We start from the raw sequence: 128,049 nt of genomic DNA, 5'->3' as shown, positions 1-128,049 counted from the left end.
CTGAAGACTTCTATTGCCTGTATCAACCAACAGGGCATAAAGGTGATTAGTAGCTTAAATCCTCAGTACGATGGATCCCGGGATTCTAACAATTTGGGAGTCTAAGTCCTCAGTACGATGGATCCCGGATTCTAACAATTGGTGAGTCTAAGTCCTCAGTACGATGGATCCCGGATTCTAACAATTGGTGAGTCCAAGTCCTCAGTACGATGGATCCCGGATTCTAACAATTGGTGAGTCTAAGGGCCAAACACCCACAGCTCAGAGCCCCAGCAGCTGCACAGAGTTGTTGAGTAGCCTTCGATGCTCTTTATTTGGCATTCGTCTTTAGCACGGCAACTAATATGCTAAATTGAATTCGGTTGACCTGAACGTGGCCTGAACTTGAACTGTATTTGGGGAATAAAATTTGGCCAAGAGCGGCCTCTGTGCCTGCTGAACCGTAACCTAGCCTGGTGTCTACCTGGGAGTCTACACAGCAATTGAGTCTCAACCAATGACAGCAGCTGCACCTCTGGCCAGCCAGGGACTGAAAGCTGCCAAGAGCCCCCCCTCCCGCCCCAAGGCAGCCAACCAGGCCCTGTCTGCCGTCACTTCCTGTTCTCTGGCTATAAATAGTGCCTGCACGTGCGTGGGGGTGGGTCGGGCCTGTCTGAACCACCTTCCCCAGGGACTGCTGCCTGGTCTGAGAAGGTTTTCTTGCTTAAGTAAACTTGTTAACTTGTCTCAGTTTCTTTTTTAAACAAATACCGTATTAAGGAATTGTAATTCGTTTGCCTACTTGACATTGGCTCCTCTTGAGCCACACATGCATCTGTATTTTAAAAGTGAAGTCCCTGAAGTATATTTCATTCGGCTCAGCAGTTTGCTCAGCTGGAGACTGGTACTCTGTCCCTGGGAAGACTTGACCAATCCATGTCTGAAAATCCTGCTATGGAAAAGAGAAGAAAGGTGTTTTCCTTCAGGTGTTGGTGGCCGTGACGTCGTCAGACGCTCTTGTGTTTGTGGTCCTTGGTTTGTGGGTTCTGTGTGGGGAGCAGGAACAGGAGACCCAAGCATCGTGGCTCTGTATGAGCGAGACTGAGGAAGACAGGGTGCTGATAAAAAGTGGAATCTCTCTTCACAGTAACAGTTGCTAAGAGGTGAGATTTGACTGCTGATGCACCTGGGAATGGCCCAGGTCCTTGGGCCCCTGCACCCACGTGAGAGTCCCTGAAATTTCAGGCTCCTGACTTCAGCTGGGCCAGCTCCAGACGTTGCAGGCATCTGGGGGAGTGCACTGGAGGATGGAAAATGTGTGTGTGTGTGTGTGTGTGTGTGTGTGTGCCTCTGTGTCTGTAACTCTGCCTCTCAAATAAATAAATCTTTTTAAAAAAGTGAGTTTTAAAAAAATATGTTCTACATTGCTTTCTGTTTGAGGAGAAATAAAACTTGCCAGCATTCAGTAAATAATGTCTAGAAAATATATATAGCTGCTCAGCTAAGACATAAATAAGGTTATTGCTTGAAAATAATGTGTTTTCTTAGAAACATTGCTAGTGGCATTTGAGGTAGTGGCTAAGACGACATCATTTAAATATTACTAGTGGAGCCGGCGCCGTGGCTCAATAGGCTAATCCTCCACCTTGCGGCGCCGGCACACCGGGTTCTAGTCCCGGTTGGGGCGCCGGATTCTGTCCCGGTTGCCCCTCTTCCAGGCCAGCTCTCTGCTATGGCCAGGGAGTGCAGTGGAGGATGGCCCAGGTGCTTGGGCCCTGCACCCCATGGGAGACCAGGAAAAGCACCTGGATCCTGGCTCCTGCCATCGGATCAGCGCGGTGCGCCGGCTGCAGCGGCGGCCATTGGAGGGTGAACCAACGGCAAAGGAAGACCTTTCTCTCTCTGTCTCTCTCTCTCACTGTCCACTCTGCCTGTCAAAAATAAAAAAAAATAAAAAAAATAAAAAAATAAAAAAAAAATAAACTAGTCTTTTAAAAAAAAATAAATATTACTAGTGGCATGGGGTGGGCATTTGAGGTAGTGGCTAGACGACATCATTTGGCACGATGGTTAGGATGCCACTGGGACACTGCATCCCATGTTGGATGCCTGGTTTTGTTTTCTGGCTCCATTTCACTTTTAGTACCCCCCCTTTTGTTTAAAGATTTATTTATTTCTTTGAAAGTTAGAGTTACACAGAGAGAGGCAGAGAGAGAGAGAGAGAGAGGGAGAGAGAGAGAGAGAGGTCTTCCATCCATTGGTTCACTGCCTGATAGCCAATTCCAGATAAAAACACCCTAAATGTGTATATCAAAATGAAAATCAGTCTGTAGGCGATCTCACAGTCTTGAGAGCACGGGCGTTTGAGAAGATAAGAAAATGAAATACAACTGCGTTTATATCAGGTTTGTCATTCTCTAGCCGTTTAACTTGGGGCGAAGGACAGTTTTAGCCTCATTACTCTGTTCTCTCGAACTGTACACCAGGGATCTCTACTCTCCCTGTGCGGCCAGTCTGCAAGGGTGGGAGTGGATGCATGTGAAGCGGCTGGACACGATGAACGGCGCCCAAGTGTCACCCACTTCACGACTCAGCGTGTTTCAGGTAGACAGACTAGCGACCTGGATCTGTGCTTGTCCAGCTGTTCTGGGTTCATCAGAATCTGTCCCGATAGGCATTTGATCTGCTTTGTTCCAGCAAGCCGTCTTTCTCAGCGAGGCACTGCCGGGTGTGAGGTAAGCCGCCGTAGCTGGCTGTTTTCAGTGAACATCAGGTGATCCCGGCCATGATGACAGACGAAGACAACGGAGAGAAGCTCCCAGGCCCTGGCATGTGGAACAGCTTCTGCAGAGCTCTGAGGAAACGGATTGCTCGCAGGCCAGCGTTCGCCCGGGAGTGAGAACTCACACCGGTACATGCAGGGAGTCCTGGGCTGTGGGTGGCTGGGCCTGGCGCCGAGACCTCTCCTGCATTCCACTTAATCACCTCAATCTGTTACATAGCTGTGCGGTTTTATTTTTATGTATTTTACACAGCAAAATGGATAGCTATGTGCTCTTGGATATGCGAAGTAATAGACTTTTTTTTTTTGACAGGCAGAGTGGACAGTGAGAGAGAGAGAGAGAAAGGTCTTCCTTTGCCGTTGGTTCACCCTCCAATGGCCGCTGCGGCCAGCGCGCTGCGACTGGCGCACCACGCTGATCCGATGGCAGGAGCCAGGAGCCAGGTGCTTTTCCTGGTCTCCCATGGGGTGCAGGGCCCAAGCACCTGGGCCATCCTCCACTGCACTCCCTGGCCACAGCAGAGGGCTGGCCTGGAAGAGGGGCAACCGGGAAAGAATCCGGCGCCCTGACTGGGACTAGAACCCGGTGTGCCGGTGCCGCAAGGTGGAGGATTAGCCTAGTGAGCTGCGGCGCCGGCCAGTAATAGACTTTTTAATTGCCACTACTAAGTGTCCTTAAAGAGTGAGGTCTCTTCCCTGTGTGTTGATGGCGCGCCTCTCTGATAGAGCAGAGCACCTTCGCTTGTTGGGATCCACAGGTGTTATAAACTGTTTTTCTGTTTTTTTCATTTGAAATAGAGATCGAGGCACAGAGACAGCAAGAGAGTGAGCTCCCTTCTGCTGGTTCACGCCCCAGATGCCTTGCAACAGCCTGGGCTGGGTTGAGCCACAGCTGGGAGCCAGGACTGCCCTGTGGCTGGGATGTCTGAGCCACCACTGCCGCCTCCCAGAGCCTGCATCCGCAGGAGGCTGCATCAGGAGCTGGAGCCTGCACGTGAACCCAGGCGCGCTGGCGAGGGGCCTGCGCATCTTAACTGCCAGGCTAAATGCTCGCCCCGTAGCAGCCTTTTATTAGCATGGTGGTGAGTGCAGACACAAGTCTGGGGGCAAAAGTACTGTCTCTGAGCCATCAGAAGTCAGAGGCAGGTGCCTCACCAGGCACACGTTTTGCGGTCCTCGGTCCAACACTTCTGGCTCTTTTTGCTCCAGTTTCTCAGACTCTTGGGTTCACGCCTGTTGTCTTTCATTCTTAGCCTCTAAATGAAGCTGCCCTGCTCACACAACGCTGCATGAACACAGCTTCTGATGCAGGCTCTGAGTAGTGCTCACTCCCTGTGAAGTCTGCCCAGCTTCCCTGACCTCCCCTGCCATGCCCTGGCTGTGGTGTGCATCCCTGCCATGTCCTGGTGTTGGTGTGCATCTCTGTGATGTCCTGCTTGTGGTGTGCATCTGCCATGTCCTGGCTGTGGTGTGCATCTCTGGCCAGTGCTGCTTTCTCCTTCATGCAGTGATGGTGTGTACATATGCCTGCACCTGCCCTGGCCCTGTAGAACTCCCAGGCAAACCTGCCCACCCCCACCCCCGCCGCAGGCCTCCCATCAGAAGGGGACTTGTGTTGGGTTGGCTCGGCTGAGCGTACCTGTCTACCTGCTCTCCACCCAGGATGCCTTTCTGCTCTGCAGAGTCCCTGGTTGATGGCTCAGGGCTTCTGCACTCAGCTGTCGGTCCTGGCCCCCAGCTGTTGTGTCCTCCCTTCCTCCCCCGCAAGCTCCAGGTGTGAGCCCTGAGACATGCACAGGTGCTCCTCGCCCTGCTGGGGTCCTGACGGCAGAAAGCGCAGTATACGAGGGGGTTCAAGGTCCCGTCTTCCCGCCAGTCTCTGCATAGAAGCAGAGTGAAGTTCTGATGCGTGAGCCTCCAGACCTTGTGCCGAGTGGCAGAAGCTAGACACGAGAGGACAGACAGCATGACTCTGCTTGTGTGGAGGGCCTAAAGCGGGCAGGGGCATTGAGGCAGAAAGCAGATCACGAGCAGTTGGAGGGAAGGAAGGATGGGGAAACACTGCTTCCTGGGGCAGGATTTCTTGGAAACAGGTCACGGTGATGGTTACACAATGTCCCGAACAGAAGGCGTGCCCCGAGCGGGACACTCAGACGGTTGAAACGGCAAGTGTAGTGCCTTGTATATGCTACCAAGGAGGCAGACACCCTAGAACACCCCACGACCCTTACCCTTTCCTGCACGGCTGCCCTCTCTCGCCTCCCCTGACCATTGGGGCTGAGGCCGGTGTCGTGGTGCAGCGGGTGAAGCGGCCACTTGCAGCGCTGGCATCCCATACCAGAGCAACGGTTGTAGCCCTGGCTGCTCCGCTCCCAAACCAGCTCCCTGCTGATGCGCCTGGGGGAGCGGCAGAGGATGGCCCAGGTGCTTGGGTCCCCGCCACCCCGTAGGAGACCCGGCTGGAGCTCCTGGATCCTGGCTTCGGCATGCCCAGCTCTGGTTGTTTGTGGCCTTTTAGGGAGTGAACCAGCAGGCGTAAGGTCTCGCTCTCTCTCTCTCCCCCTCCACCTCTCCCTGCCTTTAAATAAATACATAGATAAAATCTTTATAAAACACAAACCCGTTAGGACCCAGCAGTGCTTGTCCCCAGCCCTCTGCTGTTGCCCTCCTCCTTCCTCTGGGCTGGGGTGTCCAGCCCCACAGGAGTGACCATCGCTGCATTTTCAGGCTCCTCCCACACTGCACACCGGGTTCGGAGTGGCCACCCACACTCTCCCGTCCAGCTGTCACCTCACCCCAGCAGGATGGTCCTCCGCCTCCTCCTAGGGCAGCTTCCCACCTGCCAGGCACGATTCCTCTGCTCCCCACCACCACGGTTTCCCAGGCCAGACCCCCGGCTGTGCCTCTTCCTCCTTTCCCATGCAGTCCTGTCCCGCCGGCTGCCCCTGGCCAGTGCCCCACCATAGGCCCCCAGCAAAGCCAGGCTGCTGGTCTGGTGTCCACTGTGGCCCTGGGCCTGTGGGAATCTCAGCTTGGATGGCTGGGATGCCTGGGAGTGACTCTGCCTGGCTCATTCTCTTTGTTGTCAAATTCTCTGCCCCTCCCCTTCAGACCCAGGTGAGGCCAGTTCCTTGGGAAACCTGTTTGTCCGCTCCCGGCTGTGTCCCTCCTGTCTGTCCATCGAGCCTAAGGAAGATGCCTTGGTCATTCCACGGGCGGCCATGTCACAGCACCAAGGACCCCGTTCTCACAGGGGCCGGGAGCCTCAGCTCAGGGCATCTGCACGGCCAGGGGTGTCCCCAGGCTGCAGATGGGTGCCACCTCCTGGTACCCTCAGGGGTGGGACAGGGGCTGAGAGATCTCAGGGGCTTCTCTTTCTAAAAATGTTACTTTCCTTAAAATTTTTTTTAAAGTTTATTTGAGAGGGAGAGAAAGTTCCCCTTCACTGGCGCACTCCCTAAATACCCACCACAGCCAGGCCTGAGCCAGGAGCTGAGAATGCCACCCGAATTCCACAGGGACCCAACTGTTTCAGCTGCTGCCTCCCAGGAAGCTGGAATCAGAGCTGGGATTCGAATGCAGACCAGGCACTCAGCCCACCCTCACAACCTCCTCACCTCCCGCAGGTCCTGCTCTCCGCACCATCGCCATCACCATCACTGTGGGAGTCAGGATTTCAACCTGTGCACTCCGGGGGACACAATATGTGGGCCCTTGCAAATGGAATAGCATTGCAGATCTCAACACGTGACACATCATGCCAGTGCTTGTTAGCGTGTCTGGCACTCCCTCCCCACCCCAGGGCGCAGCAGGTGCCAGTAGGAGCCGGTCTGTCGACTTGTAGGCACCTCGGAGGACCTGGCGTGTTTTCGGCACTCAGGTCCACGGACTGGGAAGTCAGTTCATTTCAGGTTTCCTCTCTGTGCTGTCAGGTCCTGCCGAGTGGCTGTCCCCCCCCTCAGGACCCCGTGTGGCTGTGCTTCCTCAGCTCTCTGTGGCGGCTCCAGATCTTCTCAGCTCGCTCCAGGGTTGTATTTCAGACTCACTGGGGCTCGTCTGAAGCTGGACATCGCAACACCACCGGGATACAACAGGTCCCCGAGAGGCGTGCTGCAGAGGCTTAAAGATGTGGACTGCCTGCCTCAGTCCTTGCTCGGTTCCAAACCGCGTGTGTTTCTAAGTTAAAATGACTCAATTAATTACACCTTAAAAATGTGCATTTGGTTTTACTGCGATTGTAAATGGCAGGATTCCAAGGCGACCTGGGGATTTATGCTTCTGAATCAAGGCTACCATACAGACGTGGTGGCTTCAGCTTTCTCTACTCTTGTATAGTTTTGGTCTGTTGCAAATAGCAGTGCCCCGTATCTGTGCAGGTTCTCCAGAGAGACAGAGCTAAGAGTCCAGGTGGGGAAGCATCACACGTGAGCGCCAGGCGAGCAGGGCTGCTCTGAGAAGGACCCAGGGGCTCCCACGCTCACCCCGTGGGCCCCGCCGGTGCTGTCTGACTGCTCCGTGGCAGCAGTGTTTACCACTGAGACCAATGCTTAAAAGAGAATAATGCATTTTCTAACCAAAAGTTAAGGGGTGTTCTGAAATGAACAGATAGATGAGCATGGTGAATAGCCCCACAGGATGACATCTACGTGATATAAATGAGATGCACACACATATGAAGGAATTGGCTCGTGCTGTCATGGGGCAAATATGGTGTCAAGGCAGGCTGACAGCTTGCAAACTCAAGTTGGAGTTGACGTTGCAGGGTCGGATCTGGCGCATTTGGGGTGGTCCAGAAGGCGGGGTTTCTATGTTACAGCCAGGAGCACTTCCCGGTCTTGTGCTGCGTCTTTCACCGAGCGTGGCCCCTCCCCACGGGGGAGAAGCTTCTCCCTCATTTAGAGTCAAGTGTTTATACGTGAGTCACGGCTGCAAAAACCCTTCACAGCCACGGCTAGACTGCCGTTTGGCCAAGCAGTGGAGCCTGTGGCTTAGCCAAACTGACCCATGAAGCTGAACCCTCACAGTTCCCGTACTGGGTATGTTCATTGCCATAGAGCACAAAAAGCAGTGGTGTGTTCATGTATCCTGTCTGTAAGTTTCCCCACAAAAGGGCTGTATGGTAATCAATGAGAAACTAACAAGGTAAACCCAAGTAGATTTCCTGACCACCTCCTTGTAAGTACCTTGGGAGTAGCTGCAATGGGAGTTTTACCATGACTTTTTGTTTGTTTAAAAAGTCATCAGAAATCTATGTCAAGCTCTTGCTGTGTTTTTAAAGATTTTTATTTTTTATTTATTTGAAAGGCAAGGAGAGAGAGAGAGAGAGAGAAAGAAAGGTCAATCTTCCATCTGCTGGTTTACTCCCCAAATGGCCACAATGGCCAGAGCTAGGCCAGACCAAAGCCAGGAGCCAGGAGCTTCTTCAGGGTCTCCCACGTGGAGACCAAAGGTTTGGGCCATATTCTACTGCTGCTTCCCCAGACACGTTAACAGGGAGCTGGACTGGAAATGGAGCAGCCGGGACTCAAGCCGGCGCCCGTATGGGATGCCGGTGTTGCCTGCATTGGCTTTACCCATTATGACACAGCGCTGGTCCCTGTGTTTGTTATTTTTACCTTGCCCTGACGTGGCTTCCGAGTGAGGATACTTGTTTGAAGAAGCTGGTTAATTTTGCAAAGTAGAGGTCAAGCTACTGAACTAGAGACTACCTCCGGATTTGCTGATTCTTACGGTTCAGGAGAAGACAAGTAGGAACAACCTGTCCCTCCTGTTGCCAGAGAATAGAATAATGTGTTAGCCCAGGACAGCAGCAGGCACTCCGCGTCCTCTCCTTCCACGGTAATTCTCAGGGCTGCCAGCAGGGGGAAGCCGTGAGCAGCGGCACCTTAAAGCTGGGACGGGGCAAGCAGAGGAGCCCTCTCTCTCGGTGAACACTCCAGGAGCCCTCTGTGTCTCACTTTCTTTTGGCTGCACCAGGAGGCAGAAGCAGACCACGAACGTCTTCCCCCGTTCCCCGTTCCTTCATCTCTGCACACAGCATTGCTTTTCCAGCACCTTAGGGCCGCAGGGACTGTGGCAGATGCTGGGGAGGCAGCACCCACACTGCTGTCCTCCATGGACTCAGGGAAGGCGACAGAGGGGCCAGGGTTGTGCCCAGACAAAACCAGACAGAACAGGAGCTGGTGCATTGGGAGCCTGCTGATAGTTTCGTCGTTAATTGTGGAAAGAAGGTGATGGTGTGTGCCGTGTCTAGTAGACAATGTTTTCTAGCTCAAGAGAAATACACCACATTAAAATGGGAAGAGAAAACAACAGATGGCGAAAAAATGTCCTAAAGACCAAATATTTGTCAGCTATTGTTGGTACTCATATTATCAATCCATGATGTTCCATTCATTATTGTACATGGTTTGGTTTAAATGCCTTAAGTATCATTTAGAATAACCAGTTTGGGGCCAGCATCCCATGTGGGTCCCAGTTTAGGTCCCAGCTGCTCCACTTAGAATCCAGCATTCCTGCTGATGTGCCTGGGAGTGCCGTGGAGGATGGCCCCAGTGTGTGGGCCCTTCACCCACATGGGAGACCCGGATGAGGCTCCTGGCTCCTGGGTTCAGCCTGGCCCAGCCCTGGCCATTGTGGCCATTTTGGGGAGTGGGCCAGCAAATGGAAGATCTCTCTCTTGCTCTCTCTGACTCTTCCTCTTTCTCAGTAGCTCTGACTTTCAAATAAATACATAAATACATCTTTAGAAATATGTTTAATAGAATGAAAAATTCAGCTCCTCACTTGCACTGGCCACACTTCAAGTACTAAAAAGCAAACAAACAAAAAGAACCAATTTAAAACTTAAAACAGCAGCCTTTAGTTTACTGTACTGAACAGGTCTGGCGACAGCCGAGTTAGAGTGGGCTTCCCCGGGCTGAGCACTTTGCTGAGGGGACAGGGTTCTGTCCTCCAGGATCCCCACCTTGGGAAGTGGGACAGTGAGGTGTGGATAGGTCAAGGAGCTGCCAGAGGCCCTGGTGGGATCAGAGTTGGAACCAGGAAACCCAATACCAGAGCCTGTCTTTGACTTATTTACTTGCGAGGCAGAGGGGTGTGAGTGTGAGTTTATGTGTGTGTGTGTGTGTGAGAGAGAGAGAGAGAGTAAGAGCGAGCGAGAGCAAGCTTGAATCTGCTGTCCACTCTCCCAATGCCTACAACAGCTGAAGCCAGGGGCCAGGGACTCAGCTCAGGTCACCATGTGCGTGGCAGGGACCCACCTACTTGAGCCATCTCGTCTGCCTCCCAGGGTCTGCACTAGCTGGAAGCTGGGGTGGGTTTGGAATCCAGGCCTCCCATGTGAGACATGGGCATCTTGATTGGCATCTCCCCTGGAAACTTCCCTGTCAACCACCGTCTCAGGGAGGAGCATTCTAACTGTCCTCAAACGCTGAGACCTCACAGTATGTGTGTATGTAAGTCACATTTTACTGTATTCAAAAATAGGCTCCACTTTCATGGGTGGGGTACTAGGTTCTCATGGACTCTTCCAGAGGTGTTTGTTGCAAATGCAAATTCTTCATACCCTCCTGTAATCCTTTAAAGTTGATTTCAAAGGTGGAGAGAGAGTGAGAGAGCATGAGAGCGAGCGAGCGCACGCTCCATCCACGGGTTCACTCCCCAGACGACCCGCAATAACCACAACTGAAGCAGGAAGCCTGGAACGCAATCTGGTCCCTCGTGCCGGCGGCTGGAATGGGAATGGAACCGAGGCTTGAACGTCGGCCCTCTGATACGGGGTGCAGGCATCCAAGCAGAAACTTTTTTTTTTTTTCATGTAGAGACTTATTTATTTGAGAGGGGAGTGGGGAGACAGAGAGAGAGAGCTTCCATCTGCTGTTTCACTCCTCAAATGGCTGCAATGGCCAGAGCTGAGCCGATCCGAAGCCAGGAGCCAGGAGCTTCATCCAGGCCTCCCACGTGGGTGCAGGGGCCCAAGGACTTGGGCCATCCTCCACTGCTTTCCCAGGCGCATTAGCAGGGAGCTGGATCGGGAGTGGAGCAGCTGGGACTTGAACCAGCCCTCATATGGGATGCTGGCACTACAGGCCAGAGCTTTAACCTGTGCGCCACGCGCCAGCCCCTAGGAACTTAATTTTAAATTGTGTTTAATGTCAATTGACTTACACTGAAATAGCTACACTGATTAATTCTGCCAGTATTATTTCATTCTAACCCTAACTCTACTATGCTTCCTAACTTAGTTGTACCATGATTTGAATGGCATTTTAGAATATTCTCAATCTAATTTTAAACAAAATGAATGAAATGGGAGTAGGATGAAACTATGCTTATATATATTCAGGACAACATGTGCAGAAGGACCGCTAATTCTCTTGCCAAAATCTGAGCCAGCTGCTTTTAAAGCTAGGTTGGAATTAATGTGTAAAGTATGGTCAACACTTAATCAAATGTCTAGGGTGAGAATAGATCATTCTGGAATCTGAAAATGACACGAGTGAGAACCGTGGGTGGCTGCCCGTGAGGGCGTACGCTGGCCTCACCCAGGGCTCCTGTCTGCTCATAAGTACAAGCCTGAATCATGACCCCAGAGGACAGGGCACAGCTACACAGTGCTTTACCACGCATCGCAGCGCTATAGGTAAACCTCGTATTGTGAAAATGCTTTGGGGGGGGATAGGAAGAGAGAAGTCCCATTCAAATGTGCTCGGCAGCCAGAACTGGGAGCCCTGGCGGCGGCGTGGCACCTGGACGCCAGGGCTCGGTAACGTGCGGTGGTCAGAGAAGTCTTGCTGGTAGTGGAGCTCCTGTCTTCCCAGCCGGAGGCAGAGCCAAGCGGTCAGCAAGGAGACAGGGTTTGGTGGGCGGGGCCTCTCAGAACACCTGGGCCTGAGGGGGCGTGCCTAGTCAGAGTGGGAAGGAGCTTACAAAACCAGAAAGGGAGACTGCACCTGACAGGCCGGGCGGGCATCTCTGCAGAGGCACACTGAGAGCCCAGTTTGCATCTGGACTGGGCTTCTAAGGGCTTGGGGTCCAGGTCTTCCCGCTGTTTCTCCCCCACTCCCCTTCTCCTGGACAAAGGGTTTGCTGGGTGCGCAATAAGTGAGATTTTTCTCCCAGGCCCATCAGACTGGGTGGCCCCTGGTGCCGAGCAGGGGTGCCTTCCTTGCGTGGAGGGCTGGGCCCACCTGTACAGCTGTCGGGGGATGGGCAGGACTGTGTAGGGCAAGCCGCTAGGCTGCTGCCCTCCCTCTGCAGTGCTTGGTTTTCCTGAGGCCCCATTCACACACAGGCTGAGTTCTATCTTCCCATCCAACATTTTCTGCCAACCAGGGGTTTTCGTTCTGGTGGACAAATGCCCCCCAGCGGCCTGAGATGCAAATCCTACCAGTGAATCAACTCCAGGAGGAGAGATCTTCCCAGCGAGAGACGCGGTGGGAAACAGTGGGCAGGCTGCTGGCGGCCGCAGTGTGGACAGCGGGAGAGCATGCTGGGCGCCAGGGGCCCGGGGGCCCTGGCCGCCTCGCTCCCTCCATCCTTGTCTCTGCGCCCGCTCCAGCAGCCAGCTAATCTTAGCCAAATTCTCGGAGGGATGCAATCTGACCCAATGAATTCAGCTTAAAGGATTTAACACGATGGCTTTTATCATTTGTAGCATAAACGAATGGACCGTGCCCAAATAAGACACAGAACTTAAGGCAGTGTGGACAAAGATGTTTTTAACGCATCCTGCCGAGGTGGAGCGTGTCCTCTTCCCACGCCCACAGCATGGAAGCCTGGACCCCTCTGCCTGCCCGTGAGTGCAGACATTCAGAGAATGCTGTGGGCGTGGTCTGCCCTCGGTTTGTGGAGCATGGGAAAAACTAGCTCATCTTTTTAGCACTGGGTACAGCGAATCTAAGCCACATGAGTGCTAGCAGGTCCCCGGCCCCCCCACGAGCCAGGCCCCTAGTTCCCGAATGCCTAGGGAGGTCCACGGTCTGCCCACGCAGGCCCCGGCTTCAGCAGCTGCTGACCCCTGATTGGCAGGAAGTACAAGTTCAGGATGTAAAATCACAGACTCACCCCTTGGGCAAGGCTCTGTTCTAGAAGGGTTCTTCCTTCACCTGCCCAGGGGAAGAGGCTCGAATCTTACTGTTCCTAAGAAAGAGTGGGTCTAGGCGCAGGCCTGGGGCGCTGATTGGCAGGGAGTCGGCGTGTCTTCCCTCACTGCCCGGGCCCTGGCCCGCACGGCGTGTCACCAGTGGTCCAGCAGGTGGCGCTCTCCCCTTGGCGCACCAGAACTAAAGCAGCAAGGTTGGGCGAGCCTTGCCTTCGGAAGTCCCAGCATCTGCTTCTACGTGGCAAGCAGGTGCCTGGAGTTTCACGGGGCCACGGCACTGGGCTGGTCTCCGTGGGATTGGAGGACTGGTGCCCACTCACCCCAACAGCCCTCTGGTTTAGATCCTGTCACCCAAAGTTCTAAGCCTGCATAGGTTTGTAAAATATTCGGGCTTCTACTCAGTCACAGGTCCTATGCAATGCTGCAGGTCCTCATAAAACTGCAATGACCCCTATTTGAAAATCACATTAAACGAACATTTCTCAACTTAAAAGGAGACTTGGAGCTGGCATGTGGTGCAGCAGGTTCAGCCACCACTTGAGAACCCAGCATCCCCTATGAGAGCGCTGGTTCGAGTCCTGGCTGCTCCACGTCTGATCCAGCTCCCTGCTAATGTACCCAGAAGAGCAGCGGAGGACGGCCCAAGCATTTGAGACCCTGCTACCCATGTGGGAGACCCGGATGGAGTTCCAGGGTCCTGGCTTTGGCCTGGCCCAGCCCTGACTGCTGTGTCCATTCAGGGAGGGACCCAATGGATGGAAGAGTTCTCTCTCTCTCTCTCTCTCTGTTTCTCTCCCTCTTTCTGGTGCTCTGCATTTCAAATAATAAATGAATCTTTAAAAAAGGAATCATTTCATTTTGTGATATTTACCTGAAATGGTCTTAAGAATATTTTAATACAAAATACACTGAGAGAGTGCTGAAGCTAACACGGCATAGGACCTTTTCTAAATTAGCTGACTTGAATCCTGTGAAATTGAATCTGGTTCATAAAGTTATTGAATTGCTTGGAGACCCATTCTTAGTGTGTGATTAATAAAACGATACTCACATAGGATTTGTGGATATTAAATACTATGACTAAAATAATGAGTTTCTTCATTTTTTCCTACAAACCATGGTGGGGCAGAACTTTATTTGTTGGGAGTGGGGGGGGGAAGCACCTCTTTCTAAATGTCACATCAATATTTCTGAGGTCCAGTGGTCACTTGTGCCCTTCCTGGTAATAAAATCTTGGCTTCCATTGAACAAGCACCTAGTGTGCCCGCGGGGGGTGTTGGGGAATTCACAGACTCAAGCAGACTCCCTGTTGACAGCAGCCCCCAGCATGAGCCCCGGTGTGAGTGCCGAGATGGAGACAGGTAAGCGGCTCACCCAGGTCGAGTCTACCGAGCAGCTCGGAGATGGGCCTCCAGCTCACCTGCCCGCTAACATCGCCCCACACACATCCTCCCTTGACCCCGGTTCCTGGGCGGTGCCACCAGTGAGAAAGACAGACAGATGGGGGACTCAGAGCTCCTCCTCCTTCTGGCCGGGGATCTGACTGAGTTTTCTTCAATAACAGAACAGCTGCAGTGCTCCAGGGCACAGTTACAGCACTGCTCCATGAAGACACCCCTAATTGTCTGGGGGCGAAGAGTCGGGACCGAGGAGTTGAGACGAGGGAGAGGTTATCTGGAGAAGCGGTTTGTTCTCTCCACGTCCTGCTCCCGCCTTCTCTGCCTGGCGCCTGGCTATCAGGCACTCGCTGTGAGCCACGTGCAGTCCTCAGTGTTCGAGTCGGATCCGAGGACAGCAAATTCCTGTCTCTGGGAAAGAAAATAATAAAAGCAGATGGAGGAAATGAAGACTTGTAAAGACAGAACTCACGAAGCAGCAGCAAAGAGAACCCCTGAGCTTACAGCGCGTGCGTCCCAGTGGGGGAGGACAGAGAAGTGTGTTAGGGCCGGGAAGTGCCGGGGAGACCAGGGCTGGGGGCGAGGGGGACAATCGGCATCTAAGTGGAGCCTTGGATGGCTGGGAGCCGCGTGCAGGTCGGAGAGAGGAGCAGGGTGGGCCCAGGAGGAGCAGGCGCATGGCCCTGGGGTGATGGTCCTGGGAAGAGCAGAGAGGCTGCCGTGGGACCATGAGGGCCAGCGGGTGTGAGGAGGGCAGGGGAGGCGGGCCTAGGCCGGGTGGGCTCTGTGCAAGTTCCCCCATGACAGTTAGGAGGCTGTGGTCCTGCTGGAGGGGAGGCGGTGATGGGGCGGGGGGGGGGGGCGGGCAGAGAGCTGGTTGGACACAGCTGGAAAGCGGGACTGACAGGCAGGATCTCGGGGTGTGAGCTGTGATGCACATCCGGTCTGGTTAGGAAATTAACTTGGTGGGGCAGGAGGAGGGGCTTCAGAGGCCTCAGACCCTTTGACCTCGAGGGTAAGCTGGTAGGACAGAGTCCTGATTCCTGCCCAGGGCTGGTCTGGTGACCGTGGGGGAGCCACCATACAGTCTCCTCCTGGCCCACAGGTGTTTCCGGGGCGGTCGTCGGCCTCCCCAGGTGTACCCAGCCCTGGTGCCCCCTGTGTTTTCCCACCCTCGCCAGCCCTGGACCACCTCCTGGGCTCCAGGTGGGCACTGTCCAAAGCATTCTTGGACACAAGCCACGCCAGGAATCCCCAGAGGGCTGGGGAGGCAGGCGGTTGGTCCCCAGCCAGAGCTTTTGACTGGGGCTGTGGCAAGGGTGCCGTGTGTGTGTGTAGAGTGTGCAGCTGTGTGGGTGTGGAGGGTGTATGTGTATGTAGAGGTATGTGTGTAGGGCTGTGCGTGTAGACATGTGATGGAGTGTGTAAGGGTGTGTAGAGGTGTGTATGTGTGGAAGGTGAGTATGTGTCTGTGTGGAGGGTTGTGTGTGTGTACAGGTGTGTGTGGAGGGCGTGTGTTTGTAGGGGTGTGTGTGGACCGTGTTTCTGTGGCATGGGGGGGGGGCTCAGGTGTACAGGTGCGCAGGTGCACAGGGGCACGGGTGGAGCTGGTGGAGGCCAGCCTTCTCCCTGGGTGGGGGGGTGGAGCGTGCAGAGCGATGGGGTCCCTAGCCCAGCGGCTCACAGACATCTGGAGGCCTACAGTGGCCGGGACGCCGTCCTTTCCCTCCACGGCGTTTCTGGGCCGCCGCAGGTCGGCGACCAGCCGGCGGGAAGTCCCGGCAGAGGCGGCTCCGGAGCGACCGCGAAGGGGCGGGAGGCGGCCGCACAGGCGCTGGGGCGCGGCCGGGGAGGCGCCCAGGGGGCGGCGCCCGCTGAAGAGGCCGCCTTAGCCCGGAGCCGCGGTCGGCGCTCTCCAGCTAGCTGGCCCGCTACGCCCGGTACCGCACGGCACCGCGCCCGCCGCACCACGACCATGGGCGGCGCCGCCTCCAGCCAGCTGGACGAGGCCCGGAGCGCCTACATCCGAGGTACGCCCCGTCTCCGCCTGCTGCACGGCGTCCCGGGCGAACCCCGGGTCCCGGCGGGGCCGCCCCGGGCTCCACCTGGGCGCAGGGGTCCCCGGGTCCCGGAGGGGCCGCCCCGGGCTCCACCTGGGCGCAGGCGTCCCCGGACCCCGGAGGGGCCGCCCCGGGCTCCACCTGGGCGCAGGGGTCCCCGGGTCCCGGAGGGGCCGCCCCGGGCTCCACCTGGGCGCGGGCGTCCCCGGGTCCCGGAGGGGCCGCCCCGGGCTCCACCTGGGCGCGGGCGTCCCCGGACCCCGGCGGGGCCGTCCCGGGCTCCACCTGGGCGCGGGCGTCCCCGGACCCGGGCGGGTGTCCTGGAGCCGGCGGGAGGGCAGCTCGGCCGCGGGCCCGCGAGCCTGCGGGGGGAAAGCCTTGAGAGGCGCTGCGGGAGGCAGGTGCAGGTGCAGGCGCAGGCGCAGGCCCGGCGGGCGACGCCCTGTGCACCTGGCGCGGGTCAGCTCGGGGCCGTCGCTCCAGCCTGGAGGTTTCCCTGGGGACTCCCGGCCGCGGAGCGGGTGCGGCACCGCCGGACGGTCGCGCAGAAAGGGCGGCGGCGTCGCCTTCCTGGGCTGCGCGGGTCCCTTCCCTCCCCGCAAAGGGGAAGAAGAGGAACCGGCAGGTTTTGTAAGAGAGGCTGAGGGGGTGGAGTGAGAGAGCAGAGGCCAGAGGAGCGCAAACCCACCGGGCGGCCGGCGCTGCCCGGACCCCCGACCCTTTCTCCGCGGGGCTGCCGGGCTTTGGGGACCCCGGCCCGCAAGCCTTTGCGTGTCACACCTGACTTTCGGTCGCCTTGGATTCTGTGTGTGTGCTTCCGGCGGCGGAAACACCTCCCAAGCTAGGCTTTAGCCCCTGGGCTTTCCCCTAATTCTTTGCAGAATCGGCTGAGCGCTTCCTGGCCTCTCCTCTTGGCCTTGAGCCGCTTCCTGAGAGGAAAGCGTGCGTTTGGGGTCTTCGGTGCGTGTTTGTTTTCAGTCACCGCGCTTTAGAAGGAGCGCAAATCAGGGCCCGGCCTCGCCAAGTCCCGGGATTGGATCTCCAGATTCCTGCAGGGCCGCAGGCTTGGCGGTGCCGCCAGGGGACGGAGCCTGCGCCAAGTCCCTTCCCCGGTGGTGTTGAGAGGGGGAAGTGGAAGAAGCTGGGTCCAAGCTGCTCTGTCTCAAGCTTTCGGGGACCTGCTGGTTTCCCCCAGAGGGTAGGGGCCAGAGGCAGGTGAGAAGGGGTGTGCACTGGTTGTTGGCAAAGCGACGCTCCTGGTGTTTTTTACAAGCAGGGAAGTGTGTTATCACACGGCCAGAGGTGTGAGGCGGGTGCAGGGAACCGTGTGTGAATGAGTAAGGCCACAACCGGCCGGGTGGCAGAGTGGCGACACCGAGCCCCGCTCAGGGCTGGCCTCTGGTTCTGTGGACCGGAACGCTCTCGAGGAGTGGGAGGGGGAGAAGAGTGACTGCTGCCAGGGCATTGCTTCACCCTGGGAGAAAGGCCCGGGGCTGTGGATCGTAAGCACCCGAGCCCATGGAAGTCCCGGGCTGTGCCGTTCGGATGGCTCTGAAGCCCGTGCTGCCCAGCAGACCCGGAGCCCGTGTGCACCCCGCGCCCTCCCCGAGCTACGTGTGAGTTACAGTGAGACAGTGGAGAGAGTGACTGCAAAGCTAAGGCACAACTGTAAGATTTCTCATGAAGTGGCCGCTGTACGATTTTGCAGCCTTGCAAGCTACTGGCGTGCGACAGGAACTTTCAAGCCTGCTAACTCTGAGCGCAGGAGACTAGCCGGTGGATGCCCAGGGCGTGGGTTTGGTGGGGTTGTGGGGCACGAGCTGGAAGCAGCCGCGCTGCCGGTGTGCTCGTGGCTTGGGGTGGGACCAGGCTGTACTTCTAGACCGCTCTCCTTTGGTCGGTGACAAAGTCATCTGCGTCACCTGCATTTTTCTTCCTGAAGCTTCTGCCGACCTCCAGGTAGAGGCACAGGTATGGAAGGAGTTGCTTCATTTCTGAGATGTTGGCTTTGAGATTCTCTCACGACGGTGTGTATTTTTAGAACGGGTTCCAGAGGCCTTCCGGGAACTTCCCTGGATAAGCCACTCCTGTGCCCAGACTGGGCGATCACAGCCCGGTGCCCTCTGCCGGCCGGCTCGGGCCCAGACGGAAGGGCGCTGGCAGGGTCCAGCACCAGCGGGCCGTACGGCACGCTTCTCCCCTCTCTGTTTCTTGTAAAACCCTTGGTTTGCCTGGAATAGAACTTTCAAAATGTGCTTCCCTGTTTTAACCAGAATTGTCTTCCTTTGAAAAATGCCCATTGAATTGGTTTTGAATCAAAGAGAGAGAAAGCTCGCCCACAGGGGAGTCCTGCTGGAGGCGGGGCTGTAACCGGGCCCCGGGGTGGGGGATGGGCATGTGCCAACTTCTGCTGTGGGGGACTTAGTCACACATACCCCGAGAAGGCCCAGCGGCTTCCTCTGAAATGCTCATCAGTGATCCGATGTTTCTAAAGAAATGAGATTCAGCTTAAAACCAGCATGCATTTCTCTCCGGGGAGTTCTCTCCTGTTTGTCCCATAAGGGTTAAGTGCGATGGCTCCCGGTAAAATCCACCCTGATTCCACTGTCCCCTCGGCAGGGTAGGGGCAGGGGAGCTGGGCCCCGGTGCCGGCCCCTCCACCTAGGGGGTCACACTCCCACACCTGCCTTGGCATAAGACTGGTCTGACCAGGGAGTCTCAGGTTCGAGCCGTCTGGCTGGTCACTGAACCAGGAAGAAAGTGGAGACCATGTAGTTCACTGGATGCTATTGGGGGCCACCCAGCATCTTCCCCATTCTCCAACCACAGCACCCCGGGTGTCGGGGGCTGCAGTGCCCCAGGCAGCCTTGGCTTCAGAGGCTGGCCCCCTGCTGGCCCCTGCTGGCCCCTGCTGCCTGGTGCTGACTGGTCTGAGCCTGTGTGGGTGCTGCGGCCTCCATGCCCGGGGGTGGTGCGGTCTGGCAGTGACACTGGAGGCTGCTTTAGGAAAGACCTTTCTCTTGTAAGCAGGAGGCAGGGAAGGGTGCTCCGTCTCTGTTCTCTGGTCTTCGTTGCACCTGACCGTGAGGCCTGGGACCAGCTTTCCTCTCGACGAGCAGGCTGTGGGAAGCCGTGGAGTCTCAGAGCTGGCCTGACACGTGGTGTGCAGTCTGCCCGTGCCACCGCGGGGACGTCCCTGCTGGTGCCACCGTGGTCCTGACTAAGGATGCTCGCGCGTACTCTCTGAGTGGGACGTTGGGATCACTGTAGCTCTGTCTCCCCTGCTCGTCTTAGTGACAGAATTTCCTAACCTGGAGCTGTCCAGGAGCGAGCATTTAATCCAGCAGTTAAGAGGCCTGCGTCCCACTTCGTAGTACCTGGGTCTGATTCCCGGCTCTGGCCCCCAACTCCAGTTTCCCGCTCATGCAGACCCTGGGAGGCAGTGGGATTGGCTCAAGGACTTGGGTCCCTGCCACCCACCTGGGGGGGGGGGGCTGGATTGGGTTCTCAGATTCTGGCTTGTCCCAACTTGGCGCCGACCATTGCAGGCATTTGGGGAGTGAATTAGCCGGTAGAGCTTGCTGTGTATGTCTGTGTCCCTCTCTCTGTGTCTCTCAATAAATTTTAGCTATCCACATGACTCTCATGATAAAGGTATTTCCCAGCCTCCCTTGCAACTAGATGAGGTGCTGTGGCTGAGCTTTGGCCGATGGGATGTAGTTAGAAGTGTTCTATGCCATCTCCAGACAGTGCCAGCAATGTTGAGGGCTGTGGCCTCCGGCTCCTGCTGGCTGGACTGTGTGCCCGGCTGGAGCTGTGGTCTTAGTGAGGTGTCTGTAGAGGGACTCAGGAGGAGCAGGGTGACAGGACCACAGAAGCCTGGGTCCCTGTGGATTTCCTGCAGCAGAGCTCTGTGCTAGTCCTGGACCATGCATGTCTGGCCCTGGACCACTCATGTCTGGGCCCTGGACCACTCATGTCTGGGTCCTGAACTGCCCACGTCTGGGCCCTGGACCGCCCACGTCTGGGCCCTGGACCGCGCATGTCTGGGCCCTGGACCGCCCATGTCTGGCCCTGGACCGCTCATGTCTGGGCCCTGGACCGCGCATGTCTGGGCCCTGGACCGCACATGTCTGGGCCCTGGACCGCACATGTCTGGCCCTGGACCGCACATGTCTGGGCCCTGGACCGCCCATGTCTGGGCCCTGGACCGCCCATGTCTGGGCCCTGGACCACTCATGTCTGGCCCTGGACCGCTCATGTCTGGGCCCTGGACCGTCCATGTCTGGGCCCTGGACCATCCATGTCTGGCCCTGGACCGCTCATGTCTGGCCCTGGACCACTCATGTCTGGCCCTGGACCGCTCATGTCTGGGCCCTGGACCGTCCATGTCTGGGCCCTGGACCATCCATGTCTGGCCCTGGACCGCTCATGTCTGGCCCTGGACCACTCATGTCTGGGCCCTGGACCGCACATGTCTGGGCCCTGGACCGCCCATGTCTGGGCCCTGGACCGCTCATGTCTGGGCCCTGAACCACTCATGTCTGGGCCCTGGACCGCCCATGTCTGGGCCCTGGACCGCTCATGTCTGGGCCCTGAACCACTCATGTCTGGGCCCTGGACCACTCATGTCTGGGCCCTGGACTGCCCATGTCTGGGCCCTGGACCACTCATGTCTGGGCCTTTGTAGGAGAGAAACAAGCTCGGATCTCACCTCGGCGCTGCTGTTAGTGTTGATGCTGCTACCTGCAGACAAGCCTCACGAAAACGCGCCCACTTGGCTTGTTACCTGTGGCCGAAGCCCTCCGACCAGTGTGCTGAGCGCGGCCTTCCTGGCCCCCGCTGCTCCTCCTGTTTGAGAACAACATCCCCGAGGCTGGATGTTCTGAAAAGAGGCCGAGGGAGCGTTTGCTCGGAACTCCTGCTTTCCGCATCCGAGGGCCTGGTTTGAGTCCTGGCTCTGCTCCCATCCAGCATTCCTGCTGACGCACACCCTGGGAGGCAGCGCTGATGGCTCGAGTACGTGGGTCCCTGCCACCCACACGGGAGACCAGGATTGGGTTCCTGGCTCCCGGCTTTGGCCTGGTCCAGCTCTGGCCATCGTGGGCATTTGGAGTGAACCAGCAGATGGAAGCACTCTCTGTCTCTCCTTCTCTCTCTCTCTTTCTCTAACTCGACCTTTCAAATAAATAATATGAATTTTTTTTTTAATGAAAGTGAACCCAAAGGCGGTGGAGAGTGATTAAAGGTTGTGCCATTTGTGCTTGGCTTCGTTCCTGATTTGTGGATGTAGGTGGACTCGTCTAAGAAATGAGGGATTACCAGGGCTGGCGCGGCGGTGCAGCAGGTTAAGCCTCTGTATGAATTCCATCCAATGTGGGCACTTGTTCAAGACCCAGCTGCTCCACTTCTGATCCAGCTCCCTGCTAATGGCCTGGGAAGAGCAGCAGAGGGTGGCGCTGTTAGGGTCCCTGCCACCCAGGTGGGAGACCCAGAGGAGGCTCCTGGCTCCCAGCTTGGGCCTGGCCCAGCCCCAGCCACTGTGGCAAACCAGGAGATAGAAGATCTCTCTCTGTCTCTCCTCCTCTCTCTGTAACTCTGCCTTTCAAATAAATAAATAAATGGTTTTAAAAAAAGGTAACGAGGGATTGCAGCTCCCCCATGGGAACATCAGGGATGGGGGGCAGCGGGGGGAGGGGGCGCAGTGCAGATGCACCAGCGGCTCTGGCATCCTGTGTGTGCCAAGCTGCCTCCAAGGATATCCCACGAGGACAGCAGGAATTGAGTCAGGAGAGAGCTGTGGATAGGCAGTGTCCCAAGCCGGTCATGAATTCTCCCTTTATGTCTTCATGAATGGAAGCCACGACTTTGGGGCAGGAGAGCTCTTTAAGAAGCCACACGGGGCTTGTGAGTTGAGGGTGTCTTAGCTGCCATCAAAGGGAAAGAAGACTGTCTCCGGAGACAGCTGAGCCTCTGTCCTGTGCCTGTGAGAGGCCCTGGGACCGTGGCCACCCCGGCTCGCTCGTGGGTTCTAGATCCAGCCTTGGGGAGCCCCTGGAGTCAGGTGCTGAATCAGACCACAGCCGCTTCCTGTGGACACCGCCCACACCGCCGAGGCTGTTCTAGAAATGGCAGCTGCCTCCGCGGTGCCCACAGTAACGGCTGCTGTTTTGTTTTACCACTGAGCGCGCTGTGGTTTTAGTCTGTTGCCATCTTGGGGAGGTTTGAGTTGGGGTCACAGGTAGAAATCGCAGTAGCAGGAGCTCAGTTTGTAACAGTAGCTTCTAATTTGATGAAAATAAATGTCCTGTAAGTTTTACAAAACATGCAGTGTGAGATATGGCAGCGAATTTTAACCTCCTGATGGGAAGTCTTAATTCTTGGCATCCGGAAGGGAAGGTAGTTAGGAAACACGGCGCACGTAGCAGGTTGCACCGTGAAATGTGAGATGCAGTTAGAGGAGACGATCAACGTACAGTGGAAAAGACGAGCAGAATAAAAGCACGGTCCATCCTTTTCAGTGTACTAAGGCGCTGAGGTGGCACGTAGCACACTGGGGCTGAAGCGTTATCAGTTCCGGACTGAAGCACACGTGTGCACACACACGCACGTGTGCACACACTCACACGTGTGCACACACACAAATGCAATACAGATTTTCTCCTTTGAAACTGGGAAATTCATTTCTAAAAAGACCAGCGCATTTCTGCCAGTAAGAAACCGAGCAGTTTCTAAAAGCTCCCTTGTTGGTCCGCACGCTTTTTCTCAGGAGAGAAGAACAGATTTAGAGACGTGAGAACCACGGGTTCTGTTCTGTAAGCTGCGAGGCCTCGGGCCTGGGTCGAGGCTGTACAGGATGAGCCTGTAGGGTCAGAATAAGTGAGCTGCTCCCCTGGGTGTGCTGTGTGATTTGTAAAGTCCATCGTCTGAAGGAATTTTGGAACACAAGCGAATGTGTCTGTGCCAAACCACGTGGATGATTTGTTCTTTTGCCTTTCTAAAAAGTATTTTTATTTTAAAATAAAACATAGGTTTAGAGAGCAAAAACATGGCTCAGTGAGTCATTCCCAGGCCAGTGGCCATGCAGGTGTCACTCGGGTCAAGAATCGGAAAGAACTTTCCTGGCTGCCGCAGAGCCGGCACAAGGTCCCGCGATCCCAGACCCCTGGGCCTGTCCGAGAACAGCCGCGACTTTCCGTGTGGATTGCTGGGAACCGCACTGCTGCCGAGACACTGCCTTCAAACAAGCGTGCCCTTGCCCCCGGCTCTGCTACCGGGAATGGATCCAGCTGGGCGGTTCTGTGCCTCTCCTTAAAGAATTTATTTATTCATTTATTTGAGAGGGAGAGAGTGAGCAAGCTCCCATCTGCTCTTTCTTCCCCAAATCCCACAACAGCCAGTCTTGGGCTGAGACTCAGGCTGGGAGCCCGCATGGGTGGCAGGAGCCCAATCACTCCAGCTGCCCCACTGCCTCCAGGGCATGCAGCAGGAGGCTAGAGCCAGGACTCGGACCAGGTGCTCCCGTGTGGGACGTGGGTGTCCCGCCGCTGAGCCAGGCAGTCGCCCTTCCAGGCCCCTTTGCTGTGGCCACTCCTGTGGCTGCTGTCTGTGGGCAGCCCAGCTGCCCTAGACCTAACCCAGGAGGCCTGCTCTTCCCCAGGTGGCCTTTCTGCAGGGTCTCTGGTGCTGCACTGGATTTTTTACTTGGTGGGTCAGGGTTTGCAGGAGTGCAGAAGCTTCCAGAAGCTGCTCGGACGACCTGTGGCTCCGTGTTGCTCTACCCCATTGTGTGGTTAAAGCATAGTTCTTTGGGGCCAACCACATGCCAGAGGAGAGGCTGCATACAGGCACAGAGACCGTGAGGTCTGGTTATTTATTTATTTTTATTTCATTTTATTTTAAATTTTGTTTATTTTATTTGAGAAGTAGAGTTACAGACAGTGAGAGGGAGAGACAGAGAGAAAGGTCTTCCTTTCATTGGTTCACTCCCCAAATGGCCGCCACAGCTGGAGCTGCACCGATCTGAAGCCAGGAGCCAGGCGCTTCTTCCAGGTCTCCCACGTGGGTGCAGGGGCCCAAGGACTTGGCCATCTTCTACTGCTTTCCCAGGCCATAGCAGAGAGCTGGATCAGAATCAGAAGTGGAGCAGCTGGGACTAGAACCTGCGCCCATATGGGATGCTGGTGCTGCAGGTGGAGAATTAACCTACTGCGCCATGGTGCTGGCCCCTTTTTATTTATTTTTTAATACTTCTTAATTTGAAAAGCAGAGAGAGAGAGAGAGAGAGAGAGAGATCTTCCATCTGCTGGTTCATTCCCCAAATGGCTGCAAGAGCCAGGGCTGGGCCAGGTTGAGGTCAGGATCTGGGAACTCCATCCAGGTCGCCGCAGTAGGTGGCAGGGACTCAAGGACTTAAGCCATCGTGTGCTGCTTCCCAGGCACATTAGCAGGGAGCTGGATTGGAAGGGGAGCAGCCAGGACTGGAACTGGTGCTGTGGTATGGGATGTGGGCATTGTAAGCTGTGGCTTAACCTGCTGTACCACAATGCCAACCTGAGCCTTGGTTATTGAGGTGCTGCCCTGTGACTGACTTTGTACCCCCATCCTAGATTTTACATATGATTTTCTCACATGTCCTGATGGTTTCATCTCCCAGTTGTGCTTAAAACCCTGTAGTCTGGGGCCGGCGCTGTGGTGTACTGAGCTGAACCTCCACTTGTGGCATTGGCATCCCACATGGGCACTGGTTTGTGTCCTGGCTGCTCCTCTTCCAATCCAGCTCTCTGCTGATGGCCTGGGAAAGCAGTGGAAGATGGCCCAAGTGCTTGGGCCCCTGCACTCACGAGGGAGACCCAGAAGAAGCTCCTGACTCCTGGCTTCAGATAGGCCCAGCTCTGGCCGTTGCAGCCATCTGGGGAGTGAACCAGTGGATGGTAGACTTTTCTCTCTGTCTCTCCCTCTCTTTGTCTCTCAACGCTACCTCTCAAATAAATAAATAAATAAATATTGAAAGAAAAAGCCCTATAGACTGACCTACTTAAAAAGTCTCTTCTAATAGACACATTTCCCCACATCTCTCTGTTTTACTTGCAAATTGTCCATTGGAGGACTGTGCTGTTGACAGGGGGAGGCCCCCACAGCCTGAAGGTTTCGCCTGTGCAGTTCCAAACATTTCTCCTGTATTTACTATGAACTGACGAAGGGCTGGTGAGAGTTGGTCAGCCTGGGGTCCTTCTGGTGAGGCACTTGACCTCTGGTTGTCTCTCCTTTCGTGATGTTGGCAGCCATTGCTGTCCAGTACTGGGCCCATTCACCCTGGGGACTGAAAGAGGATGTCCTTTTGTTTTCACTTATTAGCCGGAGTCGTTCTGTGGAGTGACAGTTGCCTGGCCTACCACTGGGTTATCTGGCGTGTTGGTCTGTTTTTCACTGCTGTGATGAAATACTGAGGCAGGCTACGTGTGAGGAAAAAGAGGCTGTTTCAGCTGACAGTTGTGAGCACAGATACACTTCATATGCTGACGTCGAGGATAAAATGACCGTGCTGAGCAAAGAAACTGAAGACATAAAAATCCACTTCTAGTTTCCCACCCTCTGGTTCACTCCCCAAGTGCCCACGACAACCAGGACCGGACCAAGCCAAAGCCAGGAACCCGGAACTGCACCGGGCTTCCCGTGTGGGAGGCTGGGGCCGTGGTTTGTTGCCTGCCGGGCGGGCGCCTTGGCAGGAAGGCTGGTCAGCAGCAGCACAGCGCTGTGGTGTGCGATGCTGGCATCAGGACTTGTCGGCAGAATGCAGGGGTCCCGCCGCTGCTCACGTGCTCGGGAGGCCGGGGGAGGGACAAGCGGCCTGCGCAAGTGGGCAGGGCACTGCCCTGAGGCCAGCGCAGAAACACAGGGGGCTGATGCCCTGTTAAAGAGGCCTGCTGGCGGCGGTCACGTGCCCTGAGCCCTGGGCTCACACAGGACAGATGACAACTTCTATGATTAGCTCAGAAGAATTCAGAGGTTTTCCAAGTTTGGATCGAATGTGTTTGTTTAAAGAATTATTTCCACTGTAAGTCATGCTGAATGAGCTAGAAATGTCTGATTATTGCATAAGCAAAGCAGACAGAGGCTTAGGATAATGATAAATTCTATTGGCAGCAACGGCAAATGTGTACTATCTGGGATATAAATATTTAAAGTGGTGTTGTTGGAGAGAAGGATTAAATGAGTGCCAATAATTTTAACATGCCACTTAAAGTAAATAAGAGTTTTAGAGCATGACTCAGTCCTGTGCGTATCAGCTGAGATGTCAGTTCTTAATTAAAAATAACGCCTGGGGCGGGCGTTGGCACAGTGGTTAAGAGGCCACGTGGGACACCTGCAGCCCTGCTGGAGTCATGGGCTCGAGTCCCGGCTCCGCTTCCGCTTCCAGCTTCCTGCTAATGAGCGCCTGGGAAGGTGGAGTGGTGGTTCAAGTACCTGGCCCCCTGTCACACGTGTAGGGGACTTGGATGAAGTTTGGGGCTCTTGGCTGAATCTAGGTACAGCCCTGGCTGTTGTGGGCTTTTGGGGGGTGAACTAACACACAGAAGATATTCCCCCCACCACTCCTGCCACTTTCAGATAAATAAAAGTGAAAAAAAAAACAAAACCCTCCTGCTGTGTGGAATGACAATAATAGCAGTAATGAAAGCTAACATTTATTGAGTGCCTGCTGTGTGCCAGGCAAGTAAGTGTCACGGGGAAAAGGTAACAGGATATCCAAAATCTTAGGATATTCCAGAAATTCCAGGTGTACATAGCTCGCTCTTTCTTTCTTTCTTTCTTTCTTTTTTTTTTTTTTGAAAAAAATATTTATTTGCCAGTCAGAGACAGAACTCCCAGCTGCTGCTTCACTCCCCAAATGCCTGCAGTGGCTGCCCCAAAGCCGGGGGCAAGGAGTGCAAGCCAGGTCTCCCGTGCGGGTGGCAGGAACCCAATCGCTGGGCCAGTGCCGCCGCCTCTCCCAAGGTGTGCACCAGCAGGAAGCCCGAGCCAGAGGCAGAGGCAGGAATGGAGTCCAGGTACTGCAACGTCGGGTGTGGTTGTCTTCCAGAGGTCAGGCCCTGTTCCCCACGTAGCTTTCCCTTTAACGGAGAGAAGTATCAATTCAATAGGATTGGAGCCGTGTTAGCCTGTTGAAACCACTTCAGATGAACCAAACCCGCAATTTGTTCCTTGGTATGAGTGGAAGCATTAACTCCAAATGATTTGGCTATTCTTTGAAGTTAATATTTTTGGTGGACGAAATCATAGATTATCAAGAGCCCAGTCCAAAAATTAAAATGAATGCCGAAGGGGCATAATGTGGAATTTACAAATAGGCGAAAGCAGGCTTGGCAGGTCACCTTAACTGAAACGATGCCTTTAGCCAGCTTCATTGGCCAAGGAAATGTTTGCGTTCGGGGAGCAAGGCACAGAAACCTGAACCAGGCGCGGCCGTCCCCTGAGGACTTGCTGACGCTGAAGTGGTTTCTCCGTCTGTTTCCAACGTGTCGATGGCTGCCTCCGTTTCTCTAATGTCCCGTGGGGAGAGCAGTCAAGCTCAGAGAGATCAAAGGTCAGAAATGAGACTGGGGGCCAGTGTTGGGGCTTGGCGGCTCCCTGCCGCCGGCAGCACTGGCGTCCCATCCCACTCGGGTCCCGGCTGCTCGGCTTCTGACCCAGCTCCCTGCTAATGGCCTGGGAAAAGCAGCGGAAGGTGACCCAAGTGGCACCCATGGGAGGCCCAGAAGAAGCTCCTGGCTCCTGGCTTCAGCCTGGCCCAGCCCTGGCCATTGTGGCCACTTGGAGAGTGAACCAGCAGATGGAAGATCTCTCTCTCTCTCTCTCTGACTTTCAAATCTAATAAATCTATCTATCAATCTTAAAAAGAAATGAGGACTAGAGCGGGAGGAATGTAAGGGAGCCTGCAGGCTCCCAGGCCTGCCGTGCCGGCCGCCCCTCTGTTTTACAGCCGGTGCTGGTGTGGGGCCTCCCAGGTCCGAGGCCGGCTCCAGCGCGCTGGGTCTGCGGACAGTGAGGGTTTCTGAGCGTCTGCACACGGGGCCTCCGCAGGGGCAGCAGCGGCAGCATGTGCAGGGACAGTCTGGTGCTGTAACTGGGCCAGGTAGCTTCTTCCCAGCAGTGTGTTGAGTTTGCAACTTACAGAGCGTGAGGCGTCCTGCTCTACTCGCTGTGGAACAGGAATCCTTCGACAGGCGCTCTCAAGCCCCGCACCTGCCCTCACCTCAACCCATGAAGACGCCCCCCTCGGGACTGTCACGGGGCAGGCCAGGAGCTCCACTCACTGCCGGAAGTGCAGATCTGGGAGCTCCTGGTTAACTCAGGCTGGGTCGTAGGGAGCCCCCCGTTTGCCTGCACATCACCCCCAGCATGGACATCTGTCTCGGGGGGGCCACGGGCCGTGGCCTGAGCCCAGATGACACACCGCACGTTTCTTGGAATGGGTCACCTGCTGGAGCAAGCGTCCACGAATCTCAGTGGCTGGCACTGACTGCACAATCTGGAGCAAGTTCTCGGGGGTCAGTGAAGGGCCATGGGGACCAGAGTCTGTCTAGATGTTGGGCGTGGGCCCCTCTGGACCCCTCCTGAAATCTGTGAAGAAGTGCTGTCGTGACCCATGCATGAAGTGCGCAGAGACCTCGGCCAGCCCTGCGGGTGACAGTCGCTGCCTCGGTTTGTTGCTGACATCATGGTGGCAGGAAATGCTGAGCTGAGCTGGAGGTCGATGAAAAGACCCCCTGACTTCTCCCCACAGGGCCCATCAGGGTCACAGACCCCAGACTTGATCCCCTGCCCTGGTGGCTCCATTGCTGACACTGGGCAAACACCTGTGAGGGAGGGACGAGGGAGTTCTGTGGTCCCGGCCCTCAGGTAGCACACGTTGTTTCTTTCTTTTATTTTCTTTCTTTTTTTTTTTAGAGATTTATTTTTTATTTGGAAAGCAGAGATAAGGAGAAGAGATCTTCCATCCACTGGGTCACTCCCCAAATGCTCACAGTGGCTGGGGCAGGGCCAGGCAGAAGCCAGGAGCCAAGAGCTTCATCTGGGTCTCCCACGTGGCTGCAGGGGTCCAAGGACTTGGGCCGTCTTTTGCTGCTGTCCCAGGTGTATTAGCAGGGAGCTGGATTGGAAGTGGAGCAGCCAGGACTCGAACCAGAGCCCTATGGGATGCCGGCGCTGCAGGGATCTCAGAGATGAGCATCTGTCTGTCCCCTTCACTGACTTGGGAGGGGCTGGGGTTCAGGTCCCCACACCCTGGGGCAGAGCACTTTTCCTCGTCCACAGGAACTGAATTGAAGACTTCCAAAAAGTAAGCCTGCAGCACAAACCAGCACTGGAGAGCCCTGCACACGACAAGTCCGGGTTTGTGTTCCCAGTCTGATTCGTTATTCAGCCCTAGGTTTAAACTGCATGTGTGGCATCTGCAGGTCTGCAGACACAGGCGGGCAGGCTGGGGCTCCACTCCCTGTGAACCCCGGAAAGGAAGCCCGAGGCCACTCTGCTGCGCCCCTCTCATGCGTTGCCTTTGCTCCGAGGCTAAGCTCATAAAGAAATGCCAGGCGACCCTCATGGCTTCTGGATTTCGTCTGAAAGAGACAGAAGCACGGAGAGCCCTCGTGTGCCACAGGGCACCTCCCTCCCCCGCCAGGCAGTGACAGAGTGACTGACAACCGCGAGAACAGAGCAGGGGGCTTCAAATTCTGTTGTCCGTGGCCCCGCTCTGGATCCTGCAGCCACATTTAAGAAAACGCCCAGAATCCACTGCCCCTTCTGTTCCAGAGTAGCCTTCCCACGGCCCCCCACCCCCGCAACTCCCCTTTCCGCAGGGTCGCATTTGCGTCGTGTGTGTTTGGATAATACTCCAGACAAGGGCTCCGGTGATGAGGTCTTCTCTCGTACTGCATTGCCATTGTTTTTTCCCCGATGGGAATTTTAAATATTGCAAACACTGTAAATGTTCCTGAGTCGCACACGTTGCTGTTGGGGTCACTAAGTTACTTGTCCTGTTTTCTCTGAGCTCTCTGCATTTCCGGGGGTCCCTTAAGTTCTGAGAAGAGCCACGAGGGGTGCTTCCCGACGTGTGACCGATGCACTGACCACTGTGCACGCTCTCATGTTGGGCACCTCCTTCCTCTCTTTGATATTGTTCTTTCCACTTCCATGAGAAGCTTTTCTGAGGATCCCGCAACTCGCTGCATTGCCAGTCTCTCGTCGTCACAGCTGTGGACATCCGTGGACGTCTGTGAAAGGGATGTGGCTCCATTTCTTTCTTTCTTTCTTTCTTTCTTTCTTTCTTTCTTTCTTTCTTTCTTTCTTTCTTTCTTTCTTTCTTTCTTTCTTTCTTTCAGATTTATTTATTTATTTGAAAGAGAGGCAGAGGCAGAGAGAGAGGAGGTCTTCCATTGCTGGCTCACTCCCCAAATGACTGCAATGGCCAGAGCTGGGCTGATCCGACGTCAGAAGCTGGGAGCTTCTTCTAGGTCTCCCATGTGGGTGCAGGGGCCCAAGGACTTGGGCCATCTTCTACTGCTTTTCCAGGCCACAGCAGAGAGCTGGATCGGAAGTGGAGCAGCCAGGACTCGAACCTGTGCCCACATGGGATGCTGGCACCACAGGCAGAGGCTTAGCCCACTCGACCACAGCACCGGCCTCATCTGTAATTTTTTATGGACGTACATTGTGCCTTGAAAGTGTCAATAACCAAACTCACATCTCCAGGGATGTTTTAAAATTTTTGTGTTTTTTAAAGTTTTATTTTTGTTTTATATGAAAGGTGAAGTTAGAGAGAAGAGGGAAGGACAGAGAGAGAGATCTTCCACTGCTGGTTCACTCCCCAGATGGCTGCAACAGCCAGGGCTGGGCCACGTTGAAGCCAGGAGCAGGAGCTTCTTCCGTGTCTCCCACGTGGGTGCTGGGCCCAAGCGCTTGGGTCATCTTCCACTGCTCTCCCAGGCTTGTTAGCAGGAAGCTAGAATTGAGGAACACCTGGGAATCGAACTGGCGCCCATAAGAGATGCCAGCATTGCAGGCAGCATTTTAACCCGCTACACCACAGTGCCAGCCACCACATTTTTGCATTGTTAATATATATGACATCTTTTACAAATGTATATGAGCCTTACTAAGAATTGTACCAAAACTTTTAAAATAATATTTATGATCGGCGTCTCTCATTTTCAGCAGGGTGGACGAGAGTGTAAAACGAGCTTACAGAGCAGATAAATCTGCAGGAAGCACTTGTCATCCGGTGCAGCTCCCAGCCTGCATGTGGACTGCCCGTGCACCGGCTCAGCAGCTGCCAGCAGGACCACCTGCTGCAGGTTGTCTGACCTCCCCCGCACAATGCAGACACTAAGACCTCACAGGGTTGTACAGATTCCTCGTGTAAATCCTTGTAAAGCTAGCGCTGTGACAGGCACCCGAACACTCAACAGCTGGAGGCTGTTTGATCACTTATAATAGTGCGCCGTTTGCGGCCTGAGACCAGAGTCCAGGAGTTCAGATCAACTGTGCATCAAACACAGCCGTTTCCTTCAAAGTCCTCGGCCGACCCGCGCTGATGGACGCACATTTTCTGTGAGTGGTGGGGCCGAGGCTGCAGTGTGCTTCAAGCTCAGGGGATGCCGTGACCTTCGGGGCAGGGCGGTGCATCGTGGGGCACCAGGCCTTGTTTGCGTCCCGGTCCTCACACACAGCTGTCTTTGCACTTGTCTTTAGGCCCCAGTTTTCTCATTGGTGAAACAAGTTGTTCCATGGATTAAGTCTTTCCAAGGGGGTTTACTTAGGATTAATGTGTAAACTGTTAACTTGCAGAACCTACTTCAAAGACCGCCCCTCGCAGCGGTGGGATTGAAACGAACGCGTTCTGGAGGTGCAGCCAGCAGCGTCTGCTGCAGGGGCAGCCAGGAGGGAGGAAACCCAGAGAGAGAAGGGCGTCGCCGCTTGCTTTTTTTTTTTTTTTTTTTAAGATTTATTTATTTGTTTGCAAGTCAGAGTTACACACAGAGAGAAAGAGAGGCAGAGAGAGAGAGAGAGGTCTTCCATCTGCTGGTTCACTCCCCAATTGGCCACAGCTGCCGGAGCTGCACCGGTCCAAAGCCAGGAGCCAGGAGCTTCCTCTGGGTCTTCCCATGTGGGTGCAGGGGCCCAAGGACTTGGGTCATCCTCCACTGCTTTCCCAGGCCATAGCAGAGAGCTGGTTTGGAAGTGGAGCAGGCGGGACTCGAACCGGCACCCAAATGGGATACTGGCACTGCGGGCGGTGGCTTTATCCGCTATGCCACAGCGCCGGCCCCTCCCGCTTGCTTTTGAACCAGGCAAGAGCTGGGGAGCACACGTGGGATGGATGTGAAGCGCCGGCCGGTGGGCACGCTGACCTGGAGATCCAAGGGTGCTGTCGGTGGGCAGGTGGGCATCTGCAGAAGAGTGACGGTCATTTGTTAAGGGAAGCCCCGTGTTAACTGCCTGCACAGCACCCGACTTCAGCCCCCACAGGACCCGGCCGTCCTCCACTCTGGAGAGGAGGCTGCCGCAGGTGCAGACGGCTGCGGGCTGCCTGGCGACGCTGGAGTCCCACCGGGCTGGCCTGGGGCATGGCAGGGACCCAGCCCGGTTCTGCAGGATTTTCTGTCGCCATGGTTGCGCCCAGCTCTGGCCCCTTGCCTTGGCCCCGTCCAGCCCGCGGTTTCTGTGAAGGAACACGAGATGGGCGCCTCTCGCAAGGCGCTGCCGCTCAGTTCTCCTCCCCCTGCCAGTGACCGCCTGTGGCTCAGGGAGGCTCGGGCCCAGGTCGCCGTGGTGCCCAGCCCTGCCTCCATGCCGCGTCGTCCCCCGCACTGCGGAGCCGTGTTCTGCACGGGGCTTTCTGTCAGTTCTGTGTCTTCTGGTTTTGTCACGGTCACCACGAAGGTCACAGAGACCCGGGCGGAAATGTCGTTTGTGCTTTAACAGCACGAGGACGCTAATGAAATATACTAGTGATCTATTTCGCTTCTGAAGGTCAGGCCTGCGTTTCAGTGCCCAAGACTGGAGTTCCCGGGGGCCGCAGGGCTGCTGTGGGCGGGGATGACCGCTCCCTGTGTTCACCACTGTCCGCGTTCATTGCCGCATCAGGCTGTTGGCCGTGAGTGCTCGTCTGCAGCACATCCTCGTGGAAAATGAGCTGCCGAGCACGGGAGGTTTCTCCGCAGAGCGGAAGCAGAATCCTGGGGTCCTCGTTTGCGTAAGGTCGCCAGGTGTCTTTACTGTTCTGGGGTGAGCTTGTCATCGGCTGGAGCAATTCGTCGTCTTCCTTAGCTTAGGGTCCTGCTGGAATCGGGAGGATGACAGGTCTGGGGCCGCCTGGCTGGGTGTGGAGTGTGTTCCGCTGGGGAGAAAGTCACAGGAAGCCTTGCTTATCACCGGTTAGTTTCCTTTGCAGATCTCATCTCAGAGCCCAGCGGTGCTGGACGGCGAGGAGCACTGGTGGGCAGCTTCCGCCCAGCAGGCTCAGACTGCTGGTGTCGGGGTGCTGGAGACCAGGGGTGTGCCCTCCCGGAGCGTCTGCCTGGCTGGGGGCAGAGGCACCTGTGCGGAGCTGACCCACAGGGGCTGGGACTGGGTGAGCTGTTCACTGTTAGAACCCTTTGTTTGTAAACATTTACTATGTTGCCGATAAAAGCAGATGAAAATGATCTCAATGCTCTCTCGGCTCCTTCTTCCTTGGCCTCCACTCAGTGGGGAGGAGGCTGCTGCAGGCGTCGACGGCTGCGGGCTCCCTAGTGATGCTGGTCTCCCCCCAAGGCTGGCCTGGGGCACTGTGGGGACCCACCCAGTTCTGCAGGATTTCTGTAGCCGCTGTCGCGCCCAGCTGCAAGAAGGCTGCGGGTTTCCACGTGAGGATGTGAATCCTTGCCCCCTGCCTCGTGCCTGTCCGGTCTGCAGTCACTGCGGAGATGCACGAGATCATTGTCTCCACGAGGTGAGGCCCCGGCTGTCGCCCGAGACATGCGCAGCGTGTCCTGTCCCATGTGCACTCTCGGGCGGCCAGACAAGCAGAGGGGGTCCTGGGGAACTCGGTGGAGCCCAGTGCTGTGACCTGTGGAGTGGACAACAGCTCACTAAGTGCTGTCGTAAGGGTCAGGGCACACGTACGCTGTGTTCTGTGCATGAAGACTCTGTGAATGAGCATCCGTTGCTATCGTCGGCCAGTTTCTCTGAACAGCCATCCAGTCTCAAAGAACAGAGCCGGGGCGAGTCCCTGAGAAGGTGTCACTCAACACGACTGAATCTGGAAGGTTTTAGAACAATGACTGGGGGAACATGAAAAGCCAGCACTGTTATTTAAGTACCCTAGGCAACAATCCCAAAGATAAATCCCACGTGAAACGTGGGGGGGGAACGCAGGGGGACGGTAACCATGCGTGACCTCAGCCCACCGGTAAATAATGCAATTTGTCTAATTCCTTTCTCCCTCAGTATTCCATGCAAATATACTCACACGGATAAAAAGAGGTTTTGCCGCATTCTGTATATGAATCTGTGCTGCCGTGGCGGCACGCGTCACAAGCGTTGCCGTGTCGCAGCGTCCCCCGGGGGCTCACTGTGGCTGGCTGTGGAGGACGCTGGCTGTGCACCCTGTCATTCCCGGTTCTCTCGTCGCGGCTTTCCCACTTCCATTATAAATAAGATTTCGGTGAGCATCCCACACGTACAGGTGTGTGTGCCTCTGGTTATTTTCTCAGAATCACACTGCAGGTGTCAGAGAGCGTGGACGAGTCTTGAACCTCCCGTTGTAAGAGGACGGCTCCGCGGCCGGGCGAGGCGCGGCCACAGCCTCCTGGGCGGCGGTCACCGTCTGAGCTGTCGGTGGTGGAAATCTGCTGCTGCTCACCCCCACCCCTTCGTGTTCCCTGTTGCTTGTTGAGTGAATGAATGCTGTACTGAGCAGGAGTTCGTGGCATCTACACCTCTTCAGACAGAAATGTACCTGAATGAGCCCGAAGTAGCATATGTACCTAAGGAACTTTTTTCTTTTTTAAGATTTATTGATTTATTTGAAGGCGGAGTTATATATAGAGAGGGAAAGACAGAGAAATCTTCCATCCGCTGGTTCACCCCCCAGATGGCCACAATGACCAAAGCTGAGCTAATCCGAAGCCAGGAGCTTCTTCCAGGTCTCCCACGTGTGTGCAGGGGCCCAAGGACTTGGGCCATCTCCTTCTGCTTTTCCAGGCACATTAGCAGGGAGCTGAATTGGAAGTGGAGCAGCTGGGACTTGAACCAGAGCCCATAGGGAATGCCAGTGTCACAGGCAGTGGCCTCACCCACTATGCCACAAAGCTGGCACCCCTAAGAAACTATTGAAAAAACTATTCCCATGTTTATATAGTAGTGACTATTGTCTTTCACAAGTATTTTTTAAAAAAGATTTATTTATTTATTTGAAAGGCTGAGTTACAGAGAAGCAGAGGCAGAGGGAGACACAGAGAGGTCTTCCATCTGCTGGTTCACTCCCCAGATGGCCACAATGACTGGAGTGGCGCCGAATTGAAGCCAGGAGCAAGAAACTTCCTTTGGGTCTCCCACGCGGGTGCAGGGGCCCAAGGACTTGGACCATCTTCCACTGCTTTCCCAGGTCATAGCGGAGAGCTGGATCAGAATTGGAGCATCCGGGACTTGAACTGGTGCCCATATGGGATGCTGGCACTGCAGGCAGCAGCTTTACCTGCTACGCCACCGCGCTGGCCCCCACAGTCTTATTTCTTTTCCTTTTCGTGACACACCCACGAGTTTCCCCCTGTGCTTGCCTGGGAGCAGGCTGGATAACCAAATAATCTCCAAGCTCGCTCTCCGCCTGTGGGTTTTCCACCTCTCCCTTGTGTTCCTGTGTCACAGTTTAAGGCGATCATGTGGAGGAGGGGCGTCCCCCGCTTGCCCTTGGGGAGGAGACGCAGGCACGGGGGGCGTCTCATGTTCCAGTGCCCTCCAGGTGGTGGGCAGCTCCCGGCACCTCCGGGACGGGAAACGTGCAGCCTCCTCCGGCCCGCCGCTGCGAGTTTGGGTGGTTGTTTTGGTAGTGAGCTGTGCCAGGTGAGTTCCTCCTGGTGTCCGCCTGTGCCAGGGCCTCAGCCGCCTTGCCCAGGCCCAGCCGCCTCCCCCCAGCACCAGCTCAGAGGGCTGGGGGTGGGGAGCTTGGCCTGGGAGGTCTGGAGCTCAGCCTGGGGTGGTCTGCTCAGAGCCAGACTTCGTTTCTATTGTGGTTGTGAAACACGTGTGACATGGTGTTTGTCACTTTCACCGTCTGTCTGTGCGCAGTGCAGCCGTGTGAAATGCATTCTGTGTGCAGGACTGTCATCAGCTGGGCCCAAAACACGCCTGGCCTCCAGGAGCTCCCGGTGCCCCCCTCCCCAGCCAACCCCAGCAACCTCTGCTGGACTCCACGAGTTCGCCTGGCCCAGGCGCCTGGGGCGGTGGGGTGAAGCAGTATCCGCCGTGTCTGAAGCCAGCCTTGTCCTACACGGCATCGCTCCTTGTCAGGATGCCTGGGGCTCCTGCAGGTCCAGGCGCTGCCCCGCCACAGTCTCAGGGCTGTGACCACAGCCTTTGATTGCACGAGAGCACAGTGGGAGAAACAGCTGTCTTTGCTGTGGACTCTCTACTGCTTTTTAGGCGGTGTCTCCTTCCTGTTCCGCAGGATTCCAATCCCTTTAATGAAAATATGCGGAGTGAGAGCGAGTGTTCCTCCACCCCCACGGCAGTCATTCTGGTTCTGATCCGGTTTTGTAAAAGCAAAGTCTCTATTATTTCTCTGATAAGTTTGATAGCAGCTTTTAACTTAGAAATAGATACTATTTATGTTCCATTTTTATCATGAAATTCCAGACTATCCCACGAGTATCAACTACATAATCTTGCCTGGTGTGAAAATTCAGCTCCTGGACTTAAACACCTCTACATTATTCTCCAATCATTCTCCTCTTTTTTTTTTCTTTTTTTTTAAGGATTTATTTTTTATTTGAAAAGCAGAGATAGAGAAGGAGAGAAAGATGTCTTCCATCTGCTGGTTCACTCCCCAAATGGCCACAACAGCCAAGACTGAGCCAGGCCGAAGCCAGGTCTCCCGCATGGGTGCAGGGAGCCAAGCACTTGGGCCAGCTTCTGCTGCTTTCCCAGGCGCATTAGCAGGGAGCTGGATGGGAAGTGGAGCATCCAGGACTCGAACCAGCACCCATATAGGTTGCCGGTGCTGCAGGCTGGGGCTTTAACTCGCTGAGCCCTGATTTGCCCCTCTTCTTCCTGCGGGTCGGGCCTGCCTATGCCTGACACCCCCGGCCGTCAAGGGCTGAGCAGTCAGCAGTCTCTCCAGCGCTGGGTCATGGCGGTTCTGTCGCATCCCTTGCTCACTTGAGCTCTCTGTCCCAGTGTTACCCTTGCTTTTTCAGCACCCATCTTTAGTCCACTATTTCCATCTGACAGGTGCTATTCTTGGAAGACAAGAACAAAGGCCACAACGAAGCAGTTCTCCTTTCTGGTTCTGATCCCAGCAGTGCCATACTGGGGGCAGCGACAGTCTCACCTCTTCCCGGGATGCCTTCTGTCCCTAAGGTCACTGACAGCAGTCCTTGTTGTTCTTATAAAGCAGGGCTCTCCGTCCATCTGTCACTGTTCGGGGGAGCCCTGGTTCTCGTCCACTTGCTCACAAGGATCCGTTCTTTCTCTTGTCTGTGCTGGCCCTTTGGAAGTCAGAGGCCCTGAGGGAACTGTGCAGGAGCCCCTGCCACTTCTCCCGCGGTGGGCGCCACGCCGTGGCACGCTGTGTGGACTGACAGGCGCTTGCGGCTCCTTCTCGGAGCCCCTGCCCACAGCCGGGGTTCTGTCTGCAGAGCCTCTGGATCTGCTCTCACGCCCAGTTTCCAACCACTGCCTGCCTGGCTCTCAGAAACCTTGGAGAGAAGCCTTTATCCTGCTGCTGTTGGAGTGGAGTTGGATAATTATCAACAAAGACAGAGTAGCAAATCACAAAAGATCCAGGTACCTTCAATATTTACTTTTAACTTAAAATATATCACCAGTCTTTTGACACAGGGCGAAGATCTTTTAAAAACATCGGCTGGCTGGGTGGGGTGGGGTTTGTGTACGGGGGTGGCACTGGCTCAGTGGTTAAGCCACTGCTTGCCACGCCTGCGTCCGTGTCAGTGCTGATCTGAGTGAGCCCAGCTCTCTGCTTCCAGTGCGGCTCCCTGAGAACAGCAGTAATGGCTCAGGTACTTGGGCCCCGGCCCCACATGGGAGACCCAGATGGATTCCTGAGTCTTGGCTTCAGCCTGGCCCGGTCCCGGCTGTTGCAGTCATCTGGTGAGTGAAATAGCAGATGGACGATCTCTCTCTCGTCCTCTCTGTCATTCTGCCTTTCAAACACATAAATAAATCTTTTAGAAGATTGTTTGGATGGGGCGGGCATTTGGCCTGGTGGTTACAACACCAGTTAGGAGTACCACAGTCCACACTGACTCTGGCTCCTGACTCCAGCTTTCTGCCGGTGTGGACTCCTGTGGGCAGCCCTGATGATTCACATAGCTGGGTCCCTGCTACCCAGCCCTGGCCCAGTCCCTGCCGTTGTGGACACTGGGGTACGAAGCCGAGATGAGAGCTGTGTCTGTCTTTCCGGTTGATTAGTCAGCTAATCAGACATTGACTGAAATCCGCGTTGTCCCTTTTGTATCATCCTACTTTTCAGTTTTCCTTTCTCAAGTTGAACAAGGACCTCATAAGGAGATCTGGCCACAGAAGCCATCTAAAGCTGTAGTTTGCGCAGTGTTTAAGTTTTCAAACCGCATCTCCCGCTGTCAGGTGAGACCTAATTTAGCAGCAATTCTTTTTGGTGCCTATCGAAACTTTTAAAAATTTCAACTTAGGGAGCTGGCGCCGCGGCTCACTAGGCTAATCCTCTGCCTTGCGGCGCCGGCACACTGGGTTCTAGTCCTAGTCGGGGTGCCAGATTCTGTCCTGGTTGCCCCTCTTCCAGGCCAGCTCTCTGCTATGGCCAGGGAGTGCAGTGGAGGATGGCCCAGGTGCTTGGGCCCTGCACCCCATGGGAGACCAGGAGAAGCACCTGGCTCCTGGCTTTGGATCAGCCCGGTGCGCCGGCCACAGCGCGCTGGCCACGGCGGCCATTGGAGGGTGAACCAATGGCAAAAGGAAGACCTTTCTCTCTGTCTCTCTCTCTCACTGTCCACTCTGCCTGTCAAAAAATAAAAATAAAAATAAAAAAAAATTCAACTTAGGAACTCTCTTCTGTGTGCGTGAAGATTTCTTCAATTTGTACGCTCTCTCATTTAAACGAGTTAACTGAGGACAGGTGGCACGAGGAGATTTGGAAGGAAAGTCCCCGGACGTCCGACCAGGCTGCCGCTTGGTGAGTGAGCGCAGGTCAGAGGGAGGTTGGCCGAGAGCTCCCGGGCTGAGCCCAGGTCCCTGGGCACCAGCAGGCGTGTTGGACAGAGCGTAGGAAGCCCTGAGCTTGGGGAGTGGGCACCCAGGCTCGGCCATGTGCTGTGAGGGCATCGCCGACTTGAGCTGAGGTCCTGGTTTCTCTTCACCTGCCAGTGTCTCTCCAAGGAACCATTCCCCGTCTATTTCCTCTCTCTGCAGAGACACGAAGCTGCGCTTCATCCCAGGCCGTGCATCGCCGGGCACTCTGCTGCCAGTCAGATGCAGCTGGTGTCTCCCATCGCTGCCTTCACGCCTCCACGCCAAGTCAGCCACCATTTCTGCCGTGTGGCCGGATGGCTCTGATCGCATTGGGCTTTCTTTTCCTCTCATTTAGTCCTCGTTTGACCACCTCCTCACTCCCTCACCTCGTGCATGCGTGGGTCTTTCTCGTGCATGCGTGGGTCTTTGCACGGGAGGTGGGTGCTGGTCCCTGCCTTCCCCCGTGCAACCGTTTCTTGGGAACACTTGCAGGGTCCCCAGTCATCGTACGTCTGCCGCGTCTCTCTCGGGGTCCCGTGCTCTGCGCTCCTCCCCTGCAGCCAGGAGGCCCGGAGAGACCCAGCTGTGGCCGTCTTCCTGTGGGAACCCCAGCTCCTGCAGCCCCGCTCGCTGTCCCCGCTCCCCGCCGCACACCTCTGTGGTCCCGGGTCTCACGGTGTCACCGGTGCTGCTTTCTTCCCGTGTTTGAGCTGAAGACCAGTTCACGGTCTCCAAGGCTTCTTCCCTGTCCTCATCGGGGCTTCTCCACTGCTTCCCAAGCGTGTCTCTGCCTCACCTGACGGCGTCTGGGAGAGAGTGATGTCCGGAAGCCAGTCCCCTCTTCAGTGCCCTCCCTCTTCCAAAGTCCCAGTCCCGGGCGCCAGCCGGAGACTGCATAGGTGCCAGTGGTGCTCCTCTTGTGTTCTGGAAGTCGTCGTTGCCATGGAGACAAGAACTGAAGTGTGGGTGACAGCATCTCAGCAGGTGGTTCCATTCCAGAACGAGCTACCAGGACTGGCAGCCGGCCCGACCGAGTGGCCCTTGTCTGCCCAGAGCCCCTCTCACCCCCCCACCGTGGAGCGGGGACCACCACTCCCCGGCTTCCTCCCCAGCACGAGTGGGACGTGGGTATCTCCTGGATGTGCCTCCCTGATGCTCCACGTATGTCGCTCCCCGTCTTCGCGGAGGAACGACACAGGACCCTGCATTGTTCTTCTGTCTGCTCGGCCCTCCCGGGGTTTGCTGCTGGTTCTTCCCGGGTTGGCTACCGACCCTTCCACCTCCGTGGAAGGGCGGTTCCCCCTGCCACATTCCCCACTTCCGCGGGGGAGCGGCACACCACCGGCCGGCTCTCTCGGGGGCTGCACAGGTGTTCCCCTTAGATGTTCCTCTTAGATGTTCCCCTTAGATGTTCCTCGTGCATGCCGTCTCTCTCCTCTTTTATAGTCCTCCTCCGATCCCAACTCGGCTGCCCACATGCCGAGTACACTGCTCTCCTCCAATCAGGAGCAGGATCAGCTCCTGGAGGTCATCACTCAAGTTGGCAAGAGGCAGCTGCGTAGAAGCTGTTTTCTTCTCTCCCAGCGCCATATTGTGGGAGAGCAGATGCATAGAATAAGTCTTAATTCCAGTAACTTAGTCTAGTCCGAGTTGCTCCCCACACACGTACAGACAGAGCAGCCAGCAGGGGCCCGAGAGGCGCCTCTGCGGCCCTTCCAGGCAGTCGCCTGTGCCGCGCTGAGTCAGGCAGGGGTAGGATGCGACATCTCCGAGTCTGCTGGGAGACTGTCCGCCCCACCCCACCTTCCTCTGTGAGAAGCCTGAAGCCCTGAGCTTCACTTTTCCCCTGTTGGCTGTTTTCTTCCACAGTGAACTGCCCCCCAGTGTCTAGGACGGTGTAGAGAAAAGCAGCACTTCGTAAATATCGCCAGGTTAACGAGTTGCCGTCAGAGCCCACTGACCGCGTGAGCGAAGGCTGGGGCGTCGTGTTTGCAATTCCTTGCAAATCTGCTGGCTGACGGGTCTTGACTTGCTGTGTTGCACCCCTCGGCAGGCTGTGAATTTTTCAGCAGCCAGTGACCTGGCCAGCTTCCCCACGTGTGCTGGTATTCTCTGTGTGAGTCGGTGTTAGCACAAACCCCAGATGCAACCTCGTGTGTCCACTGGGAAATTCAGACGTGCTACGGAATGGCACTGATGCCTCAGCCTGCTAAAGCGGCAGCGATCAGGTGCCCGTCTCAATCCCAGACAGTCGTCATTTGAGAGACTGAACTGAAAACCTCCATGTGCATACGTGTCCTCTCCTCTGGGCCCGACTCTTCCTTGGGCACCTCCCACGCCTGTGCTCCGCTGGCCCGTGCAGGCTTCCCACAGAGCCCGGGCTGATTGAACGCTGTGCCTTCAGAAGGATTCTGCAGGTGTCGTCTCAACCACAGTGCCGGGATTTGGGGTCGGGAGCGAAGTGGCAGCAGCGTGCGTCTGGGAGCCTACACTGTTTTTCTGGTAGCCCAAGTTCCAGCAGGTTGTTAAAGGGGTCTTGACTCTGCTCGGGGAGAGATTAGATTACAAAGAGCTACCACTTTGCCTGCAGAATACGCAAAGCACTTAGCTCAGGTCGCCTTCTGCTCCCACCTTGTCCTCTGCTAGCAGAGCGTTTTTCTGAAGCATCATTGAGTTTCAAGTCATATGCAGGAGCCTTTGTCATAATCCACGCGGCAAAGCACAGGGCTGGCCGCAGTGTCAGAGCCCAGAGTCCCGCCCCACGGCCACAGTGTCAGGGCCCAGAGTCCCGCCCCACAGCCCCAGTGTCAGAGCCCAGAGTCTCGCCCCACGGCCCCAGTGTCAGAGCCCAGAGTCCCGCCCCACGGCCCCAGTGTCAGAGCCCAGAGTCCCGCCCCACGGCCCCAGTGTCAGATCCCGGGGTCCCAGTCCCGTGGCCACAGTGTCAGAGCACGGGATCCCGGCCCTGGCAGGTGCTTCTTCCAGGTCTCCCACGTGGGTGCGGGGGCCCAAGGACTTGGACCATCCTCCACTGCTTTCTCAGGCCATAGCAGAGAGCTGGATTGGAAGTGGAGCAGCTGGGACTCGAACCAGCAACCATTTAGGATGCCTGCACTACAGGTGGTGGCTTTTATCTGCTACGCCACAGTGCCGGCCCCGAGAAACAGTCTTGTGTGTTAACTTAGGAGACCTACTGCAGTTAACGTGGTGCCACCTGCTCTGCTTCTTAAACTGCGGGCGCCGTGAGGACACCCTGTGCTGTCTGTTACGGGGCTGTGGGAAGCTGAGTCGAGATCACACTTCCGTTTCATCACCTCCACAGCCTCCTGAGAACTGGGGGCATCCTGCCTGTGGGAGACTCACCTGCTCCCTGCTCTGCTCTGGGAGAGCACCCGACTCCCACGGCCCGGGTGCACCCCACTGCAGACCTGCCCTCCGACTGATGCCACTTTGGGTCTTCTGCTTCAGCTTCTTACAGAGCACTGGGGGACGAGAGCTGACGGAGGCGTCAGGAGGTCTGATGCAGAAAGCGTGGCCAGGGCACACGTGGTCGGCTCTGGCTCAGGTTCCTGTTCCGAATGGCTGGCCTGTCACCTAACCTCAGGGCAGTGGCACTCAGGGAACCCTAGGCACCAGGGTCTCCAGGTCACGGCTGAGGAAATCCAAGCTCCCAAATCCAAGTCACCTGCCGTGGTCCTTCAGAGGACCAGAGGCAAGGCAGGGACCTGCTCTTAAATGTCGTGGGCTCAGTTTCTTTAAGATGTGCCCAGCGGGGGCTCTGTGGATTCCCCCGAGACATCGGGACGACCTCTGGAGGAAGTGACCTTTGCAGGGGGGCTGGGGGGAGGCAGGGCTTTAGGCAGAGGGGCGCCTGCTCCCCTGGGGTGGGGTCCTCCTCCTGCCTCTCTGTTGGAGGTCCTGCCCCTGTCTCCGCCTTGATGCCCCCCAGCTCTGCACCTCTCGTCTGAGCTCCCAGGGCCTGCTGTGCACCCCGTGTCGGCTTTGTGCTGCAGGCTCTCTAGCTCACCTTCGCCTGGGCGCTGGCCTGTGTGCACCTGGAGAATTCTGTGGCTTCCAGGGCAGTTACATACAACAGGGACTCAGGGCACCTTGGCTGGACGCTGAGAGACTGGCACTCAGGGCAAGGCAAGCAAATTCCCGGGAAAGTCTGCGTGGGCCTGCGTCGTCCCAGATGTGGTGGCTCTGGGGGTGCCGCAGGGACAGGCGTCACGGTGCCTGCTCCGTGTCGCCCGCTGGGCTTTCCCAGGCATCAGTCACCATCGCCGGGGCCAGCTCTGAAGTCCCACCGCTGAGGTCTTTTCCCATTCAGCAGCTGAGGCCTCCAGTGCTGTGCAGCTCCGAGTCAGTGCAACGCACACTTTGTCTTGGGGCTCCGTGGGAACCGTGCGTTTTCAAGCACGTTTACGGCGGCTTTGCGATGTCAGAACAGCAGCTGGAAGCCTGAGCCATCTGGCTCGTGTGCTTTTGTGTTTTTGTCCCAGTTTGACTTTTGACTCACAGAGAAAGATATTTTATTTTATTAGAAAGAAAACACATACACAGAGAGGGAGGGAGGAGAGAGAGGGAGCGCCTCTCAGCTGCCTTAGGATCACGCAGCTGTAACTTGAGAATTCTGGAGTCGTCCTTACCCTCCACTCCCCAGTACTGCCACGTGGCGGTTCCCAGCTCCAGAGCGCCTCTGACGCTCCCCGTCTTGCCCTCTGCCGCGTCGCTGCCTGGCTGCGGGCTCTGCCTCTGACGCTCCCCGTCTTGCCCTCTGCCGCGTCGCTGCCTGGCTGCGGGCTCTGCCTCTGACGCTCCCCGTCTTGCCCTCTGCCGCGTCGCTGCCTGGCTGCGGGCTCTGCCTCTGACGCTCCCCGTCTTGCCCTCTGCCACGTCGCTGCCTGGCTGCGGGCGCTCAGGAACTCTTCTGGAATCAAGTCGCACCTGATCTCCCTGACGCTGGATTTGTTTGGCGTCCTCTGGCCGTATAAATCTGGACTGTTGCGTCCCCTGCAGAGGCCAGGACTCCTGCTCACTTTTTTTTAGAGATTTATTTTATTTTATTTGAAAGGCATAGTTACAGAGGCAGAGGCAGAGAGAGAGAGAGAGGTCTTCCATCTGCTAGCTCGCTCCCCAGTGGCTGCAACAGCCGGAGCTGTGCCCATCTGAAGCCAGGAGCCTCCTCCGGGAATCTCACGCGGGTGCAGGGGCCCAAGCACATGGGCCATCCTCCACTGCTTTCCCAGGCCACAGCAGAGAGCAGGATCAGAAGTGGAGCAGCCGGGACTCGAACCGGTGCCCATAAGGGATGCTGGCACTGCAGGCTGCTTTACCCACTATGCCACAGTGCCAGCCCTTCCTGCTCACTTTGACCTTCTTTCCGGTCCCCCATGCCTCTGACCCGGGTGGGTCCCTCAGGCAGACCTGTGGGGTGCTATGTGCTTTACCTGCCTTGTCCCAGTGGGCTCTCACGCAGCTGCCCAAGGCGGGAAGGTGTTGTCTCCATGTTACGGGTAAGAGAAGTGGAGCTGTAGGAGCCCTGCCGTTTGCTGCAGGCCCCAGGGTGAGGAAGTAAGTGGAGTCCGGGATGGGGACCCGGTTCTCCCTCTAACACCCGAGCTCACTGCTGAGCCTTTTGCTCCTAGACCTCCATCTTTGTTCCCAGTTCTCTGCTCTGCCACACTTGTCGTGGACGTCAGCTCCACCGTCATCTTTCGGTTTCTAAGGGCCAGCACAGCGTCTGGCTCACAAGAGGTAGTTAAGAAATATTTAATAGGGCCGGCGCTGTGGTGCGGCGGGTTAAAGCCCTGGCCTGCAGCACCAGCATCCCATATGGGCGCTGGTTCTAGTCCCGGCTGCTCCTTTTCTGATCCAGCTCTCTGCTATGGCCTGGGAAAGCAGTGGAGGATGGCCCAGGTCCTTGGGCCCCTGCACCCACGTGGGAGACCCCGAAAGAGGCTCCTGTCTCCTGGCTTCGGATCGGTGCATCTCTGGCCATTGCGGCCATCTGGGGAATGAACCAGCGGATGGAAGACCTCTCTCTCTGTCTCTTCCTCTCTCTGTAACTACGTCTTTCAAATAAATAAAATAAAATCTTTTTTTAAAAAGTAAATATTTAGTGAGGTAATGAATGAAACAAGCAATATGCAAACTCCGTCTCTCCAGCACTGGGATGGGAGACTTGGAACACAGTCTTACCGAACACCCTCCGTGCACCCATGATAAAGCAGACACTTTTAAAAAAGATTTCATTTATTTGAAAGGTAGAGTTATGGGGGTTGGGGGAGAGAGAGAGAGAGAGAGAGAGAGAGAGAGAGATCTTCCCATCTGCTGGTTTACTCCCTGAATGGCCACAATATCTGGGGCTTGGCCAGGCCAAAGTTCGGAGCCTGAAATTCCATCCGGGTCTCCCATGTGGGTTCAGGGATCTAAGCACTTGGACCATCCTCTACTGCTTTCCTAGGCTCATTGGTAGGGAGCTGGATTGGAAGTGGAGCAGCCTGAACTCCAACTGGCACCCATATAGGATGCTCGCATCACAGATACTGGCTTAACCCGCTATGCCACAGTGCCACCCCGGAACCAGATGTTTCTACAGTGAGTCTTCAAGCTAAATGTTTGACTAGGATTGAGTTCACAAGATGACCTCACGAACAATAAGATTCAGATTCAGTGGGTGCTGCCGAAATATTGACGGGAAGAGCCCCAGATGCAAAAGTCAGTAGACCTCGGGGGCCGTCCGCCATGCACCTGAGTTCCCCAGCCCCGTGCCTCGGGGGAGGCCCTGCCTCGGGAGACGTTGTGTGGATTCGTGGATTTAGTGAGTGAGCGTGTGTGCAGGTGCTGGCTTTCTTCCCCGGATCGTGGCAGATCAGCAGAGGCGCCTCAACACCACGGAGGGGGATGGGAGGGCAGCAAGGGCACAGGAGGCTGAGGGAGACAGCACTCCAGGCAGGCCGGACGGGCGGCTCCCCAGGGCTGCGGGCTTGGCGATGGCTGGTTCCGAGGGGTTGCCTGGACTTGGGGGACGGCATTCCAGCCAGGGCCACGGCACGGTGGTGGGGAGGTGCCGGCCACGCAGGAGGGATGGCCTGGTGGTGTCAGGCGTGCTGGGGAGCAGCCGGAAGTGGCAGCAGAATGCCAGCGGGGACTGTCCCGCGAGGACCCACAGGGCTCTGGGCGCTAGGCTGGGGAGTTGGCAGTTATGCAGTCCGGTTGCTCACTCTTATTCTCTCTCTGCAGTGGACTTTTCCCTTGGGTTGGGGTGGCCTTGCTCCCTAGGTCACTCAGAGCTCACCATTAAGATCACCAGCTGTGCTGTGTCCCTGTTGGAAGGGCCGTGGACAGTCCCCGGTGGCCAGGAGGTGCTCGTTTTCCTCTGTGCAGCAGAGAACAGAGGCAGAGAGGCTGCACGGGGAAGTGAGAGCAGGCACGGCTTCCTTCGTGCCAGAATCCCGTCTCTCTTAGGTATTTTGCTAGGCATCATCCGTGGCTTCTAAGCTTTGTTAAAAATCGTAAAATGCTCGTTAGAGAAGTGAATTTACAAAGGGGAAGAATCTGTGCTTGTTAGATGAGTTGGCAGTCGCTAGCCGCTGAGAAAGGAGGCACAAATATTTGAAGCTGCGATGTTCCGTGTGTGTTCTAGATCACCTCAAGGAATAACGCAGAACTGTCTTCCAGCTTGGCCCAGTCCTACCCAGAGCACGTTGCTTACTGAGCCGCGGAGAGGGCAGTGCGCCGAGGGCTCAGGAGGGAGGCAGAGCCGTGGGGAGGGCGCGCTGGGGTATTCCGCTGACTGCCTGCGGCCTGTGCTGTGAGCGCACCATCCGTTCCTGTGCCGTGTGTAAGAGAGCGCCTGCACACGCCCATGGGTGGTTACCCGGCTTCCCAGGGCTTGCGCGTCCCTCCTGAGCCGCCTGGCGCAGGACAGGCAGCGCTGTGCACACAGTCTGCAGCCAAGGGCGGCTCGGCTTCCTTTCCTCTTGTCCAGAGCCCGTGAAGAGCCCGTGAAGAGCCGACTGCTCTTTGCAGCAGTGTGAGGGATTGTGGAATTCTTCCCAGACAAGTACGTATCCCACTAACACCAAGTTTACCCTCAACTCCATTCCCATGCCTTTCTGCTCACACATAATTTTCTGCTGCAATTTTGAACGCTGTAATCTTTTAAGGCCATGCAGATGGTAGATTCCACTTCTTAAAGGGACAAGAGGAACAGCTCCGAGCACGTGTGCCCCGGCAACCACGGCCTATGGTGGGGGAGGGGGCTGGAGTGTGGGATACACTCCCAGTGTGAAAGCCTGAGGACCATGTGCGTCTTAGAGACGGCTCCCTCCAGAACCGGCCAGGGACCACCGCCTGCCACTCGAGCTGAGTTGGTCAGACCACTTCCCCTCGCGGCGCTGGGTTCCTGCTGTTCTCCACCGTGCACCCTAGAACCGTGCTGCACGCTCGGTGGCCGCGGTCACCTTGCCGAGGGCCCTGCCAGAGGGCGGCCTGCCAGCCTGGACTCCGCTGCCCACACGTGGGCATCTATCTCCCTTCCACTCATTCCGGGCCCCGTCAGCTGTTTGTTTAAGGGGCTGTTTCGTGGTTTTCTTGTCTGGCTCAGCTCTGGAGGGTGCCCCTTCCATAACTCACGTTCACACGGCAGAGCGCTGACCGTGTCGTCGCTAAGGTCCCTGCTGGAGGCAGCTTCACTCCCCTACCCCAAGCTGCCTGTCTTGGCGTCCCCAAGGCACAGAGCAGCCTGCAAATGGAGGGGTGGGAAACCCGCCACAGGGGGCCACTGTCAGACCCCCAGTCCAAAGACAGCCGAGGTGCACCGCCTGCTGTGTCTGTCTCCACGGGCCTCTCAGCAGGGCAGCCAGAGTCCCCCAGGGCTCGTACTCCGTGCCGCCTGGTCAGCGCGATGGCCCTCTGGTTGCTTCCTGGTGGAGGCAGCGATGAGTGGGAAGAGGGCTGAGCCTGACCTGTGTGCGAGAGGTGCGCGGAGGCGCACACGCGGGCAGCCGGGTGGAGGGGCGCGAGGGGCGCCTGCAGCTTGCAGCGCCCGGGGTCTCGGTCCTGCTCTGCTCCGGGCTAAGGGCCAGGCAGGAGGCGGCAGGGCGCAGGGCCCAGTGGTGATCGCGGTCAGAGGGAGCTCCCCCTAGCAGGTCCATAGTCCGACGTCCCGGGCGAGGCGTGCTCTGTGGCGACTGTGCGGGCAGTGGTGCCCCACCAGCCAGCACTTCATCGTCACACCGAGGTCTGGACTCCATCCATGATGTTGGTTGAAGACGACGTGCTTCCAGAGGGAAATTCTTACACAAGTGAGTTTTCTTTCTTAGAAACTGAGCTCCTTAAAATTTGCATTTTTTAGGAGGAACAATCCTCCCAAAAGTTGCTATTTGTAAAAATTATGTGACGTGGACTTTCCTTTCCAACTTTGAGAAAACCAGACTTAATAAATCTCAGCAAGTCAATGGGTGACACTGTGTAAAAGCGTTTAAACTCCTACCATTTCCCTCTCTGTCTCTCCCTCTCTCGCTGGGACTCTGCCCTTCAAATAAATAAATAAACAAATAAATCTTAAAAAAAAAAAAAACAACTAGAGGAGCTGGCATGGCAACGTGGCAGGTGAAGGCCATGCGTGCAGTGCTGGTACCCGTGTGGGCACAGGTTCGAGTCCCAGCTGCTCCTGCTAACGTGCCTGGGAAAGCAGTGGAAGATGGGCCAAGTGTTTGGGCCCCTGCACCCATGAGGGAGACCTGGAGGAAGCTCCTGGCTCTGGTCTGGCCCAGCCCTGGCCGTTGGGGCCATCTGGGGAGTGAGCCAGCGAATGGAGGCTCTTTCTCTCCTGTAACTCAGACTTTCAAATAAACAAATAATGATAATAATTTTAAAACCCTGCAATTTTAGGATATTTGAGCTGTAAAAAGGGAATAAAAGTATTTGTTAGATGGCCTGAATTGTTTTTCAAGTTGGATTTTTGGTGTGATAAAAGTATTTTATATCATGACCATGTAGTGGCTATACAGTTATAAGCATTTGTCACAGTTCATTGAATTATACTCTTAAAACTAGTGAATTTCTTTGTATTCAAATTGTACTTCTGAACAGCCAACATAAAAATACAGTGGGGATGGCTGGTGCCGCGGCTCAATAGGCTAATCTTCCACCTGCGGCGCTGGCACCCCGGGTTCTAGTCCCGGTCAGGGCGCCGGATTCTGTCCCGGTTGCCCCTCTTCCAGGCCAGCTCTCTGCTGTGGCCCGGGAGTGCAGTGGAGGATGGCCCAGGTGCTTGGGCCCTGCACCCCATGGGAGACCAGGAGAAGTACCTGGCTCCTGGCTTCGGATCAGCGCGGTGGGTGAACCAACGGCAAAAGGAAGACCTTTCTCTCTCTCTCTCTCTCTCACTGTTCACTCTGCCTGTCAAAAAAGAAAAAAAGAAAAAAAATACAGTGGGGATTAAGGAAAAAATACTGGTGGGATTCCAAAGAGGGGAGTTTTTATGGACAAACTGGTAGCAGGTCAAAGGTGGCAGCATAGTGGCTATCTTGATCCCAAGGCAGAAGAAACAGCTTCACATGTCCATCGCACTGCCGAGGACAGGCGGGCCTTCCACAGTTCCCCTGCTGGGCGTGGAGCGGGGAGGTGGAGTGGGGCGGATCCAGGGGACACAGGGCTTCGGAGGGGCAGGTTTGAGGGCACTGTTACTTCTGCCTCTACTCCCACCAGCTCACACCAGAGCAGCGGTGGTGCTGAGTGCTGGATGTGTTGACACAGGCGGGTGCCTGTAGTTAACACAAAAGCACAAATAGGAGAGAACAGATGAGCCCAGGTTGGTGTTATTATACAATTACTGGCTCTTTGAGATGGGCCTGCCTGCTTACGGTTGAGTGCAGAATCCTGGTTCGGTGAGCGCGGCTGCTTCTCCCAGCTGTCTGCACGCTCCTGAGTTGACAGCGGGATTGATGCTGTTTTGGAAATGCCTGTCGGTTGTTACCATCGAAACGATTGGTTGATCGTGCCCATGCTTGGCGGTTAATAGGCTGTCCATTTGCTTGGACTGTTAAACGCTAATTTAATAACATCTAATGGCTTGATTTGGGCAAATATTGTGTGTGCTCTAAATGGGTCATTATCTCATGCTGCTGCTTTGAAGAAAATTCCTTTCCTATCCATTCTAAAATAAAATACATGTACAAAGCCTAGCCCTCCGTAGTAGCACAGGAGGAAAACCCGCGTCTGGGCCAGCTCCCTGGGATCGCTCCGTCCAGTCGGTCTCCTTCCGGTCCCCTCTGCCCAGCTGGCTTTGCCGCTTCTGCTTCTTCGTGACCACTCCCCTACAGAGTCTGTGTTCACCTTTGAATCGTCTTTGCCTACTTTCCTGACGCATTGTCATGTGTCAGACCTTGTTTACAAGTACATTTTTATAGATTTATTTATTTGAAAGGCCAAACAACAGAGAGAGAGAGAGAGAGAAGCAAGAAAGAGATCTTTGATCCACTGGTCACTCCTCAAATGGCCACGACAGCAGAGCTGGGCCAGGCTGCAGACAGAAGCCAGGAACTGCACCCGGGTCTCCCGTGTGGGTGGCAGGGCCAGGTGTGTGGGCCATGTTCAGCGCCTTCCCAGGTGCATTAGCAGGGAGCTGGGTCGTAAGCAGAGCAGCTGGGACTCCAATCAGCTCTGTGATGTAGGACGCTGGTGTCATAGATGGCGGCTTAACACGCTGAGTCGTAACATCGGTCCTACAAATGCCATTTTTAAGTTTAAAAATAAATTCTACTTATTTATTTTTAAGATTTATTTTATTTATTTGAAAGGCAGAATTACAGAGAGAGGGAGCGGCAGAGAGAGATCAATCTTCCCTCCATTGGCTGCAATGGCCAGGGCTGGGCCAGGCTGAAGCCAGGAGCCAGGAGCTCCAGCCAGGTCTCCCCCGTGGGTGCAGGGGTCTGAGCACTTGGGCTGTCTTTTGCTGTTTTCCCAGGTGCATTAGTAGGGAGCTGGCTTGGAAGTGGAGCAGCCAGGTCTCGAACCGGTGCCCACGTGGGATGCTGGCATTGCAGGAGTTGGTTTACCCGCTCTGCCACAATACTGCCCCCTCCGGTACCTTTTTAATGGGTGCATTCAATTAAAAATACATTTCTCTGATGTTTTTCTCACATATGATTAGATCAGGGGATTCTTTTTGATTTCCCACAGCCTGTAATGAGCCACGCACATTAAAGAGTCAGGTGTGCACTTGCTGTCTTCTTGGGTCCCTTGACTGTCCCGTCACCTCTGCCGACAGCCGAGACTGAGTGGATGCACCGCGTTCTCTGTGCTGGTCCAGTCAAGGACTCTCGGCTTCTTTCTTACGACCACGCCCTTGATTTTCTATTTTCACACATCTTGTGGGTTTCATCCAGTTGAAGACTACAAACCACTTCCTCTTCGAAGCTGGCCTCATTTCCTGTCCATTCACTTCCGTGAATCTGGTTGGCAGGTCTTACATAGTGAAAACATAAAAACTAAGATAGATAGATACATATATTTCTTTGTCTGGGACAACTTTCCCTCTCTTTCCCTTAGAAGGGAGGTTCCTTCAGTCTGGAGACAGGTTTTGAGTCTGTGTGATTTTTCCAAAAGTACTTTTGGTCGTCACTTCGTGTCTGGTGTGTTCATGGACTTATTTGGAGAGCATTGCAGAGCTGTGACTCACGGAACCCATGGGGCGTGCACGCACTCCATCCTCACATCTGGGGATGTTTGCAGGATTTCCCCGGGGGAGTCACACGCACCTGCCTCATCTCTCACCTGCTGCCAGCATCCGCACTCAAAGTCCCAAGTGCCGCAGGAGCCCTGCGCGAGGAGCAGGATGGACCACAGAGCAGCCTGCCTGTTTTCTTACGGGTCCGCCTTCAGTTACTGCCAAAGTCAATCACAGACTTTCGCTTTTCCCACAAGTGGTTCTGCCCCGGCACGCTGTGCGGAGTACAGCGACCGGGGATCTGTGTGCACACGCACACGGTCTCTGTAAACGTGCAGCGTTGATGCCGGGCTCCAGCGCAGCAGTGAGCTCCAGGCGGGGTCCGCAGAAGGGGAACCAGGGCTCCGTGCGGCTGCCTGTGGTCAGCTCGCCTCACCCCCAGCTCAGCAAGGCCCAGCGGGTGCCTGATAGTCACGCACCGAGTCCCTGACCCTTCCCTGCACTCCGTCTCCTGGCCAGCGCTGCAGAGCTCGGTGCACTGCCCTGGGAGGAAGCTTCCTGACAAGTCGCTGTTTCCTCCTGGCTTTCTGGCTCTCGATGGAGGGCACGTAAACTCACCGGCTGGAAGGGACAGTTTTGGAGTGGGGTTTCTAAAGAACGCACAGACTGCTCACCGATTTATGCATGTGTGTTCCCCTTATGCAGCAAATTAACGTTTGCCTTCCCTTCGGTCCTGTGGCGGGGTGGCATGGGGGCAGAGAAAGCACTGGATACGGAGGCGTGGTTACAGTCTCGGCTCTGCAGGTCTCCGTGGAGGCAAGCCCTGTGCCGGGCTCCGGCTCTCAGAATGGCGATGGGTGAGCAATGCCCCTTCTGCAGCTGCTGACCCGGGTACCACGTCAGCGCACCGCCGTGTGGAGGGCCGGCTGGGTCCAGGCCCAGGGCTGTGTGTGCACCGCAGAGGGAGCGGCTGACTCCGGCCGAGCTGAGCCGAAGCTTCAGGGTTGTCCTTGGGTTCAGTTGAAGATGATTGGGCGTCTGGGCCTCAGGCTCCAGGAGGCATGGGTGGAGCAGGTGCAGGTGCAGGGGTGGGGTGCAGTGGAGCCAGCAGGCCTGGTGCCCTGTGGGGGGAGGAGCCGGGGCTGGGGAGGAGGCTGTGCCCAGCAGGGAAGAGCCACGAGGGTTTATGGGGGCCACGAGGCACTGTTGCCGGAGCATGAAGATCAAGTTGCGAGGGGAGTCGGCAGCGGCCTGGGAGGAGGAGCACATGGCCGTAATCCCTCACCAGGGACGAAGCCAGAGCCAGTCCCTCCCGGCCGAGCGGGGAGAGAGCCCCGTGGTCACAGGGGCAGGAACCAGGGCTGCCGTGCCCAGGGGAGGCCCGCATGGCATGGCGTAGGTTCCCGCGTGGACACTGGTGGTGGCAGGCCTGAGATGGGTGCGAGAGAGGTGCATGGCGGGCCGGGGAGTGGCTGGGCACCCAGCGGGGCTGCGGCCCTGCCGCATGGGCAGGAGCAGCTGAGGAGGGCCACAGGGGCCAGGCCCAGGGTGAGGGCACGGAGGACGCTGCTCCAGGAGGCTCGGGGGTTCAGGGAGGAAAAGGACAGTTGCCTGTGACGGGAGCAGACCGGAGCTTCAGCGGGGAAAGCGACACGCTGAGCATCCCGGAGCGGGGAGCCCCGGGCAGGCGGGGTTGTGGAAGAGATGTGTTGGGGTGCCTTCGGGTGGCTGCCCTGGAGACAGGCGGGAGGGGGGAGATGGCTGAGAAGGGGTCAGCTGGAGGTGGGGAGGAGACGAGGGGACGTGGAGCGGCTCAGGGCTCTTTCTGAAAGAGGAAGTCTTCTGGGTGGAAGCAGGGGTGCGGGGGGTTGGGAGGGCGCAGTCTGCTAGGAGCGGCAGAGGCGGGGATGAGACAGCAGCCGCCGGGCTGGGGCCTCTTTGGGGTGGAGCCAAACACTCCAGCTTGGCACTGCTGGCTGCTCTGCCTGGGAGAGTAGGTAGCTGAGCAGGTGTTGAGGAAGGGTTTCCTTAGGGGTAAAAGCACCAGTGATACTCTTTATTTATTAATTTATTCGACAGAGAGAGAGAGAGGGAGAGAGAGAGACCTTCCATCCATTGGTTCCCTCCCCAAGTGCCTGCGGGAGCTGGGGCTGGGCCAGGCCAAAGCCAGGAGCCAGGATGCCATCTGGGTCTCCCATGTGGGTGACAGGGACCCAGCTGCCCGAGCCGTCGCTGCTGCTCCCAGGGTGCACCAACAGGCAGCTAGAAGCCGAAGTGTAGCTGGGACTGAACCCCAGGTACCCCGGACACGGACGCTGGCGTCGCACGCAGCACCCTCACCGCTGCACCGCGCGCCCACCCAGTGAGGTTCAGCCAGCGGATCCCTTAGATGAAGGTGGGTGGTGCTGGGAGCCGAGCCGGCAGAGGACCGGGGTTGGGAGGATGAGGAGGTCGTGGCCTGGAGGGTGAAGACAAGAACAGAGCGACGGGGGTGAGCGGTGGCGTCTTCTTACCTGCCCAGTTCATCGACTGCACGTCCATTTCTCTGGTAATAAACTATGTTTGTCTTGTTCTATAAAATGGAACAAGCGACCTACAATCTTATTCTGAAAATTAAATATTTTACTTAAAAAAAAAAAGTCCCCCTGGGGCTGGTGCCATAGAGCAGTGGGTCGAGCCACTGTTTGCCGTGCTGGCATCCCACAAAGGTACTGGTTCTGTCCCGGCTGCTCCACTTCCGATCCAGCTCCCTGCTAGTGCCCCTGGGAAAGCAGTGGAAGACGGCCACGTCCCTGAGCCCTGCACCCATGGGAGACCAGGATGAAGCTCCTGGCTTTGGCCAGGCCCAGCCCCTGCTGATACAGCCGTTTGGGGAGTGAACCAGCGGATAGAAGATCTCTCCGTCTCTCCTCTCGCTCCGTAACTCTGACGTTCAAATAGCTAAATATGTTTTTTAAACTCCCCTCATTTTAAATCACTGGACAAGTGACATATAGTTTACTCAGAGTTTATAGTGCAAACACAAAGAAATAAAGGGAATTTGTGTGACTTAATGAATTCTTTTAATTTTTGCTCATAACTAGGCTATCTCTCATCTACTATCGTTGCAAAATAAAAATCAAATATTTACCATTAGCCTAACATTATCATGGACATCTCACAATAAGTCAAGTGACAATTTGGAAAGTGAACCCAGATGAGGCCCCACCCAGGGCTCTGAGCCCTGCATGCAAACTGATATCTGCCTGTTGCACTTTCTTCCCACATGGTCGCCACATCTGTGGCCCCGTGGCGGAGTCTCTGTGACCCAGCAGACCCCGGTCGCTGCTCCTATGTGCCGTGCGCTGTGCCTGGCCGCTTCCTTGGCGGGATGAGCTCGCAGAAGCCACCGCAGGCGCGCTCTTAGCCTGTGACGCTCTGCCTCTGCCAGCAGCAGCCTTTGTCCAACGCGCGCGTCCTTTATTTGGAAAGCTCCATGTGCCCGAGAGGACCCCACTGTCTGCCCTCGTCTGGAAAGTGGGAGCGTCCGAGGATCTCTGAGGCCGGTCCAGAATTGCAGTTCTCTGTGCTGGTTGTATAGACTGCGCCTGGATGGAGACAGCGGCAGAGTCCGGCATGGCCCAGATGCGGGCCATTTGCCAAAAAACCGCGTGCAATCCTGTGCCGGTCATTCTTCTCTGTTTCCTGACGTTAACAGCCTGGCCGAGGGCGCCTCTGTGATGCACGGTTCTCTCTCTCTCTAATCTGTTTTCCAGATTCCCTTGGCGCTGTAGTTAGGCGTCAGTCGTTTGTTCTTCCTCCCTGATCGCCTCTTCTCTCGCCATTTTTCAAAAAGAACTTACCATCCAGAGTCAAGATGGCCCACCCTTTACGCTCCCCGTCACCGGAGTGAGCCTCTGCTGTCCTGTTCCCGACACCACAACAAGACAAGGGACACGTGCCAGGTGCCCTCAGCCTGCTGGGACATCACGTGGGCACTGGGCTGGCTTCTCTTTAGGGGGTGACGCGGGGGCGCAGGTGCGCCGGCCGCCTGCTCTGGGAGGAGCGTGTCCGCTCCTCATCGCGGTGCTGTCAGACCTCGGAAGCCGCCGCTGCAGGCTGTGTCGCGCCCCTTCTCCGGCCTCCTCCAATTCTGATTCTGTAGGTCTGGGCTGGGGAATGGCATTTTCTACTCCTTGTTAGGCGTCCTAGGAGAATTTTTTATTTTTTAAATTATTTAAAACTTCAAGCCAACCTGTTTTTTTTCTTTTTAAGATTTATTTATTTGAAAGACAGAGAGACAGAGAGAGAGAGACAGAGAGAGAGAGAGAGATCTTTCACTCATGGCTCTCTCCCCAGATGCCCACAACAACCAGGCCTGGGCCAGGCTGAAGCCAGGAACCAGGAGCTCCATCCGGGTCTCCTGTAGCAAATTTTTCTGGAGGTCCACTGCTGGGGACAGGGGCGACTGCATGTCGGTGTTAAAGTGCAGGTTAACGACCCCCAAGGCTGTGTCAGGTGCTCAACAGCCCTGTGTGACAGTGGCTGCTCTGCTGTGCAGGACACCCCGCCATCCCAGAGTTTCCTACTAAACACTCCCTTGGGGCAGCGCGTTGTAAGCACACGGCGTTCTTCTCTGCAAGCAACAGCCCTTCCTTCTTGCAGTTTATATCTTTCACTGGGAGCTTCATGTACTCCCCTGAGCCGGGGCGGCGGGCAGAGTGCCCTCACCTGGAGAGAAGGGGACTTGCCTGCGCTATCCAGGGGACAACCCCCGGACTGGACCTATGCTTTCTGAAGCGGAATCTTCCACCACAGCCGGATCTCCCAGGGCACAGTGGAGGGTCTGCTCCGTGCTGAGATCTGAGCTGCCCTGTTCAGACGCACCTGGGACCTGCAGGTGTCCCACACGGAGGGACGGGCCCCCTGAGACGGGGCCCTGCACGGGGGAACGCAGGCAGGAGGCGGCCACGCATCTGCCCAACTGCCCGGGTTTGCACCCAGCGAGCAGCCTGCCTCTGACCCACGTCCGGGCCTCCTGCTCCAAGAGAGAACCTGCTTTGTAACATTGCCCTTCTGCAAGGTCTTTCACTTTCCTCACACCCGGGCAGTCCCTCCTGTGCGCCCAGTGCTTCCTTTACGTTGCTGATTTGGATTTTGGAAGGCTTGTCCTTAGAGAACGATGCGACAAGGGTTGGTTTGGTTTCTAAGCTGTTCCCAGCATCTGCAGGGTCCATAAAAGCAGCAAGTGCGGCTGTATCACAATGCAGGGTTGAAGCACAGTGCCCCGACTCCTGACTTCCACGGCAGCTCTGCTGTGAGATGGTGCAGTATGTCATACATTGCAGCTCTCGCCCGGGAACTGTTCGCGTCATTCTCAGTCAACCCTTAATCGTTTTCACGGAGGGTGTAGGTGGGATGCTGTGTCTTGGGTTCTGGGTCGCTCGCTCTCTATCTGCATAAAAGCGGCGTCTCTCACCAGCAAAGACAGAAGTGTTTGAGAACTTCCTCTGGGGAAGGACAGATTTCTGGAGACTGGCACCATGGTGTAACGCCTGTGGAAGGTGGTTTGCCCATTTTTATTATGATCACAAATGCATTTTCTCTTTATCCTACCATTTCCAGTGATGCGATTTTAACCTGTAAGTGCACGCCCGCCCAGGTGGAAAGGCGTGTGTGAACTGACTTACTACAACTGTGCGTTTCCTGACCCACGGGCTGTTGAAAGCCGCAGTCCCGTTGCTCAGCGTGGGTCACCGCTGGGAGGGCTGGCCAGTCAGACTGCTGGGCTGCACCTGCAGGGTGTCCACTGAGGCCCGGGGCTGGAGGCCGGGCAGAGCCACGGTGCAGGCCTGCTGCTCTCCCACCCGCGAGGGGCTGGCCGCAAATGCCTCAAGGAGCCTGCACCTCCTCCCCGTTGGCGCCCAAGTGCCGGCGGGGCTATTGGGGTCTTGCACGGGGAGGACCATGTGATGAAGCTGCCAGCCTCAGTGTTGGGGGCAGCCTGCACGCTGTTTCGGGTAAAGCTGTTTGGAGGCGAATGCGGCCTCATGTTAACATCGTGTTCTGCTCAGTAGTGGATAGTGTATATGTCGTTCACTGTGTTATTCTGTGTTTGAAAGATTCCCTTATTAAAGAAAACACACGTGCACAAACCCCTGGTTAGGAGCGGTGGATGTCAGTACATCTCCACCCTTAGCTCACGTCAAGTCCGGTACAGAGCAGACACCAGGACAACTTTGTTGAATATGTTTCATGGGAAGAGTCACGTGTTCCTAAAGTTGGAATTATGAAATGTATGAATTTTGTGTTCCTTAAATAAAAGGTTTCTGGGAAAAAATATACTTTACTTTAAAAAATGCCGTGCAGATGACGGCTGGTCCATGGTGTGACCTTTTAACCTTGATTTTGTGCAAAACAAGTCATAATCAGTAGACGAGAAAATCTACTTAATGCACTTCCCAGGGAGCCTTACAGTATTAGGCAGCAACGGCCACAGCTTCGAGACGGGGATGCCACGTAATTGGACACCTGAGCGGGATTAAGGGGCACGCAGAGAGGGTCAGCTGGCTCCCGGGCGCCCGGAGCTCTGCCGGGGCGCTGCCTCCGTCCCTGCAGGCAGCCTCTGCTAATTGGGGTGAAGCTGAGCCAAATGCTCTTGCTGTCTCTCATGGTCACTTACTGGACATTTTCAATACAGGCCCGTGTGTTTCAGAGCTTGTTGTGAACCCACACTGGTGCTGCTCTGGGAAACGTTAGGACTTGTTACATGGACGTTTGCACAGCTTTTACTTACCACGGATCCAGCTGTTCGAGATATGCTAAGTTAAACTGATATTGTGTTGGGGCGCGTGTATTTTAATCGATTACATCTGTATTAGGCCTCCCCAGAGAAGCAGAACCAGTCAAATGTGAATAAGTAAGTCGGAAAGATTTGGCCCATAATATTTTGGAGATTGACAAGTCTTAGAATCTGCAAGTGGCAAGGGGGAGGCACAGGAGAGCTGAGGGAGACCCCCCCCAGGTGACCTGTGCTCCACAGCTGACGCCCAGGAGGGCAGGGGTGCGGATCCACAGCTGACACCAGGGGGGCAGGGGTGTGGATCCACGGCTGACGCCCAGGGGGGCAGGGGTGCGATCCACAGCTGACGCCCAGGGGGGCAGGGGTGCGATCCACGGCTGACGCCCAGGGGGGCAGGGGTGCGATCCACAGCTGACGCCCAGGAGGGCAGGGGTGCGGTCCACGGCTGACGCCCAGGGGGGCAGGGGTGCGATCCACGGCTGACGCCCAGGAGGGCAGGGGTGCAATCCACGGCTGACGCCCAGGAGAGCAGGGGTGTGGATCCATGGCTGATGCCCAGGGGGGCAGGGGTGCGATCCACGGCTGACGCCCAGGGGGGCAGGGGTGCGGTCCACGGCTGACGCCCAGGGGGGCAGGGGTGCGATCCACGGCTGACGCCCAGGAGGGCAGGGGTGCAATCCACGGCTGACGCCCAGGAGAGCAGGGGTGTGGATCCACAGCTGACACCCAGGGGGGCAGGGGTGTGGATCCACAGCTGACACCCAGGGGGGCAGGGGTGTGGATCCACGGCTGACGCCCAGGGGGGCAGGGGTGCGGATCCACGGCTGACACCCAGGGGGGCAGGAGTGTGGATCCACAGCTGACGCCCAGGAGGGCAGGGGTGCGATCCACAGCTGACACCCAGGGGGGCAGGGGTGCAATCCACGGCTGATGCCCAGGAGGGCAGGGGTGCGGATCCACAGCTGACGCCCAGGAGGGCAGGGGTGCGGATCCACAGCTGACGCCCAGGGGGGCAGGGGTGCGATCCACAGCTGACGCCCAGGGGGGCAGGGGTGAGGATCCACAGCTGACACCCAGGAGGGCAGGGGTGCGGATCCACAGCTGACGCCCAGGAGGGCAGGGGTGCGATCCACAGCTGACGCCCAGGGGGGCAGGGGTACAATCCACGGCTGATGCCCAGGGGGGCAGGGGTGCGATCCACAGCTGACACCCAGGAGGGCAGGGGTGCGGATCCACAGCTGACGCCCAGGAGGGCAGGGGTGCGGATCCACAGCTGACGCCCAGCAGGAACCGATAGTCTGATGAGTCCAAAGGCTGGGAGAGAGTGGTGTCCAAGTTCCGGGCATGGAGGCAGGAGGACACCCCCCTGCCTCTGGCCTCTTGTCCTATCAGGCCTTGCCCTGGCGGATGCGCTCGCCTACCGCGGCGGGGCACCCGTTGTACTGTGTCGGCCGAGTCCCAGGTTTTCTCTCCCAGCAGCCCTCAGAGGCACGGCAGGCAGACGTCGGGTCATCTGGAGTGCGGTGGGGTCACCAGCGTCACACCTTCTCACCCAGACGCGACAGCTTTGCACAGCTTCCTGCCAACGTGGCTTGATCACCAGAGGGCACCTTGGTCTCCTCCTTCCATATAGATGTACTCCACGATCATCCCTTAGGCTTAACAAACAGGACATTTTTCAGATTGGCACTGAGCTCTAAAAATCGTCATAAATGTTCCACAATGACAGCTTTGTGCCCTTGGGCCAATTAACGATCTGAGGATAGAGCCTTGGAGAGGACCCCGCGGCCCGCCCGGCTCTGCAGCTCCGTGGCCTCTGGTCTTCTCCGCACCGTGTGGACGCCGGGTCCTGCTCGGCTGGGCACGTCCGTGCTGCATCCTCCCTTAGCTGTGTGTCACGGTTCTGCCTCCGTGCACGTAACAGGGCTGTCACCCGCGAGGCCGGAACTCCCGCGGATCAGCCGTGTTCCCCATGTCAGCGCTCACTTTATGAAGAGAAACACTAGGAAAAGGAAAAGGGTGATTCTGAGACTGGTGCTCTCTAAATAGTTAATACTGCTGGGGATTTTTTGGTGGGTTTTTTCCATTTTTAGAGCATCACATCAACTAGTTTTTGGGTAATTTCTAACCAATGTCAGGAATTTCTAAACTAGTGATTAGCGGATCCAGTGACTGGCAATCATTAGATTCCAAATAAAAAAAAAAAAATCACGTGATGAGCCGTGTTTTCTGCTGTTCTGGGTCAGACTTTAGGACTGGGATGCGTGGGTTCTGAAGCCTGCCGGAGACATGGTGCTGGACCAGGTCGAGTGGACAGCGGGTCAGAACCGCTGGGCCGTTCTCGAGATCCCGTGAGGCTAAGCCAGGGCAAGCCAGGAAGACTGTCGGCGGCGACAGCATGGCAGAGGGGCTGAAACGTCACCAGCTCCTCCTGGAGCCTCCCCAGCTCCCCGAAGCCGCCCTCACTTCCCCCATTCACTCCTCCCTCCCGTGAGCCACCTCGGGCAGCAGAGAGCAGAGCCCAGCGCGGCAGCCCCGGGGGAAGCGCGTTTTCTGTGTCAGTGGCAGGAATTCTTGCGCGAGGGGCCAGAGAAGGTGCAGGGACAGTATCGGTCCTTGTGGAGGGAAGCAGGGTGGAGTGAAATAAACAGGGGCGTGGCTGGGAGAAGGGGAGAGGCCAGAGGAGGGACTGCAGGGGAGGGGCGGTCCCCTAGGCTGGATGCCTGGTCGGTTTCCGTCTGTGCTGATTTCCTTTGATGTGTATGTTGTGCCCATTTGCGTGGTCGCGGTCTCTGCACCGCGAGTGTGTTCTGGTGTTGGAACCGTTGGAGCCCTAGGATTAGCATATGTGTGGGAAATCCTGGCCTGGACGAGGAACAGCACGGAGAGCTGTGGTCGGGTCTGAGTCAGTTAGGGGCCGGCTTCCAGGACAAAAGGAGGCTGTCGGGACCGAGGCGGCGTCCTCCCAGCTGTGTCGGGTTAGCCTCGTTGTCCTGTCCACGCGGGCCGATCGTAGACAAGGGGTGGCTTCCATGGAGGACGTTAGATAGCTCAGAACAGTGTGAAGTGAGCACGGTTTGTCCTCGTCACGAGCGAAGCGAGAAAACCGCGGCCTGCCCTGCCGTGCCGTGCCGTGCCGTGCCGTGCCGTGCCGGAGAAAGCGGCCTGGAGCTGCCCAAGCACTTTCTGCAAACCAGTTCACGAAAATGCAAAGCCGGGTCCACGTCATCGGGCTAAAGAAACTGCGTGTGTGCACGCCAGAGCTGCGCTTGTCTAGCCACCCTAGGAAAGGAGGGGGCCAGGCAGGCTAAGGCCTGTCGTTCTAGAAGCTGCTCTCTGAGCAGCACCCACAAAGCCTTTACCTTTCCATGGAGAGGAAGTGGGCGTTGCCACCTCGCCGGTTTGCCGTCCGGTCTCCTCTGTTCACTGGGAGGTATTGCTCCGCTAAGCAGGTCGTGCAGGTGAGACAAAATTCACTCTGTGCCTGTGGTCACTGCCTCTGCTTCCCCAAAAGAGCGGTGTCTGCCGTCGGCCCCACCCCTTGGGACACCTGAAGTGTCTGTGGGTCCACAGCACATGCCCTGGACAGACCTAACCCTGGGGCCACCTGAGCGATGCTGGCTTGCTTTCTGAACAGGTCTCCGAGGGGCTGAAGCCAAGTTCAGTGCAGGGTCCACTCCCGAGGTGTGCAGGGCAGGAAACTGGGCCCCCGCTGGTCCCGGAGCCTCCTGAGCCCTGGCCGGAGCCCGTGCGTGTGATTCCCTGGGTGGGTCGACAGCCAGAGTCGATCCCACAGGGCTGAGGCTGGTTGTGTCTCGCACCTGTCACGCGAGGGGCGTTTGACTGGGAGCGCTGCAGATCAAGGCAGCCTGAAAACCACCTCGCATCTTCCTCGCGGACTCAGCTCCAAATCCTGCTGCTTCCGGCAAGGCGGGCGGACCCATGTTCTCCGAGGCGGTTACTGACGAGGAGCTCTGGGGTGTTGGCCTGAGTAATTAGTTTTGCACATCTGCGCTTGGGATCCCTGGCTTCCCCAACACCCTAACTGTGAAGCCCTGGCGCTTGCAACCCAAGACTAGGGCTGGTGTGAGAATTCGCCCGGGCCTGCAAACCCTGGGGATGAGCAGGCGTGGAGAACGCACTCACTGTGTGACTGGAACATGCACTTTATTTTTCAGTCACTTGCTTTATTTCCCCAAATCAATCGTCACCTGAAACCTCAGCACTTTCTTTAAAGGTAATTAATTTATTTGAAAGTCAAAGTTGTGGGGGAGGGAGGGAGGGAGGGAGAGAGAGAGAGAGAGAGAGATCTTCCATCCTTTGGCTCACTCCCCAGATGGCCACGATGGCTGGGGCAGGGCCAGGCCAAAGTCAGGAACCGGACGCTTCACCAGAGTCTCCCATGTGGGTGCAGGGGCCCAAGTACTGAGCCGTTTTCTACCGCTTTCCCCGGGCCATCAGCAGGGAGCTGGGTCAGATGTGGAGCAGCTGGGCCACTAACTGGCACCCGTCTGGGATGTCAGTGTCATAGTCGGTGGCTTTACCTGCTACGCCACGCCACGCCACGCCACGCCACAACCCCAGCCCCAACTGCAACACTTTTTCAGAACCTTCCAAAGATGGCCCAAGCATGTGAGCCCCTGCACCTGCGTGGGAGACCTGGAAGAAGCTCCTGGCTCCTGGCTTTGGATCGGCTCAGCTCCGGCTGTTGCAGCCATTTGGGGAGTGAACCAGCAGATGGAAGACGTCTCTTTGTCTCTCCTTCTTACTGTCTATAACTTTGGCCTCTCAAATAAATAAATAAAATCTTTAGGAAAAAAAAAACCTTCCAAAGACCCAGCTAATCTCATATGTGGATTCGCCACAGGTCCTAGAAATGCCCACCTTGGCAAACGTCATCTTTTATTTCCGGATTTTTTTTCCTTTACAGTAACAATATAAATGCAACATCTGAAAAAGCACGGTTTTGTGTAATGTCATAGGAAAAACCGAAGATGAAATGTGAAGTGGATAAAACTGGACATAAAATGTAATAATCTCAACCATTTTAAAAAACAATTAGGCTGGCGCCACGGCTCACTAGGCTAATCCTCCGTCTGTGGTGCTGGCACCCCGGGTTCTAGTCCCAGTCGGGGTGCCGGTTCTATCCCGGTTGCCCCTCTTCCAGTCCAGCTCTCTGCTGTGGCCCGGGAGTGCAGTAGAGGATGGCCCAGGTGCTTGGGCCCTGCACACACATGGGAGACCAGGGGAAGCACCTGGCTCCTGGCTTCGGATCAGTGTGGTACGCTGACCGCACAGCCATTGGAGGGTGAACCAACGGCAAAGGAAGACCTTTCTCTCTGTCTCTCTCTCTCACTGTCCACTCTGCCTGTCAAATAAAAATTTAAAAAATTAGGGAACATAGCAAAAATAGTTTGGGATTTTAAATATTTTTTGGTGCTTATGAGTTACTTTTCTAAAAGAAATTTGTGGGGAGGGGATTTGGAATTGACCCAGTCGTGGGGACGCTGGGAATACGTGGATGAGGGGGGTCTCCTCGGCCTGCTGTCCGCCTCTGGTGGCAGAGGGCGGGTGCGGGGCCACGGTGGCCCTGTCCCGGGACCCGGGGATCCCCCGGCCCTGACTTTGTCCCAGGTCAGCATTTGCCCAGCTGCGAGGCTGAGAGCTGGTTGTCTCAGGCGCTGGGCGTGAAGGCACAGTGGTGGCCATGGGGAGCAGGCTTCATCCCAGAGGCTGCATGGACGCGAAGGTGGCAGTGTCTGTGGCCGAACGTGGGACGGAGGGGCATCCCGTGGGTGCTAGGCCTGAGCCCGAGTGGACACAGTGGCTCCACAAAGGCGGGCGGGGCCTTTCTCACCTGTGCAGTGGAACCGCAGCAGGTTTGCCGGCAGAGCTGTGGAGGCCTCGGAGGGTGTGCCAGGCCCGGCCTCAGCCCCAGCACGGCGCCCAGCAAGGCCGCGGGGGCCCAGTGGCATGCGGGGGACGGTGCGGTGCCCGGAGTGTGAGCCCCTGCGTTGGTTCCAGGCTTCCAGCCCCTGAGGGAGCCCCTCCTGCTGGAAGGCCTGGCACGCGCTCTCCAGCCGTTCAGGAAGGGGGACGTGACCCCAAATCTGGGGCGGGGAAGAGGGCAGCCACCACGGCAAACACGCTGACTTCCACTTGAGTGTTTCAGCTGACACCGTGGGCTGACCCTCTTAGTTGAATGTTTTCAAGGTAGAACATGAAATAATAGTCAAAAGTTACGGTTCTATTGATACGTGACCAGGCACCATTCTAGATTAAATTATTTATTTTTATTTAGTTGAAAGGCAGAGAAACAGCAAGAGAGACCTATCACACATGGGGTTACCTGCCCCCCGACATGTCCCCAACAGCCAAGGCTGGGCAGGCCAAAGCCAGGAGCTGGGAACTCAATCCAGGTGGGTGGTGGGGACCCAGGGCTCCCAGGGTGCCCGTGAGCAGCGAGCTGGATGGGAAGTGGAGGCGGGACTGGTCCCAGGCCCTCTGTCCCAGCAGCCAGGACTGCTGTGCCCCCAGCACTTTAGATAGCAGAGTGTTCCACTGGCCCCTCACAAAGCCCCATGACTGGCAGCTGTCTCCCCACGCCACAGTCGAGCCGAGTGAGGCTCCCGGAGAGGCTCTTGGTGACGTGGCTGCTAACCCTCGCTTCCCGCCTTAGCCCAGCAGCTGTGTTCAGCAGAGGTGTTCACACACGGTGCACAGGGAGAGGTGTTCACACACGGTGCACATGGAGAGGTGTTCACACACGGTGCACAGGGAGAGGTGTTCACACATGGTGCACAGGGAGAGGTGTTCACACACTGCACGTGGAGAGGTGTTCACACACGGTGTACATGGAGAGGTGTTCACACACGGTGCACATGGAGAGGTGTTCACACACGGTGTACATGGAGAGGTGTTCACACACGGTGCACAGGGAGAGGTGTTCACACATGCTGCACAGGGAGAGGTGTTCACACACGGTACACAGGGAGAGGTGTTCACACACAGGGTGCACAGGGAGAGGTGTTCACACATGCTGCACATGGAGAGGTGTTCACACACGGTGCACATGGAGAGGTGTTCACACGGTGCACATGGAGAGGTGTTCACACACGGTGCACATGGAGAGGTGTTCACACACAGTGCATAGGGAGAGGTGTTCACACACGCTGCACATGGAGAGGTGTTCACACACGGTGCACAGGGAGAGGGGTTCACACACGGTGTACATGGAGAGGTGTTCACACATGATGCATATGGAGAGGTGTTCACATGTGTACATGGAGAGGTATTCACACATGATGCATATGGAGAGGTGTTCACACACGATACATATGGAGAGGTGTTCACATGTGCACATGGAGAGGTGTTCATACGTGCACATGGAGAGATGTTCACACGTGTACATGGAGAGGTGTTCACACACAATACATATGGAGAGGTGTTCATACATGCACATGGAGAGGTGTTCACACGGTGCACAGGGAGAGGTGTTCACACACGATACATATGGAGAGGTGTTCACACGTGTACATGGAGAGGTGTTCACACATGGTGCATGTGAAGAGGTGTTCACACACGATACATATGGAGAGGTGTTCACATGTGGTGCACATGGAGAGGTGTTCACACTGCTCACACTCAGTACACATGAAGAGGTGTTCACACGTGGTGCCGTGCCGAGGGAGTCACACCTGGCGCACGTTGCGATTGTGATTCCACGGCACAGACTGGCAGCAGTGGGCGTGAGGTTCTCCTGCTGAGTGTCTCACTCCGTGGTTAGGACTCTTCACATATTTTTGAAGTTGTACGGGCGTAACAGCGCTGAAACACCTTCCCAGTGTGTTTCATTTTAGTGTTTCTCGGATGATTATAATGTCAAATTTTTTTTTTTTTTTTTTTTGGACAGGCAGAGTGGACAGTGAGAGAGAGAGACAGAGAGAAAGGTCTTCCTTTGCCGTTGGTTCACCCTCCAATGGCCGCCGCGGTCGGCGCGCTGCGGCCGGCGCACCGCGCTGATCCGATGGCAGGAGCCAGGAGCCAGGTGCTTTTCCTGGTCTCCCATGGGGTGCAGGGCCCAAGCACCTGGGCCATCCTCCACTGCACTCCCTGGCCACAGCAGAGGGCTGGCCTGGAAGAGGGGCAACCGGGACAGAATCCGGCGCCCCGACCGGGACTAGAACCCGGTGTGCCGGCACCGCTAGGCGGAGGATTAGCCTAGTGAGCCGCGGCGCCGGCATATAATGTCAAATTTTAAAAACTACACTTATGCCAGATTTGCACGAGCTGTTTTGGAATATTACATCCGGTTGGTGTCTTGTCCTGAGGACTCAGAGCCCACGTGGACGTCTCAGTGCTGGGCAGCAGGCGCTTGAGAGCAGTGCGTGCACTCCCTGTCCCTACCCTCTGCGCTCCCTCCTTTCCACAGCCATAAAGCACCGGGGGGCGGGGGTGGGTTCCGGGGTTCCCGCAGCAGAGCCCCCCCCGGATGGTTGACCCTGACTTTATTTGCCCTGGGCTGACAATCGCGCTGGCTGGCCGTGGCCGTACCCCTGTGGTCATACTTCAGGGCCACCAGGCTCCAGGGAAAGTGTGGTCCCTGCGTGGTCAGGGCCACGGCGCTGTAGGCACAGGGACTCGCTGAGGCCAGCCCGCTGGATTCTTCTCACAGCTAGGATGGAGACCAGAGCCCAGGCACCTCGGGCAGCTGTGTGCCTCGGGTCACAGAATTCCTTTACGCCAGAGGCACAGGCGCAGAGCCCGTGGCAATAAGGATCACCGGCCGGGAGGGGGAGCCCAGGGGGGTGCGGAGCAGGTGCTGCTGGAAGGCAGGAGGGGAGAAGCAGGCAGAGCCGGGGCCTGAGAGGGGCCGGGAGGGAGGTGGGGTTTACAGCCATGGCGACGTGTGATGGTACGTGCAGGAACGCCCTGGCGGCTGGGTGGGTGGCTGGGGCCCCCGGGCCTCTGCAGGTGTTGGAGGGAGGGCAGGAGATCCGGGCACACACAGCAGGTCCCTGCCTTCTCAGGGGACGTGGGCTCCTCGCCCACCCTGGGAGTGGGGTGGCAGGCGGACTGGGGCAGTGTGGACGGTGAGACACATCACATTTCAAAATTCCCATTTTCCAGGGAAAACCGAGGCTGTGCTCAAGAACTTCAGCCCCTACTATAAGCGCCAGCACGCGGTGGCCTTCTGCGGTCACGTGCGCCGCCAGGTGGAGCAGCAGCGAGAGGCAGCGTCGCAGCTCCTGAAGGCCAAGGTAGGCGGTGAGCCCGCGAGGCCCTGCAGGTCCTGAAAGAATCCTCAGCTGTGGGGGTCCCGCCGGGCAGGGGGAGTCAGACTGCACGCGCTCCCTCAGTGGCGGAAGCCGCCTCGTCAGGAAACTCCTGTAGCCCAGTTCCCACATGCGTGCTTGTGTCCATAGTGAAGGCAGGTTTGTTTTATCCATCCATCCACTTGTTTTAAATTCATACCGCAGAGCTGGAGAGAGGGAGAGACAAAGAGAGAGAGGGAGAGACAAAGAGAGAGGGTGATCTTTCATCTGGTTCCCTCCCCAGATGGCGTGGGCCAGGCTGCAGCCAGGAGCCAGGAGCGTCATCCAGGACTCCTGTGTGGTGACAGGGGCTTAGACACGTGGGCCATGCCCTGCTCTCGCAGGCACATTAGCAGGGAGCTGGATGGGAAGTGGAGCAGCCGGGACCCAAACCAGCGCCCGTGTGGGATTCCGGTGTTGCCGGCGGCAGCTTTACTTGCCGTGCCCTGACATCGCCCGAGGTCAGTTTTAAGACGTCGGATGTCAGTGCCTGTTGCGTGGGCGTGGTGAATCTCATCACTGAGCCGCACGAATCTCTCCACGAGTCGCCTGCTCCGCTCCCTCTTTGTAGCCGCTGAGCACAGACAGCTCCACAGAGACAGCCCCCAGCTGGTCTGGGGCGCGGAAGGCGTCCTTCCCCGAGTTCATACTCAAAAGCAGGAGGAGGCAGCACCAGGAGTGTCAGGGAGCAGGTGCTATGAAGGGCAGTAAAGCGAGAGTCTCCCGCCAGAGCCGGGGTCTGGGGACAGCCTCTGCGTGACCGACGCGTGGAGAGTCGGCGGGCGCAGCCAGTGCAGAGGCCCGGGGGCGCCCTGGGCAGAGCCGTGTGCGGGGCGCACTGGAGACTGGGAGGCCCGGGGCCCGGAGACTTCCAGGCCACGCCGAGGGCTTGGATTTGGTCGTGACTCATGACAGGAAGTCCCCCGAGGGAGCAGCACGCGAGCAGGGGGGCCAGGAGAGCAGGGCGCTGTAGCATCCATAAGGACGAGGTGGCGGGTGTGGGGCTGAGAGGCCCGGCCTTTTGGTTCTGACCTGAGCGAGGAAGCGGGTGGAGTCATCCTCCCCGGGGCAGGAAGCGTGGAGGGGGTGCGAGCCCCAGCCGCAGAGCTCTTGGGGCCGGGACGCCTGAGCCCGGGGGTGCTTTGTGACAGACACCCCTGGGCGTGGAGGAGCCTGGGCCGGCTGGGGCTCAGGGGAGGGGGCAAGGCTGGGGAGGAGAAGTCTGGGAGTTGTGAGGCTAAGACGTGGGGCATCGTGGAGGGAAGAGTGTAGATGGCTGAGAGGCCACGTGTGGAGACCAGAGCGGGGCGGGGCCCAGACAGTCCGGACAGCAGGAGAAAGATCTGGGAAGGGAAGTGCAGGGTGCGGGGAGTGGGGCGTGTGCCGATCCCAAGGGGCTTTCCGGAAGGAATGAGTAGGGGGCGGGAGGATGCTTGCAGGAGGCGGAGTCACCAGCACATCCCAGGGCCGGCCAGCCGGGGTGCACAAGGAGAGCAGGTTGTTGTCCCTAATCACAGGGGACAAGTTCCGGCCCCATCTCTGGGGCTGCTGGTCCAGGACGGCGGGGAGGAGGCCCCAGTGCCACAGCCCGCCAGAGGAGCTGCGCACAGGAACCGTGCAGTACAGCGGGCTTGGTTTGGGCCTCGTTTAACGAGAGGAGTGGGAAAAATTGGGGCTGATGTAGAAGCCATTGCCTGCGGTGCCGGCATCCCGTATGGTTCAAGTCCCAGCCGCTCTGCTTCCAGTCCAGCTCCAGCTAATGCCCTTGGGAAAGCAGCAGACGGTGGGCCCTGCACCCACATGGGAGACCCGAGGGAGCTCCTGGCTCCTGGTTTCAGCCTGGTCCAGCCTGGCTGTTGCAGTCGTTTGGGGAGAGACCCAGCAGATGGAAGACCTCTTTCTGCATCTCTCCTTCTCTCTCTCTGCCACTCTGCCTTTCACATAAATAAATAAATATTTAAAAATAAAAGACAGTAAAGAGAGGAGTGAGGTCCTCCCAGTGAGGCGAGACAGACACGGCCTCATTTCAAGGGGTGGCATTTTCACAGGAGCTGAGTTCTTCCCTTACACGCGTGGTAAAGAGATGGCCCCCTCCCCAGTCTTCTCCATGGCTCTGGTGAAGTGTCGCTTGAAAGCAGCAGGATGGCTTCCCAGAGGCGCCGTGAGGCTTTAGTAAAGGGAAAATCAGTGTCGGCGGAGTGCAAGTGAGAGGCAGAGGCCATGCTCCACGCCACGCAGGGCGGGGGCGGCACCGTGGGGCAGGCTGGGAAGTGCGCTTACGCAGCTCATCCAGCAGAAGCCCTGCCGGGGAACGGAGTGGAGCCCCCCAAGCACAGGCGTCGCCACGGCTGATGGGCAATGCAGAAGAGGGATCTGTGGCTTGCCGGCTGACGCCTGCCTGGCCTCTCCTCCGACAGCAGACACGGTCTCCTTGCAGAGCTCAGGGTGGCCGCCTGGTCCCAGCACCGACTCCGCAGGCTGCGCTGGCAGGAGTGATGAGGAGCGGAGGAGTCGCTAACCTCTCCCGCTGGCCAGGGGTCCCCCGAGGCACCTGCAGGGTGCGGGGGTGATGTCCGTGGCTTCCACTTGCCTGCCACACTCGGGCGTTCATTAAGTGCCTCGTGAATGCAAGGCCAACCCTGTCACTACAGCCTTTCTGCCTCGTGCGTCTGTTCCTGTAGCATAATGGAGGGCAATGAAAACCACGGGTGGGACCGGCGCTGTGGCGTAGCAGGCTGAGCCTCTACCTGTGGTGCCGGCACCCCACATGGCTGCCGGTTCTAGTCCCGGCTGCTCCACTTCCAACCCAGCTCTCTGCTGTGGCCTGGGAAAGCAGTGGAGGATGGCCCAAGTGCTTGCGCCCCTGTACCCACTGGGAGACCCAGAAGAAACTCCTGGCTCCTGGCTTAGGATCCACCCAGCTCCAGCCATTAACAGCCATTTGAGGAGTGAGCCAGTGGATGCAAGACCGCTCTCCACATCCATCTCTCTGTAACTCTGCCTCTCAAATACATAAAAAATCTTTAAAGAAAATCATGGGTGTGCCGATAGGACACATGTTTGCATTCGGTTAAAAGTAGGACGGGGGGGGGGACAAAGTAGCCCCGGGACAGCCTGCGGCATGCCGGGGATGCCCTGGTGGGGCAGGGTACTGGCCGCTTCTCGTGACCCCTGACTGCTGTGTGTCTTCCTGAAGCCACCGCTGGAGCCTGGAACGGTTTTGTACGAAGCAGAGCTAACACAGTTCGCTGAAGACATCAAGAAATGGAAGGACAGGTACATCGTGGTCAAAAATGACTTTGCCGTGGAGAGCTACGAGAGCAGAGAGGTGAGTCGCGTCCGTGCTGCGGTGGTCTGTGCCACGCCCTTGTGTGTCCACTGGGTTGACCGGAGGGAGCTCTCCCTAGGGACTGAGCGGTACGGGTGCCCACTGTGGTCCCCCCATGGGTGTCTACTGGGGCGCAGGCTTCTGGGTCCACAGCCGTGGAGCAAACCGATGCTGGCCGTCTAGTGGGCAAGATGGGCTCTGAGCAAGTGCCCCCCGGTGACTGTGATAGAAGTCGGAGCTCCGTTCTCGTTCATGAAATGGGCACGGCCCCATCCCTGTGCAGCCTTGGGGCCCACCTGACGGGCGGCTGATAGAAGCCGGTGCTGGGGTTGTCGTAGCCTAGAGCACGGCTCACGCCTGGCTACAGTCTGGGTCGCGTCACTCTGTGCGGTGGCAAAACCACACCACCAGAGCTCCTCTGCTTTGTTCCGACCCCGATGTGCTCTGGCTGCTGTCCTGCCCAGGATCCCACCAGGGCGGGGACGCTGAGTTTGCGAGCGGAGTGGGCCCTGTTACTCTGTCGTAAGCCAGATCGGCCGCCAGGCTCCCGGTCTCGCAGTCTGGGTTTCAGTTCCTCACTGCTTCCAGGTTGCTGTTTGCAAAATGCCGCCTCGTCCGAGGGCTCCGGCTTCTCCATCCCCGGCACCGCACTGCAGAGCCGCAGCAGGGGCAATGCGCGCCGCATGGTGTTGGGTCAGCATCCTGATGTTTGTGGTGAAGATCCACGGCACACTCACTGTAGGGACCTGTCCCACGGTCCCCGGGTCATCCCCGGGCTCACCGTGGCCAGCCCCCAGGCGTCTTGGGCACTGACGTGTGACTGTCACCTCGTGGTTATTACCAGAGGGCCCTGGGGGCTGGTGACCGGAAGGGTCACTCGGGCGGGCCGGTCTGGAAGTTCCTGGGATGTGTTCTTCCCACCCGGGCCTGCCCGCCCTGAGCCTCCCTGGGGTTGGGGATCTGGCCTGCCGTGTGTGGAATGTGTGCCTATCAGGCGTTAATTGGCATTGCTACGTGATTATTGATACACATAAATGCAGCCTGGAGTTAACATGGACAGTTAAACACGTGTCTGACAGGTGCAAATATTCCTTTATGTGTTTTTCTAAAGACTTGTTTATATACAAACATGATTTTTGAATAAATGACTAATTCATTGACTCAGCCTGTGGGTGGCTATGTCTGGGTGTGGGTAAGGGTCTGTCTGTATTTTTCTGATATTTTCCAAAAATCCAAACAAGGAGAAGACATTCATTTGCACCTTTGCTTCCCAGGCCTATCAGAAAGGAGCTGCTCCGAGGACCAGGGTCCTCCCAGTGGGCGGCAAGGTGTTCACCTCGCAGGCCGAGTACAGCCTGCTGGCCGACAGGCACTTCCCTGACCCTGCAGGTGAGTGGTCAGCGCCCTTCCCCAAGGCCACTGTCTCTCCTCGCCGGCTTGCTCAGCCCGGCCTGCGGCTCTCAGTGGGGTCAGGGCCCCTCCCAGCCCCCCAGGTGGGACGTCTGGCTGTCTCTGGTCTCTGGGGGTACTTTTGGCTGCCGGGGGGAAGCTGTGGGGGTTTGGCGGCACACAGGACAGCCCGATGGTGAAGGGTTACCTGGCGTAAGTGATCAGGAGGGCCCAGCAGACAGACCGTGGGCTAGAGCCCCAGGCCCATAACGTCTGCTGCTCCGGTCCCGCGTGCTCACCCCAGATTGGTGTCTGTGCTGGCGGCCCACGGGAAGCCACTGCAGGCCCGGTGTGGTGACGCCGCGGGAGCAGGAAGACACCATGCCCAGCCCGTAGGGCACACTCGGTTTTCAGTAGCAAGGCTGCACCTGTTAGAGAATATTCTTCTTGAAGATTTATTTGTTTATTTTGGAACTCAGAGAGAGAGAGAGACAGAGAGATCTTCCATCCACTGGTTCGCTCTCCTGATGGCCGGCACTGGGCCAGGAGCTTTATCCAGGTCTCCCGTGTGGGTGCGGGGGTCCAAGCACTTGGCCCATCCCCCGCTGCTTTCTCAGGCCATAGCAGGGAGATGGATTAGAAGAGGAGCAGCCCATGTTCCGGGACGCCGGCACTGCAGGCGATGGTTTCCCCGGCTACGCCATGACGCCGGCCCCAGAGTCTTACTTTCTAATTCTAGGGTGATAGGCAAGAAAATGTCCTAAATTGATTTTTAAAAAAGCCCTCTTAATAAGCGTTAGAGTGCCGCACAGCTATGTAAACACAAAGCGTGGCCTCACGCGGCTGTGGGTGCAGCTGGGAGCCGTCACGGATACGGCACTGGGCGGAGAGACTGGGCTTCCGTGTCCCCGCTGGCCCCGTGCCGCACAGTGCACGGCGACGGCTGCTGCCCGCTGCTTTCTGTCCTGCAAACCCAGAAGCATCTTCCCGGCGCTGGCCTTTCTGAGTCTCGCTCCTTCTGTTGTGTTCACGTCAGGAAGGTGAGGCGTGACAGTGACCCAGCGGAGAACTCCGGGGACCAGGGGTGTGGGGGCCGTGCCCTCCCGCCCCGCCCCGGCCTTGCGGCCGCGACACCAGCGCTTGCTCGGCTTCTTGCTGGAAACGCGGCTCTGATAACCAGATGAGATCGTTTGTAGAATCCGTGCGGGAGATACCACGTTAGCCACAGGACGCTGAGCCTCGTGCTTTTTTTTTTAAGGTTTATTTTATTTATTTGAAAGGCCAGAGCTGGGCCGATCCAAAGTCAGGGCCCAGGAGCTTCTTCCAGGTCTCCCACGTGGGTGCAGGGGCCCAAGGACTTGGGCCGTCCTCTGCTGCTTTCCCAGGCCACAGCAGGGAGCTGGATGCCCCAAGCCTTGTGCTTCTCATGTGACTAGACAATTAGTACATGGCCCAGGAACCCAGGTTAAACCGCTTACTGGGAAGTAAATTCAGCTAAAGCCACTGTGCAGGTGCTCTGTACACCTGATTGCATTTTGTACATTTCCCCCACACCTTGGCTGGGGCTGCAGTCGGGGATGGAGGTGCCTACAAGTTGGCGCCGTAGACGCTTCCAGAACCTTCCATGACTTCAGTGGGAGCAAACAATGTATGTGTTGGTTTCCTGTGAAGTCGTGAGAAGGAGTGGAGGGAGACACAGAACACAGGCCTGTGTGCTGACATCAGCTGGCCCAGGCTGCAGACTGGGCATCGCCGTGACCAGGGTGTGTCATGTGCTGTGGCCTTTGGAACGTTGGAAACAGAATATTCCGCGGGAGATCACGGTGACGTTCTGTAACCCAACTCGGAAACACGCAGGCCGCCGGCGCGTGGAGACTGGACTAACGGCAGTGGAAGTCATGGGGCTGGAAGCTTTGCAGTGCCAAGGCCAGTGCAGCTTTGGGCTCCCGGTGACACCTACACGGGCTTGCCCCGCGTGCGAGGTGGCGTCCCTGGGGAGGCTGCAGGCGCGGTGACCTGCCTAGGAAAGGGATTGATCGCGTGGGGTTGTGCTGGGACGTCTGTGGGACACACCCCCGCGTTTGCTGGAGTGACTCGTTCATTGGGTATTTTATTAGCATTTGATTTGCTACACACAACCAAAAACCAAAGTGTGTGAGATTTTATGATCTCACCAAAGATGCTCAGACGTGAGCCCAGGGTGGGTGTGGCGGGTCCATGCATTGGCCAGGGACTTGGGCTCTTTCCGTTCCCTCCCCTGCCCACTTCTAGGCTGTGGCCCTTACTGGCACAGTCCAGGGTGGCTGCTGGAGCGCCAGCCGTCACTTTGTCATTCCAGGAGGGGGAGAAGGGGAGGGCCACTTGCCACCTCCGTTTACATCCCATCGACCAGAACTCAGTAACAGGGGAGGCTGGGAAGGCAGTGTTTGCCCTGAACACTCTCTTGCCGTGCTGAGAAGGCAGGGCACAGCGGGTCCTGTGCCACGGCCACAGCCTCCAGTCCTCAGGGGCTCAGCCGTCAGCTCTGCCCAGGTCATCCTGTGCCGGGCGCTGGGGGGCCGAGCTTGTCCCCCAAACCGCGCGTTGTGCGTCTGACTCGGCTCCCTCCAGGCCCAGGACCCGGAGTGAGCGCCTCCGTGTGCCCCACGAGCTCTCTTCCTGAGTTACACGGGCCTTGAGTCATACTTTGCCAGCAGCCACCTGGGCGTCTCCGTCCACTCCTTGGACGGCAGTGCACCCCCAAGCCCCTGACGGCTGCCCTCCTCCCATCTTTCCCCGGGGTTGCCGCCCTCCTCCCGTCTCTCCCCGGGGTTGCTGCCCTCCTCCCGTCTTCCCAGGGGACAGCCACCCTCCTCCCGCCTTGCCCCGGGGTTGCCGCCCTCCTCCCATCTTGCCCCGGGGTTGCTGCCGTGCAGGTGGGCGGCCGGCACGGACGGACTTGACTCCTGCCGCTTCTCCTGGGCTCTGGGAGTGGTCGGTGGCTCACCACCCAAGCACAGCGCGGTGGGGCCGGGTGCCTGGAATGGCATGAGGCTTACAGAGGGATCGGTTTGACAAGATGAGGTGAAAGGCCTGCTGTTTAGAACTTCCGAAATTGTCTGGGCTGTCGCAGCACCAGGTTCCGTGACTGTGCGGGGAGCCAGGGCGCAGCCCCTGTAAGACACAGCAGCTCCCGCCCCCAGGCGCTCACAGCAGGGGGTCTGCTTCCTGGGGAGAGCGAGGCCGAGAGCACCCAGCTCTGCCTCCCGTGGCAGGGGCCGGGCCAGCGAAGCTGTCCCCAGGGAGACGGCTTCTGCTCTGACTTTGGAAGATTGAGTGAGGGGAGCCGGCACTGTGGGGCAGTAGATTCAGCCTCCGCCTGCCGTGCCTGCGTCTCGTATGGCAGTTCGAGTCCCGGCTGCTCCACTGCTGATCCAGATCCCTCTAATGCGCCTGGGAAAGCGGTACAAGATGGCGCAAGTGCTCAGGCCCCTGCACGCACATGGGGCACCTGGAGGAAGCTCCTGGCTCCTGGCTCCGGATTGGCCCAGCTCTGGCCGTCGGGACCATTTGGGGAGTGGGCCAGTGGATGGAAAATAGGTCTCTGCTTCTGCCTCTCTGTAACTCTGCCTTTTACATAAATAAATAAATAAATCTTAAAAAAAATAAAAAGCACACCGGGAACCAGGGGGTGGGTGCTCCCCGATGCTTCCAGAGGAAGGCGTCGCTGGCAGCCCTGGTGCTGCAGACGCGGTTGTCAGGACAGCTCCCCAAGACGAAGCCAGGGCCTGGCGGTCAGGATGCCCTCAGGAAGCTGGTGGCTGGACTGCAGGTCTCTGCCCGGGGTGGGTGTGCAGAGCAGCCAGAGCTGTTGACAGCGACAGGAGGAGGGAAGCCAGAGCCTGTGGCGACAGGAGAGCAAGCGCACAGGGGACCCACAGGGGCCATGGGACATGAGGAGGCTGAGAAAGAGAGCGCCTGGTGGCCTTGGCTGTCCCCCTAGGAGGAGCCGCCTGGTGGCCTTGGCTGTCCCCCTAGGAGGAGCCGCCTGGTGGCCTTGGCTGTCCCCCTAGGAGGAGCCGCCTGGTGGCCTTGGCTGTCCCCCTAGGAGGAGCCGCCTGGTGGCCTTGGCTGTCCCCCTAGGAGGAGCCGCCTGGTGGCCTTGGCTGTCCCCCTAGGAGGAGCCGCCTGGTGGCCTTGGCTGTCCCCCTAGGAGGAGCCGCCTGGTGGCCTTGGCTGTCCCCCTAGGAGGAGCCGCCTGGTGGCCTTGGCTGTCCCCCTAGGAGGAGCTGCCTGGTGGACAGGACAGGGAAGCTTTGGGGATGGGGGAGGGGGCGGGGGTGGTCAAAGGAGCCTGTGAGGGCGTCTCCCACCACCTCTCCATCCTGTGCCCCGGCACCTGCACGGCTTGGAGCAGGCGTTTGCAGTCAGGGGCGCGTGTGTTACACCACCTGTTTCCGCTGTGCCCTTAGCCTCCGGCGAGAAGGAGACCCCGCAGCCCCTGGTGGCCCTGCCCAAGGAGTTCCCGGTGGTGCTGTGGCAGCCCTTCCTCAGGCACGGCTTCTTCTGCTTCGCCGAGGCCGCCGCCCAGAAGAGGTTCAGCGCCGTCCTGAGCGACTGCATCCGCAGGCTCAACCACGGTAGGCCCGCCCCTCCTGCGGCCGCGGCTCCGCCCCGTGCTCTGGTCACCCACCTGCGCAGCAGGACAGTCACACAGAGCCTCGAGGCGCTGCCCCAGGGAGCAGAGACGGAGGCTGGGAGTGGGGGCTGGGGATTGGTGCGTTGTTCGCGCAGAGCGCTTAGCACGGAATCCACCCCCTCCTTTCCCGGTGCTTTTCATCTGAAGGCCAACAGACGTGCCGGCCGCCCTGGCAAAGCCCTCATCTGTCTTTATGCGCCTCGTGTATCGCCACCCTCCTGCTGCCTAGCACCAGGCTCCGAGGCCCAGCTCCCCGAAATTGACCATTTGTTTCCTCTCAAACCTGGAGAGTCGGCGCCGGGCACCCGAGGACTGAATGAGCACAGGGTCGGGGCAGCAATGCTGGAGTGCTGATCTGCGCATGTGTGGGGCTGGGCCGGCTCCTCCAGCGGGTGCTGCTGCAGGTGCCGTGCCTCCAGGCTTGGTCTCCGGAGGCTCACCTCTGCAAAATCACCATTGGCTCTGCTGACGAGGGTGGTGGTGTCCTGGGCTCCCTGAGCCCACGGCTGCAGCTGCAAAGGCTGCCGGGCAGGTGTCCCCGAGGGCTCGCTCCGGGCAGCCTCTGTGCAGGCGTGAGGCACTGAGGGCGCAGGTGCGCAGTGGTCCTTTCTGGAGGTCAGCTTCAGGCAGGAGGAGGGCCAAGCACACCCACAATGAGGCTGGTTTTCAAAACCTGACGGCGTCGAGAGTCACCAGAAGGTGACTGCCCGGCAGGGAGGTCAGCACCGTGCCCCATGCCTGCCGGGGCCCCAGAGCAGGTGACACACGAGCCATTGGCCTTCATTGCCCCTTCCCCAGGGGTCAGCCCCAGAGAGTGACCATCACCCGTGATGCTCCCAGCTGGTTTTTGGCATGGGGAGACCAATGGAAAAAGATAAGGGCGTATATGTGTTGCTATGGCAACTCTGAGTGATGCGCGCCATAGCACTGACACATCACTCAGGGACTGCGGGAAAGGGCCCTTGTCCGTATCCCGCCTCGTGGTGTCGAGGTTTCAGAGATGGGGACTTATCCGGCGCCGCCGGCTCCATGTCACCCACTGTGCTGGGCCTTGGTCGAGTGTGGACGTGCGGTGGGCGGCGAGCACAGAACCGCCGATTCCACTGGCACAGAGTGTCCTCGCCCAGCCACTCGGGCCCTGCCGCAGTCCCCTGGCCTTGTTTGTCACAGGGATTTCCCCAGGGAGTCCCTGAGGGTTATGTGGCCTGCGTTAGGCTCTTTTATGGAAGATTCCAGTCCATGCAAAGCCCCGTTGAGCTCCTGTGTTCCACGGGCTCTGAGACCACGAGGCCTGGCTGTGTCGCCCTGGTTAGTGTCGCAGTCGTCTGTGCCCGGGGCTCTCTGCAGGCTGAATCTGGCAGGGCAGCTGGTGGCTGCAGTGAGGACCAGGCCGTCGCCAGCTGGCTGTCTCGGCCGCTCTGTTCTCTGTTGGACAGCGTGGCGGAGCCGCATCCAGTCTCTGTTGTTGTACCATCCTGAGCGAGCCAGTGGCAGGTCCCCAGCACCAGAACACCCCTCCCCCATGTGCCGGAAGAGTTCAGAAATAGATGTGGGCTTAGGGCTGAGACAAGGGCCGGAGCCCCGAGGGGTGCAGGCACGCTGCCCTCCAGCCTGGGTGGGTGGCGGCGAGGCTGTCGAGGGGCCTCAGCTGAGAACTGGTCCCAGACGTCTGTTGGAGCAGGTGGATTCCGGGCCACCGTGGATGGCTGTGGGCAGGCACCCCGTAGCACCCGGGAGGGGGGCGTCTGATGGGTGTGGCTGTCCACACCAGTTCACTCTGCTTCCAGAACTGCTTGTTACTGGCTCCCGCCCGGGGCCTGACCACCCCCTGTTCTTGGGCGATAAGCCTACCTCCTGGGTAGGAGGGCACAGCCTGAGACGCCACCGTGGTTGTTAAACTCGCAGAGGCATAAAGAGCTGTGCGTGTCCTGATTCCAACCTGGGACCTCCTCACTGGGTGGGCGCCAGGGACCCCAGGAGATTTCTCTGTAGCCACCTCGCTGGACTGGCTGGTGAGCCTGCTGAGTGACATGTGCCTGGAGCAGCCGCAGCCCTGACCCGGGTCAGGCCAGGGTCCCGACTGGCTGCTGCCACCCAGTGGGGCCGTGTCGTGCTCAGATGTCCGGGTCGGCCCCCCACGCCTCGGAGTTTGCTTGCCAGATGCGCCCCTGGTGGTTCCGGGCATGCAGACCAACCCTGGCAGTGGATCAGGGGCTGAACGCAGCAGTGGGGGACAGCGGTCAGCATCAGCATGAGCCTGACCTTCGACCCTTGGCCCAGGGGGTTGGGGGAAGGGAGGAGCTGGCCAGGAGAAGGCGACCCTGGCTGGTGAGTGCTGGCTCCGGGAGGGAGGTGGGGCGCTGGCAAACTGCTGCGCCCCCGCCCGTGTTTGCCAGGGGTGAGCAGCAGGGGTGGGCGGTGGGTAGGCGGAGACCATAGCACAAGAAGGGGTTTTTGACAAGAGACCATGGGGAGGCAGTCACTCCGCTGGCCTCCGCTTCCGGTGGCCTCGCTGGAGCGTCCAGGCCCTGAGCTGATGTGGGTTCCCGGCTGCGCTGTGTGCCGTGAGCTCTCGTCCCAGGAATCCCGTGTCCCGTCCAATGCCTCAGCGAGACTTGGCTGTGACACTCGCACGTGCTGGGCGTTCGACAAATGTGTGGGTTCAATGGAACTTTAGGACAGGAAAGGCCCCCTGAGTTGAAAGCGGACGGGCGACGGGCAGGTCCCCGCCGGTGTGCCGGGCTGCACGTGGTGCCCTCTGCCCTCGGCACTCAGCGGCACAGCTCAGGCTGCTCCCGCCTGGGAAGCACACCAGCCCCCACGCACCGGTGTCTGCTGCGGGTGTCGTCAGTTCTCACCGCGAACGCAGCGAGCTGGGCTTGGCGATCATGAAAGCGTTCCCCTGCACTTTGCAGCCCTTCCCCCCGTGGATGGACACACTCGTGTCTGGAGTCGGAAGTTCTAATTTATGCTCACTGCTACAAACAGGTCGTGTCGGAGACATAAAACACAAGGCTTGCCGACAGCTCGTCCCCGCTTTCACTCACGAGAATATCCTATTGCGGAGGCACCCCTCAAGGAGAGCACCGGGGTTACTGCGGAATGAATGGCTAGATAGAGGTTTCTCGCTTCTGTAGAATTCCCCAAACAGATGCTTTGAAAGGACCCTGTGTGCCTGGAGCCACCGTCCCTGCATTCTGGCCTGAGCTGTCAGCCTCGCCTTGCCACGACTCAGCCCCTGCAGGGGTCTCTGTCCGTGGCAGGTGTGTGGCTTCCTCTTAAGAAGCGGTCACTTCGTCCAGTCTGGCCCTGGATGGTTCTTCGTAAATCTCCGAAGTTGGGACCAGCCCTCGGGCCCCAGCCTGCTGTGACCTGGGCTGTGTTGGTTTCTCGCTGAGCAGGGCTGCCTGTGCGGCTGGGTCTCTCCCCAGCGGCCGAGTGTGCCTCCGTCTTTCCCTTAGACGGGCTCTGAATACCAAGTCTTTGGTGCTGTAGCTTGCTCCCTGGTAAAAGTGTGTAAGGCATAAACCGTATCTGGTTTTCTACAGCTGAAGCAGCAACTCAACCTTCTAAAGGAAGCTCACCCTGTGAGGACGCAGGCGCGAGCGCTTTTAGAGTAGCAGATCTGAGACAGGCCGTGTGCTGTTCATGCCCGGGGCTTTACCCTCGTTGCTCGAAGGGCTGGAAGCAGCCAGGATTTGCACCAGGAGCCCCGTCCCTCGGAGACGGGAAGCAGGATGCCTCCTCTGGGCCCTGCTCCGTCGGTCACCCCCAGGGCGTATGCAGCCTTGCACTTGCGGCTGCCTAAGCTGTGTCACCACGGACCGCACCTGGTGCTCACTTCCTCTGTCTTCTCAAAGCAAAACCCCCGACCCCCCCCCCCCACTCCCCACCCCCAGTGAAGCAGCCGAAGGCGTGAAGTCGTGTGGTCGCGGTCGTTAAGGGTGACAAGCTGGAACAACAGAGTCAGACCCTCGGGGTCCCGGCCACTGTTGGTCGGTGCTGTTGAGACTGGCAGATCCCGCAACACTGGGCAGTGTCTGGCTTTATGCGTGGGCGGGACATGTTGAGATTGAAAGGCGACAGGACCAATGGGATGGCTGTTTCCACGTGTGGTCAGACACCCTGCAAATGCCAGGACTCCCCGCACTGGTTTCTGTGAACAGTCAACACGCAGGGAGCTGGCAGAAGACGTTCACCTATCTGGGGGGTGGGAGCGGGAGCCAGGCCAGGCGTTCACCTATCTGGGGGGTGGGAGCGGGAGCCAGGCCAGGCGCCGCCGCTCCTTCTCTCTTTCTAAACTCTCAGCTCTGGAACCGTGGCTTCATTGCAGAGCCTATTAATTTAGGGTTATCCATAGAGACTTTTAGCAACGTTTCTCAAAGAGTGACTGATGGATGACTTGCTTCCAGATGACCTTGTATGAGGTCCAGGCGGTGGGGGGGTGGGGAGTACTGTTGAAAGTTCAGATTCCGTGGCTGATGCCAGGGGATGTAGCCCAGGGTTGGAGCATCTGACTGCAAATACAAGGTGTTTTTCTCTTTTTTATTTTTCTGAGGTCACATTGCTGGTAGAGAATTGAGATTTTTATAATATAAAATTAGAGTTTGACATGATACGCCACAACCCAGTACAGTTAAAAAGTAGTAAAAGAGAGAGAAGCAGGGAGTGGCTCAGTGCGCTCAGCATTACTAAGACAAACGAAACCACGCGTCATCGTTTAGCTACGGAACCGCACGGGGCTCCTCACGGATTTCCTGTGTGAAACCTCTTGGGTCTCGCAAGTGAGCTGAGGGGCCATTTCTGTACTGAGCTTTGCATTTCCAGGGGGGCCCATTGCTTTTACCAGTTTCCTTTTACCAGTCCCTGTCCTGGGTGTGTGTGTGTGTGTGTGTGTGGCCCCCTCCCTCCACGGCTGTCCCACGAGACACCGTCTCCCATTGCTACCCTAGTGGTGGCTGCACCCCTCCGACGGGGCAGCCTGGACCAGCAGGTTGGGGGGTCCCAGGGCTCTGCATTTCTGCCATGTTCTCAGGGATGTTGACATTGACCCCCCCACCCCCACCCCCACCCCGGGGCCACGCTGGGAGTGGCCGCAGGAACCCCCGCACCCTCAGTGCCTCTGTGGGCCGGCGCTGCGCCTGTCATCGGCGCCACTTCACAGGTGAGGATTCAGAGTTGGCTTGCAGGACTCGGGATCAGCATAAGATGTTAAAGCCCGGCGGCCCGACCCCAGAGCCATGATCTGGCCCGCCCTGCCGTGCGGCTTCTCAGGGGCGGGCACTGAGCCCCCACCGTGCCAGCGTCCGATTCACAGCTCCGGAAGCGGTCCCATCCAGTTCCTGTGACGGCGGTCACCTGTCGTGGATGAGGGGCAGTGGGCTGCGGCACGTGGTGAGGACGCGGAAGTGAAGTCTTGTCTCTGCCTGGCCCAGCTGGGTGTTGCTGTGGCGAGCTGTGCACAGCAGAGTGCTCCCCGAGCCCGGAGGCCCTGGGCCCGTGCGACGGGCCAGCGTGGAGTGATTTTGGGGGTGTGCCGTGGGGCGAGGCGGGCGCAGGCTCGGTGCTCCTGCCTCCCCAGCCCTCTGAGTGGTTTTAGCACTTAGCCCTTCCTGTTCCCCTCCCAGCATTTTCTGCCGTGAGCTGGGTCCCGTACGGGCTGTGCCGAGGGGACGACCCGACTTGAGCTGGTTTTCCCTCGCAAGCGTTTCCTCGCGGAGAGCGCGGATCGTGTTTGGAGCCACGGGCATCTGGCGGTTAGCAAGATGCTTATTTCAAGGGCTCAGAGAGGGAAGTGAACTAGGAGGAGGAAGAGGGCGGCGGTGACATCATAGCCCCACTTTCGCATCTGGCCAGGCTGGCCCCTGCCTGCCGGGTCTCTCTCCCGTGGTCTGCAGGGGCACCAGCCCAGGTCGGAGCTGCGGCTGCCCCCCGGGGGTGCGTCTCTGTGCCCAGCCTGGCTCCCCGGGGACCCCAGAAGACTGCCCAGACTCCTGACCACTGACACTGGCCATGACCCGCTGTTCCTGGTTTGTGTGTTTACGTCACGGACAAATGACACTTCGGGTGACGTGGGAGATAAAAGTTGGATCAAAGGAAGCCTTGGCTGAGCGTCTGCTGTGTCTGGACGTTGTCTTAACACTGGAGCAAAGCAGGCCCAGGCCGTTCGGACGTGGCGGCACTTTGGCCAGCTTTCTGTTGCTACCATGAAGACGGTCCTTTGGCTCGGAGTCCTGGCGGGGGGTCACAGTCCAAAATGGGGGGGCCCATGGGTTTGGTCTCTGATGAGGGCCCTGGGTGGCAGTGGCAGAGCCTGGGGCAGGGGGATTTCCTGGCGCCCCAGGAGGCACACAGTGAGACTCCGGCTTTTATAACCAGCCTGCTTGGAGGCCACGCCCTCCAAGGCCGCACCCCACCAAGGGCCTGAAACCATCTCATGAGACCCCACTCCCAGACACAGTAGTGGATCAAGCCTCCACCCTCTTAGTACCATTGGCTTCTGACCTTGGGGCTCTACGTCTCGCATGAGCTGCAGAGCCAAATTCTGCTCTAACCCTGGCACCCAGGCTCAGCTTGTAAGGCTGAGTGGACAGGGGAGAGGCCGGGGACATGAGGGGACACCAAGGAGAGGCTGGGAACATGCAGAGCAGGGACGTCCCTCTGTCTCACTCCAACTCTGCAGGGGCTCCGGCTCTAGACCACGGCGAGCCGGGCCACAGGTGCCCCGGGACTCTGTCCCCAGACCACAATGAGCCAGGTCACAGGTGCCCCGGGACTGTGTCCCCCAGACCACGGCGAGCCGGGTCACAGGTGCCCCGGGACTCTGTCCTCAGACCACAGTGAGCCAGGCCACGGGTGCTCCCAGGGACTCTGTCCCCAGACCACAGCGAGCCGGGTCACAGGTGCCCCAGGACTGTGTCCCCCAGACCACAGTGAGCCAGGCCACGGGTGCTCCCAGGGACTCTGTCCCCAGACCACAGCGAGCTGGGTCACAGGTGCCCCAGGACTCTATCCCCCAGACCACAGTGAACCAGGCTACAGGTACGCCAGGAGGTTCTGTCCCCCAGACCACAGCAAGCCGGGCCACAGGTACGCCCAGAGGCTCTGTCCCCAGACCAAAGTGAGCCAGGCCACGCGTGCTCCCAGGGGCTCTGTCCCCAGACCACCGAGAGCCAGCCACAGGTGCTCCCCGGGGCTCTGTCCCCAAGAACACAGTGGGCTGGGCTACACAACCTGACTCCTCCCCAGGGAAGAGGGAAAGACCGCTCCTTTGTCACCTACAAACTCCAGGAGTCTGGATTAGATTCTTTAACGCTGAGGACCAGAGACCTCTCCCCACAGTCCGGTGTTCGCTGATGAGAGTAGTGAGTCACTGCTGCTGAGAGCACTTCCTGTCTGGAGAAACTTCCTGTGTGCCGAGGGAGCCCTACTTCCTGGCACCTTACACCCTGGCTAACCACCGCAGGGCTCTGCCACACGGCGGTTAGTTAAGGGCCTTTGCCGTTATATCAGGGCCATGGCTGACTGGTGTCTTTGTGTGTGTGTCTGTGTGTGTATCTGTGTGTGTATGTGTCTCTGTGTGTGTGTGTGTCTGTGTGTACATGTCTGTGTGTCTGTGTGTATGTCTCTGTGTGTGTATGTCTGTGTGTGTCTCTGTGAGTGTATCTCTATCTGTGTGTATGTGTGTGTCTGTGTCTGCGTGTGTCTGTGTGTGTGCATGTCTGTGTATGTCTGTGTGTCTGTGTGCATGCGTGTCTCTGTATGTGTCTCTGTGTGCATGTCTGTGTATGTCTCTGTGTGTGTCTGTGTGTGCTTGTCTCTGTGTGTATGTGTGTGTCTCTGTGTGTGCGTGTCTGTGTGTGCGTGTCTGTGTGTGCATGGCTGTGTGTGTATCTGTGTGTCTGTGTGTGCTTGTCTCTGTGTGTATGTGCATGTCTGTGTGTGCATGTGTGCATGCGTGTGTGGTCGGGGCTGCCCAGTGCCTCCTCCCCGGCCCTGCTGATGTCATTGTACTGGTGCAGATGCTGTCTGTCATATCCTTTACACAGGCCCTCATGGTTGGTGTCTGACGTGAAAATGGACCAGTACACCCACACACATGCTAAAATACGGGCAATAATAGAAGGGCAATGAAATGTTGAGTTCTCGTGGGCTGAAAGAGATGTAAAACTCCATTATTATTCCACAGATACCTGAGAAGCTGAAAGTGAGCTTCTAAATGTCATTCATTTGAAGTGGATTGATTGACAGTTATGGTTGGGTTCCCTGAATTATAGCGGAGGTCCCTGTGTAGATGCGCGCGTCACTGTTGGTCAGAAAAGTGGTCTAAAAGGTTTCCAGCCCCGGGTTCTCCTCTGGTTTCTGGTTCCATGTTTGGGCGGCTTTGTGTGGAAATGTGGAAGTCGCACTGCTGTGTCCATGCCGGGTGTCCCACCAGGCGAGGAATCTAGATAACTCTTAATCTATTTTTTTTGCTAAAGATTTATTTATTTTTTACTTGAAAGTCAGAGTTACACAGAGAGAGGAGAGGCAGAGAGAGAGAGAGGTCTTCCATCTGATGTTCACTCCCCAATTGGCTGCAACGGCTGGAGCTGCGCCGATCCAAAGCCAAGAGCCAGGATCCAGGAGCTTCTTCCAGGTCTCCGACGCAGGTGCAGGGGCCCAAGGACTTGGGCCATCTTGGCCATCTTGGCCATCTTCTACTGTCTTCCCAGGCCACAGCAGAGAGCTGGATCGGAAGAGGAGCAGCCGGGTTTAGATCCAGCGCCCATATGGGATGCCAGCGGTTCAGGCCAGGGCGTTAACCTGCTGAGCCACAGCGCTGGCCCCCTTAAGCTCTAATTAAGATGTCCTGGAAGTGTGAATTTCGTAACTGACTGAAGAAAGCCCATCCGAGTCAGGACACGGTGACAGAGAGCAGCAGCTGAGTGAGCGCCTCCACGGGGCGGTCTCAGAACTCTGTGTCCGCACCTCCCCGGAAGAGCTCGTCCTGGGACCGCATCTCCCGGGAAGAGCGCGTCCTAGGACCACAGCACTGCTTTCACTGCCCTGTGCCTCTTCCTGCCCCAGAGCTGTATCCTGGGCCAGGGCCTCCCTCCGGGGCTCCCCAGTTTGGTTCTCCGAAGACCCCGGGTTCCGGGGAGCCCCCTCCAGCTCCCAGGGCTGTGCCCGCCTGTCCCCCAAGTGTGCTCACCTGTCCTTCCCTCCGCCCTGTTCTTGCCGCCGCTGCAGTGCCTGCTCATTGTCTGACTCCTCAAACCCGCGGCTCTGGAGGCTGGGCCCGGGCCTTCCGCTGCTGGCTCTCGGCCCTGGGTGTCCCGGGGGCGGTAAGCAGTGCCTGCTTGCACCTGGGTGGTGCCTGGAAGTGGTGAGACGGCGGGAAAGGCCGTCAGGACACCGGGCTCATTCGGTCCATTGGGCTTCTGGTAACAGCCAGGGCGGTTTATTGAGAAGGCTCAGCCCCTGACCACCCATACGGTTGCTGGCTTATCTTGCATTTTTGAAACTGTGTTTGAGAGCTACAGTGACGCTGCAATGTGCTCTCAGCTCAGCGCTTCCTGGCCCCCCCTTTCGTCTTCCCTCTCGGTACAGAGTGTTTGGTGTGTTATCCGGAAGGTCCACGGCAGCCTTGGCCTTCAGATTGCTGGCTGAGACCAGCCCAGTGTCTCAGTCCATCCTCTCTCTGAACAGAACACCAGGCATGGGCGACGCGTAGAGAAGAGGTTGACTCGGCCGGGTCTGTGGGCTGGGACGGGCCGGCAGCACAGGCTGTGTCTGTCCAGGCTCCCTGGCTGCGTCCTCGCAGCCTGGGGTGGGGGAGAGAGAAGGGAGGGGAAAGGAGAGGGGTTGCGGCCGAGAGAAGGAAAGAAAGAGAGAGAGGAGAGGGACAGAGAGAGGCGGGGGGCAGGGGGAAGAGGGAGGCGTGGGAGGGAGCTTTAGTGTAATGAAAGCTTTATTGTCATAACAGTCAATAGAGCTCAAGTTGCCTGACAACCCATTTTCCCAGGGTCTAATCCAGTCCTGCCAGATCTAACTGCTCCCAGGAAGGCAGGGATCCCTTCTGAGGGCGGCGCCCCATGACCCGTGACCTCTTACTAGCACCCCACACACTTAAAGACCCAGTGGCATCAACATTGCCATCCTGCGCACCCGGCTTCCAGGACGGGACCAGTGCGCCAGGCAGAGCGCAGCTTGTTGCGCGATCGCATTATTTAATGATCGCTTTGCTGACTTCCTGCATCACACATCTCTTCCTTTTGCTTAAAAGAACCTTTTAAATCTCTAAAAATTTATTTGAGAGGGCGAGAGACAATGGGAAAAAAAAAGAGAGAGAAAGAGAGAGAGAGAGAGCTTTTCCGTTTACTGGTTCACTCCCAGATGCCCCAGTGGCTGCGGCCGAGCCTGGGCCACAGCAGGAGCTGGGAACTCCACCCAGACCTCCCACTGGGTGGCCTGGAGCCAGCAACATGGCGTCCCGGGCTCTGCAGTAGCAGGAGGCTGGACTGGAGCCACACAGGCCCCTGCGCCCCAGGGGGAGCCACACAGGCCCCCACACCGCAGGGGGAGCCACACAGACCCCCGCGCCCCAGCGCAGAGCGCGGGCATCTTAACTGCTGAGCTCAGCGCCTGCGCCCTGGAAGACACTTTGTGAACTTGATGCCTCTGTTTTCGCTTTGCACAGAACCCTCAGCCCCACTGGTGACCTGGGTTGAGTGACTTCCCGACGGTGTAACCTCAGCACTGCTTCACCCAGGCGGGCTGTGCCTCTCACGAGGAGGCAGCGTCCGAGCCCCAGTGCCCTCGTGAGGCCAGCAGGAGAGGACCCCTTCCCCCAGCCCCACCCTACTCAAGCGAGCGGTGCCCCCTGGCTCACAGACCACAGCAGTGCGTGTAAGGATGCGGCTGCTGCAGAAGACGCTGAGGGAATGCTTTGTACCTCGCAGCTTTCGGAGGTGGCCTTGCCGGTTGGAACGGCAGAATCCTGGCCACCTGGCCTGTGCTGAGCACTGTGTGAAGGCTGACAGCCTCGTGACCCCGGGGAGACGGAGGCGGAGACAGGCGGGGACTAGCCTGGGGCCTGACCCCCCCCCCCCCCCCCCCCGCAATGGTGGAGGCCGGACTCCGTCCCGGTGGTTTGCCTCTGAAACCCAAGCTGCTGACTGCTGGGGCCAGGAGCCCCGCTCCACGGGGTTGCAGTCCGTTTTCCCCAGGCACATTTTTTTTAAGTTTCATTTTATTTATTTGAAAGGAAAAATTACAGAGACAGCAAGGGAGAGAGAGAGAGAGAGAAAGAGAGAGATCTTCCACAGGAGGATTCATGCCCCAAATGGCTGCGATGACTGGGGCTGGGCCAGGCTGAAGCCAGGAGCTTATTTCGGGTCTCCCACGTGGGTGCAGGGGGCCATGGACCCGGGCCATCTTCCGCTGCTTTCCCAGGCCAGAGCAGAGAGCTGGATCGGAAGTGGCGCAGCCGGGACTCCAACTGGAGCTCATATTGGAAGAACAAGAGAATGAATGTTTGGATGAAAATGAGGAGACAGGAAACGCTGATGTATTATGTACGTCTGTAGTCCAACATTTTCTCTTTTTAAAGGGACAGTCAGCTGCACCAGCACCATTTATTACACAACCTACCTCTCTCACTGAATTCAGCTCCCATCTTTGTCACGTATTAAAATTATAAACACGGGGCCGGCGCCGCGGCTCACTAGGCTAATCCTCCACCTAGCGGCGCCGGCACCCCGGGTTCTAGTCCCGGTTGGGGCGCCGGATTCTGTCCCGGTTGCCCCTCTTCCAGGCCAGCTCTCTGCTGTGGCCCGGGAGTGCAGTGGAGGATGGCCCAAGTGCTTGGGCCCTGCACCCCATGGGAGACCAGGAAAAGCACCTGGCTCCTGGCTCCTGCCATCGGATCAGCACGGTGCGCCAGCCGCAGCTCGCCGGCTGCGGCGGCCATTGGAGGGTGAACCAACGGCAAAGGAAGACCTTTCTCTCTGTCTCTCTCTCTCACTGTCCACTCTGCCTGTTAAAAAAAAATTATAAACACGGAGCGGACATGTGGTGTGGGGGCTAAGCCAGTGCTTGGGATGGCCAGTTACTGGAGCCATCGCCGGCTCTCAGCCGGAAGCAGGGATTGGGAGAGTGGGCAGGACCCAGACCCAGGCACTCTGACATGGATGTGGGCGTCCTAAGTGATGTCTCAAAGGCCACCCCAACAGCGTGTTTGTATAGAGAGATTGCTACCAGGATCACCCAGTCGTATTTTTTAATGTTGTGATAAAATAAACATTTTTTGTAATTTAAACATTTAGATATGTCTTCCCCAATATACTTATCAGCTAGAAACATGGATCTAGATGAACACCTGTACATTCCTTTTATTTTAATTACAAACCGATCGCTGACACTGGTCAGCCCTACCTGAATTAATTCAGCAGGTTTTCTTGAGTGCACGGTGTGCGCCAAGCACTGCTCCAGGCACTTAGGGCGCTGCAAAGAGAAAAACAGATCCCTGATCTGGTGCGCCAGTCCTGGTTAGGGGCCGATGGCAGGAGCAGCCAACCAGCCGTGCGCGTGGTAAGCATCGTGGGTGGCGTGGAGCAGGTAACGGGGGTCCAGGCATGGCGTGGGCAGAGCCTGAGGGCAGATGCCACACTAAACAAGTCGTGTAGAACGCGCACAGGACGAGGTGTGGAGCGGAGAAGAGCGCTGGAGGACGCAGGAGTGCAGACGTTGAGTGGAGATGGGGCCCGTGGGTGGGGGGTGGGATCCGAAGCTCAGAGCCCTGGGAAGACTCGGCCATTCCAGCCGCGGAAGGGGCACCGGCAGCCGGTTCTCATCTGCGACTTCCGCTGGTCACCGCCTGACCAGTGACGGGTGACGTGTCTGTGACGGGTGAGGAGATCTGTGACGGGTGACGTGTCTGTGACGGGTGACGTGTCTGTGATGGGTGATGTGTCTGTGATGGGTGAGGAGATCTGTGACGGGTGACGTGTCTGTGACGGGTGACGTGTCTGTGATGGGTGATGTGTCTGTGATGGGTGAGGAGATCTGTGACGGGTGACGTGTCTGTGACGGGTGATGTGTCTGTGACGGGTGACATGTCTGTGACAGGTGATGTGTCTGTGATGGGTGATGTGTCTGTGATGGGTGAGGAGATCTGTGACGGGTGACGTGTCTGTGACGGGTGACGTGTCTGTGATGGGTGATGTGTCTGTGATGGGTGAGGAGATCTGTGACGGGTGACGTGTCTGTGATGGGTGATGTGTCTGTGATGGGTGAGGAGATCTGTGACGGGTGACGTGTCTGTGATGGGTGATGTGTCTGTGACGGGTGACGTGTCTGTGACGGGTGACGTGCCTGTGACGGGTGAAGAAGGTCTGAAACTGGATTTGTTTCATCACCAGCCTGCACTATTTAATAAAGCTTTGCCTTGACTGTTGCTAATAGTGGCAGCAGCCCCGCCGCTACAGTTTTAAACAAATGCAGGCGCCCTGCTAGCAGGCTGATGGACTTCTCATTAAAAGCCACTTCCAGGCCTGGGAGTCCATCACTGGGTACTCACAAGCCACTTGCTCACTTGTGACTAAAACCCATAGTAGGAGCCGCACACACACACAGAGACACATGCATAAACACACAGACACAAGCACGCACACACAGACACAAGCATGTACACACAGACACAAACACGCACACACACAGACACACACACAGACACAAGCACGCACACATACACACAGACTCTAGCATGCACACATGCATGCATGCACACACATGCACAGACACACATGTACACACACGCACACATGCATGCACACATGTACACACACGTGTACACACACACACACTTGGAAGCCTGGACATCCCTGGCCGGCCCCTGGACTGCGGCTCTGCTTCCTGTTTCTCACAGGCATCCAGACCAGGTGCGTGGGCCGCGTTGACTGCATTGTGCGATTGCATCTGCAACCGCCGTGGGTCTCAGTAGCGACGGGGACAAGCATTTGGGCTGCTTTCCTCGCGGGCAGAGGGCGGGGGGGGGACAATTGGTTGCTATAAATATAGCAGGTTGTTGTGCGGCCTCCTCCTGTTTGGAAGTGACCTCATCCATCCGACTGCTGGTGGTCAGCTGCTTCCCCCGCCGGGCCGGCCAGGGAATCCCCCTGGGGTGTTGTCCTGGCACAGCTCTCAGAATCACCGCCATGGGCTTCCCCGCTGCCCGTGAGATGTGATTGTCCAGGGTCTTCACCTTGAGCTGACCTTCCTCCCTGCGGGGACTCCTTATTTCTCGTGTGTGTGACTCTGTCCTGCGCTGGGCCATGTGCATGGAGGGGGACAGTCGGGACCCTCCTCCTCACTGCAGCGGTGCCGGGTCAGCTGTGCAGGGCCCCCCAACTCAGGCAAACACACACCTGGCACTGGGCATCCTGCCCCCCACTGTCCAGGCTTCTGCTCCCGCGTCGGCCCTGGTCAGACTGCCCGTGCCGAGAGCAAGGGCAGCCAGATTCCAAAGGCAGAACTAAAATAAGGAGACTATCGCATTCGCCACACTTAGTTGTGCACGTTTAGAGTGGTGCATGCATTGTTCAAGTTCACTTTACCATCTCTGTGTTTTCGTGTGGCTTCTCTAAAGCGAAAGGCTCTGCGTGCGGCTTTCCTCAGGTTGACGTGGCCGTGCTGGCCTGGCCTGGCCTGGGGTCTCTGCCTTCCCCCCTGTGGGGAGCAAACCGGACTAGACTGTTACTGGAATTAAGACTTATTCTATGCATCTGCTCTCCCACAATATGGCGCTGGGAGAGAAGTAAACAGCTTCCGCACAGCTGCCTCCAGTTCAACCAATTAACTGTAGGACTTGCTCCTGATTGGAGAGCAGCGTACTCGGCGTGTGGGCAGCCGAGTTGGGATTGGCAGAGAAGGACTATAAAGGAGGAGAGAGACGGCATGCACCAGGAACATCTATGGGGAACATCTAAGGGAACCCGTGCAGCCCCCGAAAGAGCCGGCCGGCGGTCTGCCGCTCCCCTGCGGAAGTGGGGAATGCGGCCAGGGGGAACTGCCCTTCCACGGAGGTGGAAGGGATAGTAGCCAACCCGGGAAGAACCAGCAGCAAACCCGGGGAGGGCCGAGCAGACGAAAGAACAGCGCAGGGTCCTGTGTTGCTCCTCCACGAAGAGGGGGAGCGACATAATGGTGCCGTGACTCGGATAGGAAACCTAGGACGGATATGAAACTTAGGAGGGAAGAAACGGGAAGAAGCAGGAAAATACTGGAGAGAGAGACTAGCAAAGAGCCTAGGTGCCGGAAGAAGCTATTGAAAGCCTAGGCATAGACTCGGATATGGATTGTGGGAAAGAAGTTAGGATTTGAAAGCGAAAGTGAAAGCTTTCGTAGACTCGGATGCGGACTATGGCGGGGAAGCTAGGAGACTGAAAGCGAAAGTGAAACCTAGAGGAGGCTTGGACTCGGATACGGACTGTGGGAAAGAAGTTAGGATTTAAAGTGAAAGCAAGAAGAAACTTAGACTCAGATACGGACTGCAGGTTGAAAGTGAAAGTGAAACCTATAAGAAACTTAGACTTGGATACGGACTGTGGGGAGAGGCCAGGAGAAATGAGGGAGGAATATTGTTGGAAGAAAACTTAGGGAAACACACCGGGTAGAGAAAAATGTTAGGGAGGATGAAGCCGCGAGTGCAGGCCAAGCCATCTTGGAATTCTTCAAGTCACCCTGGGGAGCAAGAGGCGAAGATCTGGAACCAGAGGCAGAGACGTGGGCCGCCAGAATTCGCCAGGTTAGTCCGGGGAACTTGGACTGAATGCCGGTGGTGGCGGAAACATTCGCGGAAGCCGCCGCGTGCAGAGAGAGCACGGGGCGTTGGCGCGAGGCCGTGGTGCGGGCGCGAAGTGCGTGGAGACCGCGGAGCGTGCGCGCAGAGCCGGGAACCCGCCGGCGGGGCGAGGCGCCGGGAAGCCGCGCAAAGCCGGGAAGCTGCGCAGATGAGAGAGGCGCGGGCTGAAGCGGCTCAGCCGGGAAGCCGCCGAAAAGCAGCCTCGGGGCGGGCGCAGCCGGGAAGCCGCGGGGATAAGAATGAGAGCGGGAAGCCGCAGGGATAAGAGAAACAGAAGTTTAGAAGTAAAGTGAGAAAAATAGGAATGCTGGAAGATAGAAGTAAAATGGGAGAAATAGGAATGCCCGGAGATAGAGAAATAGAGAAATAAAAAGGCCTCCCTACAACACTGCAATGTGAGAGCTTGGATTCGGTCTGCCTAATCAAGTGAGGCGATGAGCACCTGCGGGCAGCTAGCAGCTTATGCGCCGCAGGTCACCGAAGACAGGCACGAATTAACATCAGTAAGGCTTCCCCACAATACAACAATATTAAGCTTGGATTCGGTCTGCCTGATTTAAGGCGGTAAGCGCCAGCAAAGCTCGACCAGAGTATGAGCTGCAGGTCACCGAAGATAGGCACGAACCAACACTAATAAGTCTCCCCCACAATAAGGCAATGAGAAGGCTTGGATTCGGTTTGCCTGATAGGTTTTGTAAGTCCCCTGCAGGCAGAGCAGAGCATGCGCTGCAGGGCACCGAACACAGGCATGCATCAGCGCCTAAAAACCTCCTCACAATGGCGAAGAGAGGACCCGGATTCGGTTTTCCTGATTGATAGGACTTGTAAGAGCCTGTGGCAACTCTAGCAAGTAGAGTAGAGTGTGTGCCGCGGGACACCGAAGACAGGCGCGTATCAACGCCAAAAATAAAAAGAAAGGGGGATCTGTGGGGAGCAAACCGGACTAGACTGTTACTGGAATTAAGACTTATTCTATGCATCTGCTCTCCCACAATATGGCGCTGGGAGAGAAGTAAACAGCTTCCGCACAGCTGCCTCCAGTTCAACCAATTAACTGTAGGACTTGCTCCTGATTGGAGAGCAGCGTACTCGGCGTGTGGGCAGCCGAGTTGGGATTGGCAGAGAAGGACTATAAAGGAGGAGAGAGACGGCATGCACCAGGAACATCTATGGGGAACATCTAAGGGAACCCGTGCAGCCCCCGAAAGAGCCGGCCGGCGGTCTGCCGCTCCCCTGCGGAAGTGGGGAATGCGGCCAGGGGGAACTGCCCTTCCACGGAGGTGGAAGGGATAGTAGCCAACCCGGGAAGAACCAGCAGCAAACCCGGGGAGGGCCGAGCAGACGAAAGAACAGCGCAGGGTCCTGTGTTGCTCCTCCACGAAGAGGGGGAGCGACACCCCCTCCCCTATTAAAGCAGGGAGCTTGAAAACAAAGAGCGGATTACTCCCTGCAGCCCAGAGAAAGGTGTGTGCTCGTGCGTGCCACTGTGCACAAGCGTGTGTGTGTGTGTGTGCCTGTGTGTGTGTTGGGGGAAGGACACGGCCGAGCAGAGGAAGGGAGTGCGCCATGGGGCTGTGAGGTCTGAGTGCTGGACACTGGGATTGAAGTGAGGGGCAGGGCAGGCTGGGTGCACGCGAGGCCCCGTCAGGCACTGCTTCTCCCTGGGGAGTCCCGGGACTGCTCACTCACGCGTTCACAGGGTGCACAAGTCCAGTCCCAGCGCTGCAGCTCAGAGGCGGCTGGGGGCTCTGAGAACGAGCGCTGCTCGGCCAACAGGGACCAGCAGGAACCGCTCTCCCCGCCAGCAGCCCTGAGCAGACCGGGGCGATGGGTTCTTCGGCAGCGTTTCATGGAGCAGGAATTTCCGGCGGGGGGGAGCCCTTGACAGCCTCACGGTTTCCGCTCAGCGCCTGAACTGGCCCAGTGCTTTTGTTAAATGCCCCCGGACATTAGGCAGGGCCACATTTGCAGAGGACAAAGGGGGCATTTCAGAGACGGAGCTCATGGAACGGAGTTGATGATGTCATGTTTTCTGAGCGCCAGTTCTCATAATCTTGTCATCGGCCATAAACTGGCAGACTTGAATGTTTCCACTATTTCATGAGCTGAAATAATCAGCCACGGGGCCAGAGGTGAGTGAGAGGGGCCGGGAGGAGCCACGCAGGGGTGGCCCCGGACGCAGAGACACAGCCCAGGAGGCCACAGGCCTTGTCGGTGGGATGCAGCCACACCCGTGGCGGTGTGCACCTGTGATGTCCCCACGCCGTGTGGGTGTTCGGGCCTGGCAGGGCGTTTGCGACAGGCCCTCTGCTCTGCTGCTGGCACTCCTGCATTCGGGGGCGGCGGCAGGGTCTCGCAGGAGGAGGAGCCGCCGTGGCGGGGGGAGGGCTGGTGCTCTGGGGAGACCCCACCTGCTGACTTGGCTTCTCTGTGGACACCTCGACACGGCCACGTCATGCTGTGGGGCTGTGACCCAGCAGCTGCGGTGCCCGCCGTGGGGGCCAGTGCCACCCAGGGCGGTGAGCGCCGGCCCCGGCTTCCTCAGGGTGGTGACGCGTGGTGTCTCCTCAGCCAGACCCGCGAGGCAGAGCCCTCCGTAACTCCCTGTGCTGCTGTGGCTGAACACTTCCTGTCGCCTCATCGGGATGCCATGGCTGTGTTACGATCAGTTCCCTTGCGGTTAAATTCTCCCCTGACCTCTTCCGCAATGCGTCTAAGCCATCGCTGTTCCTTTAGCGGCTGCCTGATGCCTGTCCAGGGGTCGCTTGTTGTCAGCCACGCCCGTGCACTTTGCCGACAGCATGGGGCCGCCCGGTGAAATCCCATAGTGCTTCCAGCTGTCCCCCGGGAGAGACACAGTCACTTTCCCTTGGGCTTGAAGCAGTGGTACAGAGTTGGGGAGCACAGCGGGGTCTCAGCTGACCCCGACACCCGGAAGCACTCCTCTGGCAGCCCCTCGCTCCTTGTAATCGCCCAGGAATGCGGCTGCCTTGTTCCCGTCCTAATACAAGCTCTGTTCCCCCGGGCACAGGGACTGCTCTGCCCACGGCCCCGCGCCTGGCAGGGGCCAGGGACTCCGCCACGGGCGTCCTCAGCATCCCCAAGCCGCAGGCGGGGTCCAGCAGTCTGTGGCTGTCCCCCGGCTTCTCAGGAAGGGAGGGGGCTCGGGGCAGTTTAGTTTCTGAGGCTTTTGGGAAAAGGTCACAGGTGAGCAAGCGGACGCGTTACCCGAGACTGAAGGGCTGCCGCAGGGGCAGGGTCTGGGTGAGGCTCTGTCCCCTGGGAGCTGAGCCGTGAGGACTGGACATCCGTCTCCCGCCTGTGAGTTCCCTCCTGGTTGGCGGCTGACCCGTGCCCTCGGGCGGTGACAGATTCTCCTGGGAACGATCACAGCCGGGTTACTTGTCTTGGAGACGACACCACCGGGAAGTCCCCCGGTAAGCTCAGAGTACCTGTGCTAATCCTTGGTGACGGTGACCGCGGAGGGTCACCCCCGCTCTCGGGGTGTCGGCTGCGATGGGGAGTGGGGCAGTCAGTGCGCGGGTGGGTCCCTGGTGTGCACCTGACCGGGACGGTTCACTGCCCGCCTTCCCTTGCATTAAGTGCGCTCGGGTGCGGGTGAGACCCGTGTTCCGAGTGCTCACGAGAGGTTTCTCCACCACGTCAGGAAGGACTCCCCGGATACTTCTGGTGTGACAGTGACAGATTAGACCAGGGCGCATTTGTAAGCAGGAATTTTATTCTAAGAGAAAATGTCATCGACACGGAAGGCTCGGTCTGAGGCCAGAGCAGCGTCTTCCCTGGATTCAGACTCGCCGTACATCGTGTCCGGGGCCGGTGGCGAATTTCTGCCTTCAGGAGTCAGCCTGCCGCTCCCCACGGTGTGACCCTGTTTCTGCCATCTGAGCCGGACAGGTCACCCCAGCACAGGCATCGCCACAGCCGCCCCCAGAGCATCATATGGTGGGCACTTTTCAAATTCCCGTTTCAAACAGGAAGCCGCCTCTTCCGCTGGTTTTGCTTGGGTTTCGGGTGTAATTTGCCTCCTGCTTAGGTCCCGGCAGCAGCCAGCAGGAAGCGGCAGCCCCACAATGTTCTCGGTGCGGGCAGCGAGTCCTGTGCCCGCCGTCCCCCAGCAGGAAGCCAAGCAGAGTGGTCCCAGGCACCTAGAGGGGTGGATTAGCCCTCCCAGGCCCCGGGGAGCCTGCGACCAGAAAGATACAAAGGACTTCACCCTCTCTCCTTCATGGAAGGTTCCGGAGCATGGATCAGTTTTGGGTTTTAAGGCATTGGAAAAAAGCTTCAAGGAAACAGACATTTATGCTGGAGAAAAACAAAGACCGTCACGTACAAGGGAGAGCCCGCCCACCCGGATTCCAGGGTCCAGAAAACGAGAACGTGACCGAGCAGGTTCCGTCTCCGACGCCTGCTCAGTGAGGAGGGAGGGCGCCCGGCTGTGTGCCATCGGGTCCTCCTGAGCCTGCCCCCAGCGTTGTCTCCTTGGCCACATACTTTTTGGATGAAGCTTCATCGAAGTCCTATTTTTAAGCATCGCTCTAAGTCCAAGGGTTCCTTTGTGGACGGAGGGGCCGTCTCACAGCCGATACCGAGGCAGTGAGGTCACCAAGACCCTGGGCCTTCGGGAGTCGTGGCTTCTGCCGCCTCCCTGCTCCCGTGTGGCTGTGGATGTGGTCACTGAGCCACCTGCCACTGGTCACCTGGAGAGCTGCCCATATGGACTCTGGGCCCCACGGCCGCTCCACGGGTCTCTGGGCCAAGGTCAGGAATGAAAGTGTTAGCAAGCACCATGGTGGCTCCAGGGCTGGTAGAGGGTGGTTTCCAGTGTGCCCTGGGCCTGGGAGCCGGCAGGAAATGCAGGTTCCTGGCCCCACCTCACACCTGCTGGCCCTGAAGGCTTGGGATGGGCCCGGCATCGGGGCCTCTGACACTCGCTCAGGCCAGGGAAGTGAGGGGTAGGGCTTGGGGGTTCCCCCAGCCGCCCCGCACACCCTCAGGGAGGGCCCGGTGAGACAGCAGGTGCCTCTGCAGCACCTGGCTCCTGTCTGTAGCTGTAAATTTAGATTAGAAGGGGTTTTGATGGGAGATTTGAAAAATGCGTGTTAAGATGCGTGGTGCTGAGCTGCAGCCTCAGGTGTGGAGCGAATCTCAGAACCCGCCTGCCGCCTCCCTGCCCTCGCGCCCCTGCCCTCACCTGCTGTGCGCTCTCTGTGCAGCAAAGCCCCAGGCCTTGGCGGTGCCTTCTTCAAGCTCGCTATCTCTGTTCTTGCAGTTTCTCAGCCGTCTTTCTGGGCATGTAGGAACTGGATTCCTTTCCTGTGTGTGTGTGTGTACCGGATTTATTTGTCTGAAAGGCAGAGTAACAAAGAGGGAGAGACCTTGAGAGGGGGCCAAGGGGAAGAGAAAGAGATCTTCCATCACCATTCAGTTCATACTTGAATGACCGCAACAGCCAGAACTGTGAAACCAAAACCAGAAGCCAGGAACTCCATCCTGGTCTCTGATGGGGGTGGCAGGGGCCCAAGCACTCGGGCATCTTCCATCACCTTCCCAGGTGCATTAACAGGAAGCTGGATCGGAAGTGGAGCCGCCAGGACTCGAGCCTGCACCCGGATGTGGGATGTAGCATCCCAAGTGGCGCTCAACCCACTGCACCACAATGCCGGCCTCTCGTTTGTCAGCATCGTTTTGGACCCAGATTCTCCCATCACCCAGACCAGGAGGAGCTTGAACTTAAAAGCTGCATTTTTCCCAGCATTGAGTCCTAATGGTCTCACTTGGTACCAGTTATATTGAACGTAAATAAAGTTCAGTAGCTGATACCCTTCTCCAAGAAACTGAACATGTTTAGGGGCAGGGCTGGTGCTGTGGCATGCTGGGCTAAGCTCCACCCTCAATGCTGGCATCCCATACAGTTCATGTCCCGGCCACTCCACTTCTGATCCAGCTCTCTGCTGTGGCCTGGGAAAGCAGTAGCAGGTGGCTCAAGTCCTTGGGCCCCTGCACCCACGTGGGAGACCCAGAAGAAGCTCCTGGCTCCTGGCTCCTGGCTCCTGGCTTAGGATCGGCCCAGCTCTGGCCGTTGTGGCCACTTGGGAGGGAACAAGCAGTTGGAAGACCTTTATCTCTCTCTCTCTCCCTCTCTCTGTCTGTAACTCTACCTCTCAAAGAAATAAATAAAATCTTAGGAACTGTTCTGGGGGCAGTGTTCCGGAGATTCCCCTCCATGGTGTGGAGCCCCGGCCCTTGGACCTGCACCTCCGGTTACGCTGTCTTGGGCCCGTGCGCATCAGTCACACCGGGCGAGGAGAGGGCACCGAGCCGGAGCTCTCACCAGCAGCCCATCCACCTCTCCGGGGTGGCCGCGCACAGAATGAGGTCGGCCGCCTCCCCTTGTCCTGGCCGTCACCGCTTCCTCTTCTCGGCTCACGGACAAGCGTTTGTTGGCGAGTCAGGGCTCCGAGGCCCCGCTGCTGGCGGAAGGCGGCGTACAGCTTTTCTCCCCGCGGTCTCCGTCAGACATCTCCCTCCATCTGCGGGGAGGGGCCCCGTGCTCCTGTCCACGTGGTCGTGAGAGCCGCCCCCGTGCAGCCCCCCTGAGCCCTGCATCCCTCGTGGGGCAGGTGCTCCTCTTCTCTTCCTGTGAATTCCAAGTTGACAAAATGGAATTCGGGGCCTCGGGTAATTTTACCAGCCTCTCGGTACCCGGGGCTATCTCCCACAACGGCTGTCATTTGTGAAAATAAATAAATAAACAGAAATAGAAAGGACTGGCTGCTTTGCCCAGTGGTTAGGACGCCAGCATTCGGTAGCCGGTTGCCTGGGCTCAAGTCCCAGTCCTTTCTCCAGCCTCCTGCTAACGGGCGGCCTGGGAGGCAGCAGGGACGGCTCAAGTGACCAGATCTCTGCCGCCCATGTGGGAGACCTGGATGGAGCTCTCTCGCCTCCTGGCTTTGGCCTGGGCCAGCCCCGGGCAGTGGGAGCACTGGAGGAGTGAGTCGGTGGACGGGAGTGTTAGCGCTCTCTCATCTCTCAAATAGCAATAATAAATGAGTAATAAATGAGGAGCTGTCACTGGTGACGGGCAGGAAGTGTCTGACAGGTGAGCCGGGCAGAAGTGTGTCCTCACGTGGAAATCTCCACACTCATCACTCTTCAGTGGCATGGGCAGCAGTCCCCGGGACTGGGGGCTGGGTGAGCCTTCCTCTGTGACCCAGCTCTGCAGTTACGTGATTCAGGTGTCTTTCAAGATAACTGGAGAACTACACCGACAGACACGCGTGTGCCCGTGGGGTGCGTGTAACAGCCGTGATACTTGAGTGGGAACGCCGGAGCGCGTCAGCTCCAGCCTCGTGGCTGTGATGTGGCCTGCAGTGTCCGAGCAGCTCCTCGGGAGAACTGGGTAGGAGTGAGCGGAACGTCTCTGTGCTATTTCCTGTAACTGCACGTGGATTTAAATAATCTCTATTAGGGGCCGGCGCTATGGGGTAGTGGATAAAGCTGCAGCCTGCAGTGCTGGCATCCCATGTGGGCGCCGGTTCCAGTCCCGGCTGCTCCTCTTCCAATCCAGCTCTTTGCTGTGGCCTGGGAAAGCAGTAGAAGACGGTCCAAGTCCTTGGGCTCCTGCACTTGCGTGGGAGACCTGGAAGAAGCTCCTGGCTCTTGGCTTCAGATCACCACAGCTCTGGCCATTGAGGCCATCTGGGGAGTGAACCAGCAGATGGAGGCTTCTCTCTCTCTCTCTCTCTCTCTCTGTCTCTGCCTCTCTGTAACTCTGCCTTTTGAATAAATAAATATCTTTTAAAAATAAAAATACTCTCTAATAAAAAGTTCGAAAAAATGAAGGCAGGGGTGGGCATTTGGCCAAACACTTAAGGTCCCTGTGTCCCTGTCAGAGTGCCTGGGTTCAATACCCAGCACCCAGCACTAACTCTCCACTCCAGCTGCCTGCTAACGCCCGCCCTGGGAGTCAGTGGTGAGGGTTCAAGCAACTGGGTTCCTGCCACCCACCTGGGAGACCTGGATGGAGTTCCTGGCTCCTGGCTTCCAGCCATTGCAGGCATTTGGGAGTGATCCCCCTCCTCTCCCTCTCTCTCTCTCTGCCTCTCAAATACAAACATACATACATGCACATCTAGAAAGCAAGAGGACTGTGGGAGGAGGGGACCTGACTTGAGCCCTCCTGACCAGCACAAGCTGCCCCGCCTCCCACAAGCTGGGTCTCCTCGGCCCCTGGTGGCGGCAGCAGGAGGGCAGCATTGTGCGCCTCTCCCAGTCATTGTCCTGTGGGACCGACGCAGACATGCCTGGGAATCAGCTCAAGCTGTGCCGCTCGGGCCGCCCCACCGAGTGACCACCCAGACAGACCGGAGAAGCTTCCATTCCCCCCCGGAGCCTCTGTCTGACTCCTGGCAGCTGGGGACTGGGAGAGAGGATTGCTGTGGATTCCTGGACGTGTCCCAGCACCAGAGGCCTCCACGCGGCTCCCACGAGGCCTCTGGCTGCCCGGGCTCTGCCTGTGCCTGGCCCCGCTCTGGTGCTGGCTAGAAACACGGAAGGCAAGCACACCACGTTTCCTTTCCTTCCCTTCAAGGTCAAGAGCAAGCGTACGAGTTGGGAGAGGCTTAGATCCGGCAGCATTTTATGAAGACGGTAAGAATGGTATCAGCAGTGTAATGTGAGTGTATTAAAAAGGGGCTAGCGTAAGACACAGCGAAGCAGTCTTTCTCCTTTACTTAATTCGCCCGAGTCTGACAGTACCGGATTAGTTTCCGTTCTAGGGCCCGCGTTGAAGGAAGGATTGACAAACGACATCGGAGCACAAAGCTAGGCCGTTTCAAAGAACCCGGGAAGTCCGGCGGTGACTGCTGTGTCCCAGCATCCCCCAGGGGCAGAGGAGTCGGCCTGGCTGGTTTGCGCCGAGAGGCGGACGTGGAGTTAATGAGAGACAGTTCATGGAAACAGATTCTGGCTCAGTAGAAGGAAAGTTTTTCAAGTTATTAGAGCAGTTTAGTGATGGAAAGAACTGCTTCACTCAGCTGGGAGCTCCCGCCACTGGAAGTGTGCCAGCAGGGCCGAGAGGATTCGAGAGGATCCCGGCACCGAGCGGGAGCCTGGGGTGGCTGACCTTGAAGGCCACTCCCGCACCAGGCTTCAGGAAGTGCGAATGCCAAGGCGGACGCCGGCCAGCTGTGTGGCCTTTGGCTAAGCAGTTAACCGTTTCTTGCTGCGGGTTCCTCATCCATAAAATGAGGGGGTTGCGCCGGGTGAGGTTGGAGCGCCGTGCCCGCAGGGCTGGCTCCTGGGGCAGCCTGCTCCCCACGGTGTGCTGGAGAGGGGGTGTGGGCCGACACCTGCACCCTGCAGAGCAAAGCCCGAAACCCTGCTTGCTCCCGGGCCCAGTGTGCGGCTGGCAGGGGTCAGGGCGATTGCCACCCTGGGGTCTGGGCCCAGGAGGTCTGCGGCAGGAGGCTGGTGGAGTGGCCGAGGTCTGCCTCTCTCGGACTCCTGTGCGTTTTCTCCGAGTCCAGCAGCCTCGGCACACGGCTCAGAGGAGACGCAGAGCCGTGAGGTTCTGGCGCTTACAGGGCAAACGTGTGCCCTCTGTTTGCTCAGTGACCTGGCAGGAGCTGCTGGACTCTTTCAATCCCCAGGACAAATATCCCTGAAGCAAGGCCCTCGTGGCAGATCTGATCCGAGAGCTTTACCGAAGTTATTCTGCTAAGTCTCGTATCAGCTGAACCCTGATGAAAACCTGGCGGGTTGGATCCTTTGCCCTGTGGAGAGGCAGCCCCGAAGTCTGGGCTGGACGTGGGTTCGGGGAGAGCCGCTGTCCCCGGCGATCGCAGACCCCTCTGTGGGGACCGAAGCATTCCCCTCCGCCTGCGAGAAAGGCCCACTCCACTGCCTTCACTCGCTCTCCTTCCCGTCCTCCTTCGACTTCTCTCCGACGCCTGCAGCGCTGTCTCCAACTCCCATTTCTTCTGGTATTTTTGCAAAAAAAAACTCTAAAAATGGGAGCGCAGAGGCCACGGCCGTGGCCCTGTTTGCTCTGAGATAGGTGCGGAAGGGAACAGCAAGGCTTCAGACACCTCCCCCGGTCCCTGGGGGCAGCCCGGGAAGGCAGAGGGCAAACGTGTGTTCTCCGGGCCATGAGCTCACTCCTGGGCTGGCCGCTCCGCCCACGCTCACCGCGTGCAAGTGCAGTGCCACGTTTTCCGCCGCCTCTCTGTTCCCTTGGGCTGGGAATGAAAACAGCTGTTCAGAACGAGAGCACATGAGTCAGGCTGGATCCCAGGGCGGTCATCCATCGAGGCTGGAGCGGCCCCGCCCAGTGTCCTGAACCCGAGCCCCCTCCCCCCGTGGGGAGGACACCGCCAGCGGTGTGTCGTCAGTGTCATAGCACGGCCTTCGTCTGTTTCCCAGACCTCAAGGACTAAACACCAAAACACTTGCCAGGCCAAGTTAAAAAGGAAAAAAAAAAGGCAAGGAGGAAAACACTCATTTGAAAGCTTGCTTCTCGGGACGCCCTTTGCCGGCTCCGATCCGCCCTTTGCCAGCTCCGATCTCAGCGCTGCGGTTTGCGGGTGGATCTGCTGGGCTGGCTGCTGTCCTCGCTGAAGGATTTCACCAGAGCTCCTGCAGAGCTGTGCCCTGGGCTGTTGCAGGCTCTCGAGGCTTGTGATGGCAGAGCTGGTCTCCGAAGGCCAGCCGTGGGTGTCGGGGGGTCGTCACCCTCCCTCTGTGGCTCTGTAATCCCACTGCCCCGGGCTCTGGTGGCATCTGACCAGTCTCATTGCCCTAGAAATGCAGGCCAGTGCTGCTGGCCGGGGGGCCTGTGTGCCCTAGAGGGAGAGAGGAGGGAAGGCAGCCCCTCTGCACACTGTATTTCCCTAAGTCGCACAGTCTTTCTTTTTTCCTGATGCGTATGTATTTATGTTGACTTGGCAGAGTGATAGAGAGAGAGGTGGAGCTTCCACCCACTGGCTCTTTCCTCAAATGCTCACAACAGCCAGGGCTGGGCCAGGCCATAGCCAGCAGCCTGGAACTCCATCTGGTTCTCCCCCGTGGCTGGCAGGGACCCTAGTCCTTGAGACGCCATCTGTCGCCTGCCAGGGTGGCAGCAGAGGCAAGACTTGAACCCAGGCGCTCCCAAACATGGAATCCAAGTGTCTCAAGTGATGGCTGAATCCGCTGCTCCACGGCCCGTGCCAGACGGGATGTCCTTGTTGTGCGACTGGAGCGTGTCTGAAGTCCGTCTCCCAGCTGCGGTTTCTGGGACTCTGGTACCACCGTGTCCTCCAAGGCCTAGTTTTGTATGATGGAAATGCGACACCTGTGTTCCCCGGGGTGCTCTGTGGAATTCTGGGAAGGCCATTAAGCCTCGGCTTCCTTCATCACACCCACGAGTCTACCATTAGGCAGTCATCTTTTGTGGTAATAGGTCACTGCTCAGATAGAACGCCGCCTAAAATCTATGTTGGGAAGGGCAAACCCACAGAGCCAGCACACAAGGCAGTGCAGCGTGGTGGTTAGATGCTCACTCTGGTGTCAGCTTGCCCAGGCTCATACCCTGCCTCTCCTACTGCCTAGTTACGGGACCTCAGTCTTCTCATCTGGAAAATGGGGTCAGCAGTACTGTCCTTGGGGGGGGGTTGGTTGTCGGGGCTGTGAGAGGCCAAGTGCTCAGGTGGATGGGACAGCATCCACCTTTGTGTTGCTTGCAGTCTCTATTTGCATAAATTAGCATATTGCGGTGATGTCCCAGAGAAGTTGGTTTTGTCCAGGAAACTGAGGGCATCTCAGCCACTCTGAGGGGATGGCAGCATCAAGCTGTGGCCCCGAGTTTTGTCCTCCACGTGTTTTCACGACGGTGGCCTTTATCCGTCACTTCTAGGACGGGACTCCCTCGTGGGGCTGGAGTGGGTGACGGAGCCCTGGGCTCACGTGTCTGGGAAAGCCTTTTTCTCTCCTGAAGTCTAGCTTCGTTGGGTGTGGGATGCTTGGTTGCTTTGTTTTCTTGCAGGACTCTCCGGGTCTGAAGGTTTCTGCAGGGAGGTCTGCTGTTGGTGTAACGAGGGCTCCGTGGACCCGATGCCCTCCTCCGAGAATTCTCCCCTTGCCTTGTGCTTTCCACGGTTCGACTGTCATCTGCCTCGGGTCTTTTTCTGGTTCATCTGCTGGGAGTCCTGTGACCTTCCCGGTCTGGATGCCCATATTTCCCCCACAATTTGAAAAGTTTCCCCCATTTATTTCACTGAATGAGTTTTCTGTGCCTTTTCCCTTCTCTTCTGCGTGGTGCCGAAGTGCGCTGGCCGACTGCTGTCCCAAATTCTCGTAGACTTTTCTCATTCTCTTAATTTTTTTCTTTTTAAAAAATTATTTCATTGAATCATTTCAGATCTCGTTTCAGCTCAGAAAGTCTTTCTTCTGCTTAATCTGTTATGCTGAGGCTCTTGAATGTATTTTTGATTTCAGTTTCTGAGTTCTTTAGCTCTAAGATTTCTGTTCCCTTTTGTATTTTACCTCTTTTGAATTTTCGTGCACATTATGAATTATCTTCCTGATTTTGTGAGTGGCCCGCCTGTATTCTCTTGTATCTCACTAAGTTTTCTTAAAATAATGATTTTTAGATTCTTTGCCGGGCAGGAGGTGATTTCCTTTTCTCTGTGATCCGCTGCTGGGGCCGTTGTCTCTTTGGAAGCGTCCCACCACCTCGGTTTCCCACGCTCCTTGCGTCTCTGTGTTCTTTCCTGGGGATCTGGCAGATTCGTTGTGTACCGATTTTATGGGGTGGCTTTTGAAGTGAGACAAAACAAAGAAGCAAGAGTACTTCCTCTGGCAGTGCGTCCTGGGGTGTCGGCTGTGTGATGCCTGGGTGTGGTTTCCTGGTGTGAGCTCTGTGTGGCTCCTTAATGTGATCGGCACTGCCATGTCTGCGGGTGTGGTGGTGGCGAGGGAGCAGGCGATGTGGGATTGCACTGCCGGCTGGGGCGCAGCCCTCTCGGGCGGCCCAGGTTCACCGCAGCTCTGGTACCTCTGCAGGCATCGGGCGTACAGCAGTTTCTGTGGGGTGTGTGTGGGTGGGACCACTCTGGTGCAGGTGAGGTGCAGCCGGCATGCCCAGGGGGACGAGGTGCCTGTCGGTTTGCAAGGGCCACGTGGGGGTGAGGCTGCTGTGACGGCCCAGGTGAGAACGGTGCTGTCTGAGTGCCGCGTTGTGACTCACAGGGCCTCTGGGTGCTGCCCTGCTCGGAACGGGCTCCCTGGTTGCTTCCGCAGGCTGAGGTTGGGTGCAAATGAACCTTGGCTGCAGCACTTGCTTGACTTTCTGTGTGTCTGGATTCCACGCCTGGTGGTGCTCGGGCAATGCTGCTCTCTGCACCGCGGCGCCGGGACAACCACAGCACGTGAAACGGAGCATTTTGCTCTGCTGAGCGCCCCTCCTCTTTCCCTTAGACCTCACGAAGCAGACGACATTTGAAGCCCAAGCCTTCCTGGCAGCCGTGCAGTTCTTCCACCAGGAGAAGGGCCACTACGGCTCGCGGGAGATGATCACCGGGGACGAAGTGCAGGTGACACGGGCTTCGCGGGCGGGGGGAGGTCAGGGTCGTTATAGTGAGTGATCAAGCAGAAAACCCCACACGTGGGGGTGGGATAGGCGGGCCCAGGGGCTGCTGCTGTCATGTCTGGAGGCACTGGGTCACTGGGACCAGCTGGCCGGGCACCCACAAGGCAGCAGACCCTGCAACCACAGTGCAAAGGGTCGCAGTTCCTCTTTCAAGCGGCCTCCTGCTGCCAACCAGCAGGGGGCGCCAGCAGCGCGTGGCTGTGCAGTCAGCAGCTCCGACCTAAATCTTGCCAAGTTATTTCTCTTCTTTTAGTTTCAAATTACCCCTCTGAAAAAAATAATAATAAGGTTTACCTTGCAGGGTTGTGAGACTTGGAGAAGGACTTGGCACCTAGCTGTCTTTATCTGTTGGGGGATCATAAGGGGCGTAATGAGCAGTACGCGTGTAAAAAGCCTTAGGTGGGTTCTGCAGGCTTCTTCGCCTTTTCTGGTTTTCCGCCCTGTGTGGTCGTTTGCTGCTCCACCTGCCGGCCGAGGCCTAAGCCCGTGGTGCGCCTGGCCCAGCGCCGTGCAGTGGCTGCCCTGATGCGACCCAGCCCCCAGGATGACGCCACTCTCGCGGCTGGTTCTGCCAGGCAAAGGAAGCACCGAGGATGTAGTTTGTGCCATGGACCAAGCAGAAGCCCCAGAAGGGGACGGAGCGGCCGGCACTGCTGGCCGCTGCGGGAGCCAGCGTGGTTGATAGAAATGTAGCAGATAGACCAGCGTGAGAACGCTCTCGCACGCCACGTTCTCGCACGCCACGTTGGGCTGTTCGAGTGCTAGTTCCGTGTGCGTGCTTTCACAGTCGCAGCAGCCGCTAGGAAGCTACCATCCCGACTTGTCACCGAGGCTTCTGGGGGAGGGCGACCACGGCTCACCGCGCTGCCCAGCTGGGGGCTACGCGGCCGCTCTGCCCCGAGCGTCCACTGAGCGCCACGCACTATCCAGAGGACTCAGGCCCCAGGGGGAGCAGGACAGAGCGGCCCTGCCCTGCGGGTTTCGAGGGTTCAGGGTCGCCGGCCTCCTGAGAGGGTGGCGGACGGCCTGATGGCGTCCGGTCCGGGGCCACAGGAGCAACCCCGCGGCGGGACGTCCTGGGTCTCGCGTCTCTCGGGCTCCTGGAGCCAGCCGTGCACGTGGAGTCCATAAAGGCCTTAGTGCCAAGCTCTCAGAGCAAGGTGCTAAGGCTAAGAAGCCCCGCATGTGGGAAAACAGAACAAGACCAAGGTAAGTGGGGGGGTCATCACATGACCCGGGAAGCAGTTTTGCTGCCCAGGAACTTGGGTGTCTTTGGTGGAATCCCAGCCCTGTCAAACGGGAGCACAGAAGGCATTTGCCAGCACTGCCCGCGTGAGTGGGGGACGTTCAGAGCGGTTGGCAGAGTCATGGAGCCCACGGGGACGGCAGCCCACGCTGGCCAGCTGGGAGAAGCCACACGAGGACAGGCTCCTGAAGCTTCCGTGTGCTGGGCCTGGAGGATCACGGTTCACCACGCCCCCAGGGCGGGAGCAGACAGCAGAGGGCGTCCGTCCCTACCTGGGGAAGGGACGCCCCCAGGCGGTCAGAGCGGCAGCGCCCGGCCAAGACCGTGCCATCCCTTGGGGAGAGCTCTGGGCGTGTTCACAGCATCTTCCTCCTCTCCGCTAAGGGCTTCATCCGTGCTGGCTGCCGGGCCTGCCTTCAGAGGGTTCTCGGCCTTGCTGCGAGGCTGCACAGCGCACTCACGGCACCTGCAGGCGTCCGGGCAGAGCAGGGTCGCAGCGTAGCCTGCCCGACAGACCTCAGGGGAGTGTGCATACCAGCGGCAGCCCCGCCGGTGTTCTGCTGCGCATGTGTCCCAGGGATGGTGCCGGATGCTGGTGCCGACGCGGAGCTGTGATTTGCCTTGCAGTCACCAGCGCACTTCTGAAAGGTCATGGAAATGGAAGTCAAAGGCACTTATTCTGGTGCAAAAAAATGTTCGAGATCTGTGCATACAAGAGGTCTCCAAGCAGTTCACGGAGATACACATCACGGAAAACAGATGGGTTCAACAAACGTTGTGCCCTGAAATAAACTTGGCTGGAATTCCACTCCCCCACAAACCTGGCCAAGTACACGGGCAGGTGGGGCGGACTGCTGGATCTTCAGGTTCCAGCGGCTGGTTCATCCAGCCCCCTCCAGGTCCCTGCCCCGAGAGAGGACGTGAGGCAGCCCTGCCGAGCCACAGCCCCAGAGGAGGTGGAGGACTTAGGTCCCTGCTCCCGCGGGGCTGACGCCTCCTTGTCTCTCCCCGACTCTGGGTACCCCCACCGGGCGCTTAGCCCACCGAGCACGTGGGCGTGGATCCCTCACTGCCTGCTCAGCTCGCCGTGGCTGCTGCGGGGTTGGCGCATGTCAGGGAGTCTTGAAGCCCTCAGAAACGGGGATTCTTCTCTTCATTGTCCTCAGAGATTGGTGAGACAGATAAAAGCGTCCCCACCGATGGACTACCAGGAGTCACCCTCACGCCAGGCAGATGCTGATGGCGGGGTCAGGGCCCCGCAGAGCGGGTGCCGTGGGCTGGGCTGGGCTGCTCCACCTCCGCCCTGGCAGTGCCTGCAGAGCTCAGCTGGAGCGCCACACCTGCCAGGACAGAGCCCCGGTGACAGGGAAAGCCAGGGAGCTGGGAGGACCAGCGAGCCCAGAGCAGAGCTGCCCTGGACCGAGGCAGGTGCAAGACTGAGAACGGGAGTGTCGCTTCAGACCCACGGAGCGGCCGTCTCGAGGGAGCCCCTGCTTTCCTGCCTCCTCCGATCCCAGGGTCGGTCTTGCCCGTTTGTCATCCACAGTCTGCAGCCTGCTGTGGACAGCCGAGCTGCGGGCCCCCACAGACTTGTGGTCCGGGCGACCTGGGCAGCCGAGAGCCCCCACAGGGACGAGAGGGACACGGAGCCCCGTGGCAAGTGGACACACACAGGCAGCTCAGGATCAAAGAGCACCTGTCCACTGCCCCGGCACCGCTGCAGGAGAGATCTGCGAACAGATGGCCCTCGGATGCCCCGCGAGCTCTGGACACCCCTGCCCGGGGCTCAGGGCTCAGCCCTCGGATGTCCGCCTCTTCCAAAGTGTCCGTTACTCCTTATTTCCTTTCTCTTTCCCCCAAACTGTCCAGTTGTCAATGACACCTGTCATTAACAGGCACTGCCTTCCAGGCTTAACTTGATGGACCCCCGAGAGGAGCCTGCCATGGGGACCCCGGGACGCCCCCACAGGACGGGCCTACAGGGAGGGCCGCTCCTTGTGTCACAGCCGGTCACCAGTGGCCCTGACGGTCAGGAAGCAGTAACCTGTCCATCAAAGGCTCACTGTGCGGGAAAGGAACCCCTGCTCTTCTGGGGACCCGACTCGGTGGCGTCACTGCCGCGTCCAGACCGGCCCGGGCGTCGGTCACCAGAGCATGGGAGTCAGCCACCAACAGGGCCCTGGGTGTAAGGGAGCCGAGTCCATGCTGAGGGCGCTCCGGGTCCACCCCTCAGTGTCTGTGCCGGGGAGCCCTGCGGGGAGCGGACGGCCCTGAGTCCCGCCCTCACCTCACCGCGCACCTCAGGTGGCCCTGTGTTTCCGGGCGTCTTCCCAGCCCTGTCCAGGCAGCTCCTCCCTTGTCCTCCTCAGCACTGGAGAGGGTGGTGGTGGCTCCAGTGACACGGGGGACATGGGGACACGCAGGGGCTTTGACGTGAGGGCTCGAGGAGGAGGCAGGAGAGTCCTGGAGACACAGACTCAGCACACAGGCACCAGGGTCAGGCCCGAGTGCACACACAGGGCTGCTCAGGTGTGCTCAGGTGTGTGCAGGTGTACACAGGTGTGCACAGGGCTGCTCAGGTGTGTACAGGACTGCTCAGGTGTGTGCAGGTGTGCTCAGGTGTGTGCAGGTATGCTCAGGTGTGTGCAGGTGTGCCCAGGACTGCTCAGGTGTGCTCAGGTGTGTGCAGGTGTGTGCAGGTGTGCCCAGGACTGCTCAGGTGTGCTCAGGTGTGTGCAGGTATGCTCAGGTCTGCTCAGGTGTGCTCAGGTGTACACAGGACTGCTCAGGTGTGCTCAGGACTGCTCAGGTGTGCTCAGGTGTGTGCAGGTGTGCTCAGGACTGCTCAGGTGTGCCCAGGTCTGCTCAGGTGTGCACAGGACTGCTCAGGTGTGCTCAGGTGTGTGCAGGTGTGCTCAGGTGTGCACAGGACTGCTCAGGTGTGCTCAGGACTGCTCAGGTGTGCCCAGGTCTGCTCAGGTGTGCTCAGGTGTGCACAGGACTGCTCAGGTGTGCACAGGGCTGCTCAGGTGTGCACAGGACTGCTCAGGTGTGCTCAGGTGTGCATAGGACTGCTCAGGTGTGTGCAGGTGTGCACAGGACTGCTCAGGTGTGCACAGAGCTGCTCAGGTGTGCTAAGGTATGCACGGGTGTGCTCAGGTCTGCTCAGGTGAGCTCAGCTCTGCACAGCCCTGCTCTGGGTGCCCTCTCCTACTCACACCAGGTCCCCGGGGTCTGAACACAGGAAGGTGAGCTCGGGGTGTTCTGTTGGGGGCTGCCCACCGTGGCCCTGTTCCTCGCAGAGGGTCCTTAGTGTCAGCCCTCTGAGGTCCTCCTCAAGGCTTCAACCCAGGGTCGGACCACCCACCTCGCCGAGCGCCTGCCCCCGCACAGCGGCACCAATGGGCCCGAGGCTCAGCCTCAGCCACGCCCAGCTGACCGCCCGCGGCCTCTCCCTCTGCAGGCCCTGAGCAGCCTGGTGATGGAGGAGCTGCTGCCCGCCCTGCAGGCTGACCTGCTGCCCACCATGAAGGGGAAGAGGAGCGACAGGAAGAGGGCCTGGTTCGGGGTGAGCTCTGCAGGTCCCAGGGACGCCCCCTTCCGTGCCGGCGTTGTCATTGGAGACAACCCCGTCCCCCGCGCCGCCCAGCACGCAGCCCTGGCCCGGCCCGTGCGCTCCACCAAGCCCCTCCCCGTGGTCCCTCTTGCAGCTGCTGGAGGAGGCCTTCCACCTGGTCCAGCGTCAGGTGGCGGAAGGCCTGCGTGGCCTGAAGGAGGAGTGCCGAGCCTTGACCGAGGGCCTGGAGGGGAGGGTGCGCGCCGACATGGACCAGATCGCCAACTCTGAGGACTTCCTCGCCGGGAAGATCGAAGGTCAGTGGTGCACTGTTTTCCCAGCGCCTGCACGGGGACTCGGCCGGCCCCAGGAGAGGCTGGAGGGGACGGGTGGGCGAGGCTGGCAGCTGTCGGACAGGAGCAGGCCACAGGAGGCGCCGAGACCTGCCCGTTCCACAGAGGCCTCGTGGGCACCGGGGCGAGACAGCTGTGCACCCCACCTTGCACGGGGGCCGGCGCGTCTGCCGGCAGAGGCGCGTCCCAGCTGGGCACTTCCACCACTGACTCACACGGGCCCTGCCGTGCCCCAGCGCTGGCAGGGAGAGCAGAGAGCAGAGCGGGTCGCCCTGGTCGACTCGGGGACCTTCCCTGAGCCTGGCGCGGTCTGCAGGTCCCCGGGAAGATTTCAATCAGGGAGTGAGCCGCGGTCCTCTGCGGCAAAGCCCAGTGCTCCGACCTGGACTCGTAGCCCCAGCCCCAGCACGAGCAGTCGGGGGTGCTCAGGCAGCCCACGTGCTGCCCCCTGCCCCAGCGTCCCCACCGGAAATCCGGAGGGCCACGAGCGGGGGTCCGGCCTACTGCTGCCAGGTCCCCGGCACCGCTGTCCAGGACAGTTCTGAAGTTTCAACCAAACGCTCTGCAAATAGTTCCCCTCTCAAAGTTAATTAACTAATAATTTATTCCCCTGGCAAGCCGTTCTGCCCTTGGTGTCAGGTCGCTTGGTGAGAGCCAGGGGTCATTCTGCAGGTGGCTCGGCTGATTGAAGGGTCCCCAGTCTGGCCGAGGCCTCTCGCCTGGTGTGCGGTGCTGCTCCCGCAAAGCAGGGGCCGACCTGGCTTTCGCTCCATCTGTGAGTCACAGGGGGTGGATACCGGGGTCAGCGCGTGTTCCCTGTGGACGGCAAGGCCGTGTGGCTCACCCCGCCCCCGGCACGGGGCCTCCTGGGCCGTGGGCAAGTCAGGCGACTTCCGGCACAGGCCTCCTTCACTACCCCACCAGCGCCTGATCCTGGCTGGCCAGGAGGATCACCCCGCCTTGCAAACTCCGTGTCTACGTCAAGGACAGTGCGTTGCCACTCAGGATGGAACTGGGTGGCTTTTCTGCAACCCACTTAGGGACATTTTGTACCGTGCTTTTTTGTTTATTTGGGGGTTTTTGTTCTTTCAATAAGCTTTATTAAGAGTGACACCGAGAGGTAGAGACAGAGAGAGATCTTCCATACTGGTGTTCTCTCCCCACATGGCCACAATGGCCAGGGCTGGGCCAGGCTGAAGCCAGGAGCCAGGAGCTCTGTCTGGCTCTCCCGCGTGGGTGAGGGGCCTTCCTCCGCTTTCCCAGGCGCGTTAGCAGGGAGCACGATGGGTGCTCTGCTGTGGGGTGCTGGCGTCACAGGCAGCAGCTGCTCAGCCCACTGGGCCACACCCGGCCCCCTGGCTTTGTTTTAACTGCAATGAGGGTGGAAGGAGGTGGTGGCAGGCTGAATGGGTTTGGTTCCATTTGCTAAGAAGGTTTCTAAATGTGTCTGTGAGGGAGGGGCTGGGACTGGGGAGGACCGAGTAGAAGACAGATGGTGCACCTGCAGTCATGGCGATGGACAGCGGGCTGTGGGCGTCCCGCACAATGCATTGTATTCCCAGGGAAGGACGACAGGCGGGAGCTTCTGTCTGCCCCAGCTCTGCCACGGCCAGGTTTTCAGCACTGCCCTCACCACGCCGACTTGCCCTGCCCACGCGAGCTTGCTGGGGACACGGTCCGGTCCAAGCCGGTCCAGCACCTGTGAATCTAATTTTGCCCTAAGTCCCATTTTGTTGGGCCATTTCCTCCCCCAGCGATGGTGGCGCAGCCGGCAGAGCAGAGCTGCGCGGAGAGTGTGCGGCCGTTCCTGGCGTCCATCCTGGAGGAGCTCCTGGGGCCGGTGAGCTCAGGATTCGGGGCCGTGCGCTCGCTCTTCGAAGAGGAAGTGGATGCGCTCGGCCGGAGCTTTCAGAATACCAAAGACGGTGACCAGCTGAAGGAGGTAGGGCGCCACGGGCGGCGTGTGAGGCACAGTGACAGAGAGAGAGAGGGAGAGACCTTCCATCCACTGGTTCACTCCCCAGTGTCCACAACGGCGAGGGCTGGGCCAGGCTGAAGCCAGGAGCCTGGGACTCCACTGGGGGTCTCACGCGTGGGTGCAGAGGCCCAGGCACTGGGGCTGTCATCCAGTGCTCTCCCAGGCACATCAGCAGGAAGCTGGGTTGGAAGCGGAGCAGCTGGGACTGGAACCAGTGCTCTGGCATGGGGTGCCAGCCTCGCAGGTGGCCCAGGTCAGTTTGTTCTTAAAAACAGACTCATGAGCTACAGCATTGTTTCTCCAAGTGTGGTCCCTGGAGCCGCAAAGTCACCATCGCCTGCTGTTCCAATGCCAATGCTGCGGCCCAAGGTGGATCAGCTGAGCCGGGGTCTCAGGAGTCTATTTTACTGAGGCCTCTGGGGTGTGGCACAGCCTCCAGGTTCAAAGTCACCGGCACAGATGTGACCTGGCCGCGAGCTCTACACGAGGGGTCACGGCAAGCATCCCCTGTGCAAGTAGATGGGGCTGGCACCTCGGTCCTTTTCCTCCCCCGCTCCTCCTTTATTTATTTATTTATTTGAAAGAGTTCCAGAGAGGTGGGGCAGAGAGAGAGAGAGAGAGAGAGAGAGAGAGAGAGAGAGAAGTCTTCCATCCCCTGGTTCACTCCCCAGATGGCCACAGCAGCCAGTGCTGGGCCAGGCTGAAGCCAGGAGCCAGGAGCTTCTTCCAGGTGTCCCACGTGGGTGCAGGGGTCCACGCCCTTGGGCCGTCTTCCAGTGCTTTCCCCGGCCATTAGCAGGGAGCTGAGTGGGAAGTGGAGGGTCCCGGCTGCTGATGTGGGAACGGGCGCTGTCCCTGCGTCTGACGCTGCTCGGTGTTTCCCGTGGCCATGGCAGCACCTAGACGGCCTGCTGCGCCTGCCGCTGGACGCCGTGAAGATGGAGGCCTGCTACCGCGAAGCCGCCCCGCTGCAGGAGCAGCTGCAGGACCTCAACAGCCGCTTCCGCTTCCCGCACGTGGACCTCGTGGTGCAGAGGGCCCAGAACTACATGCAGGAGGTGGGCGCCGTGGGTCGCGGTCGGGGAGGGGCTGGGAGCCAGGGAGCACCCGCCGGCCTGCGGGAAGGGCCGTGGACCTGGGACGCGCTCTGTCCTCCCCGCTGGTCCTCCTCTCCTTCATTGCTGGACATCAGAGAGGAGAATGATCCGACACGGGTAGGATGCTACCCATGTTACAGGTGTCACGGGGCACTTACTCTGGGACGTCAGGTCCCACTTCCGGCAGCTGTGGCGGGACACGCTCCTAGAAGGATCCGTGGCTGTGCTGGCAGTGCTGGGATAGAGCCTGTGCCGGCGCTAGGAGCAGATCTCAGGCCCAGGGGGAACGGAGCCTTGCAGAGCTGGGCAATGCCGTGTGTGAGAAACCTCTGACGAGCTCAGAGGGTCAGCGATGGGCGGGAACCACGCTGGGAGGCCGCGTGGCAGAAGCCCCGTGGTGACGCTGGGCCCTCAGTGGTCAGCCCCAGGCCCCAGGCAGAGCCGGGTGAGGAGCCGGGGCTGGGGAAGTGCTAAGAGCCGGGCTACGGGCAGTGCCTATGCACCTGCAGAGTGGCTTCCACACGGTCAGTGTGTGGCTGCAGGTGCCAGGGAACAGAGGAAGGGGATGACCCAGAGGGCAGCGCCAGGCTGGGCCCCATGGTCCTGGGTGTTCCAGCTCAGGGGTGACAGAGAGCATGTCTGGGTGTCAGACATCCATGGGCACATACCTGCCTGTGTGTGCATGCAAGCATGCATACATGTACGAGTTAGCATGCATGCATGTGAATGTGTGCACGTGTGTGTGCATTTGTGTGTGCGTGTGGGTTGTGTGGGCCCACGTGTGTGTAAGCATGTATGAGTATGTGAGTAAACATGTGTGTATGCATGCGACTGTGTACACTCAAGCATGTGTTCCTGTGTGTGCATACATGTGTTAGTATGTGAGTGAACACACGTGTGAGTATGTGCACATATTCAAGCATTGTGCACACGCCCGTGTCAGCATGTGTGTGCATGTGTATGCATGTGTGTGTGCCTGTATGCATGTTCAAGCATGTATGAGTGTGCATGTAAGTATGTGTGTATATTCAAGCATTGTGTATATGCATGTGTCAGTGAGCATGTGTGTGTATATGTTTGTGGGTTAGCATGTGTGTACATGCCAGCATGTGTGTGTGCACGTGTGTGTGTACATGCAAGCATGTGTGAGTGCCCGTGTCCCCATCGCCTCCCATCCCACTGTGGGCCTGTGGCCGTGAGCGTCTGATTCAGAGCCCCGGCGGCTGGGTGGGGACCTGCTGCCCGGGTGCCGCCGCCGAGCGCGGTGCCGGCTGGTCCTCCCTGACGCGCCCGTCTGCCTGCTCCGCTTCCAGCTGATGGGGAACGCCGCGTTCACCTTCACACAGCTGCTCGCCCCGCACCTGCAGGGAGAGCCCGCCCGAGCCGCCGCCGCCATCGAGAAGGTGAAGCTCCGAGTGCTGAAGGTGGGTACCCGGCCTGACCCCGTGCCTGCTGCTGGGGGCAGGCTCCCTCCTCGCTGGGCCCGCACCTGCGGCTCCCCGGCTCCATGTCCGCGCGTCTTCTGCCACCCAGTGGCCACGTCGGGGAGCACAGGCGCTCAGGTCTCCACGCCTTGGTTAGGTGAGGCCGCCCAGCGGCGTGGCGTGGCCACCCTTGTCGGCTGCGCGCTCTGACACTGCACACGCATAGTATGTCCTTAGGCTTTTTTCCTTTCCTGCCCTGTTTCCTGCGATTCTCACGGGAACTTGCAAGGCGTTAGAATTCGTCAACACTGTATGGACCAGGACACTGGCTCTCCGTGAACGGGACAGCCAGCAGCATGCTCAGTGCCAGGCTGAGGGCACAACGGTGCTTCCACCTCGTCCACTAGTGTGCACCCCTCCTGCCGCTCTGCACAGCGCTGGGGCGGGCCCTGGACCTCAGTCCGCCTTTGTGCCTCACAGGCCGGAGGAAACAGGCAGCCAGATCGCTGAGAGGGGTCCGAGGGAGTCCCAGTGGTCACGATGGGGCAGGTGGTGACCAGCATGCCACTGAGTGGAAAGACAGCCAGTGCAAGCAGAGAGAGGTGCCCGGATGCCGGCAGCTCGGGTCTGGGGGGGACGTGGAATGCCTGTCAGCCCAGTTCACAGCCCAGGTGCAGGACCCTGCCGCCTGTCTCTGGTGCTGCCCCCACCCTGGCCCCGTGTGTGCCAGGCCACTCCCACCCTTCACGACGGCCGGTGTCCTCTCTGGACGCTGGGCTGGGAGTCTGTGCTCCTCTCGGACACCCAAGCCCTCCTGGTGCCGCTCCTCACTCACACTCTTCCTCCACTGGGCAGCCTTGGCTCGCTCCATAGAGCTATAGGTTTTTTTTTTTTAAGCTTTATTCATTTATTTGAAAGTCAGAGTTACACAGAGAGAGGAGAGGCAGAGGGAGAGAGGTCTTCCATCTGCTGGTTCACTCCCCAATTGACCACAATGGCCGGAGCTGTGCCGATCCGAAGCCGAGAGCCAGGAGCTTCCTCTGGGTCTCCCATGTGGGTGCAGGGGCACAAGGACTTGGGCCACCCTCTACTGCTTTCCCAGGCCATAGCAGAGAGCTGGATCGGAAGTGGAATAGCTGGGATTCGAACTGGCACCTGTATGGGATGCCAGCACTGCAGGCCAGGGTGTTAACCCACACTGCGCCATAGCGCCGGCCCCAGAGCTCTAGTTTTGTCCCAGTCACTTCCAGGGGCCACACCTGCTACACGGGCATCCCATGTGGGTGCTGGTTCATGTCCCCGCTGCTCTACTTCCTATCCAGCTCCCTGCTGTGGCCTGGGAAGGCAGTGGAAGATGACCCACATGCTTGGGCCCCTCACCCACGTGGGAGACCCGGATGGAGCTCCAGGCTCCTGGCGTCAGCCTGGCTCAGCCCTGGCCATCATGGCTATCTGGGGAGTGAACCAGTGGATGGAAGATCTTTCTCTCTTTTCCACCCTTGGCTCCTTCTCCTTCTCCTCTCTCTGTAATTCTGACTTTCAAACAAAATAAATACACATTTAAAAAAAGAAAAGTCATTGCCTCCAGTAGAGCTGTCCTCGCCCCTTTAGCCACTCTTCGTTTGGCTGTTGCGCTCCTGCACCTGTGGCTGGACACCCGCGTCTGCAGTGCCCTGGAAGGGACCCCAGACTGGAAGCCTGGCTCCTGGGTCTGGAAGCTCAGTGCAGGACAGAAGGGGTCAGCATCGTCCCTGTCCCCGACACTGAACTTGTCTGGGGAACGAGCCACAGGGTCAGTGGACCGCTTCCTCTCTTCTCTGCAGAAGGCATCCACTGACCTGCTGGCCAGACACGGAGCTGACCGAGCCGGCCGTGGCTCCCATGCCCCCCGCCGCGCACGGGGGCGGTGACCTACAAGCTCACCCCTGGTTCCAGCCCCGATTTCTTTATGTCCCAGAAGTCGCCGCGCTGTGTTGCTGCTGTCTCGGTTTCCGTGTCTGTGAGGGGGAGACAGACGGGTCCATCAGAACCCGAGCCTGGAGTGGAGAGACCTCTGGGACCCTGGCGTTGAGGGGGGGGGAGCTGAGCGGGCGGCGGAGGTTTGTGCACGTCGGTGAGCGGCTCCTGCGCGGCTGCTCACGCGTGCCTCTCTTGGCAGCAATACGACCATGACAGCAGCACCGTCCGCAGGAAGATCTTCCAGGAGGCCCTGGTGCAGATCACGCTCCCCACCGTGCAGAAGGCTCTGGCGCCCACGTGCAAACCGGTAAGGGCTCGGCTCCTGCAGGCACGCGCCTGCCCGTGTGCCTCGGTGTGCACGCTTTCCCACGCGTGGCCATGCGGTTTCAGCTCCGTGGGCCCCACAGCTTCTGTGTAACCAGAGGCGATGCGTGAACACACGGTGCCCTTTAAACTGGATTTAGAAGACCAGAAGCTGGCAGGGCGGCCGACCCCTGGCCCAGGCAAATCTTGATGTCAGGCCGAGCTCAGGGCTGACAGAGACACCTCAGGGTAGCAGGTGTGCCCCACTGCCGTGTGACTCACAGGTACACTGTGTCCTGGGAAACCTGACCGTGTCCAGGAAAAGATGGTAAGTAACGCGATTACAGAGGCTGTTTGTTCTGGACCCAGTGACATTTGTTTAAGAAGATCAACAAACCACTCAAGGCTGCTTCGAATAGCAGGCTGCCTGTGACAGCCGTGGTTGCGAAGGTGGGACTCGGCCTGCGGGCTCGAGTGACGGGCGAGCAGCGTCCAGGGGCTGGCCCGAGTCCTTGCCCCCGACTCGCCAGCCCTGGGGCCCCGAGCAAGTCCCTTTCCCTCTGGGCTTGGATATCCAGTGGACGCCGTGGTAACCGTGTGCAGGCTGACCTCAGTCATTCTCGCAAGGGCCCGAGTAGCAGGTGGGAAGGACCTGGGTGATGCAGAGGGTGAGTGCCCAGGTGCGGGCCCGTGCACTCTCTGCCCCGAGCGGGAGGCCCCCGCCACCACGGGGGCCATCACGAGCCAGACGCGGGCCAGGCCTGCCCCTGCTGGAGCACAGGACGGGAGCTTGGGGGAACCTGCCAAGGCCCTTTCGGCAGCTTGGAGCGGCTGTCAGCGCTGGCCGTGCCCTGCTCCGCGTGGGTCACCCGCCGTGGGAATGCCGGCTCGTGTTTATACTCTGCGCGCTCCGGTTTGCCTCGGCAGACCCGGCGCTGGCCGTTTGTTTCTGGGGTGTTTTCTAGAGCACAGGGGGATTTGGGCGAGGCCAGGGGAGGAGACTCGGTCTCCAAGACTGCCCCCCTGTGTGCCGGCCAAGGCCAGCAGCAGCGTGATGCCGGGGCCACCGCACACCCCGGGAGTGACACACATTCTGCTGGGGCCTCCCGAGCCACCAGGTCCCAGGCAAGGCACACGGAGAGGCTCCCCCAGCCAAGCCGCTGCAGAGCCTGGCGCGCCCCCTAGAGGCTGCCTTCCAAACAGTCCCTGGCCCAGGGCTGTCTGTCCTTAAGGCTACCGTATCCGAGTCCAGAACTTTAAAATCCTGCATTCGGGTAGTAGATGAGCGAGGGATTAACTGCTTCCCAGGAGTCTTTGCTACTTTACCAAAGACTTTTCCCCCCGAGGCTTTAAGTAGCAACTTCCGTGACCTGCTAGCCACACCGTAAAATTCCCAGCCCACTTTAGAAAAGGATTCTAGGGGTGGAGGTTTGGCCTAGCTGTTAAGGTACCGCCTGGGGAGCCTGCATCCCACCTCAGAGTGCCTGGGCTCCAGTCCTGCCTGTGCTCCCTGCCCCTGCATGGGAGACCCGATGCAGGCCCCAGCTCCTGGGTGCAGCCTGGGAGACCCAGATGCAGGCCCTGGCCCTGGGTGCACCCTGGGAGACCCAGATGCAGGCCCTGGCCCTGGGTGCAGCCTGGGAGACCCGATGAAGGTCCCAGACCTGGGTGCAGCCTGGCCCAGCTCCTGGGTGCACCCTGGGAGACCCGATGCAGGCCCCAGCTCCTGGGTGCAGCCTGGGAGACCCGATGCAGACCCCAGCTCCTGGGTGCAGCCTGGGAGACCCAGATGCAGGCCCTGGCCCTGGGTGCAGCCTGGGAGACCCAATGAAGGTCCCAGCCCTCGGGTGCAGCCTGGCCCAGCCCTGGGTACACCCTGGGAGACTCAGATGCAGGCCCTAGCCCTCGGGTGCAGCCTGGCCCAGCCCTGTGTGCAGCCTGGGAGACTCAGATGCAGGCCCCAGCCCTGGGTGCAGCCTGGGAGACCCAGATGCAGGCCCCAGCCCTGGGTGCAGCCTGGGAGACCCAGATGCAGGCCCCAGCCCTGGGTGCAGCCTGGCCCAGCCCTGACTGTTGCGAGTGACACAGCAGGTGAGATTCATTCTCTAGCAGATTCTGCACCCCCACCCCACCCTGGGAATTCTACACGAATTGGCCCAGGGAGGCCCCGGCAGCTGGACACAGAGCATCGTCCCAGGACGCGCTCCCCAGGAATCAGCCCATTCGGCAGAATGAGTCAGCACTGACATTTTAAAGGCTGCTGATTATTCAGCAAATGGGCACGAGGAAATGCATGACCCAGGCATGGGGCCAGGCCAGCTGTCCCTGCGGTCATGGGGTCCACAGTGTGTGTGTGTGGCGGGGTGGACAGGTGAACAGGAGCCGATGAGGACGCAGCGGGGGTCCGGGGAGGACTTGCAGAGGCTCCCGCCTGCTCCCGAGGCATGGGTGGCAGTCGGGGGTTAAGGGGTGGGAGACACGCAGGGACAAGGGGAGGGTGCGGGGGGCACGAGCCTGTGCCGCTCCTTGGGCAGAGGAAGAGACAGAGCGGCCGTGTGGCTTGCCCAGGGTCCCACCCGGTCCAGGGCCGCACCCCGTCTGCAGGCAGCGCCCCTTCCGTACCTGTGGCCCTGGTCCCTTCTCTAGGGACGGCGTCACTGAAGCCCATGGTGCTCCTCTCGTGGGGATAAAGGGACACCACCACGTGATGGTCCTGGGCAGTGGCGTCCCCACACCTGAGCACTGAGGTGTCTGTGTGGTCCCTGGGACCCCCTGCTCCACAGCCATCACCCCCGGCCAAGGTGCTCAGCCCCTGGTTCTCCAAGAGCCCTGTGTGGTCAGGGGTCACAGAGAACCCCCGGGATGCAGCCAGGTGGCAGGTACAGTTCCACCCCCGCCCTGCTCACAGGCCAGCCACGGGGACACCCACTGGAAGGCAGGAGGGGAAGGGGTTGCCCATCATGCCTGGGCTGTGTCAGAGGACTCCCGGGGTCAGGGCCACGTGGAGGGACAGAGGACAATGCTGAGGCCGTGGCTAGACTCCAACAGAGCTCAACACACATCCACCAATGGCCCGGCCGTCTCGTGTCTTGGTGTGGCCCCAAGATAAACAAGTCCTTAAATCCACAAAGACACGTAGAAGACTGTTCGTGGCGGTTACATCCGCAATGATCAAGGAAACAGCTCCATGGCCGTCAGCGAGGTTGAGACGCACGTTTCAGATCTTCGGGCAAATGATCCTCTTATCTCTAGAAAGGAACAGGCCACCCATACACAGGATGAATCTCAAAAATAAGCACAAAAGTCTACATTGTTTCAAGTTCAAGAACAAGCTAGGAGGGATCTCCCGGGATGGTGATGGAGCCTCAGATCCCGGCTTCTCTCTGGCAGGGTGGTGGGCTGGAAGAGGGCTGGGGGAGTGTGGGTGGGCGTGCCAGTGCCTGCTGTGTGGACGGAGCATGGCTGCACCTATGTTGTCACATGTTTGAGCATGTGCACCTTAGTCACACACACACACCCCTGTAAAGCACTGCTGTGGTTTTTGTAAAAGGAATAAGGGAGCAGTTGGGTTATGATGGAAGCACAGGGGGCCCGAGACCCCCTGGCCTTGAGGTGTGAAAGTTCTGTGCGTCTTCCCCCAAAAAACACCCAGACTGCGAGCCCCGTGCAGGAAGGGGCACGGCAGCACCGACGGGAGGAGAGAAGTGTTGTGGTCACACATGTGCTTGACGGGGGCTGAGGGAACCCCGGGGGAAGATTGCCGGGTCATCTCAGAAGTGCCTGTGGCCTGGGGGCCACTCTGGCCCTGCCCTGCCCCAGGAGGGCTCCTCTCCCTCACGCCCCTGCGCTGTCTCCTGCCCCCCCCCCCCCCCAGGAGCTGCAGAAGTTCGAGCAGCTCATCTTCGCAGACCACGCCCACATGATCCATGTGGAGAACGTCTACGAGGACATCTTGCATCAGCTGGTCCTGCGGGAAGCGCTGAAAGGTAAGGAAGCTTTGCCCGGGGCCCAGTGGGGCTGGCAGGTGGGAAGGGGGTGCCGGGGAGGCGGGAGCAGGGGAGAGAGAAGTAGGCAGGACCTGGCCCCGGCCGAGGCTGGTCCCTTGGCCATCACTCTCGGATCTTGGTGAGATGGGCGTTTCCAGCTTCATTGCCCAGGTGGGAAAACACAGGCTTAGAGCTGTGTTCCTGGCGCTGTTCCAGGCAGAGTAAAGGGACAGGGTCCCCATGGGCACACGCACGACCCCTCCCAGAGCTGGGCTGTCCACTTTCCTCACCTCCACTCAGCCAGACAGACGCAGCGCTGACACTGCACCTGCCATCCGGGCCGGGACTGGGGCGCCCAGGGGTCAGAGTGCGGGAGGACACGTGGACGGATGTGTGCTGGGAGGCCACCTTCACACCGGGGGCCTGGCACGGGGCGGGTCTCAGAAAGCCCTCCCCAGCGGAAACTGGCCAAGCCCAGGCCTCAGGTTGCAGGAGCTAATCCCAGGGGATCCAGTGAGGCCAGCCCCTCGCCGGCACCGGGGGCCGAGTCAGGAAGGAGAACCACAGAGCAGCCAGCATCCACGGATGCTGCAGGGGCAGCTGAGTCCACAAATCCAGGCTCCGGGAGCTGACCGACAGCCCCTGGGATGCCAGGTGTCAGCCTCTCTCCGCCTCTGGGGCAGAGCTGAATGTGCCCACAAAAGCACTTCAAAAGTCCATGGAAAACAGAACTCAAAGATACGTTTCTTTAGTGCAAAAAAAAAATTGAAATCTGTGCATAGTTTTATGACACTCATTTTCCACCAAATTTCTGAAAACCGCTTGTCCGCCTGGATCTCAAATTTCTTCTGTACCAAAATAAGCGTTTTCCGTTCCCGGCGTTTCTGTGGGCTTTCTGGAGTGCTTCCCAGGCACGTCCTGGGCAGGGGTGCGGCCGAGGGCTCTGGGAGCTAACGTCGCCCTTCGCGTCTGTGTCTCTCTCAGTGATCCAGGAAGCCGCCATGCAGAAGAAGCACAATCTGTTTGATGACAGCGTGGCCTTGCCCAGCGAGAGCGTGTCCAGCTTGACGGATCTGAAAACCCCCACTGGCTCCAAGCCAGCCAGCCCTGCCCGGCGGGCATCGGCCGCATCGCCGGGAGCCCTCGGGAGCGAGGGCTCCGGCACAAGTGGGCAGGCCGAGGGACAGGTGCAGCCCGGCAGGAATGGGCAGGGGGCTCCCGTGGGCCCTGACCACGACGCTGTGGCTCCTGTGGAGGGCGCGGCAGAGCTGGGGACCGCGGGGCACCCCGGAGACCCCGAGCCCGCCTCTGGCTCCCTGCGGGAGCTCAGGGAGCTGCTGGCCGAGTCCGCCCCCGTGGTCTACCAAGACACGGAAGGGGAGGCCCCTGGCGCCCCAGAAAATGAAGAGGAAGAGGAGGAAAACGCCCCGGGGTGCACAGTGCACAGCGAGGCCACAGCCCCCGACGTGGACCAGGGTGCACACAGCGAGGCCGGCGGCGTGGAGGTGCCCGCAGCCTGTGGTGCTGACCCTCAGCCAGGCCCAGAAGGGCCCGCTCAGGACCCCTCTGAGAAAGATCTCCAGGCCAGGGCCTCCGCCCAGGACGCCCAGGAGGGAGGAGAGGCCGCGGGCGCGGGGCCGAGCGAGGACTGGCTCCCGATGGAGAGCCAGGGCGCCCAGGCCGCGGGGAGTGTGGGCGCAGAGGAGGCCCAAGTCCCAGGCGCTCACACGGCCCAGTGGGAGGTGGAGGCAGCCCCCGACCCTGATGGCACGGAGACAGGCGGTGGTCAGGGGACCCCCCCGGAGCAGCCCTCAGAGTGAGGGGCAGCCCTGCCGGGGGCAGCCCCGCCCAGGGCCCCCCATGGGTGTGGGTGCTCCGAGTGGTCAGCCAAATGTGAGGCATTTCCTTAATTTGAGTCACAAAACTGAAGGGGCGGGACCTGCGCTGCTGCCCCCACCCCGGGACAGTTGCTGGGCGTTTTAGCCAGGGTGAGCGGGGGCCGCTTCCAGCCCACTCTGCGCAAGGCTGGGAGGCAGCCCCTGGTGCACTTTATGCTTCTGAACCTCTGGAAGGGTGCGAAAGCCCGCTGGAGCCCGCTCTGCCGCCTCCCCATCGCCCAGGACTCAGCGGGTGCCCACGGTCAGGCGCAGGGAGGCGCCTGCAGCCCTGGCGGGCATCCGGGTGCCGGGGCTGTGGGACGGTCCTGCTGCGACTTCCCCTGACGACTTCTTGCTGATTATCTTGCTGGTTCCTCCCAGTGGGAACTCAGAACCCTTCCCTGGCGTGTGCAGGTGGACCACCCTCCAGGTTAGCCAGAGACCACAAGGAGCTCAAAGCTCACAGGTGGACAGCGACCGCGTGCCATGCCCGGTGCAAGGCACAGCAAGGAAAAACAGAGGAGGCGCTACGGTCTGTAAGTTTCAACGCCCGGGCGAGGCCGACCTAGAAAACACGACTCCCCCCCCCATCCAAACGTGCATGCTCATCCCACAGGGAACAAAATGCGTAAACAGAGAGATGAGTGAAGACGAAGCAGGTACCGGGCGCCGAGGCCAGAGCCGGGCGGCCATGCTGTGGTTGTTCGGCAGTGTGTGAGTGCCAGGGACGCACTCACAGGGGGTGCCCTGTCGCAGGGCTGGCCTCCGGCCTGCGGTGGACACAGTCGTGTCTCCCAGGGACCATGGCCTCTGGCTTGCCGGAGATGGAAAAGATTGGTCATTGTCTTCCAGAAAATTCCAAATCACTTCCTAAAAACCCCCACCCCAGGCCCTGCTCTCGAAGTTTCTTTCCACAGACGTCAATGTTAGACCCCCAACAGCTTGTTTTCACCGTCGCCATCACCTAAGTTCATATCAGCTCTTTAGAGAATCGACCCAGGAGTTAAAACACCCCTCCCCCGAGAATGGCCCGGACTCTGGGTCACAGGGCAGAGCGGTGACCCGTCAGCCGTCTCGCCCCCCCCCCCCGGAGTTCCGCTCCTCTGTCCACGTCGGCCCCTCCCGCTACCGTCCCGACCCTGCTCTGCCCCCCCCCCCCCGCTCCTGCACATCCTGCCATGTAGTGCGGAGTCCTGCCTTTCCCGGGGGCCACGCTCTCCACGGGGTCAGGCGTCTCTTGTGCTTCCTGCTGGAAACCACAGCCCTCAACAGTGGCCTCCCTGCCGCCTCAAGTCATTCTGAGGCCCCTCGTGTCCAGCACGGGACTGGCCGCGGCGCCAGCCGCTCCGGAGGCGTGGGGACCGGCCTCTCAGTGTGCCAGGGGCCGGGGTTCCGGGTGCAGACTCCTCGGCTGAGCTCTGCCTCGTGGAGTCTCCCCTTCAGTAAAGTCCGAAGTCCAGCGGGAGGTGGCCCGGCGCAGTGCATCCCTCCCGGCCCGAATCTGCAGGCCTTCCTCCCTCTCTGCCCCCTCCCCCCCACATACACACCAAAGCTGAGCTCTGACAGCCCTGGGAGAGGCTGCGGTTCCCGGCGCTGCGCACCTGAGCCCAGCACCCGGCTTTGTCCACCCAGGAAGCCAGAGGGACCAAGTGGCAGGACCAGCCTGGAGCAGACGGGATTCTTCCCTACAAGGAGTTCAGTGCGTCCCTCGGCGGAGCAGGCGTGGTTGTGCACTCGCAGGGGCTCAGGGAGGCGGCACGCACGTGAAGTGGCTAGTGTGCGGGCTACCGTCTGGGTGGGATTCTCCCAGGTGCCCCGAGTCCACCCGGCCTTTCCCACACGCGTGTCTGGTCTCCTCCACGGTTTCCAGGCAGGAGCGGAGCTGCTGTGACCCATGCGAGCGGAAGCGGAGACCTCTGCTCCCAGCACAGCCGCCGGAAATGCGCAAACCATGGACCCTGGCAGAGCCCCGTGGTATAAGCCGGGCAGGTTTCTGTCGACCTTCCACAAAGGAGACAGCCAGCGCATCTCTGCCTGCTCCGTGGCTTGGACCCAGAACCCGCAGACGCAGCTCTGCTGCGAGAAAGGGTGTGTTGAAGACGACAGGGACACGCTGCCCCTGTTTGTCCGAAAGCCCCGCTGAGAGGCTGGGAGGGGAGAGCTTCGGGTCTGGCCTGCCTGGGTTTGTCCTGAAGGGGCTCAGAGCTGGCTCTGTCAGTCTCCAGATCAGAGCCAGTGGTCTCAAAGGTTTCTCAGGCCCAGCAGAAGTGATTTTAGTGCGCGGTAACAGGTGCCAGGTGCCACGTAGCACTCAGGATAGGGAGGAGGCGGAGCGCCGCCCAGCCGCCCTCATGATGTGGCAAAAAGGGGACAGCTGTGTCCTGATGTGTGGGCATGTGTGGGGTCGGCCGCCTGACCTCTGCAGCTTCCTATGTAGAGCAATTAAACGGCGAACACTTTATAGCCATGTATTTACTCTGTCCAGTGCCTATATTCCAATAAAATGTTCACCCTGAAGAGCTGTCCAGATGCTGTTGACTTGCAGTGGCTGGTTTCGGGGCCTAAGCAGATGTCACGCTGGAGCTGGGAGGGCAAGCTGAGTCCCGGGGCCGGTGGTGGAGCTTTTGCTTGGTTGTCGGGAGGAAACCCGGGCCGGCCCCTAACATCGCGGCGTGGCGCTGGTAGTTGTTTCTCTAGGAGTTGGGTGGCATCCATGGCACAGCTGCAAGGCCCCCCACCCCCGGGCACGAGGCCGGCAAAGCCAGCGGCTGTGGTGCCAGCATGGTCTCCCCGAGATGTGGG

General features: G+C 58.4%; 1 protein-coding gene and 2 long non-coding RNA genes across 3 annotated transcripts; 1 reads left to right on the top strand and 2 right to left on the bottom strand.

Moving 5' to 3' along the window:
- The first annotated feature begins 16,134 nt into the window (after positions 1-16,134).
- Positions 16,135-127,764, top strand: NIBAN1 (niban apoptosis regulator 1). Its single transcript, XM_008249920.5, has 14 exons — positions 16,135-16,293; positions 68,397-68,527; positions 71,778-71,909; positions 73,184-73,298; positions 77,750-77,917; positions 107,297-107,412; positions 112,178-112,282; positions 112,425-112,587; positions 114,378-114,565; positions 115,498-115,659; positions 117,012-117,122; positions 119,281-119,388; positions 123,259-123,370; positions 124,355-127,764. Exons 1-14 carry the CDS (start codon positions 16,239-16,241, stop codon positions 125,188-125,190), a joined length of 2,502 nt encoding a protein of 833 aa, XP_008248142.3. The 5' UTR covers positions 16,135-16,238; the 3' UTR covers positions 125,191-127,764.
- On the bottom strand, positions 86,442-87,834 carry LOC149122462 (uncharacterized). The gene is made up of 2 exons (XR_016219452.1): positions 87,170-87,834; positions 86,442-86,704 (listed from the first exon to the last, which is right to left on the bottom strand). It is a non-coding gene; the product is annotated as an uncharacterized LOC149122462 (long non-coding RNA).
- LOC149122461 (uncharacterized) lies at positions 89,192-92,714 on the bottom strand. Its single transcript, XR_016219453.1, has 3 exons — positions 92,574-92,714; positions 90,394-90,462; positions 89,192-89,464 (listed from the first exon to the last, which is right to left on the bottom strand). It is a non-coding gene; the product is annotated as an uncharacterized LOC149122461 (long non-coding RNA).
- Positions 127,765-128,049: the final 285 nt, after the last annotated feature.

This window comes from Oryctolagus cuniculus, chromosome 13, assembly GCF_051225735.1.
Source record: "Oryctolagus cuniculus isolate XC-2025 breed Fujian yellow rabbit chromosome 13, ASM5122573v1, whole genome shotgun sequence".
NCBI classification, from domain to species: Eukaryota; Metazoa; Chordata; class Mammalia; order Lagomorpha; family Leporidae; genus Oryctolagus; species Oryctolagus cuniculus.
The sequence above is the reverse complement of the archived record's forward strand: the minus strand, read 5'-3'. Positions and strand labels throughout refer to the sequence as shown.

Excerpts from the sequence above, each read along its gene's own strand:
- NIBAN1 (XM_008249920.5), top strand. The coding sequence starts at position 16,239 with ATGGGCGGCGCCGCCTCCAGCCAGCTGGACGAGGCCCGGAGCGCCTAC. Across the intron at positions 68,528-71,777 it reads CGCAGCTCCTGAAGGCCAAG|CCACCGCTGGAGCCTGGAAC; the intron begins GTAGGCGGTGAG and ends GTCTTCCTGAAG. Across the intron at positions 115,660-117,011 it reads CCCAGAACTACATGCAGGAG|CTGATGGGGAACGCCGCGTT; the intron begins GTGGGCGCCGTG and ends CTCCGCTTCCAG.